The sequence below is a fragment of the Glycine soja genome, chromosome 10, assembly GCF_004193775.1.
Source record: "Glycine soja cultivar W05 chromosome 10, ASM419377v2, whole genome shotgun sequence".
Lineage (NCBI taxonomy): Eukaryota > Viridiplantae > Streptophyta > Magnoliopsida > Fabales > Fabaceae > Glycine > Glycine soja.
The window spans coordinates 40,113,722-40,235,803 of NC_041011.1; the positions used below are offsets into that span (position 1 = coordinate 40,113,722).

The following is a 122,082-nucleotide window of genomic DNA, read 5'->3' on the forward strand; positions in this document are numbered from 1 at the left end:
TTTTAAATGTGAAAAAAAAATATAAAATAAAAATTAAACAAATTAAGATGTCGTTAAATAATAGAAAAATAAATTTTAGAAAGTAGAAAAAAAGAATTATTGTTAATTAAAACTGTTTTTTTTAATTTTAAAAGCAAATATATTTTGAGAAGATAAAATAAAAAAAATCCTTATAACAAATTAAATCACAAAAAGTTGAATTGGGTAAGCATAAATTATGGGTAACTGTATATTATTGGATATATGGGGTAACAACGAAATATATCACTTCCGAATCACAATACTCATTTCCTTAGGAAGAGTTAAAAATAAATTAAAACTGCTAATTACGTATTTAAAAAAACTCAGGAGAAAGAAGAAAAAGGAAAAAAAAATAAAAAAGAGAAACAACAATAATAGAAATTACAAAAGTGTAAAAGCAAAATAAAGATTAAAAATAATTTGAAACAAAATTAATAAGAGTTCATTTTTTATTGCCAAGTAAGCTTTGAACTATCAATGCATACACTGAGAACAAAATGGTCGGTGTGGAAAATTGGAAAAAGAATAAAACATGAAAAAGAAGAAAAGAAAAAAAAAATAGAGAAATAGAAAAATTCTATACAACTAAGAGAAAGAAGAAGAAAAATGGAAGAAAAATTGATATGACACTACTAAATCACGATAATATTTTTTTATGTGCTATTATTTTGCGAGAATTGTGGTAGTAGATGCAAATATTTTTTCTTTGCCTCTTACGTAACCAAAGATTTGGATCAAATGAAGTTCGAGTGTGTGAAGAAGAAATAATGACAGACCCCATATGGCAAACAAAAATAATCTTTGAGTAGATTCGAAGAATATGCAGCAAAACTCTCCTCTAAAAAATAATGTAGCATGGATTTTTGGAGTTTCAGGTTTAAAGGGGAGTCTTGGTTCAAAGAATTTGTAGAAAGAAAATATTAAGAGAGAAGAGATAGATAAAGGAATCGCTACTAATGATGGTTTGGATAGGTAATTAATTGAAAGTTTCCTATATTTGTGGGATTACAAGTTCAAAATAAACATCATGAATAGTTATGCATGATTATATAAGAAAGTGATGTAAGTTTTTTTTTTTTTTTGGATTTCGGCTCACTTATTTTTTTAATTTATATCATTTTATTACAATTTAACATGAAAGATATAATAAGAAATTTTAGAATAATTGAAAAAATAAAAATATTTATGTAAAACTGGAGAAAAAAAAATATTCTCTTTATCTATCCGTAGGTATAGATAAATGACCCTATAAATTTCATATTAAAAAAATCAGAACAGAGAAGAATTCACTCAGTGGTGATAAACTTTTTGCCTCTTAATTAAAAATTAAATGAAGCAAGGAGATTAAAGAACGAGCGTTGACGTTTTTTCGCAACGATTATGACAAGGAAAGGATGATTTGCTACAAATCTTTGCTGAGAAAAATTACGATAGGGACACATCGGAAAATTAAATCGATATTTTCAGAATTACTAAAATAAATATAGGATTTTTTTATGGATAAATATAGGAAATGTTATTTACACAAATACCATCTTATACAAAATAGTGCGCTCGTGTATTCAGTTTTTCTAGGAAAAAAATGAACTCGTGTATTCATTTTAAAAATCACAAATAATTTCCAAAAGTACTTACATATTGTTATTTTATTTTGTATTCATTTTTAATGCAATAATTTTGTGTTTTAATTACTTTAATTTATTTTTAGATTTATATATATATATATATATATTATTTTATACTAAGAAAATCTAACTCAGTTGTTTAAATATGGTTTTGATTTCCAGATAAAAAATATGCAGTGTTTTATATAGGTTAAAATTTTAGACTAATAATCAATTCAAACTTATTTTAGGTAATTATTAATTATTAATGAAAAAAATTATTATGGAAAAAGAGAGTAAAAAAAAAGGGTAGGAGGGTATTGGTGTAATACGGCATTGCATTTGAAGTTGAGGATGAAAACGTCATTATGAAGTGGTTCTCTTTCCGCGTTTCCTCTGTCTGTCTAGAACATTTCTCTACCAATCAAATAACAGAGCAAGATCTCTACTCCCTCTCTCTGAGTCTGTTCTATTAGGGTTTAGGATCTTTTCCTCCAAATGCTGAATCTTCCATCTCCATTTTTCACCTGTGAGTCCACCCTCTTTTCCAATTTCATCTTCTTTTTCACTCTTTGTTTCTTTCAAATGCACCATCCTAGTTAGCTGGCTATGCATTTTCTCAGATACCCAATTGTGAGACAACTGTATAAGATTTATTTTTTCCTTAAAACAATCATGGGTTGGGCCTGTTATTGTAATCGTTAATTTGTTGGGAATTTGATTTCTAATGTACTCATTTCACAGAGTCATTTTGTTGTGATATTGTTAAATGCGAAGAAATTTTGGTCTATTTGGCTTTTCTGAAGTAAGGCTTTGCCATTTTATTGAAAAATGCAAATTATCTATTATCTGTTCTAGACTTCTAGATTTTTTGCTCCATGTACATACTCAATAGGGGATATTCAAATTAAAGGCATCTTACTTTGAAAGTAAACAGTGTCATGTTATGGTATATTGAGTTTGATGTCTCTATGGTCACCTCTTATGTGTTGAATTGTGCTGCTAATAATTTTGACACCCTAAACATGTAGATCTGCTTGAGGCAGTGGAGAGTCTTTTGGATTTCTATTCATTATTGAACATGAATCTTATTAAGGCTTTTATTTTTGTTTTCGAATTTGTTATTAGGATTTCTTTGACAGGGTTCCAGAGATGTTTAATTTTAAACAAAGATGAGCAGAACTGAATTATCTAATATGAAGCAACCTCCTGTTCCCCTGGCAACCCTGATTGGCCAGGAGTTACGGAATGGAAAAATCGAAAAGCCTTTTGTGAAGTATGGGCAGGCTGGCCTGGCAAAGAAAGGAGAAGATTACTTTTTAATCAAAGCAGATTGCCAGAGAGTTCCAGGGGATTCATCAACACTGTTTTCTGTCTTTGCGGTATTATTTATGTTCTTGGTTTACATTTATGATTGTATTAAAATGATTAGCATCCTTTTGCTTTTAGTGAAATGTTTGGGGATAGACATCAGAATAATAAGAGATGAGAAAATAGCCTAAGATAAGACTGAATTGGTAATCAGTTCTGTACACTGGAGAGTGGAGACATGTTTGTTTCTCAGGTTTGGTAAATAAATGAGAATTGAAGTGTATGTTTTCTTTCTTCTCCTATATTTTCTCAGTGAACAAGTGGAGCATCAATTTATTCCCACAATGGTTATGATATCCATAAGGAATTCTTGATTGGCAGATCTTTGATGGGCACAATGGTATATCTGCTGCTATTTTTGCGAAGGAAAGCATACTAAGTAATGTTTTGAGTGCAATACCACAAGATATCAGTAGGGATGAGTGGCTTCAAGCTCTGCCTCGTGCTCTAGTTGTTGGTTTTGTAAAAACTGACATAGAGTTTCAGAAAAAAGGTACATTCAGAGTTTTCTTGGCATCCCTATTGGAGTTCTCCACATGCACTTTTCTTGACCTTATAATTTTGCCTGCAGGGGAAACTTCAGGAACAACAGCTACATTTGTTCTGGTTGATGGATGGACTGTTACTGTTGCATCTGTTGGGGATTCCCGTTGCATATTAGATACTCAAGGAGGTGTTGTTTCTCTCTTGACAGTTGATCACAGATTGGAAGAAAATGCAGAAGAGAGGGAACGCGTTACTGCCAGTGGTGGTGAAGTAGGAAGACTCAATGTATTTGGAGGCAATGAGGTACAATGTAATCTTTCTATTCCTTTCTAATCAGGACTTTTTCACTAGCCTGTTTTGGTTCCTTAATACATCTATAGGTAGGGCCTCTTCGCTGTTGGCCTGGTGGATTGTGCCTTTCTAGATCAATTGGTGACACAGACGTGGGAGAATTTATTGTCCCAATACCACATGTCAAGCAAGTGAAGGTAAGCTAGTTTCATTTTGTAGTCTTAGTTTATTGATCGATGGCCATTATGTGGAAGTGTTTAGTACTAAATTTCAGCACTCCTGACCTTCTCTTATTGGTTCCCCAGCTATCAAATGCTGGTGGAAGACTTATTATAGCTTCTGATGGTATTTGGGATGCTTTATCTTCTGATATGGCTGCCAAGTCATGCCGGGGTGTACCTGCAGAGCTTGCTGCAAAGCTGGTGGTTAAGGTGATTGTTAATTGGGCCAATCTTACTATCTTTTCAGGAATGAATGTTCCATTATCTTCTCTACTCAATGTTTTGTGTTTTTCTCTTCCATTTTTTAACAGGAAGCTCTAAGGTCAAGAGGGCTGAAGGATGATACAACTTGCCTTGTTGTAGATATTATTCCTTCAGATCATCCTATGTTACCAGCAATTCCAAGAAAGAAACGTAGTGTGCTAACTTCCCTTCTCTTTGGAAAGAAATCTCCAAACTCTACAAACAAAGGCAACAATAAGCTTTCTGCTGTTGGTGTTGTGGAGGAATTATTTGAAGAGGGTTCTGCAATGCTTACAGAGAGGTAACTGAGACTATAATTGCTAAATTTATATTTGCAGGATGCCATTTGAAGTTTAATTGTTGCTTTGCTTCATCACCAACATGGTGGAAAGTGAGAATAAATGATCCTTTTTCCCAATAACATTATGTGTGATTCTTAAATTTCCGGACATAAAAAATGCAGGTTAGGCAAGGATTTTCCGTCTAATTCGAATCCTGGGATTTTCCGCTGTGCAGTTTGCCAAGCAGATCAGCCCTCTGTGGATAGTGTATCAATGAACACTGGGTCTTTTTTTCCCCCAGTATCTAAGCCATGGGAAGGTCTGTTCCTCTGCACAAACTGTCAGAAGAAGAAAGATGCCATGGAAGGAAAAAGGTCTACCAGGCCCTCAGAGACAGCATAATAATATAGTAGTAATCTAGCAACATAGTAAAATATTAGTATAGTTTTTCTCTAGCAGTGTGAGCATGCTTGCTTCTACATTTGGGTGGTGATTGTCATTGGTGTGTTAAGAATGAGGTTGAGATAGCCATATTAGGTCTATTGGAGGTTGTTGCATGTTTGTTTTTGGCGTCTGCTCAGCTGTTGGACTAACTGATAGAACAGCAATGTTGTGTTGTGTAGAAGATAACTTCTAGTAGTTTGATTACTAACGGCTTGTAATTAACTGACACTTTCATTGTTACCATTTATAGATTTTTTTAAACAGTAACACATTATGTTGTGATTGTGTTGGACAACAGGATATGCTCCAATCACCCGAATAGTATGAGCTTTTTTTATATATAAAAAATAAATAAATAATTGAGAAAAGTGCCGGTAATTGGCCTTGAGCCAAATTACAAACGGGTAATTTGTAACTTGCTAATTATTAATTAAATAGGATATTTCGGTAAAATTGACTAATGGAATTTTCTGACGGTATATATATTTCAGCTAATAGTTTCTTTGGTAAACCTGAGCAGCAAATGGCCAAAATTAAAATCAGTGTGCAGGATGTAATTTTGTATATAAGCCTTTAGGGAAAGAGCATTAAATGCCTGAAGAAAATTACAAACAGGGCCTCCTACCAAACTTTCTTGTTTTTTTCTCGTTAATATAACATGACATACGCCCAGCTGGATAAAGTTTTTATGCAAGTAAATTTAATTAAATTAATGTTACGTCTTGGATCAGTAAAAATAAAAAAAGGGATGACAAATGTCTCAATTGAGAACCATCACTGTTTCAAAAAGATGGCATTGATCCATCTTTAAGAGATAAAAGACATAATTATTTTTTAAAAAATAAAAAACCAAAATAAACAGTAATGATAGTACTAGATTTATTAAAAATGTCCTTAGTTACAAGTAAAAGATAAAGAATCAAAATAAAAAAAATATTTTTTTAGAGGATAAAGAATTTTTCTCATACTAGATTTTTTTTATAGGTCAAGAAAAATTAATAAATAAATTAAAAAACTAATAATTTTATAAAATTAATTTTTTGATCTGTCGCCCTTCATTAATAAGAGATATATGTAAAAAATAATAATTAATTTTATATTAAATAATTAAAATGATAATTATTTTAAAAGTTATTACAATGTGATAAGGGTTATAATATTTTAAGTCATTTATTGATTATGATTGAAACTTTTATGTAAATCAAGAGAAGCCATCGATAAGATAATGAAAACCGTGAATATCTTTGACATTGGGATAGCCATTCCACCAATTTTGTCAAGATAAGAAAGACGTAGTCTATCATAAATGTTCTTGCCAAGAAAAAAAGGGCTTTGAACGTTTAAGTTTTGGTTTTATAACACCAGCTCCAATGGCTAATTTAATAGCAATTCTTATATGTTACATACTTTGTCAATTAATTGTTTTTCATAATATAAAACTGTTTCTTTATAAAAATATATATATGTTTTTTGCATTTTTCAACTCATTTTTCTATGATTTTTATATCCTCATCCTAGCTACTATTGAAAAACTTATGACTTTTCTTGTAGATTTCCATGTAGATTTTTCTATTAGTTTTATATTTTTATTGCAAATTTTTGTACAAAAGTTTTCTGGATAATTTTGCTATAATTTGGACAAAAAATGGATTATTTCCTTAAATTCATTGAAAAATCATTAAAAACCTTTTTTTAAGATTCTTATACAAATTCTTGATTTGTATAAAAGTAAAAATTATTGTTTATTTTTTTTATTAAAAATTCAGATTATTTTTTTTTATTTTTTCAATTTAGTAGAAGACAAGGATATAAAATTGTTACAAAATGTTTAGGAGTTTTACTAATAAAGGAGACAAAAAAATATTCTAATATCATAAAAAATAATTAAGAAAATAGATCATATTTGAGTGATATTATGAAATGTTTAAAGTTACCCATTCAAAATTATATTTTTAAAAAATTTCACATTTAATTTATATATTATAATTAACGTTAGCTAGTTTGGCCCTTCCAAAAAAAATTACCAAGCTCTGGCACTATCTAAGTTGGTCCTTTTCTTGGCAAGGTATGGCTCCTGCTTGTGTATGAAAAACTGTCAGTGATCTCGGTACCTTAATAGAACAAATTAATAGGATGGATAAAAATAAAAACGATGATTGAAAATAAGTGAGAAATAAAGTAACTAAAAAAATATTTGGTTGATCTCTGACAATTGGTCCTCAATTCTAATTCTTCCGGACCATCAATCACCCATAATACTTTGGAAATGATTATTAAGAGGGAAATGCTTTCATACATAAGCAACACTTTAAGAAGAAAGATATGATAAATTTAGAACTACAGAACAAGTAATCGACAAGACAAATTTGTTCTTCTGCCTCTCTTCCATAAAATTAACCATGGGAAACTGAAATCAGAATGCTAAATAATATGCATGAAACAATAAAATCGAGGACCAAAGTATTCATTACAAATGCTGCAGCAACAAGGCGAAGTTTCTTTCAGAAGTATATGCTTCCGTTAGATGGTCAACTTTCCCTAAAACAACCCTTCTCCTGCCAGCATTATAGTCAGGCATAATACCAATCAATAAACAAACTTTGATCTTAAAAGTAATGCTGAAACCCACATAATTAACTTTTTAACAAACCATAATCAAGTGTGTGAAAACCACTAATAAAACATATCATTATTTGCAACAATAACTAAAAGAACTTACGCAATTCATCCAAGGAAGTTTTATCAATGCTCTCCCCATTCTTGATGAGGCGAATTCTCCCTGAAAAGATGGCATAGAAAGTAACAATATGGAAGCTACAAGTTTGAAGAGTTAAGAATTAAAAAAAAAAAAACTAATATGAGCTAAATTGAATTTTTATCAATTTCAATGAGTTCAGAATCCTTTAACCCCAATGTGGTCCATACTCATGTAAGTTGTAACATGTCATGTTAGCACTGAAAGTAAAAATGAGAAATGCACTGCTTGCTGTCTCCTTTAAAACAAGATGAAATGTGCCTTTCCATGCAAAGAATACATATTTGGGTTCTCAAAACTGAAGTTCTATTGCAAGATCCTTTTAAAAATAAAAATAAGCTTAAGGTTTAAGATAAGGGAGCATAATTAGTATATATACCTCAAGCTTTGCAGCAGACCCTTTTAAAAATAAAAATAAGCTTAAGGTTTAAGATAAGGGAGCAAATATTCTAAATAAGCTTAAGGTTTAAGATAAGGGAGCATAATTAGTATATATACCTCAAGCTTTGCAGCAGACCCTTTTAAAAATAAAAATAAGCTTAAGGTTTAAGATAAGGGAGCAAATGTTCTAAAACAATTAGATTAACATTGATGATGGGGAAGCCAGTCACAATTGGGTTCTAACTTAGTGAGACAATATGGTAGCATAACAGGAACCTATATAATGTCCAATGTCCACAGGGAGAGCTTAATGTTTGCTTGTCTTACAAAAAAGTGTTATATGAGAAAAAATGCATATAAGTTGCCATACCATCACGGCGAACACATATCTCTGGAATGCTTTTAACGTTACCGTTGATGCTATCATTATAAACTCTAGTCTCAATGTCACCCTCAACATAAACTGAAGAGCTGCATTAAAGCTGCAAGCATGAGTCTGGAACATTTACACTAATAATAAAATATGCCCTTGTACAGATACTTACTTTTTAAAGAGTTGCTGTACGGCATAGGTCCCTAGTATATCATTATGCACAGCAATCCTATGCCATTGAGCAGGTTTTGGCAAATCCTTTGGTCCTTGAATTCTCTGGTCAAACATGCCCCCTGTCCCAACTGTAAAGATGGTTATATTTCTACCATTCCTCAGTATCTTTTGAACAGGGGCTTGGCCAACTTTTCCACAAATAATTGCCTGCTTAGAAAGACTGCTGCGGTCAAATTATTTGTCAAGTGACAAGCAAATATTTCATCAATTGAAATTTTAAGCTAAGGAAGATTAGCATACATAAAATCTCTTTCCTTAAGATTTCTTCTGTTTTAAAGTCTCTCAAACTCTGTCTGTGCATGGTGAGAATGTCTTTTTATAGGCTCCAGCCAGTGTTGTCAAATGGCGGCTATCGCGTTGCTATCATGCTATAGCGTAGCGGGTTTTAGGGAAAATGCAATCGCGACGGCGTCGCGTTGCAGACTCCATGAAAATTGCAATCCCTGGCACCTTACGCGTCACGGAACCTCATTGCGTCGCGGCTTTTGCGTCGTCGGTTTCCAACAAGGTTGAATCCGGTGAGAAACTGCATCGATGACACGTTTAGGGTTCATCATTCTGAAAGCAGAAACCAGGTCAGGTGCGGATTGCGAATTTGGGACTGCGGATTCAGAGTTGTTTTGGGCTTGCAGTTCACGAGGTTTTTAGCTTTGTTAAAAGTTAAAACTCACATGAAGTAGTCACGTGGGTTTTTAAAAGTTTACTCTATTGGTTTTTAAAACATCAGAGTCAAATTTTTTCTTTTTACCCTATTCTTTTTACTTTTTATCGGATTTTGCAGTTTTTTCTTCTCTAGTACCTCGCCATGACATAGGCGTGAAAGGAGGAATCCATTTTTTTATAACTTTTATAAGGACTAAAATCATTTATTTTGGCTATTTGGGTCTTTGAAACAGTTTACCGTGCATGGCTAGCTTGTTAATCAATGATCCCAGTTTAGGCTATTAGATTCGTTCTGTAAACTACATTCACTATATGTTTAAGCAATCCCTCTTTCTGACCTAATAGGCCCAACAGTAGCATTTTGACTTCTACTTCACGTAAGTTTTCAATTTTCCAGACCATTCTAGAACCTCTTAACATTTCCTCTGATTCTTAGTCAACATGTAAACAACCCTTTCCTACCAAAACTTTCCAGCCTTTTTCTTCGTCCAGTGCCTATGTTTTTTTACAGGTAACAACCTTTTTTTCTTTCTTTTGTTTAATACTCTCCCTTCTTATTTATCCATGCATCTGTCTTAGACCCGACCTTCTTATTATTCCACTTTTTTTATACATATTTAATTGTTATATATATTCTATTTCAACTGCTAAGCAGCTTCTGCTATTTGGTCGCCACGCTATCTGCTATATTCTATAGTGGATTTTCAGCTTTTGCAATTTTCCAAGATCCGTTATTGACAACATTGGCTCCAGCATGACCATTGTCTAGAATCAATTCTATTTTCAAAATCTTGTATTGCAAAAACTTGTATTTGGTCATAGCATAACAAAAATGCAAAACCTGATACACTGAATTAAGGTACACGAAAATACAATTTATCTCAACATAAATTGAATTCACAGATTAGGTTTCCTATATCAAAAAACCATCATAGAGATAATAGTAATAATCCATCAATTAACAACATCTAATATACCTTGTGCACGCCACGAAATCCCCAACCCTTCTTGGGATCCACACCTTGCAGCTGTAACTCAGGCTTTTCGCCAAGAAAATCATCAAACTCTTCATCCAATGCTTCCTTCTTAGGTGCATCATTATCAGGTAAAGGGTGATCATTTTCACCTCCAGATAGGGAGGTCGAGTACCATGAAGCTCCGCTTCTCGGCACACCACCTGATTAATTCACCAACAAAATCACAGTTAGACAGCATACATCTTGCTATGCATACACATACATGTATCATGAAAATTTGCTAGCAAGCGTTGGACGCTTTGAACAAAAGAAAAACATGACCAGAGAAAGCATGCATATTCAGTGAACAAGGGCTTAGTTTAGTTGATTGAATCAAACGCAACGAGGACATATGTGCATTTGTTATTGCAGAAGCACATATAAATTAATGTTTAAGGTTACGAAGAAAAGTAAAAGAAAGAAACACACCGAGTGAAAATGAGGTCAGTGCAGAGAGTCGGAGATGCTTCGCAAGTCTCACCGCCATAGAATTCATTTCCGGCAACAACTGCAATGCAAGGGTTTAACCAAACACTCCTCACTGGGACGCACGCACGGTGTGGGTTTATGCAATCGGGCTCACTCTGTAGAATCTATATGGGCCCCGTCCATACATTAGGGTTTCACATAATTAAAAATAAATTAATGATCATAACATTAATTTTATAAAACTATTAATCTCTTTTATTCATTTATTAGTTTTTTTATGTGTGTAAAATAATCTAAAACTTACAATTATAATGGGAGGGAGTATATAGCATGCTTTCAAATATTATTGATTAAATAATCACTTTTTTTTTTTTAATTTTTTTTGTAGATGGCATGTTTAAATTGTTTCCCCTGCACGCACGTCCCCACTCCACTAACCCCATACTCTTTGTGCTCAACTCCAATTGTTTCTTCTAGGCTAGTTTAATCTGTAACTGCAACCTTGTACTTCATTCCATGCAGGACCATCCATAAGAAGTTAAGGATTAAGATTCCCAAGGCCACTGGTGGTAACAAAAATGCAGAGAAAGTTTCACTTTCTTGTCAAAAACAAAGCCACTGCTAGTGCTGATGGGGGTACAAGGTTTACGTGTGGAACTCAATTCTCAAGGAAATCAGTAGGGTCGGCCTTCTCTTGTGTCATTGGAAACAAGACAACACCGCGTGGCAAGCATGCTTCCAAACTGAAGAAAAAAAAGGAGCCTATTGGCGACTCAGGGAACGGAAAAGCTGCATTGTCTCAGCTTCTTGCACTGGAGGAGACTGATCATGCAGGAGATGCAAAGCAGAACAGAAAGGATAGGCAACGTGTGAAAATGAATCTTCCTTTGATGAGCTTTCTGAAAAAGAAGAGAGGATGGAACAATTTCATGAGGGCTAGATTTAGTAGTGGTGTGCATGGTGATGGCAGTAATGTTGTTACCAAGTTCGGACAAGTGAAGAGGAAGGCAAGTTTACGCCGCTTGGTTAGGGTTCCCTCTAAAATACTGGTCCTTCGCCTCAAGTTGAAGATGATAAAGTGCCTGATTATAAAGAAAGCGCCAAAGCAGTTTGAACAGAGAGCTGAAGATGAAGACAGAGAACTATGCAAAAAGAGGATTCTCTTGGGAGAGAGATGCAGGCCATTGAGTTCTCCAAGTCCAGGTTACGATACAAGTAATTTTTTCTATCCAAGAAATAGTTACACTTGACAAGGGCACAAGGCCATTCCTGATCCCCCTTTTCGCTTCTTGGCTTCGATTGCTGTTGCCTCTGTTTTCTATTTCTCCTTTTTAAATATCCTTCAGAAATATATCGTAATATTCTTTCTTTGTAAACATCCTTTAGAAATATTTCGTATCTTGGGCTTGGCTTTTGCATGGAAGATCATGTATTTTTTGTACTTGGTAATCGGTTATCAATTAATCATTGTAATCTTTATTTTCCTTTCTCCTGAGTAAAAACCCGTTACACTTTCCGCCATTCGTGAACGAGAAATTGTCACTAAGTTTTGCCTTAACGTCAAAGTGCTAGCAGTAGACTGAAGCCGTCTTAAATAGGGAATTTTAACTTGTAATTTCCCATTCCAATTGAAAGGACTCGTAAAATCCTGTGATGTTTATTAAATCACCCGAAATTAAAATGCTTTCAAGTAAACAATATATTTTATCCAAATTCCACTAACGAATGCTAGCGGTATTCTTCGAATATCCAAACCATAAATTTGATTAAGACAAGGCAGCTGAAACTTTCTGTAGTTAAACTTTCACACCAGAACCTCTCGATATGGTCTCATTAAAATCAAGACAATCAAAACACGGCTATGGACATACGAGTTTGAGCTGGTGCAGCAACACAAGTAAACGTACATGACAAACTTATCCTTCTGACTTGATAACAGCTAATCAGGGATGTACAGAAAAAGCAAGCAGCCACAAGGTAACACGGTATTTAGTGGTTTCAAACCCAGACCAAATTCATGCCACTCTGCCAGATCAGACCCTCAGTGGTTTCAAACCCAGGGCTGCTCGTAGCTTGTTCGCTTCTGCAATCTCTGGATCAGGGTGGTCAGTCCCATCATCCTTCTTTTCTTTCTTTTCTTTCTTCTTCTTCTTCTTTGGCTCACCATCCTCAAGTCCATCTCCATGTCTTCTAGGACTTACACTACTCCGAGCATGTCTCTTTCTGTAGTCCCCGCCATCATGTTCCCTGTGATCCCTACTTCTACTTCGACTCCTTGAGTGACTCCTTCGCCTTCCACGGTCACGATCCTTCTCTCTTCTCTCCCGCTCCCTACCCTCTCTCTCACGACCATAATCTTTTTCTTCCCTTAGACGGTATCGGTCCCTATCCCTATCTCTGTCTCTGTCTCTGTCTCGGCCACGTCCCCGCTCTCGATCGTAATCTCTATCATAGTCTCTGTCATAGTCACGGTCCCTATAAAAAACATCAAAAAGCAAATGAAAACTATGGTCACCTTAATGATATCTGATAACCAACATAACGTCACTTTAATGATCTGTTTAAAATATTAATGCACATGACAGCATCAAGAAAGACTATGAATAAACCAAAATGTCAATTAACCTGTGTTTTAACTACAAGCAACAGTTAAACCACCATTCAGATGAATGTGCACATTCACGCAGCTTTATCCTTGCATACGCAAAGAGACAGCTTCCAGATTCAAGCCCATGACCAATCAATCATGGGTTCTTAAAATGACATTGTAATTATCACCTCATACTGTAATGCTTCTCCAACAAGAAATTTCCAAGCAACTAAGTTTCAAATAGCTCCTCAGTCACATGTTGATGGGATGGGATCCCAAACTATCATGCTGAAGAGTGAAGACAAAGAAAGATTAACCTACAACATTTTCATAATGCTCAAGGATTGATGGAGTGCATTGATAGAGCTTCAGCTTACGTTCTTTCTAATCTTGTAATTTAATGTGCTTTTCTCTATTTCCTTATTTTTTGGTGAACTAAGCTTTTTCTTCCAATTTTCAGGAGGATTTCTTATCTTTCTGCTGTCTCTTCCTAATCTTGCCTAAAGAAATTTCAATTATTATACAATATTTTCACATAAAATAAAGGTATCTCTAATAGTAATTTCATAGGAAAAAGGTAATATGGGGACAGCATATCAAAGTTGGGGGAACCAGTAGCTGTAATAACCGTGTTGACAATCAAGAAAACAAACTTTCCAGTTAAAAAATGAACAAGATGATCCAATAAACATTTAAAAGAGTAAACTGAACTCTTCAAGACACTACTTGTGGAGCACCATCTACCCATGCAACATAACTGTTTGACCCATCATACTTCTCACTGCACACTGTCAGTGCAGAGAAACCTGGCAGGATCATTGAATCTTACTATAGGAAGCAGTTGTATCCACAGGTGGCTCTGAATGCCAGAGTGGAAATAGAAGTGTAATCTTGTGCAAATTCAAAAACACAGCTTCCAGCATAATTTATTCATATCCGTTGTAAATAAAGCTCAAAGTTTTCCTAGAATCTTTTTATTATAAAAAAATTACAATTGATCTGAGGCTTTAGATCCCTTTGTCAGTACAGTCTACTAGGGGTTATAGTCTTCCATCTCCACCATCAGAATACGTCATCATTTAAGATTTTACATCCTCCAAATTGACGTATCATGTTGATAGCGACAATTAGAACTATCATGACAACCTTATGAACTGTTATAGTATTTGCATGGCTTACTGATCTTGCTAGAACCATCTAGTGTTACAAAAAGTTCCTATAATAGTTCACATCCTATTTCACAGCAAGTTTGTTGTGAAGGATGCGAACGATTATTAAAGGAACCTTGTAACACCATATGATTCTAGCAAGAATAATAAGTCATGCAAATACTATAACAGTTCAAAAGGTTGCCAGTATGTAAAATCTTAAATGACGACGTATTTTAATGGTGGAGATTGAAGACTATAACCCCTAGTAGACTGTATTGACAAAGGAGAGACATATGAGACTAAGAAATGGGAAACAGTCAAGATACACTCATACACTACCAAAGTTGATAAAAAAACAAAATGCAAATTTGAGGTACCGGAAAAGTTTTTTTCAATGACAATATTTGCACCTACATCAATCCAAAGTTACAATTACAAATCACTTGCAAAGACAGAACAATACCTGTGTCTATGACTATCACGTCTTTTGTCCCTGTCTCTTTCCCTAGTAGGGCTTCTCCCACGATATTGGTCCTGCAAATCATTCAAGAATAAACCAAAACATCACAACCACTTATATTTAATTTTAACAGTAAAAAAAATAAGGTAAAAGAAGAGATATCTCATAATTAGGAAAGAAAGAAGGGGAAGCACCTTCTCATAGGCCCTATCTTCAATCTCATCAACAGGCTGGTCATTATCCTCTTTCTCTTCTTCCTCCTCAAAATCTTCTTCAAGTGCACTTCTTCTAGGTTCTAATGAACCCAGAGATTCAAGAGTCCACCTATAGCAAAACGTAAGTAGAATCAAACATCTTCATACCACCACAAAATCACCCTCGTAAACTCTATTTTAAAGTATAATTTCACAGTCCTCAAAATTATAACTATAAATAAAGGGAAAATAGCTCAAATTCAAATAAAGAGTACAGACACAACAGGAAGAATCCTTAAAACTACACATTCCAATAAAGAGAGGAAAAAATGAAGAAAATATACCTCTTCTTAACGCGTGGCATAGCAATATCACAGGAATAATCCTTTGTGAGAAGTTCATCAATGACCTCATCCACGTGCGTCAATGCAAACTCTGCAAATCAAGAGCAACAAATTAGCTTAACAAGCGAGAGCTGAGTAATTGATAAAACCAACAAACAATGAATGAACGAAAATGGAAACCAACGTCCATCAGCGAGCTTTCGTCTGAGTTTGCGATAGTCATTGTATAAAGGTTCGAGGTAGCGATAGACGTCAATGTCAGATCCAGTGATACGCAAGTAAAAAGCACCGAGAATCCTAACGTACTTGTAATCCTCGTTCTTGATGAACTCGATGATGATTTCTTTCTCGGGCTGAATCTGGAGCATCTTCATGACGAGGCACATGAACGGCGTGGGTTTGCGGTTGCCGCCGTAGGTGCCGCCGAGGTGGTCGAGCTCCATGGCCTTGTCCACCAACGTCTCCGCCGTTAACCCGAAACATTGCTCCTTCCAGTACGTGTTCTGGTAGATCTTCGATCGGAGAATCTTCTCCACCAGGTTCTGAGGGTTCGTCCCTCTTATGCTCTTCGCTGCTGGATCCGTGCGATTCGCCATCGATTACGCACAAATGCACCGTCGCTGGAGTTCGATTGCATAAACCCTAACCCTATTTAGGATCAGGACCAGGAATGGTTGATGATGATGGCATGCATTTTTTTCTTTTTTTTCAAATATATATTTGTTTTTTTTTAAGATGGTGCATTTGGCTTTTACAATTCATAAAATTATAAAACCAAAGTAGGAAATTTTTTTAAGGTATAAGCATTTGGTCCAGTGGTATGATTCTGGTTTAAAGTAGCAGAGGTCCCGAGTTTAATTCTCGGAATGCCCATATTTCTAGTCTTATTTAAGGGGAAAAAAAAAACTGCACTATTGAGAACAAAAATATGTCCAAAATTTATTTGGCTGAAATAAGTTTTATATATTATATAATTTTCTTTGTAAAAAAGAATTATGCACTTTTTAATTTTATCACCGATAAAAAGTAACAAAACCTTAACAATACGTTTGCATAGAGAATTTTAATTGAGAAAAGTAATTTATCGGAGAATTTGAATTTCTGTAATTTAGAATTTATTGTTTGGATGTTTTTTATGAAGAATTTAAAATTTTGGAATTTTAAAATAAAATTTTAAACAACTAAAAATCTAGAATTTCAATTTCCTACTAAAAGGTGAGAAATTGAAATTCTCTTCTTACAGTCTTTTTCAAGAAACACCGTCTGAACTCCTAAAATATCGATCGGGTGTGAACATAGAGGAACATGTATAACTAGCACACCAATCATATTTTCTCTTTTTTTTCATTCATTTTTTTCATCCTCATAATTTTAATTTTTTTATCCAAACACAAAATTTTGAAAATAAAAGAATTTCAATTGAAGTATTTGAAATTCTTAGAATTTAAAATTTCTCAGAATTTTAAATTTCTCTATCCAAACACACTCTAAATCTAAATATCTAATCCATTTGTTTATTTTTATTTATAATATATATTATAAGTTAATTAGTTTTACTATATTTTATTTTGACTGATCTTGGAGAGTATTATCATCATATGATGTCCAAGTTTAATTAGTTTTGTTAAGCAATTAAAACGTTCGCTTTAATAATCACTATATTGGCGGATTATCTTTGTAATATTGTTTATCTATGAATTGAGTTTGAACAAGTCATTACTATGTTTGTTTGTTTTTAATATTATGTGTTGATATTTTTAATGTTATATTTTTTAAATTTAAGAATGGATTTTGAATTTTTAGTATTTGTTTTGATTTTTTTATTGATTTATTAACTTTATACATAGGTAAACTGTTGGTCACGGGTGTAAGTTGTCGTGTTTTTGAGTCACTATTTTTATATAACTTTTTTTAAAAACTTCTTAAATTATAAAAGGATAATCTAATCCAATAATACAAAAGATAATATTGATTTGTCATCATTAAAAGAAGAAAGATTGCTGGCAAAATTAAGTTGATTTTCTTAAGGCATTTAAGGTTTTTCATCCCTTCCGAAGAATATATTGTGCGGTGATCAAACTTAGATTCTTCTCCACAAACTCAGTATGTGTTACCAACTAAATTACACCCATAGAATATTATCAATTGTTTTCAAATTAAAATAATAATAATGACAAGCCTTTTTGAATGTAAGAACCTTTTTTTATATATAAAATATAAACTTTAATCAAGATAAAAAAATCTAAACTATAAACTTTTTTTATCATGTCAACAACCAAAAAATCCAATACATCAAAGTAATAATAAACAACTCTTGTGATATAAGTTTGATTTAATGATAAAAAGAAGAAAAGCGAAATCCCATGTTCAGATCTCCGGTTAACAAAAACTAACATTTATTGATAACAAAATAACAACTCTAATTTAATCTTAAGGCCCATAATAATAACAATAACTATTAAAGCACTGTTTGATTTAAAGTAGATGGGATAGATTTTGACGGAGGAGGGGAGGAGAAATAAACAAATTTATTTTTATATACTTAATTAAAATAAAATTATTAATTTAAGAATAGTTTAGTTAGTGTAACAATCCTCCCTCCCCCTTCCAAATTCTCCCAGTTTCGAAAGGGATCTAAAATTGAGTAAAGAGGAATTTTAATCCCCCTTAATCCAAAAGGGCTTAGTAAGAAAAGGATAGCTAGAAAACCTAGCAATTGGTACTTCCAATTATATTTTCCTTTTATGAAGTGCAAAAACAAAGTTTGCTGATACCGATAGCACTTTTTTTTAATGCAACAATTTTTTTGGCCTTTCGCGGAGTCAAGTCAGCAACTTCCAAAAATGTCTGCAAAGTTTAGAGGGCAAGGAAAACTGACAGATACACTTGTAAGCAAGAAACAATAACATTACAAACAATAAAATTGAGTTAACAAGAATAAAAGGTATACACGATTGTACGTCTAAGCATTTACCATTTTATGTCCAAGCTGACCTGATATTGATGAGACATATTGGTGAATCGAAATCTAAACATCTAAGCTGATACAATTACAGATGAAAAGAACTACACTAGTATAATACAATTTGTTGATCGTTTATCTTTGAGCCTGATCAGCAGTGTGGTTGCTTGTTGTAGATGATGATCCTGTTCTACCATTCAATATTCCATTGTCCGTTGGTGGGCAGGTTCCCCACTTACCCTCTGACTCGTTCGGTTCTATCACTTTGACAGATCCATCCGTCAACCCAACCGCAAACTGGTTGGGTTCTAGAGGATGAGCAGCAACCACAAGAGGATACACACCTTGACTTCTGCAATACACAAGGATAAGTATCAAGCTCTACCCTTAAGTTTTTGCAAGTGCAAATGAAAAATTGCCACGCAAGCTTGTTTGAGGAAAGATTTCTTTTTACCCCCACAAAAAAAAGACATGGTATTGATATCCATAAATTGAAACAGCAATAACTATGTAATAAATTACTAAGCAATTGCACCATTTTACAAAAGCTAGTAAGCAACCTTGAACAAAATTTTCAATTTTTAATACATGAGAAAGATTAGCAATATAGTAAAATGTTGCATGTGGGACTCGCTAAATAAACTGTGGAGCAGGTTATTTGGTGGAACAGACATTAAATCTACCCGATAATAGAGTGTGTTGAGAAAAGTCCATTGCTCTCTTTAATATAATAAATACTAAGTTGAGTCCAATTTACTGATCTGAAACTCACCCACTTAAAGCTGCCGGTGACAAGCATATTGATGGAGCAATACGACATCTGAGCCTCAAGCTATCAGCATCAAAAACACCAATGTTGGCATCACAAAATGTAGCATATATTAACTGACTGTTGCAGGAATAAGCTGCATATGATATGGGGGCAGACAGAACATCTTGGGGAACCCACTGCAGCAAAGGAATTTATTAGCACATTTCATTTTTAATTTTGTCAGCAACCAGCAGCTTTATCAATATTGGAAGAAATTTCATACCTGCCGAATGCGTTCCATCTTAGAGGCATCATATATTGCCAATTGAGTCTCATGAACTACCAATAAGCGAAGTTGATCGGAATGGAACTGTACGCGTGTATCACCAACAGGTGACTTTCCTGCGGGTAGTTGTATTGGAATTGCTTTTCTTTTCTCCCATGTATCTATACTCCACACACAAAGCTGTACAATAATAGAATTTATTAAAACCCAAAAAAATTTTGAGCATGGAAAAATGTAGTAGAAGAACAAATACGAGTAAAACACAGGTATTTCAACTCGAGCGCCCAAAAAAGGGAAGACCCCCCCCCCCCCCCCCCCCCAGTTATTGAGTGCAGCAAGCCAGCAAAACTTGCACAAGAGTGCATCCACTTTGAAAATTGCATCAAAGGAGAACAGTTAAAAGACTTACATGAGCATCAGCACCAGATGAAACCAGTATGTTAAGATTGGTTGAAAAAGCTAAACCAGTAATACGCTTCTGGTGGCCTTTCAATTTTGATTTCACCTGGAACATACGCCCAAAAGGGGAAAAAATGGTGTGAGACATTAGAAATAATAGTAAAATATCAAAACGAAAAAACAAGTTAGAGATAGCAATCCACCTCATCCACTCTGACATTATAGATGTGAATGGTTGAATCGTCCATCCCAATGGCAATAATGTTGTTATCCTGGGGATGGAAAGCTAGGAAGGTAGAAGCAGGAGGCGGTGGCATGAATGTTGTCATTACCTATAAAAAAAGTAAAGTCATCAATAAACTTAACAAATGAATGGAATATCAGAGTTGTATATCCGGACACACACCTTGAATGTCATCATGTTAAATAGAGAAACCTTTCCACCACAGGCAGACATAACATAAGAGTCATTTTTTGAGAGTGCAATGCAAGGGACTGCTTCTTCAAGGTTGACACCCGAGATATCATTAGTCATAAGAAGACCGTTGTTGGGTTGCCAATGCAGTGGAACAACATTGGCAGTAGCCTGTAATCATAAAAACTTCAGAAATATGTTCTGTATTGAAAGGAACAAAAAAATGAAAAGCATAGAGAAAACAAAGAACGGAAGGGAGAAATATGTAAAGTAATTATTTGCTTAAGATTACCTTCCCAGTAGGATTCAGTTCACTACGAGCCCATTTCCAAAGCTTCTGGATACCATTTGAACCAAGGGCCAAAATACCAACAGCAGAGTTTGTATATAAAAGTCTAATAACCTATGCATGGATCGAAGTATTAAATCAGTGCACAGAACATAGCTTGCAATATAGAGTAAAATAGCAATCTCATATAATACGCAGTCAACATACCTTGCTGGAAGAATCTGTGCTCTCAGGCATGGTAACTGACCGACATTGGACAGGATCCAGAATTTCAGATAGTTGCCATGGTTTAGCTCTATCTGTTACATCTTCCACAGTTCTTGGTTTCTCTACACTTCGGCCCATGGGATCAACTCCATTCTTGATTGAAAAAGCCAAAACCAATGCATGTGCAAATAAATATTAAGATGCAGTAAATAATTCATAAGACATCCGTAACTTAAAAAAGTTATAAATAACAATTGGCCAAAGTTATTCCACAAAGGAATACAGACATCAAATTATGAAGTAAAACAGATTCATGCATGACTTTTGGATCTAAAAGTAGGCCCACAAAATTTAATAGGACATGTTCTCCAAAAAGTGGAGAGCAGAAGTTTATCCAAAAGGTGGTCCTCAATTGTTTACAAGGGTATTGTATTATTGAATTAAGCATACTATAAGAAAGAATAAAAGGATCAAAATATAGTCCACATGCCAGAGTGTATGTAGAGAAGGGAAACACCTATCAACGCCATCGTTCTAACATCATAATAATGAATTAATGATTATTCAATTCACAGGATCAGGTTCATACAAGAATTGGAGAAGGCCTGACAGGGGAACTTCTTTCCACTTTACAGTTGACCGGACTAACATTAACAGTAGAAGAGCCAGATACCTACATAACACAAACAAAGTACAGTAACACATACATATTTTGATCTAAGCATTGGGATACAAGCAAAATTTTAAACTGTATCACTACCTTAATTGGAGTAGATTCAATGGGTGACCTCAATGCTTCAAATGCCGGAGTTTCAATTGTTCTTAAAGATCTAAGACCAGAAGCATTGGCAAGTATCTTGAAACCATTGTCCATGGTAGTAACAGCAAGAATATTTCCTTCCTTGTTGAATCTCAAGCGTGGAAGGCTCTGAACAAATTCATACAAATATATACAGGATATTTTATGAAGTGTAGTTATATTCCACAAGACTTAAAATAGTTAACCATAAATACCAACCTGTAATCCTCCATCGGCCTCAGTGCTTATCAGAAGATTAATGTTGTCCATGTCCCAAAACTTAACTTGGCCATCTTCACCTGCAGCCAAAAAGCGATTTTGGGTTGTGTCAAACTGCACAACTCCAGTAGATTTTTTTCTGAATCCATTGTATGTTCTCTTAATGGCTCCTTCACTTTCATTCCATTCAACAAGAAAAGACTCTCCATCTTTACTTGTCCCACAAGAAAATAACCTGGAGAAAATATTTTGGAAAATGTCATAAGAAACTTTAATATAATACATCTTAAACGTCCACCAAGCACCAAGCATGATACTGTAAAGGAATAATTACCCTCATCCATATCCAACTTACCTAGTTCCATCAGCACTGTAAAGCATTGTAGTGCACCAGTGACCAGGGGCATCATAGTCAACCCTAGAACCCATGTTATCGTATAGCCATGCCTTTATTTTCCCATCAATGGCAGTTGAAAATATGAACTGCAAAGTTACATAAACAACCTTTAGAGCTCATGTGTGTACACATTGCGAGATGCTAAATCAATACATATTCTCATTTGAAATGGCCATTTACGTATGTAATGGGAGGGGGCTGTAATTTTACAAGACTACAATAAATGAAAGCCACATTTTATAAGTTTAAATTTTTAATGCAAAAATAACTACACATAAAATAAAACTTAATAAACTACGAATTTATTAAATAATAGCAAATGGAATATGGCAGAAAACCTTCCAAAGAATAAACATTGAAAATTATAGATGCCTCAATAATGATATCTACTTTGTACCTGAATGTTCTCTTTGTGATGGGGACAAATGGAATACACAGGTGCTTCGTGCCCCTCAAAGGAGAATAGTTTTCGTCCATTTAAATCCCATACCTATCAAGAGTTTCTTCAGAAAAAATGATAATTTTTGCATAATTCAAAAATTGCAGAGTAGATTTTTCTGAACCTTTATCAACTTATCATCTCCACAAGTCACAATACACAGCTGTTTATTTGGATGAGCAAATGCCAAGTCATTCACACCCCCAACATGAGCATCAACCTGCTTAAACAAGGAGATGTAAACCAAACTGCAATCAAAACTTCAGCTATTTTTTATGAAAAGAATGTCACCTCTATACGCTGGGTTAGCTCATTTGATCCAGTGCAAGCATACAAGTGAATCAAATGTTTAGTAAAAGCAATACCTACAGCAAAGCAACCAGTTAGACATTCACCTGACAGCTTCAAAATGTGTTCAGAAACATGAAGTAACATACCCACAAAACTTCCATCAGGGCTCCATGTGACCCGACTGACCGAAATAGGTGCATCCTTGACTGCAGCAGCCTGAAAAATCCTCAACTTTAATTACAATGGTTCTGAATTCTCAAGCAGCAAGACTAATGGCCAAGCATAATAATATACTGGACATGATAGCTTAAGCTGCACTATTTTTCTTGGATCAGACTATATATAGAACAAGAAATATTGCACTGTATGAAACCTGAAATGGTAATGAGCATGCAGACACATCCCATATCTTGAATGGCTTTGAGACCAACTTTTCTCGTAAACTGAGTTCCCAGAGGGTAATTTCACCATTATTAGAACCAACTGCTCATTTGAAATATATATCATTAGAAGAAAAAAATTCAAGTTATGCTTTGTCGGTATTTTGGCAACCAAGATATTAGACATGAAAAAATCATGATAAACAATACCAAGAAGTAAGGTATGATGAGAAGGATGAAAATCCATGCTCGTCACAGAGGATCCTTGATGCAATGTCATAGTCACAGTTCTTGGTAGATCATCAAGAGACCAAGAGGCTTGTCGAGCCAAGGGATAAGAAACCTTAAATTATACAAATAAATAACACTGACATGAGTCACAAGCCATTACAAAGTCAAACAAGAGAAAAAGATTTGGCATCATAAAATATGTGAGACAGCTGAATTGAACAGAAATTCATCAAAGTTACCTCCTCTACAGAATGACCAGGACGAAGCCTTTTCATTAGCTGGTCATGATCAGCATTCTGATAATCAACCATGCCAGGATTTGCAGGAGGTGTTCTAGGACGTTTCAAGATAGGCACTGTTTAAAAAAAATGTAGGTTTTAAGGCAGGACATCCTCTTGTGAAACTATTGATCAAGTAATATTTTATTTAATATCAAGATATTTTCCTGTTCACTTAGGCTAGTAAACACAATTGCAACTGTCAAGACACTAATGACAATAAGCCTTTTTAAAAGAGTGTAAAAATCTAGAGTGCGCCAGGCATGTAAATTTCATTGAAAAAATAGGCAGCTATGTTTATTAAAAATAATAGGGTAACTACAATTTTAACCTTGATTCTGTGGGACAGGTATAGTTGATGCTGTGACTACAGCTGCTTGGACAGATGATGAAGCTGAGGCATTGGCCATCCAACCAGCCAAAGCATTAGCATTGGCAGTTGCAGCAGCAGGTGGGAAGGGCTATACAAAACAAAAAATCAAATTATTAACTAATCAACATAGTTACAATTTATATTATCAATCAATTAAAAATCAAGGTAACCAGTTGTTCGAAATGCAAGGTATCATACACCATGAGCTCCAAGTGGAGTATAAGTAGCAGGCTTTGCAACTGCAGCAATTGGAAGATTGATGGGTGTGGGCGCCAGAGGACCATTAGGAGGTGCACATGTGTGATCTGTGAATAAAGTCTTAATATCTGGATTTGGCCTTGGGTTTTTGCAGAGCTGATGCTGCCAGTTTAGACTGCATTGATAATGGGCATAGATAAATTCACTGATTAAAAAATAGGCAAGGCATAGCAAGCTAAAAATTCGAATTTACAAGAATCATTTAAAAAAGGAATAGAAAACCTTCCAAATTCTTATCATTTATCACTGACAAAATATGGAATATACTACATGTCCAGAAATCAACAGCCACATGATTTACTTTTCATTTGTCCCATAGCGGCATATGGGTCAAAAAGCAGAGCTCAGCCATGTGAATGAAAGAGCATAGCAAAATAGATAGATGGAGTCAGTTGAAATTAATCATGCATACCTTTGATTGATCAAAGTTCGCAGTCTTGATGACTTAAGGGTAGGGAAGATAAGCTTATCACGGAAAAGAGGATTTGCCTCTATGAGTTTTTTCAGTTCTATCAGCATAATGCTTCGAGCAGTTTTGGTGTCACCATACTTGGACAGCTGCTCATTCTCCCTGTTATGTGAAACAAAATAACACTCAATTGTCAAGTTACCACTTTAATTAATCTGAGTAGTGAATCAAAATTCATGAAGAATTGAGATATGAATTAGACATACAATCTCATCCACCTAACAGTCAAGAGAAGACACTGAAAAGCAATGCATTCCGTTAAATTACATATTCAAGATATTACCTGAAATTAGTAAGAGTTAATAACTGGGTTATTTCTTTGTACAGCTCCTCATTGAAGGTGGAAAACATCTTTAAATCACCCACTAATATCTCCACAGCCTTTGCCTTGTCTTGCCTTAAATTTTGAAAAACACCAGAGACAAAACAATGTGAAATTTCATACAAGTGCAAACATGTTTCGAAAAAAAATTAAAAAAGATACAAAGTTCCGCATACTGATCAAGTGCTTCCAGATATTTCTGTTTCCTGATTTCAAAAAATATTTTCATTGAGTATCTATTATCATCAACTTTGGTAAATCCTGATAAGTACTTCTCAACCTCTTCCCACTCGCCAGCCTGCACTTTTTCCTCAAAGTACTTCATGTTGAAAAAGAACCCAGATTCTTTCTCAAGCCTGCACACATTAAGAAGCATTTAAAAGAGTGACATGAACAGTCGAGTGGATGCCATATAATAATGAAAATTCTTTATAAAAAAAACCCTAAATAACCAGAACCTTAACCATAGGGAGAGAAAGAGTCTTAAATTTAATCTTTATCATCTCAATCCCACTCTCCAAGTAAGAGCATTATATAACTAACCCCCTTTGGATGAAAATAACAGGCTTATTACCGTTACAAGGTTTACAAGTTCAGCTTTTGTATATATAAGTAGTTAATTGCTTTCCCCAATTCATAAAGCCAAGTGGAGTAACAACAACAAAAGAAAGTGCGGAATGTAATATTACACTTGCCTAGGAGAAACTATTACATGGTCTAGACCAATCACCGTGTGACACGTACCTTTTAGTTTATGAAAAACAAAAAGTTAATAAATCTCCTTATCACGTGGAGATTTGTTGAGACCATGGACATATAGTGGCCTCAAACCATACAATAATTTCTCCATGCAAATCTTTTCAAAATTTTAAGAATTTAAAATAATAATAATAATCTTTTAAATTTCTTATTCAAAACATCAAAGTTGTTACTCTGGCTCTGGTACTGCCCTTGCCCAATTGACAGAGTAATTGAACCCTGATGCAGACCTCAACAGTCAATTAGATAACATAATACACCGCGAAGCAACACGGCAATTTCGCTACTCACATTCAAATTGTAAATTACAAGAAAAACAACATGGTTAAGACATGAAATTGAAACATTCCTTCCTCCCCTTATTACTCTTTTTTCCACCTCATTTCCATACATTTTTTGAATAATCAGAACACAGTAAAAACAAAAAACGTTACAACGCATGATTACCTCATTTCAAATTCATCCCAAGTCCCAACCACACCAGAATCAGATACATCTACAACTTGCAGAGAAAAGGGGAAAAACTAAAACAAACAAAAAAGAGAGAAAAAAGGGAGAAAGAGCCCTCACTTGTGTACAGATTCTTTGAATTTCTCTTCCTCCAGAAACTGGAGTATGAGAAACACCAATTCTCTGCTCAGAGAAGTCATATCGGACACTCAAATCCAAAACCGCACCGTTAATTTCGATCTCCGAACCCTGATCTTCGAACACAACCAATTACAACCTTAAAAGAAAACAAAAACACTACGGAACTCGAATTCCACCGACCACGGACAAACCCTCCCTCTTCAACCCCACCAACTCCAAATCCGAACTCACGCAACCTCAAAATCCTCAAAAAATTTAGAACCTCATGGGATTGTTAATAAAAGGCTCGGAGTTCGAGGAATTCTAGGGTTTGAAAGGCTGCGGATAAGAGGAGAAGAAGAGAGAGAAGAGGAACTCGGTCTCGCTATCTTCGATGCGCTGTACAAGGTGGCTCTTTTTCTACTGACCCATCAGACATAAGTACACACACTTATTCAATAAGCAAACTCGCTTATCACTTGAACTTATCATTTCGTGCCAATAAGAGCACTGAAAGGAGTGTTGCGGAATCGAAACAAGTAATTCAAATCTAGTGAATATTCGCGACACACGTCCAGTCGACCCCATTTTTTTGTGCTGTCCCTTTCACATTGTAACGATAATTTAGTTTCTTTTCTTTCATTTTCTCGCGGTATGATTCGCGGTTTGGTTTTCCGGGAATGCAAATACACGCGCGGGCAGAATTTAATTCCCGGCCCCACGTTTCACTGTCGGGTTTTTACTTCCATTTTTTTTTGGCGTGACGGTGAGGGTTTAGAGAAAAAAAATTATATTTTATTTTAATTTAAAATTTTCTGTTTTATTTTTTTTTCTTCTCTGAATCAAACATATCCTTCAATAATCTTAACCAATTATAACTAACATTCTATGTATTAAATACAATAAAATTTCATCTACTTTCACCTTATTATTATCTCTAAAATATTGTTTATTTAATTGAGATATTAATTTTAATAATTTTTTTATTTCTTATAATAAGTTTTAATAAAAGATAAGTTAAAAAAATAATTGAAATTAATTCATAATCTTTTTTTTCTTATATTTGAGATGGGAAGAAGAATAATTATAATAAAATAAATATTAATTCATATTCTACGGTCTATTAATTCATATTCTTTTTTTTTCTTAGTTAAGAAAGGATATTAATTAAAAAAATTAAAAGAATAATTTTTTTTGAAATTCACAAAATTGAGATACTCATGATTTTTTCTACGGTCTATTATGAGCTCTATTATGATTTATGTAGTAATTCCATAATAGAAAATGAGATAACCTACCTTGGTTGAAACTCAAAAACAACTTTCGTAGTACCAATATTAATGAGACGGTGATTTTCACATCAATCGCATTAGACATTTCTGGTTGTTTGCAAAATTCATTAACAACGAATGGCTTAATAAATAAAATTAAACATGGGAGATAAAATTCCTTAAGGTTAATAGTTATACTTACTACTTAAAACCTAATAAAAAAAAGTACTTACTACTTAAAATAATTAAACATGAAGGATAAAATATCATTGTAGTATGTTATTATTATTTTTATAAAATATTATTGATATAGTTTAAAGTTATTTGAAGGCATCACTGTAATGATTTTATTATCATTTAATGTTTTAAATTAAAGTAACACACTAAAATAAAAAAAAATTAATATAGTTTTTAGATTTTTTAAAATTCTTAAAACAAGTAACTGAATTAGATTGTTAACATTAATATTTTAAATTTTTACTAATTATTTTTTAAAATTTAATATTACTCAAATCTAAAATACTGTATAAACACTAAAACCTTTATTTTTTACAAACCATCAAGTTCAGAAACATTAAATACATGTCACAACCATCATTTAAATTTTAGTTTCTTAACTCTTGGACGCTGAAAGTATTACCATGGTAATAAAGTTGGAATAAAAATTTCAGTAAACCTGGAATAATTGGGAGAAATGTTAGTACCTAATAAATAATGTGATAATATCTAATTATGTAAAGGTGAAAAAAAATCACATAACTGCATAATATGATAAAATACACTGTAACTAACAACTATTGGCGTGTTATTATATATATAATATTAACTATTGGCATGTCATGTAATATTTCTTTTTCTCTTTTTAATTAAAATAATATTAAAATTAAAAGATTCACTATATAAACCTATCATAAATTTTTAAAATAATAAATATTCAGTGTGATGAAAATCATTTGATATTTAATTTAATATATTGTTTATTTAGGAATTAATTTAATATATTGCTGATAGTAGTAATTTGATATAATTTCAATATTTTGTGGACTTAAAATAAAATTGTATATACAATAAGAATATTATCTTTTTCTATGATTCAGAAAAATATGAATATTATATATTTCTCTCCATGACATAAAAGACCACTTATTAGATACAATTATTTATATTCCTTATTATTTCACAATTACTACGTAAAAAAAAAATTGTGTTTTTTTTTCACACCACACTGCATTTCCAATTTCAAGCTACATTCATCACTCATTCCATTTATTATACATGTTAACTGCAAAGTAAAGTTTTTGACAATAGCTTGTTATTATTTAAGCGGGTTAAAATAAGTGTTTATTTTCTAATCTAGATGTACAATGTTATCTGTTGTCGGTGCAATAACTTTTAAATTAGTTAAGGTATGTTTTATTATTGTCGGATATGCATTTCTATATTATTATATTATAATAGGTATATATTATTTTGGAAAGAAAATTTTGAGAGAGAAAAGGAGTTCTAAGGGATGTGACCCTTTAAAGAAAAAAATTTATAATGGGTAATTAAAACATAAGAAGAGGGATAGGAGTATACTCCCTTTAGTCTTGATTATAAGAAGAAAAAAAAATACATATTTCGTATTTACTAAGAAAATTAATTAATTTCATTAAATTGTGTCATTTTTAATTAAAAAATAAATATTTTTCTAAAATATCCTTAGAACTTAATATTAAGTACAAAATTTTTTTTGGACCTTATTAAATAAAAGGTATTTTAGAGATAGTCTCATTAAATAAGACAAATAATTGAGATTTATTTATATTTAAGATCAACAAAAATATACTTTTTTTTGCTTATGGTTTTCAATTAGCTTCTAGTTTTTTTATTAATTGAAAAACTTATTTGACTCTTCGACAAATAATATTTTTTTTGTAATTTCTAACGTTTTTTGAAATATTACTCGAACTAACATTTTTTAAAATGATATCTTCTAAATTCTAGTTTTTTATATTTTTTTTCTTTTTTATTCTTAATATATTTATCATATTTTTTGAAATATTACTCGAATTAACATTCTTTGAAATATTTTCTTTCTTTTTTCAATTATTTTATACTTTTCAGTTACTTTAAAGACTAATTTTATTGAACACTTATAGTTTAATAAGTTTTTTAGTTAATTTTACTGAAAATAACCTATATTCAAGACCAAAGAGTACTTAAGAAAAATGGAGGTGTAAATAGCAAATGTCGAGGGCTAGCTCATTTTAGTTTGTATACCAAATGGGCTTACATCTTTCAGACCCGTTTGTGGGTCATCCCTCATTGAGTTCCCCTTTGCACTTTGCAAATTTTGAGGCTCTTGCATAAATGGACAAAAAATATAGTAAAAAAACATGTATATCAAATTTAAATGAAAACATGCTGATGATTAAACCAATTTTAAACTAAACAACCAACAAGACAAGTTTAAAGCAAATAACTAATAACAATTACACACTCTGCTGGACTAAAGACGCAACTCAATCCTGTGGCTAGCTGAAGAGAAATGCTGGTGATACGAATGCAAGTGTGGATTAGAGGCCTGCAAGAGTATTGTATTGGCTATGTACTCAACATTTGAATAGGAAGAAAAAGACATACGTTTTTGTACCCAAACCAATGACAACCTATCCTTCAACCAGTGTTGCCAAACTTTTGTAATTGCCAAACATATATTGTAGTGTCTGACTTATTGTAATTTAGGAAAAAGAAAGAAGCAATCTTGCGCATTTAAAACATTAACGGAGGAATTGGTCAAATTTAGGTGCCAACCCCTATGTCCATGTATTGTGGCGGTCTTAAATATAATTTGAAATTGAAAGTTACGCCGCATGTTTTTATTTCACATGCTTAAATTTGTCTGATTACCGAAAAAAAATGACTAATGCCATCATAAACTGGCTGGAGATGTATAAAAAACTGGCTGGAGTCTTGACTCTAACTTTACCCAAATTTGGGCAGGAAAATTTACTTAGTTTACATTTTGATTTATCTGGAAACAAAATTGGGTTTAATCATACAATTTGACTTTGTATTTTTCTGTCTGTCGAATAGTCCCAAAAGAAATATCAGAGAACTGCTATATAGTACAAATAATTTTGTATGAAAAATAAAATGAAAGAATAGATAACAATCAGAGTTTCATACATTAGTGATTTGGCAGAAAACATAAATGAATTAAAAAAAAAGCAAGTTTATATTGCCAAAAAAAATTGTAAAAACTAGCACTCGTGTAAAAAATAAAAATTCTGACAAATATCTTCACAAGTAGATATTACGTACACGAGAGGCCGGATGTGGAAAACCACATTTAGTGGGCAATAATTTTCTAACCATATAATAACTTCATATTTTTTTTATTGATGTAATTTTTTTTTGGATACTACATATTTTATTTAGTTCTCATTTTTATTGGAGATCTCAAATCGATTGGTGGTAAAGTTGTATCAAAATTTTAAGACGATATCAAAATTTTATCTAATGAGATTTGTTGAATTTATTGAATCACTCGCTACTTATCAAATCACTCACAAATATTCAATCTTACAAACTACATGCTCAAAATCTCCAATCCTACACATGTAATGAGATGTCTTGACATCAACTAATGAATGAACCAAAATAATATATCCAGTGAGGATAACCTTTATCTTCGTTTTGTATAGTTGAATTAAATTCAAAGTCATGTTATAAGACATTTAGTGATATATAATTCCATACTTCTGTGCTTGACTTTTAGTTTTACTACTTTCCCTTGTTGACCATCATTTTGTTGATTTCAACGTGGGAATCATCAAAATAGTGGAATTACGCACCTCACGTTAGGATATGGGTGGTAGCAAGTTGCAACTAAAAAAACAAAAAATGAGTAAGGCATCATTGATTAGGTTAACAAATTAAAAAGGAGACTGAGACATGACACCTTCTAATGAATCAACCTTAATATATAGGACCATGTTTACATGGATTGAGCAGCAAGTTGCACTTGACTCGGCAATTTTACATGATAAATGTTTCTATTCTTCTAGGGTGGCAACTTGGTCAAGTGAAGGTGAAGAGTGAAAGAAGAGACAAATAGCTGAAATATCATCCATTGCAATGCCCCTCCTCTTGCGTTTCCATGCACGCATTGCACACTCCACCAAACGTTTGGACGAGTCGGTTCTGTCTGGTGTTGAAGATACAATATCCACCGCTTCTTGATTGGAGATTACATCCCACACCTATAATAATATAATAGCATTAACACATGCAAAAACCATATCAAATAGCTTTAGCTAACTTAACATTCAGCAATAGAATATTAATTTGTCTGATATTGATAATTATTTCAAGACTAAAATATGTTTTAGGTTCCTGAAAAATGATCGATTTTTGTTTTAGGTGTTCCGAAAATTTTTTGGTTGCATTGAATTATGATACATCAAAACTTTTGTTTCAAGTGATGATGTGACACCCTATGAACATATTTTTTAAGGATAAAAGAGTGTTTACTATACCCCATCAGTGGCAAGCACAACAAACTGGTCTTTGCTGGTTATGTTCCTTTGTGTTACCTCAGGCACTGAAATAAGACCATACTTTTTGACGCAGTAGTCACCAAAAGCCCTTGACATGGCAAGTCCTGGAAACTCCTCATCCGGCAACCACACCCTGTGCACCCCGGGCTCGTCGTCTAAGCAGAAAACTCGTCCATTGGACTCAAGTATTCTCTCTGCTTCCTCTGCAAACCATATGTAACCACATTTTTTAATTTACGAAAAAACTGTTAATATCGTGACACATGAAGACTAGTCAGGAATAGTGTACTACATGGTCCTGAACCATGTAATAGTTTCTCCTTAAACTGACAGAATGATACACGTAAACACTTACGAGGTAAATTGGGCTTGAAATCTACTGTCAGCTGAACTGGTACCAAACTTCCATCATCTGATGTTGTAGCTAACACAGCACGAGAGTCACCAACGTTTGCAATGATAATGAGTTCACCCTGCCCATTACAGAATCAAGATAAGGTTTGGTAACCACCAGATTCATTTTGCAAATTAGGTTACTAGGCTATTTTCTGATGACACATCTTTTTAAAGTACTTTTGGTCCTTTTCTTTTATCCAAATTGGAGTTTCGTTTCAATAATTTCTACAATAAATATTTGCACTAAAGGTCAGAGAAGAGAATGACACCAAAAACACTTAAAATTTTACATTTAAGTTTCTATCATTTTGGCAAGCCTTTTCTTTTTACCTGTCTAACAATTGACAAGGCAGTTGTTCCACTGTAAAATGAATCTATCTTGCGATTCTGCTCTAGTTCGCGATCAATGGCAGCACAAGTCTTCAAGTATGAATGCTTCCACATGTTAAACCGGTGTTGTTTTTTCTCTGTCTCTACATCAAAATCAACATCTGAATCAAGTGGAGATTGGGAAAGTGTCTCCTGCCAGTTGCATAGCAAAGATGTTGGCATTGATTTTCGTACTCTTTTGGCCACAAAGTGACCCCATGGCCCATGCCCATCAAAAATCCCGCAGAAGATCATGTCCTCTTGGCATCCAAATTCCTATAACAAACATCAACACACACAAACGTTGGTCTAAGAAACATCAATGGTTATTGAAGCAATTAGTTAACAACAAAAATCTTGTCTAGTAAATCCACTCATTAACACACACAAATGTTGGTCTAAGTAACATCAATGATTATCGAAGCAATTAATTAACAACAGGAAATAAATATTGGTACATACTTCCCACACTATGCAGCAATCCTGATTGACTCCTTTCTGGCCTTTTTTGGAGAAAACTGAGGCAAAGTTGTTAGAACCATCAACATTAACTGTGCCGGAGCTATGCAACATGAAGTGATTTCTTTTGGCTTCCTTTGCCATTGCTACCGCCGCTTCTCTTCCATTACATTCATCAGAACTCCTCCCTTTCTTCGTTGCAAAAGACTTTGCCAACCTATTGAACGCAGATGAAAAATGCCCCATCAACGCTGCAATATGATGATTCCACAACTGAAAGCTACTTAATTAGGCCTCTTTTCTTCCTTTGATTTTATATAGTACAGAATCTGGACAGTGAAAATTCATAACAGTTAAACGTTAGTCATAGGAAGAACAATTTCATTTTCTTTTTTTATTTGTGTTTTAGTCTTTTCTTAGTGATAAAAACAAGAGGGAAACAATTGAATGTACTGTGTGTGGTGAGGAATCCTGGGAGATAATGTGATGGAACAAAAGACACTTTCTGACTCAGAAGGAAAAGGATTCAGGATTCATTCAGAAAAAAGGCTAAATCCTGAAAGAGCTTAATGACAAAAAATAGTTTCCTATTCTGAATTCTGAAATCCAACATTGCTTCTGGAATTCTCTATGAAGAGGATATGTGGAGAAAGCAAGGACAATGAAAACTTATTGAAGCTAAAAGAAACGAAATTAGATACGCCTTTGTTACTATCCTGTCATTTTCCTCCCTTGGCTCAGAAAATCAAAAGGGTGGGCCATAGTTTCTTCTTCCAGTAAGCATACCAAAAGTAGGAGAAAAAATTTGAGCATAGAAAAGTCTGGATAAAAGGATTCAGCAACTCAAGGTCATTTTCTTATTGCTAACTGAATTGGGACCCAAAAAAAATCATTTTTTTACCTTGCTTTTTCCTCAGATTGGATTGGATGTTTCATCTCATGTAAAAGAAACCTATTTTATTGGTATTTGCAGAATAAATTACGAGATTGTGCATATAGGACCTGAGGAAAACTAAAACTTTTCAAGAGGAATATATCTAAACAAAGCCTATAGGCTATAGTAGTAGCAACTATTTTAACTACCATCTTAGTCCCTTTTCAAAATTTTATAGAATTGGATGAAAACAAAAGGGAAGAAAGAAAAAGTTCAGGACCTTGTGACCCCCCATTCCACCCCAATCTTCAAAGCCAGAACAGAAACATCAAAGAAAATAAAAGGAAAAAACAGTTGGTTAAGTTCCTGATCCAATTATGAAGCCCCATTTTCTTATATGGGATCTGAAATGGTGTTAAGATAACATAAGATAACAAAAGCCTTTGAAGAAGAATTAAAACAAAACAGAGAAATGGAGTGGATGGATGCAAGACCTTTGAAGAAGAAGAAGGAACTAGCTAGAGAGAGGCAGTAGAAGGAGTTGTTGTGGCCTGAAGAAAAGGATGCAATTGGGACAAGACCAGCTGAGACTTCGAGAAAGCAAAGGTGTGGAGGGCTTTGTGTCCATCTTTGAGTGACTTTGTTTGTTTGGTTGTGGTTTCTTCTTCAGTTCCTTTTTATCTACGGAGACCAAAACAAAGATAGTTTTTCTATGCACTCAGTGCATGAAAATTTTGTATTTGGACAGGTGTCACTTTGTGTGACTAATAAAAACTAATTAAATGCTATAATGAAAAAACGATCTCTACTCTGATTTTCTGTTTACTACTTGCTTGGTTCCTTTCAAATTAAGAGTTGTGTGGCCTTTGTTTTACCAAAATTGGAGCTCTATTAAGTCAAGTTATTAAGGGAGAAAAAAAAAAGCATTACCAATTTTGGCCAGAACTTGCACATGGCGAATTGAATTACTATATCTTATTTAGGTTTCATGAGTTTATTTAGCAAATATTTCTTGCTTCATGTGTTTCAGGAGCATATCTAGAAATTATTAAGAGGCTTATTATTTTATCAGAAAAGAAAAATCTCAAGACCTCATATTATTGCTTTATAGTTTATACATGAATATGGAAACGAGGAGGATATAGTGTAGAAAAAAAAGTCTTCATGCGAATGAAATTAATTATCTGTTATTTTATGAGTATAGATGAAATAATGTATTTCGGTTTTTATTGAATAGGCATGTGCTTTTCCCCACATATAGGAACTCAGGAAGTTATAATTTATTCTTAAAAAAAGGTATAAATTATATAATTAATCGGAAGATTCCTACTGTTTGGCTATATATGTGTATTATATATATATTATATTCTGGTGTTATTGTATCCGAAAGCATGGGATAATAATTAAGTAGATACTAGATAAGATCGAGCCGTTGTCAGAAGGTATTTGTGAGAATATGGACCTTAATTAATATCTTTAATGTTTCATATTTAAAGCATGTAGGAGAAGGGAGTGGAGAACTTCACCAAGAAAAAAAAAAGGTATTCGAGTATAATGATATGATAACTTGAAAATTTTCAATAGGAAAATAAAGGGTGAATTTCTTGCCATTAAATAAATACTACAATAGTAGCCGATGGCATATTTATATTTGAAGATAACATTATACTAATATAGAGTAAAAATTCAATGCTAACAATATATACAATTTCAAACTATCATTTATCACAAATTATCATCTATAATAAATTTATTAGTTTTTAAAATAATAATCTTAAAAATTATATCAATAATAACTTTTAATTGATCGATGCTATAAAACTCCTTATGTTAAAGATACATAGTCATTAAACTTTATAATATATATTACTTTTTATAATAAAAAATGCTAGTTTGTTATGGTTGGTACTTAGTAATGCCAAAATGATGCAGTAAAAAAAGTAATGCAAAAAAGATTATATAAAGAAAAAATGTTACCACAAAACTTTTTGTTAATACACTCTTTATTATTTAAAATTTATTGAAAATTATAATAACCAATGATTCAATAAGTTTCACTTATAATTTTATATTTTTTAATAAATTTTATTTAATAATAAATAATACATTAGAAAAAATAAGATAAAAATTATTATTAAAACTTCTCTTGTATAAATTTTAAAATGCTAGTAGCATCACATTTAGTAACATGCTCTCTTCTCTTAATAAAAAAATATTACATATCATAAATTTTTATGGATCCTTCAGATCTTTCTTTAATATTTTTTTTTATAATTTATAACTTTTAATTAATAATAAGAACATATTACAATAGGTCTGCTGTCATCACTCGTCCAAATTATTTAGACTATAGTACTATGCAGGGCACCCACAGCTAGTAGCGCTGCTAAAAATTAAATATAAAACAATTATTTTGGACCAGTTTCTTAATTAATGAATATTTATGACAGAAGAAAAACAAAACGAATCATTTTTTTAATTCTAAATTAAAATCTGCTTACAATTTTTTTTACAATTATCTCTTTTAACTTTTTCATGAGTAGTTATAAATAAAAAATGATATTTACATTTAAAAGGCTCCCCTGAATTATAAACTCTTCATACTAGGTCAAAAAATGTATTAATAACAGTATTATATCCACGATAACTTAATATATCACTGATTAATAATTATTTCCATGCTCTGATTAATAATATGCCTAAATTCAACATATAACTATGCAAAGCAATCGGTGATCGAAATTAGATAAAAATTATTTAGTGATGCATTCACGCTATGGCGTATGGTATGACAACAAAGAATTTCAACAAGAGATACTTGCACAGTTTATGACGTATACGCATACTTTTTTCTTTTACAAATTTTATTATATATACTTACTGCATAGTACAAAACATTTATTAATAGAGATTTTTTGTTAACTGAAAAAATATTGAAACTGATAAGAAAGAGACTTTTTGTTAAGAAGAATATTTCATATATTGCCTTAATAACAGAAAATTCATTTATTACGTCGAAAGCTTCTTTTTTTTTTTTATCTCATTAACCAACGCACCTCATGTACAGAAGAAGAAAAATCGAATTACAAAAAGTTATAATTCTTTTATTAATGTATTTTATTCATATTTTATTAAAATTGAGATGATCAAACATTATGTTATAATTCTTTTGGACTTCTTTTTTGGTGAATAATTCTTTTGAACTCATTGAGTAAAAAAAAAATCTTTTGAACTCATAACTATAACTATCATAATAATGCCATTCACATGCATATCGTTATTTTGACTTTATTTGATTGACAATTTTATTATAGTTCTTTTTTGAACTCAATTAATGTTCTTTAATTTATACAAATGATTTTTTTTGAACTCATAGATAACAGTCTTTTATATTTAAAGTACTTATCTGACTTTATATATATATATATATATATATATATATATATATATATATATATATATATATATATATGAGCGAAGTAAGAAAATTATTATCCAGATAAGTAATGGTAAGTTTTGTCTATAATTGATGTGTTGAACAGAGATGAAAGAAATATGATTGATAAAAAAAAGAAGAAGTAAGAAATAAAATAAAAATGAAGGTGCTTTTGTTTAATGGAAGAAAAATAAAAAATCAGTTAAAGAGAGATAAAAAAACATAATTGAAAAATAGAATAAAAATATACATAGATAAAATCCTATTAATTTTTTAATTCTTTTTTTTTTAATTTCTATGATACTAAACATATTTAATTATTTTCATATCTTTTTTTCTCCTCCCTCCCCTTCCACCAAACAAGCCGAAAGTGATCAATGGCTGAGTTTTTAAAACCACTAGCCAGAGTAAGACATGAAAAGCTTACATCTTTTTTCCTAAAAGATATTGAAGCTACACTTTATGGCGTACCAAATCCAATTCCAAGAAAATCAGGCAGGAAAGCCGCACCTAAAATAAGTTTGTCTTTTATCAAAGAATTAGGTAGTATTATTACATTAATTTTGTTTATGAGTACATTATTTTCTTATTAGTATTTTAGTTTAAGTAATGTACAAAATACATATTTATTTTTATGAACCATAATTTTTTTATAGGAAAATTAAAGACTAAATTAAAATTTAATAATTTTTCAATAGAATTGATTGCTGTATTTCATAAACCTCGTAGCTTTCTGTCACCCTCTTCACTTTTCATTGGAGTAGTGGTGTTTTTAGGTGAAGAAAAAACAAATCAGAAGTTCCTCACAAAATCTGAATAAATTAAAATTATAACAAAAAGAATGCGTAAGTGCAGGGCTGGGAATGAAACCTTAATCTAAGGTCTATGAAATAGTTTTGCCGCAGGACATGTTGGGGAATATATTATGTATGAGACATAATTATTTTTTATTTATAAAATTTATAACTCACACACCCAGCTATACAAAAAGATATGCATATTGAATATATCAATAAATAAATAAAAAACAACCATGAATCAAAACAAGATCTAGCGTGTCATGTCACTAGCTAGTTGTAATTTTGATATTACCCGTCGAAAAGGGTAATTAGATTGGGACCCAATAATGTGAAAGGTGAGTGAGTGGTCAAGATTGAAAGGCCCACGCTTACGTACATTGTAATGTCCATTTCAACAAAAACTTGGTCGATCCACTGAATGTTGTTCTTGTTCCCTTGCTTGTGTATTATGTCAGTAACTATGATCACTGCATCAAATAGAAAGCCAAGCCTCTTGACCCATATTTTAGTGGACCCCACTCTCTAGGTATGGTCATATGGTTCATGGCCTCCCTGTCGGTAGCATGCATTTATCATTCAACTCCCTTCGCACGTTATGGCTATGTGTCGAATATTGGCATATCAATTTTGGTGCGAGATGAGAGGGGTCACCACTTGTGATGACTTTATTTATTGTTTAGGATGATAGTAATAAAATCTCACATTATCTAGCAATTGACATCATAGAACAATGATTGTTTTATAAACATCCTTTATCTCAACCTCTCAATTTACATATACGTCTTTTATTATAAATAAAACTATGGTTCACCGAACACTTAAATTGATAATATCTCAAATACAAATTGAGAACCCTAGTCTGAATTGTAACTCGTGGGATGAACAACCCAGTTCCATTTCGGTGTGAGCTAGAACCATGTAAGAGTTTTTCTTTTTCTTTATCAATCATGTTAGGTCGTGCAATGCACGTGATGGAGTGATAAGCACAGAAAAGTATGTGGAATCAATGGTGGTTGTGGTTATACATTTCTGCATCTATATAACAGTTCATGCATACAACTAGAATGTATGTGAACTGTGAAGAGCAATATTATCATATCCAAAGATGGATACATGCATACGACTTTGACCTTTGACGGTCTCTTCTTCATTTCATTTACAATAGTAGTGTCTTAAGTTGTCAGAATCTACGTATTGGGCCATGAAGAGTGGGGTACCATAACTCGCCCCTGTAATGTAGGAGATGGAAACCCTTAATTGATCGATCTTATCTTCCATGCATAAAGTTCTATATAATACAATTCCGCTCATTAATTTATTCCAACTTTCATGGATATGCTCCGCATAATCTTCACCAACAAATTCACGTGAATTTTAAGTTTAAATTGAAATGCTTTCTTTTTATGGACACAAGATTATACATTATCTTACGTGTTGTTTTTAGTATTCTCTAATCAAAATTTAAGTTTTATTTTAGTAATTCACATACTATTTTAATGCAAACCTTTATTACATAAATTATCGACATCAAACTCCAATTTTTATTAAAAAAATTATACAAATTATACTAAAAGTATTTTGTTTAAATTTTTTTTATACATACAAAATCAAATATCAATTCCTAAATTTTAATAAAACAAAATTATGCTATATATTTTAAATTAAGTTAAAAAAATATATCATTATTTACGTTATCTTTTATGGTGGAACTGGAACTTGGAAGTAATTAATTTTAGATCTTTTTTTCAATGAGGAAACTGACATCAATTACTATTTTAATGAAAATTTCTAGTTACGTCAATTTTATATTTTTTCAGTTTTTTTTTTTTATAAAAAATCATGTATTGAAAGCATTACACAGACACATATATAAAATGAAAAGTGATATATATAATGAAAATGACATATATACAAATAACATCGTTAGACTCAAATTTATTTTATGATAATTTATTTACTTTTTAAAACTCCAATCTCTTTCCTAGAGTGTCTACACTCTACACCTTACAAAAAAAATGTACTATTAGAATTTAGAATTTAAGGTGAGTTGGATGGTTAATGAAAAAGAGAAAAAAAGAAATAATTATGGATTTAATCTACTTTATCAACAAAAATTAATATTTTAATAATTAACATTTATCAATTAAAAAAATAAAAATGTACAAGCATCATTTCCCTTTTCGATAAATTGTGCAATACTACTATCTAGTTTTCAGACAAAATTAGGTTCAGTATTTAAATATTTATGATGTTATTTTATAATTAAAACTAGAGTTTCACTTTAATAACTCTCATATTAAAGATAGGCACGAATTAATGAATAGAAACATGGACGGATACACAGGGTAGTTAGCTGGGGCTTTAGTCCTCCTTCCTCAAACTTCTTTGAATTATTTATATAATATTTTTTGTAAAAATAATATTATTAATAATATATATAATAAAAATAAATAATATACTAATTAATAATAATATACTAATTATAAAAATAAAAATAAATAATATATACTATTATTGGAAAGCAACAACACATAAATTGCATGAAGCGAATAGCATTGTTCGTAGTTTTTTTGGAAAACAACATGTACAAATTCCGAACCACTGAAAATCATAAATTGACCCCTCTCAACGAATAGATATTGTCTCTCCCAAAGTTAAATCACTATGATGAATTCCATGTCCAACTTTCAAAGTTAATGCTGGATTTGTTTTAGGTCCTCGGCTTCATATCGTAAGAACAGCTAACAAAAATTGATAATAATAATAATAATTGAGATCAATCACAAAGTTTCTACAATATATTGTACCTACTATTAAACTGCAAAAATCTCACAGAGAAGAACTATATATGCTCAATCATCTTTTCTTACGAGTCATGTGCACTCACATGTTGGTGGGTGATTGCGTGCGTTTAAATAGTACATATGTGTCAAGTGTGGCTGATGTTAGAAATAATTCAAAGTTTAAAATAGGTCGTAAACGATTAGTTAGTTAAAAAATTGGTTGATTTTATTTTTCATAACCAACAATAATTACTTTTCACCTGCTATATAAGCAAGGTCTTTTCTATAACTCAAGATAATCTTTTGATCAAAATACAATTCTATTCATTTCTTCAAACTGTGAGTAATTGTTAACATGGTATCAGAGCTTATACGAACCTGACCTGTGAAGATTAGAAAAAAAAAAAACAGAGCAAGTTTTTGTTGACACAAAAAACCAAGAGAAATCCTTTTCTTCTTGAGAGTCTTTCTGTGAGAACTGTGACCTGTGAGTGATTCTTCATTGTTTTTCACCATCATATTTGTGACTGTGGTGGCTAAGTGGAGTTCTTGGTGTTCAAGAACGTGTATAGAGGAACCTCTGAGATAACAACAATGTATAGGAAGGTGAAGAAGGATCAGGGTGCAACATGGCTGGCTCAAGCAGTATCATTCAAGGATCCTTACCTGTTTTCGATGGAAAATTGTTTGATGATTGGAAAGTCAAGATGCCAGCAGTTTTTGGCTTCCAAGATGTACTCGAAGTGGTGACAATTGGGTTTGAAGATCCTGAAAAGAATGCCACTGAAGAACAAAAATTGGCCCTCAAACAGTAACAAAAACTTGATTGCAAAACTCAATTTCTCATCTACCAATGTGTGAACTCAAAGATTTTCAACAAGATCTCGAAGGCCTCTACCTTTAAGGAAGCATGGGAGATTTTGATTAAAACTTATGGTGATGGAGAAAAGAACAAGAAAGTGAAACTACAAACTCTAAGAAGGCAATATGAACTGCTTTGCATGGAAGAGAAAGAATTGATTGCAAATTACTTTGATAGGATTCAAGAATTGGTCAATGCCATGAGGTCATGTAAAGACAAGATCTCTAATGAACAAGTGGTAGACAAGATCTTGAGGACTTTGCCACCATGATTTGATCATGTGGTTGTTGCAATTGAAGAGTCAAGGAACTTAGACATCATGGAGATTGAAGAATTGCAACACTCTCTTGAGGCATATGAAATGAGGATCAATGAGAGAAGATCCAATCAAGAACAAACACTTTAGGCACGATCCACTTACAAAGGAAAAGGAAAAGGACCATGGAAAGGAAATAAGTCATGCACCAATTAGAAACACCAGGATCAAGGATCTAATGCAGGTAGTGAATCCTCTAAAGGAAAGAAAAGTGATCAATCACAGAAGCGAAATGATAGCTCCAATGGTAGCAAGGAATGGAAGTTTGACAAGAGGAAAGTGAGATGTCACAACTGTCAAAAGCTTGGTCATTATGCACAGGATTGCTGGCAAGGAGAGGGTGCTAAGAATAAGTCCAATAATCATGCAAACTTGGCACAAGATGAAGGATAAGATTCTGAGGTTGTAATGCTCATGGAAACCACAAGCAATGAATCCTCCAATGACACTTCATGGTATTTGAATTCTGGCTGTTCCACTCATATGACATGGAGAAAGGAATGGTTCATCAGTTTGGATGACTCATCAAAAAGCAAAGTTCGTTTTGTAGATGATAGCAGCCTCACTACATAAGGCATTGGCAAAGTGGCTTTCAGAGACATAAATGAAAAAAAAAAAACACTTATTGAAGAGGTTCTATATGTGCCTGGCCCGAAGACAAACCTATTGAGTCTTGGGTAACTACTGCAAAAGGGATTTGTCATGACAATGGAAGACAATTGCCTTAAGGTATTTGACAGAAATCAGAAACTTGTCATTCAAGAAAATCTGTCTTAGAATAGGACGTTTCGAATTGGGATGAACATTCTGAAGCATCAGTGCTTTACAACCTTGGAGAATAAGGAGGAATGGCTGTGGCACCTCAGGTTTGGTCACCTCAACTTCAAGGACCTGCACCTACTTACAATCCACAAAATGGTTGAAGGATTACCCCAGATTGTAGTCCCTAATGAGGTGTGCAAAGAGTGTATTGAATGCAAGCATACCAGAGGAAACTTCAGCAAATTTGTTCCTACCAAAGCAACTGAGAAGCTAGGGGTCATCCATTCTGATGTTTGTGGCCCTATACAGACAAAAACTCCTGGAGGCAGCATGTATTTCATCTCATTCATTGATGATTTGACTAGGAAGATATGGATTTATCTGATTAAAAGGAAACATGAAGTCCTAGATGTCTTTAAGAAATTCAAGTGCTTAGTTGAAAAACAAAGTGGAAAAGTGATTAAGATGCTAAGAACTGATGGTGGGGGTGAGTATGTGTCAAATGAGTTCAAGGAATTCTGTGAAAGTGAGGGGTTAATTCATGAAGTTACACCACTTTACACACCTCAACACAATGGTACAGCTGAGAGAAGGAACAAAACTTTGCTGAACATGGTGAGATGCATGCTTAAAAGCAAAAACCTGCCAAGTTTCTTGTGGGGAGAAGCTGTATCAACCGCTGCATACATATTAAACAGATCTCCCCCTAAGAGATTGATAGATATTTCACCAGAAGAAGCATGGACTAGAGCCAAACCAAGTGTTACTCATCTAAGGATATTTGGGTCAATTTGTTACAAACATGTTCCTGATCAGTTAAGGAGGAAGCTTGATGAGAAAGGCATGCCACATATTCTAATTGGTTATCACTCAACTGGAGGCTACAAGCTGTATAATCCAAGAAGTGGTCAAGTGTTCATTAGCTGGGATGTTATCTGTGATGAAAATGGAAGCTAGAATTGGAATTCAACCTCTAGTGAAAGTTAGACCAGGATACTGTTAGAAGAAGAAACACCTTCAACTGCACCAACTGTTAACAAAGTTCCTGGCATAAGAAGATCATCAAGGACAAGTCAACTGCCATTACCTTTGAGGAACTATGAGCTGTTTCAAGATTCAAAAGTCAACTCAGAGAGAGAATTGGTTCATTTTTCACTCATAGCAGAAGCTGAACCTATTGAATTTGACAAAGCAATGACTAGTGAGATGTGGTTGAAAGCTATGAAAGAGGAGCTTAACTCTATAGAAAAGAATCAGACTTGGGAATTGGTGGATCCTCCATCAAATAAGAAGCCTATAGCACTAAAATGGGTCTATAAAGTGAAAGTTAACCCAAAAGGAGAAGTGGTAAAACACAAGGCCAAACTTGTAGCAAAAGGTTTCTTGCAAAAAGCGTAAATCGATTATGGTGAAGTCCATGCACCAGTAGTTAGAATTGAAACTATCAGATTTGTTGTAGCCATTGCAACTAATGCTAACTGGTCCATGCATCAACTAGACGTGAAGTCTGCCTTCCTCAATGGTCCATTGGAAGAAGAGGTTTATGTGTTTCAGCCACATGGATTTGTAGTTAAGGGTGAAGAAAACAAAGTGTACAAGCTGAAGAAGGCTTTGTATGGCCTTAAACAAGCTCTAAGAGCTTGGAATAGGAGAATTAATAGCTTCCTGTCACAAATTGGCTTCAAGAAATGCACCTCAGAACATGGAGTTTATGTGAGATGTCTACAAGACAGTAAATCAGAAACATTGATTGTATGCCTATATGTTGATGACCTTTTGATTACTGGCAACAATGAGGAAGCAATTGTTGTATTCAAAGGTCAAATGATGAATGAATTTGAGATGAGTGATCTGGGACTCTTCTCCTATTTCCTTGGAATGGAGTTTAGAATGACTTAGTATGGTACAGTAATGCATCAGTCCAAGTATGCACAAGATCTATTGAAGAAGTTCAATATGCAGCAAAGCAATCCAGTAGGAACACCAACAGAGGTTGGACTTGTGTTAGAGAAGGAAACAGATGAAGAACTAGTTGATCTTACTCACTATAGAAAGATAGTTGGTTGTTTGAGGTACTTATGTAACACAAGGCCTGATTTAAACTTCAGTGTTGGGCTAATCAGTAGATTCATGCAAGAACCAAGGCAGTCTCACTTGCTAGCTGCTAAGAGAATTATGAGTTATGTTCAAGGGACAACCAATTTTAGAATTCTATTTCCAAAGGGTGAAGTTGACACAGGACCAGAATTGATTGGATATTCTGACTCTGACTGGTGTAGAGATAAAAATGACAGAAAAAGCATTGTAGGATACATCTTCTTTTATGGAGGAGCTCCAGTTTCTTGGTCCTCCACCAAGGAACCAGTGGTAGCGTTGTCATCCTGTGAAGCTGAGTATATTGCAGCCTCATAAGCTGCATGCCAAGCAGTGTGGCTGGATGCCCTGATGAAGGAATTGCAACTGGAAAAGTCATGTAAAGTGAAGCTGTTGGTAGACAATAAATCTGCCATTGATTTAGCAAAGCATCCAGCTTCTCATGGAAGAAGTAAACACATAGAAATAAAGTTCCACTTCCTAAGAGAGCAAGTCAGCAATGAGAAACTGAAGATTGAACATTACAGAACTGAAATTCAATTTGTAGACATACTCACTAAGGCTTTAAAGCTAGAAAGGTTTAGATGTTTAAGAGATTTCATTGGAATTGTTTGTGTAAATACAACTTTGAATTAAGGAGAAGTGTTAGGAATAATTCAAAGTTTAAAATAGGTTTTAAACTATTAGTTAGTTAAAAAATTAGTTAAGTTTATTTCTCATAATCAACCGTAGTTACTTTTCACCTACTATATAAGAAAGGTCTTTTTTGTAACTCAAAATAATTTTTTGATCAAAATACAATTTTATTCATTCCTTATTCCTTGAAACTGTGAGTAATTATTAATAACTGAAAGAAAGAGCAATAGATATTGATAGGACATACCTCATTCTCAAGTAGGACCAGTTAAGCAATAAATTTGTGGACAAATTAGTCAAGTCGAAAGGTATAAGTCCATTTTTTTTTGGTGGAGAAAAGGTATAAAGTCCATAAGATGCACAGTATTAACTTTTAGAATGGCATTGTGTATAATTGCACTTAATGATTGGTTCCTAAGTGTACTCGTGTAAAATGTGAGAGAAGAGATGTAAATTGTTGAACGATATATTCTTCAACACCATCATCATTAGCATCTTTGGCATTAAAAGATATATAATATATACATCAATCCAGTTAGACAAATCTTATCTTACTGCTGCTGGTCAAAAAGAATTTGATACAGATAGTCAAAGGCATAACATGTCATTTCTGCATGAGCTGTTTGAATTATTATTTGTTTCCTTTCTTAATTAGTTTTAGCCGGAGCTTTCTTCTTCTTCTTTTTTTTTTTTTAAAGAATACTAGCTAATATCCAAACACCATAGTAAACATTCACGTGATTAATTAGAATTGAATCAAATAAAATTATTGAGACATACAGTTAATTCCCAAAAGCTCAAACTTAAGACTTCTGTAAGTCGTACGAAAAAAGATACATATTAACTTATAGATTAATTAATAGCTCTTGACAATTAATTTCACTGGTTGAATATGGTTATTATAGCAGTTTTGCAGTAAAAAAAAAGCCTCCTAGTTTTAATTACAAAAACAATTTTCACAACGGATCACAAATGATTTCTTCTTCTTTTTTATTTTTTTAATCAAAAATGATTTTTTCTTCTATTCATCAAACAAAAATATCAAAGTTTTAATAACTCATACATATTATTCAATCAACCAACTCGATTAAATTCCTGAATCACAAATAATTTCATGGCAGTTCTTAAACTTTCTCCCATCTCTTTTTTATTCCATTAATATCTTTTAAATAGTGTGTATGCAACTGTTCATTTTTTTAATTTTATTTTTAAAGTGTGATTGTTCTAATTAATTAATTTCATTTAACAAGCGCAGCATATTTATTTTGATAATGAAGTACACTTTTGTTTATACTATTTTTTTAATCACGCCAATTTTTATTAATTTATTTATAGCTTTATAAACTGTTCAAGGTTTTTATATACTAGAAAGTAAACGAGCGTGCTTAATTTGTATGGTACGAATTTCCTAATTTATTTTTATAATGTCAACAAAAGTGTCGTTTTTTAATGTAAATAAAATTATTGCTTTATTAATTTCATAACCACTACAAATCGTGCTTCTGAGAGAGATTAGATGAAGACATAATTTTATTTAAAAATGATTTCGGTACAATCAAAATCGGAAAAGTATAATTGAACACGCGCAATAAAGTAAAACGAGCGCGCCTAATAATTTGTATAAAAAAATTTGTTATCTTATTTGAAATTATGCGCATAATAATTTGGATATGTAGGGTGACACACTACCTGGAGGGGATTTTTTTTATAAAAAAAATTAAAAAACTTGTTATCTTATTTGAAATAGTTAATATTTATTGAAGGTTTTTGTGGACGCGCAAAACATGTCAAACCATGACAAATTTGGGGTTTTGGTATTTTCTCTGTAGTATGCATTGTGCTTCTTCAATCTTCCATTCCTGTTGTGAGTGGGTTTTCCCCAAATAAAATAATTATTTAAAAAAAAAATCTGAAATAAACATGCACTTGATCAAATCAATAACCTCAACTTGCAGTAATTATTAATAATCTTATACTGCTTTTCCGTAATTAAATATAAAACTCTTGTAAGTAATTCACATCTTTTAAGAAAATTGATTAATATATTTTTTTAATAATATTAAATTTATTAACAATTGTATTTGTTTGTCAAAATTATCCTTAAATTTATTGGGACTCATAATCTTTCTCTTTTCACTTAATTATTTTCTCACCTACTAAATTAATGTGTGTTAGTCTCTTTATTAATTCCATTCTTATAAGAGAGATAATATAATTATCTTTTAAATATATATCATTTATTAAAAAATAATAAAAGATATTTTCATAAAAAATAATTAATGTAGAAGACAATCCAAAAAGAGTTTATTATAAAATAATAAAGGATATTTTTATAAAAAATAATTAATGTAAAAGACAATAAAAAAATCTTATAAAAACAGACAAATAAAACTAAAAAAAAATTACATTCAGTAACAGAGGGAGTATAAGAATCATACATTAACAATTCCCAGGTCAATCGAAGAATATATATACAATTTCCTTTACAATGAAAGAATTAGGGTAGTATCCAGTCAAAAAGAAAAAGAAAAAAGAAAAATAGTGCTGTACAATATATGAAGGTTGCATGGCATATTACCATCAATTCTTCTGGTGAGATAAAGTACTGCCATTTAATTCTGAACTGAGTTATTAACCATACTTATTTTTTTTTAAGCATAAGGACTCTGCATAACCACTTCCCTCTCTAAAGTGTAGCTAAACCATATTGTGTATCCTTTCTCCTTCAGCTCTCTTTTCCATTGTGTTCAATCTTAACACCTTTCACTCCAAGTCTAGCTTCTACATTTCCTTCTAAAGAATACAAATTCAATACGTAATTTTAATGTTCAAAGAATCTTCTTTCTACCCGCAAAGCAACATACTTAATGATATACTTGAGGAGCAACAAAAAACTCGCTCTCAATAACAGCCGGTCTAAGATCTTCCTCACGCATGAACTCCAAAGGAAAGGAAACAAGATGCTTCACAGACTTCAACCTATGTATTGGGTCTATTGTTTTGATTTCTCCATTTTCATGACAGACCAACTCATCTGGGGCTATTCCCATGTCTATGGTGGTATGACCAAGTTTTTCTTTCCAGTGAACCATGCTTGGCCGAAGTGCAGCTCTTCATGTTATTGTAAAGTATAATACAATTATAAGAAAGGATAAACTAGAAGCTAAAAGAGATAATAAGAAAACATAGAAGAAGAAAATGGGGAAAAGTCCACTTGAGTGTATCTGATCGTTGGGAATGCAAGCAAAGACCTCATGGTATATCCTAGTATTCTCCTGTTAAAACGTATAGAAGTTTACATTACTACATTGATACCATAGGAACTCAGTCAACTAACGTGTGTTAACCAAAAAATAAAGTCAACATCTGACTATATCATGTTTGTTTAAGAAAAATATATTTTTTATTCTGCCTATGTATATTACAAACATCTTATCAGTCACCGTGTTGTCAAGTAAAAAATTGAGCTCAATTATTAAAATATAGGGGCTTAAAGGAAGATGTGTTTTCTTAACATATTGATCGGCTACGATGTTGATAAATAATTTTTCTCTTAAATCACCCAATATCGAAGAGGACACACAAACCAGGAAGTCAAAGTCTAACCTTTGCAGTTGCTTACCACAAGTCCTTGTAGGTTGTATTTGTATCTGCCACCGGATCACTGATTTTACCGATCTGTTATGAAGAAGAGAATATTGTTAGGTGGATCTTATCAAGAAAGTAAAGTAAACAGATGAACATGTTACAAGTCTTTTGTGATAACAGACAACTAAGAAAATGATGGTTATGTAGTTAGTACGGTTGCTCATGGAAATTATGGTTGAGCAAACTCCAAAGGTAATTAGAGAAACAAATCCTAGCAAAAGTGCTGACCAAAAAAAAATCTTAACAAAAGTAAATAAGTTGAGCTATTTGCCCATTCCTGGTTTTGATGGAGTCAACTGCAAGTGTGTAACTGTAACACATGGTAGTGTGAGCCACTTCCTAGAGGGTAGTGACCAGGGAAAAAGGGAGAGATGCTTTTCCACTCTATGACTAAGAATAGAGATATCCAAGCACATGAATGTGATGAAACTGCTATGCAACTTCATTATCTCATAGTTTTACACTTCCATGAACAAGTTTACAAGATGTCAGGTTTTAATCATTGCACATAGCCTAATTTTTTCAAACTTGTTTATTGTTCCCATTAATCAATAACAGATAGACTGCCTGATAGAGCCTGCATTGCCGCAACATGTGGCATAAAAAGCCCAAATTTTGATCATTGCCATAATGAGCAGCGGAGTCTATAGGAAAATTTCCCAGCCTTCCATGGTTTCCCATTCATCAATGATTCAACATATTCTTTGTCTTCTATAATCACTCCCATCTGGTTGATGAAAATTGTTAACTCATTAATAAATGTATCAATTTGTCTCAAGTAGTAAAGTACGAAATTCAAGTATCAGGAACTTTGTTCGTACTTGTATTGGTGTATATCCCAATTTTTGAGCAAGAGAAGGGTAGAAAAAAAATGAAGAATTATAAATGTCAAATTTGAAGAAAGTCAAAAATTTAAAAAATATAAGATAAAGAGAGGTAGGAGATAAGATAAAAATTTAAAGAGATAAGAGATTTAAAAATAAAAAAGTAGAAGATAGAATAGATAGATTTTAAGGTAAAAGATAAGAAAAGTAAAAGATAAAGATGATGATAATAAGTTTGAATGCTTAGAGATAAATTCAGAATGTAAATGTGTTGGAGTCTAACATGCGAAAACTACTTGTGATGCAATGTTAATAAATTTTCTCTATTTTATGTCATCTCAGTTTCTACCCACATCTATTATCTACTGCTATGATACTCTATATTTGGTTTCCTGCATGAATAACCTAATTTATTTATTTTTCTCTCCTAATTTTCTTTGAAAAGATAAAAACAGTAAATTGCATTAAGATTGAATATGTATAAAATAGGCTAAACAAATCTCAATCTATTTCTAGCAATGACTTCTTTTAGATGTCTTTCCCAGTTCTTAGAAAATAATCATTTTTCAATGCATTACTTCCTAAACAACAATACATAAGCATGAGCAATCAGACCATAATCAATAAACAACAAAACACAGAAAAGAGCACTAAAAACTAGATTGCATTAAATAGTAATAAGAAATAATTACATTAAAAGAGTTGGTCTGCCAGACTCCCAACATCAAGGATTTAACCTTTCATTGTCATGAGAGACTTTATACTTTAAGGGTTGATTGTGGATAGAAGAAGGAAATGAATGGATAAAGGAAGAAAAGGCGATAATGGACATAGAAAGAGAGTTTCCCCTATTTGAGATACTCAGACTTAGGATGTATTCCATAGGGAGTTTTGAGTCTTGGTGTGTCTTTATCCTTTGCTTCCTACTCCTTTTATAGGCCTAAGGTAGCTTAAGATTCACGCAATCTCGCGCTAAGCAGGCCTTATAGGCTTAACGAGTATGACGGTGATCACGTGCTTAAAGCATGATTCGCGCTAAGTGCACCTTTGGGCTTCTTCGTGAGCATTCTTCGCGCTAAGCTTGTGCTGGTCCAATCTTTAACTTTTTCTTCAAGGCTTTGCATCAATTTTTCCTCAAAATCACTTGTAATTTCCTTCTTTTAAATCTTGCTGACCAAAAATTAAAATGATATTAAAATCATCATTATTTCATTAAAAACAACAGTAAAATAAAGAAATTTTAATCATTCTTAGTCAAAATTGACTATCAATTAAACTCAAATTTTGCAGTTGTCCAAAATCATTACAATTACACATGCTTTTAGAAATAGCTGATTATAGAAACAAAAGGCAGATATCAAATGTACCTTAGAGTCTCTTAATCCAAGAAAATTGTGACCATTTATATTAGATGATCCAATAAAAGCTATACGATCATCAATTTACTATGCACATATACTTGTATCAATATGGGAATTATACACCAAACAAGAAAAATATTTGAGTGGTTAAATCATTATAAAAGCTAAACATTGTGTACTAGATCTAGGAGATCCAAACTACACTTTTTGAAGATCTCTTTTGGCCTAGAGCAAAATGTTTGATGTTTTAGAAACAAAATCAACACCACGGTCGCCGTCAATACCAACACCAACTCGCACTACCACTGTCGGCGTCTGGATCGACACGGAGAAGACCAATGACAACCTGCACTCTCCCTCTATCTTCTTTCTCGTTCTCCGACGTTTTCGATGTCGTTGGTTGTTGTAAGAGAAGTCGGTGACACGGAGGTGGTTGAACTTCTAATGCGGCGATGCCTGACACCACGGTCACGATCAATACCAACACCAACCCGCACTGCCACTGTCGGCGTCTGGATCGACACGGAGAAGACCAATGACAACTTGCACTCTCCCTCTGTCTTCTTTCTCGTTCTCCGACGTCTTCGATGTCGTTGGTTGTTGTAAGAGATCGCATTCAAGGAGGTTGGTGGAGAGGTTGAGGGATTGGAGGTTGGAGTGGGAGGGGAGAAATGACATGTTGTTGAGGGAGCCAAATAGGGCATTTTGGGAGAGATCTAGAGAGGTTAATGTGAAGGCAAACTTGGAGTGGGAGAAAGGAGGCATGGCGGTGGGATTGGAGAGGTTTGTGGATTTTAGGGTGAATGAATACTACTGCTATAGAAAGAGAGAGAAACAAGAGTAAAAAACATGTGTGTTAGGTTTTTGTGCCCTTCAACGGTGGTTTTAAATAACCGATGTAGACGGTCTAATTTCAAAGATGGTCTCTTAAAAATAGATGTAAAAAATTTTCCATTATTTACAAAAATGTTACTGCAATTTATTTAACATCATTTTCTCCTAAACCGATGTGGATATAGCGATGTAAAAAGAACTTTTTTTAGTAGTGTGCGATTAAAAACATAAAAACAGAATTGGATTTCATAAAACAACTCAAAATAACCCAAAAATTGATCCTTTAGGGATTCCTACACATATTCATTCTAATCTCCAAGTGTAAATAACTCATCTCTTACCTCGATGCAATCACTTAAGCGTTCCGTTAGCAATAATGACATTTCTGATACTCTCTAGAGCTCCTCCTCTAATTGCTCAATTAGGGTTCTTGAGAATTAGAGAAAAAGGAACAAAAAGTGTTGTGTAAAACTGTTCTGAGGTTAAAAATTTCTTTATATAGTGAGAGTTCTAATGACTTAATTCTTATTTTTATTTATTTATTTATTTCTTAAAATAAAAACTAAAAGGAACAGGATATGAAAAATTGGTTCGGAATGGAAACAAAATGAGAAAGACAAAATAAGAAGGGGGAAATGTGTTTTATTAGTCTAAGTACGAAATTATTCTGTACATTGCCACTATGACATATGCACAATGTAAGCAACCAGTCAAAGCTTAATTCAAGACTTATCACAGATTTTGTCTTGAGATCACTATGAAAATATATGTTTCATTTTGATGCAACGCTGAACAGGATATAGTTATCAACATTGAAGCAAGATCAAGATTAGTACAGTTCCTCAAAATTAATTTACCTCAATGTAGATAAAATGCTTTGCTTCTTCAATAAGAGAACAATATGCAGTGTGAATGCTTTCTTCAGGCTGACTTGTTCCAGCAGACCACTGGCTGACACTTCTGATTACCTGCGGATTTCACATTCATCCAAGATAGTGGCAAATAAAAAATTATGTAAACTTATATTGACATAAATTAGGGTAACTCCCAAACTAAGAACCAATATGTTGTGCTAGATTCTGTGCATAAACATGGATGAACAAACGTTAATATGACCAATTGTTTTGGCACAAATATAATTTATATTGCCCACCCAAATGGAAACACCAAAACAATCCTTCCCTGAATTATTCTAGGAGCAAAATTTTGCAAATTTGTCTGTTTTATAGTTTGCACACCCTTTCTGTATAAGCATATGGTTTCTGACATGGCATATCATCCACAAAATAATTATTCTTCACACCATTGTAAACTTTTTCCCCTTTTATAAAGAATTTACAGCGACTGAAGAATAATATGATATTTATGATCTAATATTGGTACAATTTTCTACCAATAACTACTAAAGTCATATTTTACCAGTCTTTGTAGACTGTTCTAAGAAAGACAAATTAATTATTCAGGGACTAGTGCAAATTTGAAAAACTTCATCTTTTACAGAGAAGCTCCAGAAGGCATCATACTAACCTGACAGTGGCAGGTAGTACGTGGACCAACTTGTCCATATTACAAAGTAGTGTCATCATTGGTTTCTTCAGGTGCTTCCCACCAATTATCTAGAGCAACGACAACAGGTTGTGCCCCCAAGTAAGGAACAACTTCAACTTGAAACCCTTTCATCTGGGTGTCTGAAACTAAAGTTTCATGCTCCAGCTTTTGGGACAATAATGGAGAATTTCCACTTAAATTTTTATGATCTCCATTTGAAGTATCTAGTCCATCAGCTTCTTGAGGTAAAAGTAGTGGTATATCCTGCATTGGAGACTCTGAGGAAAATGAATCCTGCATGTCAGTATCTTTCCACTTGTCTTCGTCTTTCTTTTCATCAATTAATGTCTATCTCTTTGCTTCTTGCCATGTAACGAGGAAGGACCATGTGATGGTGAGGCATAAGTAATGGAATTCCATGTTCATTTGGAGCTTTAGTTCTCTATGATATGCTTCACCATGTAAGATAGGACGATGACAATAATAATAAAAAGAAACATTTCAGATGAAATAACATCATTTTGTATACCTTAGCATGGTTCCAACGTTGAACAAAGTGCCGAGCAATGTCACAACAGGGAGGTACCCAAAGAGCACAATGGACATCATGCCATGGCATACGGGGATACTTCTTGCGATCCAATTCATCATGCCATGAATTTGGCTCAGATTCTCTATCAGCAAACAAAAAATAAAAATTATATAATCTTACTAAGAACATAAAAAAGCACCAACTCATCAGCAATAGTGAAGGCTCCAACATGGCTAATTGTAATACATATGACATGGCTAAAGGCATTATAATGGATCCTACAGCATTAAGGAAATGTAAAATGCATTTTTACGAGTTCAATTCTTAGTTACTGTGTATGAAAAAGATTTTATTAGAAAATATAAAATTTACGTGGATAAAAAAAAAGAATACTCTGGCAATGTTTTGGTATCCTTTGTGCCAATTAAAACGTTGATATTTATAACACGAAAAAAAAAACAAAAAACTTCCATTTTGAGTTTAACGGAGCCAGAAAGAATTATGTAAACAAACAATACTGTGAAAACAACAATTCTAGTGTTGTTGTTTTTATTTTTTTATTTTTTTGAGAAACTTCTTTTACTGTCGTTGCTGTTATAGAAAATTAGAAATTTTTTCATACTATAATATTAAATAAGGCAAAAACGCTAGGATGTTAAAATTATATTCGAATTTCTTTGGCTGTGGAATGAAGTAAGAAGGCAACTGAAGTTTAATAATGAAAGGCCAAAAGTTTGTATTCCAATGATTTGATCCTTAAAATGATTGAAGCCTCCTGAAAGCGTTATTGTCATTTGGTGAAACGGTGGAGGAGAGCAACTTTGGTTAAAAATCAAGAACTGACGAAATAAATGCACACAGGCTGAAAATGTAAGCGGTATATATCCTTCAGTTTGAAAGAGAATATCCAACTTTTGATGCTTGCCACTGAAAATATGCCAAAATGGCATATGATTGGTATTCCTTAATAATAACAAATTCAAACTAATAAGGATCGGCATGTTACCTCAATGGATGATTATTGATTCTATTATTCCACCATTAAGGAGAAAATTCATAATAAAAAAAATAGAATTGCCACTTATTTTTAACATAAATTGCAGCGCCAGGTTATTTATATGGCCAAAATAGATTGGAAATCATCTGCTATTTTTTTTAGTTGTGGTTTGTATATATTTGTGATTTGTGATAACTCAAGTAGCTTTGCAACAGTCTAGCCCCAAAAAAAGAAAAAGCAAAAAAAAAAAAAAAGACGACACAGAGTTTAGTAGTGCGTAAGAACAAAGTAGGGCCTGCTAAGTGACTAAGTCATTCACCAAGTTGAAGACAAAAACGATAGAAAAGTAGCCATTGGCAGGCTAAGACAATTGGACAAATATTGAAAACATGATTAGCTGGATCAGTCATGTAACGTGTCAAAATCCTAATTACATCATATCACTTTGTGTCTTTCATCTCGTCAATCGTCCAGTATATGGACATATGGTTTAATTTAACCAATAAGAAAAATGAAAAAGACTAAATATATCACTTTGCAATAGGTTTTGCTTTAAAAATATGTAAAAAAACGGTATTGCTTGAAAAACAAACTCACGCCCTTACGTTACAGATCTCAACGAGTCTCGTAACATAAAGTTATGTTCAACCAGAAGTTATTAGATATGAACTTAGCGTATATACTCAATAATGTGACCCTACGTCAATGTCATTACTCTCCTTTGAAGTTTCAAATTTCCTCCATTATTAAGATTCTCAACATAAAATATTGATATCTATGTGGTATTGCACATCATCGTCCATACCTAAATATAACTCACTAAAATAAATCCATACCTAAATACTTGCAAGTCACCTAACCTAAACAGGAAACAATCATTATAATCCTTACAAGACAAGAGTTGTAGGTATTGATCGTGAGTAATGGATTCAGGGTTTGTTTGAATAAGTTTTTCTAAAATCACTTCTAATAAAAGAAAATAAGAAAAAAAATGAAATGAACATTTTCATAAGGCCAATAGAGTTTCTCCATTAACTAACCATTAACTAATTTTGTAGATGTTCTTTCATCTTTTAGAGTAGTTATATGAGAGTTTCTATAAATTAATTAATGGAAAACTCATTTTTCTTATGGAGAAGTTGTTCATTTCATCTTTTTCTTCCTATTTTTTTTCTCTTAGAAGTGTTTTTAGAAACCAAATAGTAGTTTACTCACCTAAAAGATAATTTCACTGTTAAAAGAAATCTCATGTTTAAAAACTTTCTACCAGTCTACTAATATTCATATAGACCACAAAATCAAAGTGAAAAGGTTAAGGAAAAAAGGAATATGATAAATTCTTTTAACCGTTCCAGTAGCACAGTAACTCACAAGAAGCTGTGAGTAGTGTATAGAGAAACTTATGAATGAGCTTCGTCGTGCACAATGGACACACTGAAAAAAGTTTTAGTTGAAGACCCAATTTCGACAGCGACAGTGAACCTTGGCAAGAGAGGCCATATAATCATCAGACCTGCATTGAAGAATGAAAGTGCACCTTTCATGTTCCCAATTTGCATTAATCATCTAGCTAAGAAATGTGTACATATTCAAAACCAAACCTTTGCCCATAAGGAGACTGGCATGCAGCAACTATATGAACTTTAGCAGCATCTGTTCCGTTCTACCCATGGAAAAATCATTAACATGCATTCCAAATTCACAAGTCATTTTCAAACCAAATAAAATGATAAAAAGTACAAATCTTCTGACATAGTAATATATGGCATGTTAATACAGGAAATTAATAAATACTTCTCTTGTCTATTATGAGTGTTTATATTTGTGCATGCACATGTTTGGTTGGAAATCAAACCATGCAAGGTGTCCAGAAAAAGAAGTAAAGCAACTGCAGGGATTCAGGCCAAGGTTTTTCTACCTTATTTTAAGCAATCCAATATTCCCCAACAAAACCAACTCCTTATTAACATATTCATTCATGCAGAGAAGGTTGTGCTGAATTCTTGCAAAGTTGGTCACAACCTTATAAATTGGAAATACCAAGACTATATATGCACAATAATTATTTCAACAACACATATCTACTTTTCCTTATGTCAAAACAAAAAGAAAGGAAAAACATTTTTCTCTGTCAAATTACCATCCCCACAAATATTCCACCCAACAGTCTGTGTAAACAACAGCCAGAGTTTCATTGGTGATAATGATATCAATCATCATACCAGATACGAATAACTAGTATGGGTAAAAAGGAAAAACCTTGGAAGTTGCAAGAATACCTGAGATTCGTAATAAAGCCCAGCATATAATGAAGCATAAAAATATTCACCTTCTCTGCTACCAGAGAATGCAGCTACAAGCTAGAAAGGTAAATCAATTGCTCGTGTCAGATTGCATTCACAAATGCATGAGGAATCTTGGAGTGACAATAACAAAGTCAAATAAAAACATTATAGCCTATGCAGGGAACTGAAGGAAGATAAGTATTGTAAACCTGTTTATAAGTTTGCAATTATGATAAAATAAGCATGAAGGAAAAATTGTAAATATGATATCTTAATCTAAAAAAATGTAAAACAAGAGCCTATGGAATCCAAAGCCCATATTAAAAATGTAAAATAAATTTAGCGTATTTGTACTATTGGTCCTTCACTTATTCAAAAAAAAAAAAGTTTAACATTTTGACTTTTTATTTTCAACTTGAATAATGTTATCTTCCTAGTTTTTCAATTGATATAATTTAGTCTCAGTCAATGTGCTGCTAATGTAGTTAAAATGTCCTTGACAATAAATATCAGCCTCAAAAGGTCCTCACTGTTAATTTTTCACTTCTTATTCTCTCACCAAAAAGAAGTGGATTTTTCATTGTGTTTTCTACTTTTTCTAAAAAAAAAAAACTTCGTACCCCATTGTCCAGATGCTCTTCGCTATGCGAAGGTATGGGGGAGGGATGTTGTACGCAGCCTTACCCTTGCATATGCAAAGAGGCTGTTTCCGGATGTTTTCTACTTTTTCTATGAAAACAAATTTATTTGAAGATACTTCCTAAGTTATTAAAGTTAATAATAGACTGAGGAACAAGCAGTAACCCCTTCACATATGACATAACAGCATATTAATTAATTTTCAAGAAGATAAGCTCAAGTTTAGCATTTGTGCAAACATAAGGAATAGAGTAAACTTCACTAACATCCCTTGAGATTTAACACAATTACACCTGGTACCCCTATTCTTTTTCCAACATTACACTGATCTCCCTCACTTCATCTAATATAAGAAATCAAGGGAGATTTATGTTAATGGAAGGGTGTTATATAAAGAGACTTGTGTAGGGTCAAAAAAGAGATTGTTGGGTGTAATTGGATTAAATCTTAGGGGATGTAAGTACAATATGTTCTAAGAAATATATCAGAGTTCGTGACAATTATATCAGATTAATACAATGGCTCACAGAATCTTAGTTTAAGTATCTCGGAAAGGACTACCTGGGAAGGATTACCAGATTATATGAGGTAAATGTGTAGGAAGATAAAGAAATGGCTTGCTTTAAAGGACCAACTCTCCAAAAACTAGCTCAAGCTATTAAGGGAAGACTTAAGCATAGTTTTATATCTAACAGAAACAAATCAAATAACAAATGGATAGTTGCATACTACTAGTAGAAAAAGGGCATTAAAGCACACCTTTTCTGGATCCCCACCATCTTTAAACATGTTATATGCTTCCCGCATGACTGGCCTTGGGTCTCTGCCAACCTAAATTCATATAGAAAGTGGATAACCATTTGAATATTTACACAGTCCATTGTGATGTTAACTTCCTAGTAATAGAATCAAGGACTTGCCTCAAGATATCGCTTCCTTGCTTCATCCACTCCAAACAGTTGAGCTTCACACAGAAAGCACCATATGGACTCTTCAGTGTCATTTGGATTTTGGGCAACATCTAACCGAAACTGCTCAGCTGCCTCTTCAAATCTACGGCAAAAGGGATCCAATTCAGTCTCCTTTCCATACATTCAGATGCAGCACATTGTAGTTGTGCTTGCCCACACCTAATTTGACTTTGTCACTAAAAATTTCAACAATGATTATTTCCTAAAGTTAGTTAGGGAAAGTATTTTTAGGAGTAGAGAAAGTACCGATTAAGGTAGTAAAGTGATAAGCCCCTTTGCCAAAGATCTGGTAACATTACAATCAAAATGTCTCATGACCAAAATATCAAAGTGAATTGATAGAGAAGCGTTTTCCAAAAGTGTATAAACCTACACGCCTTTTGACGAGGGTCCAACTGAATTGCCTTGTCAAACTCCGCAAGAGACCCCGAAACATCACCCTTAACAACAAATTAACGAGAAAATTTATTTGTACAACAACTTAATTATGTAACAAATTATCATATAGCAAGTTTGACGATGGTAAATATGTTAGTTTATTTTGTTAGTGGAAAACTCAAACCCACGACTTATCTCTCTTAATTTTATATCCAAGTTAACCTTATATCTCTGATTATGATATCTAATTAATTAACCGTGTAAAATTATTCTGGACTATAATTGCATAATTATCATACTCAAAAAAGGTGATATTACATTATATAAAACAACTCCAAATAGTAAATTACTAACACATCATAGCATAAGCATGACATGTGACACATAATGTAGAAACACAACGTGAGGAAGATGGAAGTAGGTTTGGTTTAATTTGGAGAACAAACCTGGCGGAAAAGAAGCATTCCGCGTCGAATTGCGAGAACGGCTTCGCGGGCATTGTTGTTGTTGCCGCCGGTGAGAGCGTCCCAGATGCCGGAAACCGAAGGAAGGAAGAGTCTTCGGGTGAGGACTAAAGGATGGGAAGCAGAGAAGGGTGCTTTCAAAGAAAGTTGCAAAGGGAATGAGGAACGGTGGTGCAGAGAAGGGGACACCATGATGCCGCCGGGTTTAAGGTTGTGGGAAATGAACGCTGACATGGTTGTGGTCGGAAAGTGAGGTAAGGCGAGGCACCAAATTTTATGGCTAGAAAAATAGTACTTTTATGGTTTAAATATTTCTTTTTGTTTTTTAAGAGAAATATTTCTTTAGTTAATACCTGTAATGTGTATTTTGTTTTCTTATTCTTTTAAAATTACTTCAGTCATTTTAATTTTCGAAATATGTTTTTTTAATTCTCGTCGTCGTAGAAACTATGTTAAAAAACGATGGCATAAATAGATTATCCAGTATTATCTCACTGTGTCAATTGTCTATCGTTCACCTTTTAGTTTTTGTTTTAGCTGATGTTCTGTTCATTAGGTGACGTTTTTGTTTTTATTTTTAAAGAAAATAAAAAATAAGAATGAAAATGTTTAAAATTGAAAAAAATAAAAAATAATTTCTTTTGAAAATATTTTTAAAAACAGATCAAAAATTAAAAAAACAACAAATTCAGTATTTCGAAGAAGTAAAAATATAATAATACTTTAAAATATTTTCTTCTTAGATACATATTTTTTTAATCTTTAAAATATGAAAATCAAAAAAATAATTAAAATAAAAAATAAATACTCACATCAAACACCACCTTAGTTTTTCTTCTAATTCTAATAGTTTATCTCTCTTCCGGGTGTAGCTCCTTTTGTTCATAAAAAAATTATCGTGCACCTTGGCATATGGTTAGAGACTAAAATACTAAAGTAATTTTATAGGAATTAAAAATAAAATACTGAAATTATAATATTTTTTGTAAATTCAAAATAGATTAAAATAATTTTGTACGAACTAAAAAATATAAATTATATAAACTAAAGTCAAATTAAAATAAAATAAAAATTCTCATTCAGGACCATTGTTACAAAACTCTATTTTTAATTTCTATTATTTGTCTTCTCCTTTCACTATACCAAATACCAATCATAGAAGCCACCACACCAAACAAGGCAGCCTATAAATCAAACTTAAACCAAATTATAACCCAACACCATGAGCACTTTAGGTCAGATTTTTCACTAAAACAAAAAGTATTTGATGAAAAATGTATCTTTGATTAGAGATGTTATTTTTTTAATCAACACACTTGTGTCTCTATTATGACCCTAGGGGCTTTAGCCCACCTAATGAGAGGCCTTACAAGGTCCCACCCCATACAAATCTCATTTAATATGGACTCACGGTCACAATTAGTCCACATGTTATTTTAAATATAGTTTTTTAATTGTCCAAAACATATAATTTTAATTCGGTTGATCTTGTCTAAGGTTGCTTTGGGACAATTTCGATAGCAATTATTTTCTTTTTACCTTTGTCAATGTTTTTTCATTGATCTCATCTAAACTTATTTTTCTTCAACTTTGCTTATGAGTGATTTTTAGGTGATCTTTAGTATGACTGATTTTGGCCAATCTTGTTTAAGATTATTTTTGGCTGATCTTGGTCAAAAATATTTTAGGTAAGCCTTGATTAGACATTTTTTATAAAAAAAAAAGTGATTTTGACTATTTTATTTATATATTTATTTTAATTATTGTATTATTCATAATATTTATGTTGTTATTTGTTAACTGATTGATAAGTGTATCAATTTTATTACAATGTGTAAAGATTAAACGAAAGATCGAGTGTCGAGTTTATAAAAACTTTGTTTGTACTTGCGTAATTACCCAATTTGTAAGCAGGGAAAAGGGAGTAGAATAAGAAGAAAGAAAAAAATTGAATTTAAGAAGGCAAGAATAATAAAATTAACAAGATGAGTATAAAAGATGATTTCAAAATGCAATTATGAAGATGTATGCATATGCACAACAAAGTCACTTTATCCCTAATAATGCATTGTTGAGATGTTCTTCCCCAATTCTTTACACATTACCATTTTTCAATGTATAACCCCTAAAAACAAATGTATGGATGGCCAAACCATACAATAGAGATGAAAAACATAAAAGAGATAATAAAAATTAAAATTACATTAATACATAAGAAGAGTGGTTACATTATAAGGACATTGGTTGCTAGGCTCCCAACAGAGGGAACTTAGCCTCTCATAGCCCAGACTTTACACTTTAGAGACTAATAGAAGAAGGAGTTAGATGATTAATAGCAAGAAACTGGGAAATGACTAAGAAAAGAGGGTTTCCTTTGAGGGAAAGACCCAGACTTTGGATTTTTTCATTGGAGAGCGCTTTGAGACTCGATGTGTCTTTCCTTTCTACTTCCTCCTCCTCATATAGGTTCTAGATAGCTTACTTTTCATGATGACTTCGCGCGGGCTTTTGCGCTAAATGCGCCTTTGAGTTTCGCTGTGGCCTTTCTGCGCGCTAAGCCTAGAGTGCGAGTTAAGCCTGGAGTGCGCGTTAAACGAGCGATCCAATTCTTCCAACTTTTCTTCAAGATTTTTTCTTTCAGTTTTTGCATCAATTTTCCTCTAAAACACTTGAAATTTTCTTCTTTTAACGTTTGCTTATAAAAAATTATAAATATATTAATTTCTTCATTATTTCATTACAAACAATAGTAAAATGAAGAAATTGTAATCATTATTAGCTAAAATTAACTTAAATTTTGCATTTATCATTATTTTAACATTATATTTCAAAATATTGATAGTAATAAATGATAGATAATAGAATTAAATATATTTATATTAAAAAAAGGAAAGGGATGTACTTAGTAAACCTAACAATATAATCCTAATGAGTTTGTATTAATAATATAAAAAAATAATATAATAAATCGTGTTAATGGAAAATATTTGTAACGCTCAATTCTTATTCTCAGGTGATAAATCATACTACTGAGTATACGTACTAATATTGTATTTAAATATTTAAGACGATAATTTATTTCTGATGCGACGAATTATTGGTTTATTACTGTTTTTTTCCCCCTCGTATCTGCGCATCACTCGAGCAAATATAATATCCGAATGAAGTAAAAAATATAGTATCCGAAGAATTTCATCATTGAATTTTCGTTAAGTTAAATAATATTCCAACCAAAAATAGATGTTTTGGTTAATAGTTGATAATTCCAAAAAAAAAAAAGTGTTAGATTAGTTTTGGAGTCATCGTCACCTAATCGTCACGCATGTACCACGAGAATACAATTTGAATTTGCGCATCCGCAAAATACAAAAATAATTAACGTGGAAAGGATCAAAGCACAATTATATAGAGGTTTTAAAGTTTGTTAATATAAAATATTATCTTGGTGGCTTTTGGATTTGGTCTACTTATTAATATTTAATTACTCAATTATTTACCTACATTAGCGACAAAGAGGTAAGGTAAATGATAAGGTGCCTAATTTGTTTCCCTGAGTTAACAGCTACATTTGCAAAACGATGTTCCTGTCAAATTTGCCTATATATTCAGAAATCACGAGCCTGGCTGCTCTAGAACACAAAGATTTGGTTTTTATTCTACCTAACACCACATGGATACGTTGCCGGAGGATTGTGTTTCCAAAATTCTGTCTTACACATCTCCACCAGACGCATGTAGATTCTCTATGGTCTCTTCAACCCTACGCTCTTCCGCTGACTCTGACCTTCTCTGGCGAACTTTCTTTCCTTCTGATTACTCTGACATTGTCTCAAGGGCTCTCAACCCCCTCTCCCTTAATTCCTCTTCTTCATACAAACACCTTTTCTATGCTCTTTGTCATCCACTCCTCCTAGATGGAGGCAACATGGTACATATTTGATGTCCTTTCATGCTAGCTTCATTTGTTTTGCATCATATAATTTTATATATTAATCAATCAATTAATTAATTATGTGTACATATTGTAGAGCTTCAAATTAGACAAGTCTTCGGGTAAGAAATCTTATATCCTATCTGCAAGGCAGCTTTCTATAACGTGGAGCAATGACCCTTTGTATTGGAGCTGGAGACCAGTTCCTGAATCAAGGTAATTAATTTATTCATAAACATTTAAACTAATGATCCAGTTTCAACTTTCTTTCAGCACGCGTTAATTTGCTTAATTAAGCAGACAAACTTTGAAAATATTAAATACAACATTTTAAAAATTAACTGATGTTTATATTTCTTGGTCCGCTTAATTATGATGAATGATTGAGCAGGTTCAAAGAGGTGGCCGAGCTGAGAACGGTGAGCTGGTTAGAAATCCAAGGCAAAATTGGGACGAGGATTCTAACGCCAAACACGTCATATGTGGTTTATCTGATAATGAAGACATCCCACCGAGAATACGGGCTTGATTCGGTGGCGTGTGAGGTATCAATTGCGGTGGACAACAAAGTGAAGCAGAGTGGGAGGGTATATTTGTGTCAGAATGAGAAAGATGAGAACAATTTGAAGAAGGAGAGTATTGGAATTCCAATGAGAAGAGAAGATGGGTGGATGGAAATTGAGATGGGTGAGTTCTTCTGTGGTGAAGCTGATGAAGAGGTTCTGATGAGTTTGATGGAGGTGGGTTATCAGTTGAAGGGAGGGCTTATCGTTGAAGGCGTTGAAATCAGACCAAAAATTATTGTTTGACTAAAAACAGGGACAACTAAACTGTCATAATTGACAAATATACCTCGTCTACACGCCAATGCCACGGGTTGCATGCACAACTTCAGTCCATTTTGTTCTGTTTCTTTTTTAAATTTCTCTATGTATTTTTTTTTTTTTTACAAATCCTCAATGAATATTTTCTGACCAACTTTTATTGCTCCAAGAGTATAAAAAAATACAAATAAGCTGTTGGTCCAAATAATACTAAATTTATCTCTTTCTTAGATTTTGAATTCGATTCTAATGAATCTAAACAAATGTGATCGGAGAGAAAAATATCATTAAAGCTCATCGGTTGGAGTTTTCAACCTAGATTAGTTATTGAGAAAATTGTATATAATTCATATAATAACATGATAAAAAAGAAAAAACATAAAAAAAATATCTACCTATAGATTAATTGGTATTTTGAATTAATTGAACTTAATTAATAATCTCGATTTAAAGTCGAAAATTCAGTAAAAAAATAAAATTCAAAGTCATAAATATATATTTCTCGTTAGATATTCAGAAAAACTACATGACACTGTCTTATAAAATAATTTTAACTCCGAAAACCTCAAACTGTGTTATCCAATAATCCAAATGCAGTGTCCAAATTAATCATCATACCTGCGCTTACTTATATTGAGTGATCAATTATTATATTTTTACCAATCTGGGATCTGCAAGATTAAAATATATGTGGAATCATGCATGCATGTTGCCGATAATCCCGCTAAAGTTTCATATGCTTATAGAGTTAAAGTTATCTATCCCAGTCCTTCTCACGCATAATGTGTTTCAGGACTCATTTGTGATGTCAAATTAGGTACGATATAACAATTAATATGACATACAATTTTGTTGAACTTTGTGTATGAGTGCCGTATCTATGTTAAGTTGGAATTTGATTTAGATGTGCTCACATCACGTGGTAAAAGGTTTCTATATTGTTGTTTAATAATAAATTACTTTTTGATTCGTTATGTTGCCTAACATGTACGTAAGGTCAGTTAAATAATTTTTTTTAATATTTACTTAAAAATATAGGTAATATAATTTTGATTGGTTAACATCTAAAAATCTTAAAAAATTTAAAGAAAAAAAAATTAACATGATAATCTATGAAAATTAAATTCAAAAACATATTCTACAATTTACCTTATAAAAAAAAGTCAAACAAATTCATTTTGCATACATTAATGGTCCACTCGGACTTTAAGGGGTCTCAAAACGTGTGAAAAACACTCGTTTTTTTGAATAAAAAAAATGTTTTAACTTCGTAGTAGATTTTTAAAATGTTAAATATTTAATAATTACATAATAAATAATTTTAATTTATTAAGAGTGATTAAATATTTGTTTCCTAAAAAGTTTCATCATATGAAATTTTCTCTCTTTCTATAAATATTGATATTGATTACCCATTAGATAGTAAGAATTTAAAGAAAAATATCTTAACCTTAAAATTTTCTTGAAACAAAAATAATTGCTCAATATTGATGAATTAACTTTAGTTTTAGAAATAAAACTTTTAGAAGAAAAAAAATATACAAACAGAAAATGATACACCACAATATACTTAATTACATAAAAAATAGTTTTTTTTAAATATCTTTTATATTTAGAATTTTACTCGATCCATCTAAACAAGTCATTAGATTACTGATCATCATATTTCGTCTCAAGTTAAATAATAATAATATCAGTTTACAATTCTTGTCAACACGACGACTTCACGCACCCATTAGCATTTTCATTTTAGATTAATTTGAGTAAATTATGTCTTTCTCTGTTTTCAAGCATATTCAATTTAAGTTTTTGTTTTTAAAAAGTATGTGTTCTTTAGAAGAAAAATATATATTATATTTAATTTTATTTTAATATTTTCTCGTTTATTGTATACATCATTAAGAACTAATTTTAAATATTTATTATAATTTTTGTGACTTTAAAAATTTAAAATTAAAATTAAAAATTGTTGATAAAAGTATTTAAAAATTTATAATATCTTTTAAAATATTAAAACCAATAATATGATATTTAATATTAATTGCTAACGACACTAAAAAACTACAAAATACATTTACAAACATATTCATAATTATTTATTAATGTTAAGATGTTTTTATATTGATAATATAATGAAATATAATTCATATTCATCTACCTTAAGAAGGAAATATATTTGAAAAAAAAACGAAAAAGATGAATGTAATTCGACACAATTAATTATATACCGAATAGTTTGGTACTTTGTTCATGGAAAACACCATTATTGAACAATCAATTAACTAACACTTATTTTTGGTGGAACTAATAATTATTAAAAGAAAATTGTTTGTACTCTAGTGATTACTTGGATGATTGCAACTAAATTTCTACCCTCGATCCTTTCGACTTGCGGTTACCGCCAAAGCAAACAACGATTTCCATGCAAATAAGAGATCCCCATTGTAAATGGTTTAAAAACATACTCACATAAAAAGTTTCTAAATGAAACCTGTTACGTAAATTTGTCCACACGTTGGTGTACTTTAGTTCCATCTTTTTGTGCAGCCTAATAGTATGGTCATATCTGGTCCTTTTTAATCGTTTATGTTTGAATTTATAGAAATCAAATAAATAGGAAAGAATTTTTTTTCTCGTTTGAAGGAAAACTAAAAAAAGAAAATTAAACCTCTCATTTCACAATACTAACCTGAATTTAGTTAGAGGACCTCAAATAATAATAAACTAACCAAAATTTGAATATAACTATAAATTTTCTTATTAGAGGATTTAATTTTACAAAATAAACTAACAAAAATAACAATTAACAAATGTGTACCTTAAAAAACATTAAAAACTTAAATAAATAAATTGGTGCCAACCATATTTACTCACAAAAAATTATACATGAACATAATAAGTAAATAAAAAAATAATACATTTGAAAAAAAGAAGAGTCAAACATATATCTATCTATATATATATATACAAGATGGTTAAATATAATCTAACTCGTCATTTTTTGTTTACTAGGTGAGTTGATGCGTAGACTCAACATGTTTTATCACTCCAAAACATAAAGAATGATATGTTTTTTTTTTTATTTCAAAATATGCAATTTAGTTATATTTTTTCAACTTAGTGGAATCAAACTTAATTTTGATATACAGTATTTATCTAACTTTTTTTATCACTAGGCTGATCTTAGTATATATTGAATATATAATAAATGTAGCTACTTGCAAGGTTGCAACACATTGCACATGTAACTGAGATGTGGAACATATAATATCTCAGTCCATCATTAATGTTTATGGACGATGCCATTTCTTGTATATGTGCTTATTCGTCGGATGCTAATTACTCATAAGTCATATCTAACCAAGTTATTATTCAATTTAACCAGAAATTCGAATTGATCATAATCAGGCATAATGCGATTCCTTTTACGAACTTATTTTTAAAAGGGTCTTTTTTAAAACATATTCCTCAAGGGGCCTGATTTGTAAAAAAAAAAAATCACGTGATATCGTCATTCCCATTAGCGTAACCTTACTGTTTATGTCAGCAAAAAAAAATATGTGTGCCAAGTGTGTTTCGCCATTAGCACTGGCAAAACACATTGCTTGTGTGACATACATATCATCAACTCCAACTGCATAACACCAGAAAAAGGATTCACTTGCCATGTAGATTTCGCCAATGATAGTGACAAAACACATTGTGCATGTCACAAGGTTAAATTCTTCAAAATTATCTTTATTAAAAAATCTACTAGTTCTATTAATTGTTTTTTACCTTAATTATGAGTGTGTTTAAATAAATAATCAAATTTTTAATTATAAGTTCTTAAATAATATAATAATATATTCTTGCTTATATTTTGTGACGGTATATTATTCAGCCTTCACACAATTATTTTATGAAATGAACAATTAAAATTTTGTCTTACACAAAATAAAAGGCACTTCAACCCACTAGAACCTACAACCTCTCAAAAGCACAGTGAGGAACCCATAGGTTTTTGCCAATACTGTTGGCGGAACCTTGTGACATGCGCAATGTGTTTCGCCATTATCATTGGCGAAACCCACATGGCACGTGAATGCTTTTTCTGCATGAACAATGTTATTGCCGCGGTGTTACGCAGTTGAAGTTGGTGATATGCATGTCACGCAAACCGTGTGTTTCGCAGTGGTGATGACGAAACACACTTGACACACGTATTTTTTGTTCTAACATGAATGATAGGATTATGCGGATGAAAATGACAATATCACCTGATTTTTTTACAAAATAGAACCCTTGAAAAATATATTTAAAAAAAAAACCTTTTTAAAATTAAGTTTGTAAAAGGAACCCATAACGTCATTTTGGCTCATAATCATACACTCGAATTGCGGTAGGTTTACGTATTAGTGCTTACCCGCAACTAAACCTAATTTATTTATGTAACTGACGTAAGAGCTAAGCAGTTAGCAAAAATGAGAGCATAATGGCAAGAAAACAAAGACATGGTATGTATGTGGGCCAAATGCACCGAATAGAGTGGTGCCTTGATCCACGTGCTGACATGTGGATTGCATTATAATTTTGTGATGCCAGGGGTTGGGACCACGACAGAATTTTCAATTTTATCTTCCCGGTTAGGTAGTTTTACTTACAAATACTAAGATACAGGAGTGGTATTCAAAATAAGAAAAACTGATGTTAAATCATTTGCTTTGATTTTTGTATTTTATAAATCGGGGTCTGATTTCACTTGTGATTTTTGAAATGTAAAAATTAAATTAAATATTTTTAGAAATTTTTGTTATAATTAGTATCTTGTCGATGAATATCTATTTTTTTATGGTTAAACACAAATATTATAAATGTTATTTTATTTTTTAATTTTGGAACCTGAAAATAAATATAATGTTTTATTTTTAATTTGAATGTTTGTTATTCAAGTTGAAAATAATTACTATTTTATTTTAAGTTTAATTGTTGTTTATTTATACTGTTTTATGGTTAAACTAGTTATTATTTAAATTTTATTTAATTATTAACACAATTTTATTATTTAATAATAAAATTTTCAAACCACAAAAATTAAATCAAACTAAATTAAAAAAAGTAATTTAATTTAGTTCATATTTTATAAATAATTTAAATTGAATCAAATTGCATCACATTTGATTTTTTTACTTGATTGAGACTAAACTTTAAGTTAAAATTACACCGCAAACAACTCTGCTCACATATGATTAATAATTTCTTTAGTTTTATGTTTTTTAAGGTAATTATTATTTTTATATCAAGAACTAAAATAGTAAAAAATAACTTTAACTGAATACATCTAAAACTTTTTTTTTCTTTATAAAATTGATAAATTAACTTACCAAAGAAATACTCTATTAGTATTATTTTCTTTTAATGTGTGTGCATTGGAGCTTTTTTAGAATTAATTGAAAACTAGAGCAGTACTAATTGAATGGAATTGCACACTCCTGAATCCTGAATGGAATTGACACGGGATCGTCACACGTGGTCAAACAGGGTCACCTTAACTCCATCTCTGTTTTCCGTTTATTCTCTTTGCTCCCAGCTCCGACAAACAGCACAACACAACGTCTTCATCCATTTCAACACCTCTCATTGACCACACAACCATTTTTCTCTCTCTGCACTCTCCAATCATGCGCCTAACTTACTAACAACTCTTCAACTTTATAGCCACCGAAACGATGTCGGAGAATCTCGACGCTTCCGAAATCTCGCCGAGCACTTCGTCCGCAAGTCTCGGCGAGACGCCGGAAATTGCCGCCATACCACTCGGAATCGATCTCGTGTCGGCGGCCAGGCGAAATATCTGCTTCTTGAGGACCGTGGCGGATTCTTTGTGGCTTCACCACACGCCCATTATGGTCGAAGCCGTAAGAAGGTCAACTCTTTAGACTAAATAGCACTCCCCTCGTGTGTTTTCTTGTTACAGTAATCTAATCTGACGGTGGAGCGTTTTTGCAGGTACCATGATTTCTGGATGCCGTTGATTGCTGATCTCACGCTGCAAAACTCTTCCCCTCCCATGATTCTTCCTCCCCTTGACATCCACTGGGTTTGGTTCTGTCACACTTTAAACCCCGTAAGTTCGTTATCCTTGAAAAATATATATATTTTTTTTAAAAAAAGCAAAATTTATTCAGTATTTAATGATGTTTTATTTTAGGTGAGTTACAGGGAATACTGTGAAACGAGATTCTCGAAGCTGATTGGCAAAGCGGGAATCTTTGACGAAGAGAACAGAGAGTACGCGTTGATGCGGTGCATGGAGATTTGGAGCAGTAGATACCCGTTGGAGTCGTTTGAGAACGAGGCGAGTTGGGATTCGCAGGATTCGGATACTGTGGCTGTTGTTGGGGGGAGTTTGAAGGAGAGAGTGTTTAAGGAAGTTGAAAAGCAGAGGGTGTTGTTGTGTTCCATGTTTGTAGAACCGTACAGGTCCGAGATGGTGTACTTGATTGCAGCGAGACAGCGATACAAGGCTTTCTTGTTTATGCTGCAGAGGTTCACACGTGAGTTCTCTTCGCGCTTGGTTCCTACTTCGGACATTCTCTTAATGTGGCTGACCCATCAGGTGCGTTTCACCTTGACTTCAATTTCGTTTATTGAATTATTTGTTCTTTTGGTGACTTTCTTTTCTTCCTATGTTAATTTTCTCAATTCCTCTTTTCTGATTCTCGTTTATATTACTTTAATTGTTTTGTTTTGATGGAGTAGAGCTACCCAACAGTGTATTGTGAAGATTTGAAAGCATTAGCTATAGAAGGTGATCTGCAGAAGGTGGCAACTCTGTCTGAAACGGTGAAGGAAAAGGAGTCTGAAGAAACCAAGAAGTTGTGGGATAGGGCGTTTAATCAACCTTATGAGAAAGCTGGTGGAGAGGTGCCTTTTATGTTGGACGTTGTTACCTCAATCAAATCCCCTGTCTATTGGGAGGAATCAGGCACAGATGTCAATACAAAATACAGGTCCATGCTTCCAAGATTTTTATTGGAGGTCAATTTCATATTCTCTTTCTCTATATGCTTCTTTTGCTGTCTTTTCTTTTATACTTGCTAGAATGTTGTGGACTGGATTGCAATTTTCTGTTCAGTCTTTGTTGTAAGTGACATAAAGTAGTTTTGTTTGGTTAATGTTAAGGGACACCATCATCAACTTGGTTGTAGAAACAGTAGAATCTGATAGCCATATTCTTTGGCTTTAGTTTGCCTAAACACGAGGATGTTATTTAATACACCATTCAATTCTTTCTGTTGGTAATTTTTTCATACATCTATGAGGAACCTACTCCAAGCTTCTATGCAATAGTGTATAAGTGGTGGTGTTGCAACAATATGTAGCATCTTTCAGACAATACCTGCTCTAGAATATCATGGACATATATGACAGTATTGCAAAAGAATAAAGTGTGTCTAATTTTTACAATGCAGGCCTGTGTGTTTGTGAGGCTTAAGCAAAGAATAACAACATTGCAGAAGGATATAAACCATGATTTCCTACACCTCCGAATAGTAAGGTGTCATAGTGAACTAAAGCTAGATAAAGCCTTGTCCAAGTTCACCAATGATTCATGGAAAAAAGCTTGGCACTTTTACTGTGAGTTTGGGACTAAGGGAGTTATGTTTGAGTATCGTCGTCATGGTGGTAACTGCCTAAGAGGAAGTAGCCTGCTAGATACTGTTTCGTTCCGCTGGAATGATTTATTGAGAGCAGATTCTTTAACTTTGGAAAAGGAAGTTAGTCAACAGGTGAATGTTGTTACGTCAATAACCCCACCAGTTCAGGCACCATACTTGTTGAAATGTGTACCTGATCGAGTCACTGATGATTCTGGGGCTATGATATCTGATGTGATTCTGAAGATGAATAGTTATCGTCCACAAGAAGGGCGATGGTTGTCTCGCACAGTTCTTGATCATGCAGGGAGAGTGTGTTTTGTTATTAGAATTAGGTGAATTTCATGAACTCTACCTTGATAATAAGAGATACTGGGTACAGTTAATACTGCAATACCATTTTGTACTTATTAACAGGCAAATATTTCAACTACAGGGTAGGAGGAGGATTTTGGAGAAGAGGGGGTGAAGCTCCTTCAGCTGTAAAATGGGAAGATAGGATTATAGAGATACGGGAAGGATCTTGGTCTTATGTTGCTGGTTACATTGGTAGAGCACCTGGTATGTTTTATGTTCAGGTTACATAAATTTAATCGTGGTAGATCTGTCTTAACTTCCTTGCATAGTTCAAAAACTATACTTCTGCTCAGAAAATATCTTGCTTTCATATCTTATTTCTTTGATTCTTTCATATTAGTTCAGATTCAGAAGTTGTCTGAAGGTAGTTTATATTTCACGTTGAGAAAAAAATCTCAGCCTTCAATACTTGTCAAAGATAGGCCCCCCCACCGCACTCCTAAATTGGCTATATTCTGTGACATTATGTTTGGCTTCTACTAAGCCTTGGTCCTATCTCTTTATAATTTAGCTATATTAGGTGTTGTGAAGTAATACTTGAACTTCATGTTTTTATGTCTCCCTCTTGATATGATGCTTGTTTGACGACATAGTTATAATACAAAATTATATTTCTGCTCCTATCCTTGTGGAGCAAATCTCAAATATTTCTTTTTTGTTTCTGTCTAGTACAGAGAAGGTGGTGGCCACTGCAACACCAAAGGAACCTACTGAACAATGTAAAGCTGCATGGTGCTTTTCAACAGGAGATGAACTTACAATACAATGGGAGTCATCACAATCAGTGTCAGGTCTCACCTTTAGTTTGCTAAATCAAACATCTCTAGAGTCATCGGTAGAGTGTCAACTTCCCTAAACATTATCCTAAAATCCTTCAAATTTTGCTTCTTAATCTGGCTAACTCCCAAGTTGCAATCATCAATTGCAGGTACAGTTATTGAGAGGGAGGCAGATGCAATATCAAGTAAAGAAAACAAAGTCAAAGAGAAAAGGCGAAGACATGAAAATCGAGTTAGAGGAGAAAGAGATCGAGGGAGAAGAAGACGAGGAGAGTTTTATAACAGTAGTCCGTTTCACAGAAGATAACCCAGATGGAAAAGCAACTGCTCTTCTAAATTGGAGGCTATTGGTTGTTGAAGTATTGCCAGAAGAAGATGCAGTACTGATGCTTCTCCTTTGCCTTTCAATACTCAAAAGTGTATCAGAAATGAAGAAACAAGACGTGGGAGGCTTGTTGGTGAGGAGAAGATTAAAAGAAGCAAGGCTTGGAAGTAGGGATTGGGGTTCTGTGATACTTCATCCATCTTCATGGTCATCATCCATTGATTCAACTTATCTTCAACCCTGGCATTGGAATGCTGTGGTTGTCATGAAATCTGATGCTGTAGATCAGCTGAAAAGGTATCCAACATTAAGTCCATCACCAGTGGAAGGTAGTGACAAGTTATACAAACAAGGAATTTTAAGTTAAGCCTGTCTTCAATTTTAGCAAGTACTATTACTATCATTAATTGCAAAAATAAAATAAAAAATTGCTTGCTTCAAGTTCACATTTTTTCTGTTCAAAATTCTGAGCCAGAAAAGTTTGTTTGGAGCATAAAATCCCCTCCTCCATAATTTTAGCTGTGTGCGTGTACAAATTTTATTCAAATTCAATTGAGTTTAACTGAATTTAGTTTATATTTTTTAAAATAAAAAATTAATTATATAACTTATATATAGTTGAATCAAAATTTTAACGTTTGAGAAATATTGAATTCAATTGAATGCAAAATGCCATTGATTTGGTATTTTCTTAACTAATATTTTCATTTTGTACTAATTTCTACTTATATTAATTATACAGACTATATATAATAAGATAATAAATTATATATGAAAGTTGACGATTTAAATCAAGAATGAATAGTGCATGCACTACAATGTAATGTAAAGGCTTTTCCTTTTAATTATAAATTCTTATGTCCAGTAAATTAATTTATTTTTCAATAACTTATTCTATATTTAATTGCGTTTTTCAATAACTTCCTTAAAAGTTATATTTAACTATGATATATGGTTGATTAACACTTTTACACATACGGTTTACTCTATAACCAAATTCCAATGTAGCGATCCCTTCTATTTTGGTCAAAAGTAAGGTAAACTGCGATTCTTTGCGGCACATGTTTCTTATTGTGACAGTGTAGCCAATTGAAGGTTGCATGCTTGCAGCACATGCTATTTAATGTGATAGTGTAGTCATTTCATTTTTACATATATAATGTTATTTTCCGTCGCATGTTTTTTTAATGAGTATTTCTTTTTATATATCTGTACTTTCCTCAAATATTATTAATCAAATATAATTAATCTCAAATTAAATTTTAAAACTTGATTCACCCATGTTAAATGAAGATAAAAGGATTAATTTAAGATGATTGAGAGATAAATTTTTGGTTAGTTGTAAGGGTAATGCGTGAAATGCATATCTAAAGGAGAGAAGAGAAAAATATATTGAGATTAATTGTCTAATTAGGATAGTGAGAATAGCGAAATTAAGTCCTAGGTTTCAAGTTCTATATTTTAATTTATCTTATAGAAAGTAAATTTATTTTAATTAAACAAAACTATTGAAGTTCAATTTGGAGATTGATGGTTAAGAAGTAGAAGGTTATTTGAGATGATTGAAAAATAAATTTCTGGCTAGTTACAAAGGTAGTATATTTAATACGCTTCTAAAAGACAGAAGAATGAGAATATATTATCGATATAGTGTCTAGTTAAGAGATAAGGAAAGTGACACTGACAATAATAAATTATGTAAATTATAATTTATAATATAGAATTAGATTTGATTTCTTTTTACAACTGGCGTGCGTGACTAGTCTATTATAGTCCGATATTTCTTTCCTTCTTTGATATACGCTTATACGCGTAGAATATATTTGTGAAGGCCATGAAATGGAGACGTATCACGTATGTAAAACTTTTACCTCTACGCACGTTGGAATTTAAATTTTAAACATGCGTGCCTTCCACTAACTCAAGCTTTTGTTCGTTGATTGAAATCAAGTTATAATGAGAACCATAACTATGTGAATAATGTGACCATGTCCTTTCTTACAATTCGACACCGTTTTCGCACCCTGAAGTGTAGTCAAGTTAATGCAGCTAAATATAAATATGCAATAGCTTAAGTTAAGTCTTCACAAGCATAAACCCAATATTGCTATGGCCACAAACATGAAAATATGCACTACCTTGTACACCCTTGTTTTCCTCTTCACCCTCTGTCTTTTTTCATCACATGCAGCTTTCTCCTCCACTCCAAATGGCTCATGCGACACCACACCCTACCCAGCATTCTGCAAAACTACTCTGCCAGCTTCTCAATATTTATCCATACAAGACCAATGCCGTTTCTTCCCTCAGCAATCCTTATCAATCACAAAAACCATTTTCAATTTGGTCTCTTCTTATCTCAGAGACCCCTACACCATTCCTCATTCAACAGTGCACGCCCTTGAAGATTGTCTTAATCTTTCAGAACTTAACTCTGATTTCTTGTCCAATGTCCTCCAAGCCATTGAAAACACCCTGGCTAGCTATGAGGTCTATGACTTACAAACCTTGCTTAGTGCAATTTTAACTAACCAACAAACGTGCTTGGATGGTTTTAAAGAGGTAACACCCTATCCTATAGTTACCAATGCCTTATCAAGTCCTCTTTCTGATGCAATCAAACTATATAGCACATCTTTAGCCCTTTTCACCCGTGGTTGGGTTAGTGCAGCCACCACCACCACAGGAAGTTCAACCACGGTTGAGACTATTATTAATAGAAAGTTGCTGCAAACAAGCGTTGACGACAATGTGGTGGTGAACCCAGATGGGTCTGGGGATTTCGCCACCATAAATGATGCAATACATGCTGCACCTAACAATACCGGTACCAACAACGGGTACCATGTAATTTATGTTGTCGCTGGGATTTACAATGAGTACGTGTCTGTTCCTAAGAGCAAGCAGAACCTAATGCTCGTTGGAGATGGCATCAACCGCACTGTGCTCACTGGCAATCGCAGCGTGGTCGATGGCTGGACCACTTTCCAATCTGCCACTTTCGGTGAGCTATGTTGAAAGCTCACGTTAGATATAGCTATCATGTTCTAAAATGTCACGTATTATCTGTTTATGCATGCTCATTAATTCCAGTACTTGGGTCGGATAAGGAGTTGAAATCTAAGTTATTTAGATATTATTCTTAACACAAAGTTCTCAAATCCATCAGTGATATATATGAGTGGACATTTTTATGAGAGTAAAAAAAGTAAATCTAAACCATATATATAATCAACATGAATGATCAATACGGTCCCTAACCCAATTAATTGAATATAATATATAAATTGTTATAAATTATACTATTAATTAAGAATTTATTTTTAATTAATTTCTATGATATCTGTTTTCAATTTCTACCAATAAATAGAAAACATAAATCATCATATTTAATATTAGATAACTACTTTAAAAAAAAGTGATACGACTTTTTAAAATTCTCATGATTTATGTGTTTTAATTTTGACCAAAGGATAAATTATCAATATTTATTTCTTTGACTCTCACTAGATACTTTCTGTACATATTCTTATCAAAGATTATTTTCCTATGAGACATTCAATTTGACCTTTTGTACTTAACTTTTTCTTATGCCAATTCAGAAAATTGTCACATATTAGACTTATCTGCTTGTGTGTTGTTCAGCTGTAGTTGGAAAAGGGTTTGTTGCAGTGAACATAACATTTCGCAACACTGCGGGATCCAGCAAGCATCAAGCAGTGGCTGTGAGAAACGGGGCAGACATGTCCACGTTCTACAATTGTAGTTTTGAAGGTTACCAAGATACACTGTATGTACATTCCCTAAGGCAATTCTACAAAAGCTGTGACATTTATGGAACAGTGGACTTCATATTTGGCAACGCAGCAGCACTACTCCAGGATTGTAACATGTATCCAAGACTTCCTATGCAAAACCAGTTCAATGCAATCACAGCACAAGGCAGAACAGATCCAAACCAAAACACTGGCATCTCCATACAAAACTGTTGCATAATAGCAGCCAGTGACTTGGGTGATGCTACCAACAATTATAATGGGATAAAGACATATTTGGGTCGGCCTTGGAAGGAGTATTCGAGGACTGTTTACATGCAATCTTTCATTGATGGCCTAATTGATCCAAAGGGGTGGAACGAATGGTCAGGGGATTTTGCTTTGAGCACGCTGTATTATGCAGAGTTTGCTAACTGGGGACCTGGTTCTAACACTAGCAATAGGGTCACATGGGAAGGTTACCATCTCATTGATGAAAAGGATGCAGATGATTTCACGGTGCACAAGTTTATTCAAGGTGAGAAATGGCTGCCTCAGACAGGAGTGCCTTTCAAAGCTGGGTTACAGTGAATAATTTTGGTGCTGCTTACACACTTCAACTTGTGTTCTGATTGAATTTATTGTATCAAAGAGATACCTTATGCATCTATAAATACCTTTATATGTATGAATGCATTTTTTATGTATGTCAATAAAATTTTAAAAATAAATAAGTCAACTAACAAGTTTTTAAGAAAAGTCAGAAAGATCATTTTTCTTCATTGTATTGAAAAAACTTCAAGTGTTGATTAAAAATAATATAAGAAAAAATATAAGAATGTGGGACAATTTATCATATAGGATGACTTTATTGGTTGAGTTAAGTCTAATTCAAATTTTAAAATGATATAAAAGTTTATCTTATATCCATTAACCAGAGCCACCTTTCTAATGTTGGAATTTTATAGAATCCTTACAAAATATTACTAATCACCCGTAATACATTAGGTTGATTTCATAATAATTGATTAAACAAACGTAACGAGATTTGAATTCGTAAGTGATTTCTGATCTATGCGTTCTTCTTAGGATCTACTACAAAATGTTGCAGAGACAACGGGTAACCGGTTAACAACGTAACAAGTGGTTTCATGATTTTTTTTCAACCAGAACTTCTTTATTTCTCAACAGGACATTCGTAACTATTCATATGAAGAGAAAAGAAACTATGTGTGATGGTTCAGTGTATTAAATATCATAGTTTTCTTATAATATGTTAACAAAAGAAACTATGTGTGATGGTTCAGTGTATTAAATACCATAACTTTCTTATAACATGTTAACTTACTAGGATTCTTATTATTCCTTACTAAGTCAACACTAACTGTTTCATATTATCTCATTGTCTAAGAGACTCACTTAATTTGATCACATACAATAAAATTCACTAATAATAAATAATTAATATAATTTTCTTATAATATTAGTTCATCTTAAATGTTGAAATAGAAAATTTCAACAACTGCATATCACCTTATTATATTCTTTCTTTCCTATCTAGGCACATTTTTGTCCTTTTTTATTTGCGTATAGGTTGCCCGGCCCAAACTAACGCATAATATATACAAGATGCTAAATCCGTGCTCGCCCGAAGTTAAGCATGAACGAGAGAGAAAGGAAAGGGCGTGGACTAATGTTGGTGATTGAGATGAAGAATTCAAATAGGATTCTAATGCTAAAACTAGCACCATCCAAGATAAAAACACAAACCTCATCACTTTCTATATATTGTGCGGCTTCTGCGCTTCATCTCTTGTAGAAGAAAAAAGATATATTGCTGATCTAACATGTGACTCCAAATGTCACATTGAGCATAACCAACTTTTAAACCATTCATTCATCTATATATAAGGAAATTTCTATTTTGCCCGCCAATCAGAGATTCCCGCTCCAAAAGGGTTTGACTGAGGATTGCCATAGCCTCACAGGCCCTTTCCCAGTTTCCCTTCACTTCTTTGCGACAACACGTGCAGGAATCAAAATACAAGTTAAAATATAGAAAGAAAAAAGAATCACAAAGTTCAATTATATTTGATTTGCATGTAATTTTTCTTGTCATTTAATTACTCCAATTTGTTATTCACAATGCGTTACTCTTATTGTATTTGCATACATTTAATTTGAAGGGGTTGATAGGGGGCGCTTAATTCAAAATTATGGGGGAAGATGGACAAAGTAAGAGGAGAATCGCCATCATTGGGGTCTCTACCATCTTTCTAGTGGCTATGGTCGTGGCGGTCGCAGTTGGTGTCAATTACTTCAATTTGAACGGTGGTTCCAACGATGATGCACACGATGACAAGTCCCAAATTGCTTCCTCTGTGAAAGCGGTGAAAACCCTTTGCAAACCCACGGATTACCAGAAAGAATGCGAGAAAAGCTTGCGTGCAGAAGCTGGAAACACCACGGACCCAAGAGAACTCATCAAAATTGCCTTCAAAATAACCATTAAGAAAATGGGAAACGGGCTCAAGAAAACGGATTTCATGCACGAGGTTGAGAATGACCCTAGATCCAAGATGGCACTCGAAACATGCAAGCAACTCATGAATCTTTCCATTGATGAATTCAAGAGGTCGCTTGAGAGAATGGGAAAGTTTGATCTCAACAACCTCGACAACATCCTCAATAGTTTAAGGGTGTGGCTTAGCGGTGCAATCACGTACCAAGAGACATGCTTGGATGGCTTCAAGAACACCACCAACAAAGCAGGGAATAAGATGAAGAACTTGTTAAAGAGTACCATGCACATGAGTAGCAATGCCCTTGCAATCATATCAGAACTTGCAGACACTGTTGTGAAAGTGAATGTGACGACCAAAGATATTGGGCATCGCCAGCTTGTTGAGGATTCTGGGGACGAACATGTTTTTGGTCAACACAAGGTTATACCCTCGTGGGTTGAGGATGAGGAGGATGGTGTTGGTGTTGGTGTTCGTAGGTTACTTCATGAAAGTGCTTACAAAATCAAGCCTAATGTGGTTGTGGCCAAAGATGGTAGTGGAAAGTACAAGAGCATCAACCAGGCATTGAAGAAGGTGCCTGAGAAGAACCAAAAGCCATTCGTGATTTACATTAAAGAGGGTGTTTACCATGAGTATGTTGAAGTTGCTAAGAAAATGACCCATGTGGTGTTTGTGGGTGATGGTAGCAAAAAGACACGAATCACCGGCAACAAAAACTTCGTAGATGGACTTAATACTTACAGAACTGCCTCTGTTGGTATGTACATACATTGGATTTTCTTTTTTATTGATAAGTGATAAATGTTAGTTTGTTATTTATCATTAAAAATGTTAGTTGGAAAAATTTCAATAGGTGATTTTTCTTTTCTTTTCTTTTTTTTCCTTTCACCTTTTACTCTTTTTTAATTATTAAATAAATCAATCTTATATTTTTCATACCTTTTGTTCTTGTATATAGAGCTAACAGCATAGCTACTACTATTTACCAAAAATGAAAAATGATACTAGCTACTTTATATTTCTCCCCTTTGCTTCCATCATTTTTTTTGCCAACTCAAAATATGTTTTTTCGTTATCTCCAAATGTTAATTTTTTTGCTAGAATTTTAGTTTTTATTAGTAAGGAAATCCAACATGCAACTTTTTTCCTTCTCTCAGGTCTTCTCACTTTAATCATTATTTAACCTAGCTTATATCTCTCCAACTCAAAATATGTAAACAAAAGAAAGAAAAAATTTAGATTCAGTTTCATAGTTCTAGTGATATTATTTAGTGTGTTGTTCTTCAATTAGAAATGAAGTTTTATTTCTATAATTTATAATTTATGTTAACCTTTAATGAAAACTTTTATTGCAAAAATTAATTAATGAGAGAAAATTCGAGAAACTACAAATCATTTATTAATTAGGAGATTTTTGTAAATATATTTATTAATTACATTGGGAGTGATCATTGATTGTAAATGTTGATTTATTTATGCAGCTGTTGAAGGAGATTATTTTGTAGCCGTGAATATAGGGTTTGAGAACTCTGCTGGCCCCGAAAAGCATCAAGCAGTAGCCATAAGGGTCCAAGCAGACAAATCCATTTTCTATAAATGCTCAATGGATGGGTACCAAGACACACTGTATGCTCATGCCATGCGTCAATTCTATCGTGATTGCACAATTTCAGGCACCGTAGACTTCGTCTTTGGTGATGCAGTGGCTGTTTTCCAGAACTGCACTTTCGTGGTCAGAAAAGCATTAGAAAACCAGCAATGCATTGTGACAGCACAAGGCAGAAAAGAGAGACACCAACCATCAGGAACAGTGATCCAAGGGAGCTCCATTGTGTCAAATCACACAGAGAATCTTGATAACAAGGCTTACCTAGCGCGTCCATGGAAGAATCACTCAAGGACCATCTTCATGAACACTTACATTGAGGCTTTGATTCAACCAGAAGGGTATATGCCATGGCAAGGACAAAATGGTCTTTCGGGTATGGATAATTGTTTCTATGCCGAGTACAATAACACTGGTCCTGGCTCAAATAAATCCAAGCGTGTAAAATGGCGAGGGATCATTACCCTCACTTCAGAATCCGTAAGCCGTTACTCTCCATACAAATTTTTTCATGGAGATGATTGGATCAAAGTTACTAGGATTCCTTACTATTCTGCTGTCACGGCCCCAAAACACTAAATAGTATTTTTTTTAGCGAGGAGCATGCGTGCTAGTATATGCCTCCCGAGACTAGTAGCTTTTAATGCTTGTGTCTTTCGATCACATTTATTTTAGTTTGAAGAAGTCTTGTATATACTGTAATTTTGCCGCAAACTGCAGATAGATTATGTTCCTGCAGGATAAATAGATTAAGATGTAATTAAATCCTTCTTAGCTTTCTGAGATTTTGTTGTTAACAAATTAAATACCAGGTCTCTTTTCTATATTAAAAACCTTTTTTTGTCGTTGCAGATTAGTTGTTTTATTTTCTATATAATTTCAGTTCGTGCTTATTTATTTATATCAAAATGCAAAGGATGCATATATATACATACATATATATATATATATATATATATATATATATATATATATATATATATATATATATATATATATATATATATATATATATATATATATATATATATATATATATATATATATATATATAGATATGGCTTTACTAAGGATGCATAATCGTATCTCACAAACCCACACAACTTAACGTAAATCATAAAAATTGAATTGGAAATAGGGTTGAATTAAGTTTTCAAATTTAAAAAAACGACCAATCTAATTTCACCTCAGCTAAACTTTTATAATTTAATTTGAACTAAAGTAGAAAGTTGAACCATGTATGGTGTGGATAACGTACAGCTCAGGTGTGCTAAGTTTTGTCCATAACAGCAGGTGGCCACGTGAAATTAAGGTGCTGGAAAATTGAATATAAAGGAAGGAGGCGTGTTAGATTGGTGCATATTGTCGAGTTTAGGTGCAGAAGGTAAACACTAAACAGAGGGATAAGATAAAGGATCGACGGAGAGCATAGTGCACAGAATGGTGGAAGTGAAAAAAGAATGTTTCTGTATCATTAATCTAATTGTATGATCATGTCATGGCATAGGAACCAACTGCAGCTGCATGGAGTGGACGATGTACCGGTTAAGTTCATCACAGGTGATGTTGGGTTGTTATACACTAACCCGGGAATGAATTAGGAGTATATCAACGACGGTGGTTTCAAGAAAGATGTGCCATCTTTGGAGGAAGTGGTCGTGCTGAAAGGGATTTGCACACTTCAACAATCACATTTATGTGCCGGTTTCCCAGGGATTTCAATGTTGGAACGCGAATAAAATCACAAATTTGTGACTTGTGACTGTTAGAGTTTGAGTCTTGTAAATCCTGGTCATAATGAAATTTGGCTCAACTTATGATTGTAATATTTGGTCAAGTAGTTTTATTAAATAATGTTGTTTGGATGAAATAAAATAAAAATCACTTTTGAATATCGTGCAGTTATTTTTTGTTTTTTGTGCTAACAAAATTTTAAGGAAGGAAATAATGTCTCAGTCCAAGTTTGCCTGCAATTCTTTTTCTTTTGTAGTAATTTAAATCAGGGAAAAACCTTATATTTAAAAAACACTTGTTGGAAATTTACATTTATTTAATCTTTAGAAACGAAGAAAAGTATGAACTTGCAACTTATGAAATTAGCATCGTATCTTTTGCTGCATGTCATTGCCTTGTCTGCTTGCAGTTTCTAACAAGAGGTCGGCGTCCCATTTATAATAATATAATACTTGATACATTGAATTTGTTACACTCGACTTTATCACAAACTATATTATATTAGTAAAATGATAAGAGGCTGCTTGAACAACACAATTTTTTTTATTAAAAGGTAAAACATTTTAATTAAATATAGGATTGTCAAAATTTTAAAATTATATTTATATTTTAGAAGTTGTTCAATTTTATTATTTAGATAAAATAGTTTTTAAATTTCTTTTTTCATACAAATTATTTTTTCAAAAAAAAGTGATTCTTTCGCTAGCAACTTTTTAAAATAAACATCATTAAATGATGCATGTTTATGATTTTTCATGGAAAAAGGTCCAAACTATGGTGTGAACGAAAGCTTATCCATTTTGTAGGCTTAATTATGATCCATAACCTGATCTCAAATCCATGAATTTAATTGATCACAAACGAAATAGCCTACAACATGCGATTTTACACTGTCTTCGAAAACTTATTCACATAGTATGAAAATCCTCCGAGATTTAACAAGCTCCTGCCAACTTTTGTTGAGACATCGAAACTAGCACAATTCTTTTTTGTTTATTCTTTTGGTGCCTAGCTAGTTTTTTGGATTTTTGTTTTTAATCTCAAACAAAACTTTTAAAATTTTTAGTCTATATACTTTTACTCTTGACAATTTAGATCCTTGTGTTAACTAACAACATGTAACATTGACATTAAAATTAAGTCCAATTCACGTCATTAAAAAAGTCTAATGAATGTGTATTTTTTTTAATCTTATTTTTAATTCGATCATCATCAAATGAGATATTAAAAACACAACTTATAAAAAAATAATTACATTTGTCCATTGATCAAACTCATTAATGATATGATAGGTCATATGGGAGCTCCCCGTTAATTTACTAAAATACTATAGAGCATGCTTGATGCGAAATAAGCTAATACAATGATTTGTATAAAACCTAAAATGTAAGTTTTTTAGGCTTTGCCATAATATTGATTCTCATTAAATAAATTGATTTATAACTTAAAAATTGATCTAATGGTATGCTTGCATTAAAATAAATAGAAAAACCATTTACATAGATCTCTAATTTGGTTATAATTTTCAGCATATATACTCCAATAGATTACATTAAAATAATTATAGTTTAAAAGAATCCTTTGTATAAGAAAAAGTGAGCTAATTTTTTTCTCCTAATTATGAGAAGAAGCATAGATTTATTTAGTTTCAAGATGTATTAATTGTTAAATTTTTTTTATACTTCTAACATTGTGAAATCTATTAATAAGGTGTCCACTCATTTTTTTTTATGTAAATGAATGCATTTATTGACATATTGGCAATATAAATCATATTTGTTGGTAGATAAAAAAAAACTATCCTTAATTATGTGGTGTCAATGGATATTACCACTAATTAAATAATTTAATTCTATGAATATTTTTGAATAAAATTTAAATTTTTTACATTATTAATTTAAATTATTAACTAATTTATTTTTATTAATCTTAAAATTTATTTATTTATTTCATATAAAAAAGACGAGAGGAACTGAGAGTACTATATATAAGTATAAATAATTTTTTTTCCAAAGACATGAGGACCTTTGAATTTTGAAAATTAAAAAAAAAAATCAAAAAATGAACACGAGGACACAGTGATACATGTTTTTAAAATTTTGAAAAGTTAAAAATAAAAATTAATTTCAAAAAATGAAACATAAAATAAACACAGTGCCACTTATCAATGTGTCTGAGACTGCGTTAGAATCACGTTGAAAGGAAAAAATGCACGCACTTTTCGATGCAAAAACGGGGGAGTTGCTTTTACATTGCGTTAAAAGGATAAAAAGAACGCAGATTCAAACACACCGTATTTTTCCATTTCCATATTAGTGAGAATGATATAGTTTGAAGCAGCAGAAGACGTGAGCAATCACATTTATGACTTTATTAGCAAGTTCTGAAACTGAATCATTCAAAAGGAATCAAACACTCTCTTAATAGTGGATCTGCACCCTCTAAAATTTAGTTGAATCAATTACCGCCTACACCATTTTGTTGTAAGTTTTGCAAACTGGATTCTTTAAAGCTCATTTTGTATTCTTGTTTGTGCCATAATAAAGCATTCTCATTTGAATGTTGAATGTTGATGGTAAAAATTAAGTCCGTAAAACAATGATCCTAAGTCCCAGTTCCATTGGAGAAGCAAATGACTTTATCATTATCATTTAGTGATTTTGAAATGCTATCAACATTCTCCTTCCTCTAAATTATGAATCTCACTTATTTAACGAATTCTTCCGCAAGTTTATAGTTGTTAATTAATTTTAACCAAATAAAGTGTTAGAAATAATATGGTTGAGAATGTATTACTGGCTGCAGCCAGAAAATGAGTATGATAGTTGACTTACTAAAAAAATGTCTGGAAACTACAGATAAATCCCACTTATCTTACCAAGCATTAGGATGAAAATTAGTAACTAAAGGGTGTTTGGTTTGCCTATTTTCTGTTTTTATTTTTACTGAAAATAAAAAATGGTGATAAAAAAATATTTGATTGAATTTTTTAAAACATTTTCAGTGAAACTGAAAATGAAAACAAAAAACAACCAGAAAATGAAAACAATAAAATTTCGTTTTTTCAGTTGAAAATATGAACCTCATTTTGGATAAAATGAAAATGAAATGACAATGAATGTAATTTTAAACAAATTTAAAAATACAAAAAAGACAAGAAATCAATATATCATAAATTTTCAGTGTTTTTATTTCCTAAAAACAGAAAATAAGAAATCAAACCAAACATATTTTTAGAATTCTAATATTTTAAAAATAAAAATAAATTTCAGAAAATGAAAACACAAACCAATCACACCCTAAGTCGTCCAAAATTTCGTAATTTGCTATAGTGAGTTAAGCAAGAGTCGAAAAATTAAAGGTACACTTTAGCCAGGCAAGTTAATAGGTATTAAGTAGAAGACAAGGTTCATGTCTAATTCATAAAGAACAAGCATGCATCACGTAATTAACGATTATCAATTCTCTAGCATCAAAACTGAGTTAAAGCACAAACAGACACTTACTTCACTGGGAGAATAAAGGAGCCAAGAATGACAACTTCAAACTGAAAATCATATTATCAGAACACAAATAACAAGAAAACTGCTTCAACCGTCTAAGATATAAGGAAATTTTGAATTTCAGAGAATAGAACACTATTTATCACATCAAACCCTAAATCCTCTGCTGTTCCTCCTTCCTCTAGCCCTCTCAAACTTCCTTCCCTTTGCTCGAACATAAGGCTTGGTGTGGCTGTGAGGCACACCAGGAGCAGGACCAAAGTGCTTCACAGCTTCACGAGCATTCTTTGGGCCTCTAAGAAGGACCTGCATCCAATATTTTTAAATAAAATCAAGACTCATATCAAAGTTTGTTCTATCAAAATACACACAAAATTTTCACAAACAGCCATGGCAATAGGGGAAATGCAGAGCATATATAAAATCTTCCAACGACCAGGAAAAAAAAAAACTTTAAGGCACCTCTACATACCGTGTTCTGTCCCAGAGGAGCCCTGAGAGCCAACTGATCAAACGTCAAGCATTCACCACCTGCCTTCTCAATTCTTGCCCGAGCAGTCTCTGTAAACCTGAGTGCTGTGACCTTTAAGGCTGGAACTTCATAAACACGAATATCATCGGTTATATTGCCCACCACCACAGCAATCTTATCTTCCTACAAAGATTAATTTTAAAAAAAAAAAATTTGAAACTGTGACGAACAAAACTACAAAGATTACTATGAAAAATTACCAAAATAAAAGACGAACCTTCCCCTTGGTATACTTAATCAACCTTGACAAAGACAATGGGGGCTTGTTAACCTTGCTCATGAACAATCTCTTGAGTATAACGGCATTGAATTTGCTGCCAGTTCTCCGAACAAGGAAGCGATAAAGCTGATCATGTAAAAACTAATTAGAATCATTCCAAGCATATCTAAAGGGATAAATTATGTAGACATACATTTAAATAATTATTCAAGTAGGAAAAAAAGGGGGGAAAAGAATTCTTTGAAAACAAATAGACTTCTGAAACTAAAAGAAGATATCTCCAAAATAATGTGTAAACTTTCACATCTAACAATGAAATAGACTAGTTCCCTCAGTAGAATAAACTATAGGTATTAATCATATGTAATCAGAATTAGCATGGTAAAAGAGCAAAAACATCATTGGGAACCTCTATCCTTTATAGGCAAAAAAATTTCATTAATAGATTTAACGCAAATAGCATTAAGCAAATTTTAGGGTGAAATTTAACAAAGTTAAAATTCAGTAAACGGGCCATAATTCCACATTATATAATATGGAATCTATAAATTTTCGGGATTGCAGCGGATCTGCACAAACGTGATAAAAACAAGGCATAAAACAACAAACGAATTGCAGCTTCACAAAATCAAGGTTAAAGCAAGCGGTCCTAAGTGGTTTTTAAAACATCACATGTCAAGTACTTAAAGAAAATAGTATATGGCGTCTGAGAGAAGGTGGCTCAGACAAATGTGGAAAGGTATATTCCCAGACCTTGCAATGGTGAAGGTCTCATAATGAGCTGGGATCACATTTATCATCATTGACCACACAAAAAAGTAAAAATAAAATAAAAAAACAGAAAGACATAAGAGAAGTAATTTGAAACAAACCTTGACCAAGAGCTTAAGATAGATATCATTGGACTTGGGTGCTGTTCTTTTGGTTTTTTTGCTTTTACCTCCGGCCTTGAGATCGATCCCCTGCGTGTACAATTCAAATGAAAATTGTTAGAATCAGAAGAAGAAGAAGAAGAAGAAGAAGATCCCTCAGGAAACAGAACAATAAGAGAGAGGAACAAGAACTACCATTGCTGCTTCCGGTCTCGGATGAGCCTACCGCACTCTCTGCTGCTGCACCTGCAATTTATGAGATAGCAAGGAAACTAGGGTTTTTTTACTCCTTTTGCTTTCATAATTCGTGGGCTTTGGAGATGGGCTGGGTTTTACTTCCGAAATATAAGCCCAGCAACTTCACTTAGTAGATTCGGCCCGTTTTTCACGTATGGACTTTGAATAAAACCTCACATAAGAAAAAAAATAAAAAAAGGCAATTGTTATTTTTACCTTCTTATTTTAATTTTTCCCTACATTAACTTTCTCTTGTAATTCTCGCTATTCGTTTTTTCTTTATACAAAAAAAATATACTTCCTCTTTTTGGTGGAGATAGAATCATATAACCCATGGAAAAAGGAAAACAAAAGGGCAAAAATATTAAAATAGAATCCAAAACTAGTTTTAAAAAGAAGAACACCCATACCATCACAGTCGAGAAGGGAACATGCATAGAAAACTGAAACACCATCCTTGATTGTCCTAAACATTTTTTTAGATAGCTTTATTTGAAAATGTATTCAAAGTTGTGAAATACTCCCTCTGATCTTTAATATAATACACTTGTAATATAATTATGCAAACCAATAAAAATAGGTTAATTAATTAATTTTATTGGGTTTTTTTTAAAAAAATACGATTAATATATCAATTTTACCTTTATTAATAATTATTAGTTTATTATGAGTGATGTAAAAATATAAAAGTTTAAAAGCATCATGCTCCACTATCAATAAATAGCATAAATATCTAGAGTATTTAATAAGAAAAAATAGTGGGGGGAAATTAAATGTCTCATAGGAATTTGTAGAATGTGTTATAAAAAGTATTATTATTTCTTTCTAAATGGTGTCTTTATAGGAGAGTTAGAGTTGTTGGTCATGATGATCTCGAGAAGTGAGGCTCGAACTCAACTATGACTAGGAAAATTGGTTTTTTTGTTGTTCTTTTTCTAGTTGTCCTTATATTATTTATGTAATTGTGTTAATATTTAATTTTATGATTCAATTTTAAAACTATATGATTTTTAAAGGTCAACACAAAAACAATTAAAAAAGGAACAACAGAAAAGTCAAGTCCATGATTAGGAGTGGGGGACAAAGTACTTAGAGTATTGGTCAATGTATGTCCAAGTCCAAGGCAGGTGGGAAACTTAGAGAATCATATAGTGTTGCACCTCCTCCCTCCACTTAGACTCAAACCCAAATGCCTCCTAGCGCTAATTTTGTAAAACGGAGTGAAGGTTCTACTAAGCATCGAACCAGTGTACAAGATTACGATACATACGCTTAAAGTCATTGGACCCATGAAGTGGTGAGGGATCGGAGAAGAAACAAAGTAGCACAAATCTCTGGACAAAATATAAGGCTAAAGTATAGAAAATATACCTTCCACTACATCACTAAATACAAAATCTACAATCTTTCTCTTTTACGACGTGACCCACTTCACTATTGCTTTGATATTTAATATTGAGAACATAAATGAGCTTAATGAGGATTATTATATTTAATAAGATGTCTTAAGCTCTTACAAATGAAAATGCATTAAAAACTTAGAAAAATTATTCCTCGTATGTTATGATATGTTTGAAAAAATTAGTTAAAAAATTAATTTATTAAATTGTAAGTATTAAATAAAACTAACTATTAAAGTAGTTGAAAAGTATAAAATAATATAAAAATAATAAAATTATAATTTATTTAAAATAGATAATTAGAAATTTTGATAAATATATTAAGGAAAAAAATAAAAAAAAATTAAAAGTTAAAAACTAATGTTTTAAAAGAAATGACGTGAAATGATGTTTTAAAAAAAACTAAAAACTACTAAAAAAAATTGTTTATTAAACAATGTAACAAATTTTTCTGCTAGAAAAAAAAATTATAAACTAGATGAAATGGGTTGTGGAAGATATTCATAATCTATTATATACCATCTAATTTTACATAATACTCTCAAATTAGACATATAATCGATTTGCTTTGAAGGTGGTATATAATTGATTATTCCAAAAACATAATTAATTATATGCCACCACTTTTAACATATTTACTCTAAGGTTGGGCATGTAACCAATTATAACTTAAGTATAATCAATTATATGTTCACATTGAAAAAAAATGGTTTGGAAGTGGCATATAATAGATTATGTGCCACCAATTTTAACAAATTTACTCTCGGGGTCTCGGGCTGGCATATTATTGATTATGCTTTAGGATAATATATTATATACCTATGTTATAAACAAAACGTTTTGTCGTGAAAAATAAAGGAATAAAAACATGTATTCACCAAGGAACATAATAGAAATTCTGTTAATAAAGCTATTTTTTTTTTTCTTTTGTTTATCTTCCAACCAACTTTAATTTAAATATTTTATCTATTTTTTACTCTCTTTCTACTCTACTTCACTTCTTTTCCTTCCTCAACCAAAAACAATGGTAATCATGTCCTTAGTAGCGAAAATTGTACAGTTTAACGAGAACACAGGTTCTATGCTGTATTTTTCTACAGAGAAAAGCCACGAGACCATGCGGAAACTCCTTTATAACCAACTTATACTTTTGTCTTAAAAAAACCATTTTTTAAGGGGGGAAAAACAGATCATTAAAAAACCTTATGACAAAAAGAAGATCGTGAAAGCAAGAGTACAAGTCGAGATTCACCTAAAAATTAGCAAAACTAATTATGTTCTGAAAATCACATACAAGGTAACACTTATCTAGAAACTCTTCTCCTATTTTCTTGAGCATTAGAAGGCCATTGTTCCATCATCCTGCCTTCAAGCTTCCTTGCGGTTCGCTTTATAGCTGCTAGTTTCTGGCGTTGGTTATGGCTTTTCCTTTTGCTACATGAGTAGCATATATAAATAGAAGATAAGCATCATTCCAACAATAATTATAGGCCTGTTAGAATAAAAAATTTTATAGGCACTTATAGATGAAAAAAAAATCAAATAAGTTTCTTCATAAGTTACAATTAACTTATGTATAAGTTAGAAATAAGCTTTTAAAGAAACTAATAGAAGAGAACTTCTACAAATTACTCAATGAACGTACACTAAACACTACAAAAAGAAAGTCAATAACAAATTCCAAGATTCTGTTTAAGACGCAACTGTATTTGAATTCGGCACTGTGTCAAAGGGGAAAATATTATTTCCATCACAACTATATACAGTTAGACAGCATGTACCAAGTAAAGAAAAATGGGACTAAAACAATACTTGGAAAAGAAAAGCATGAAGAACAAAAATGCACGGCTAGGAAAGAAAAAGGACTGCGTTCTGACCTTATAAACACCAAGCCTGCTGTTAGAACCATCCCTCCTATAGCCCAAGAAACTTTTTCACCAAATGGCATTTCCCTCACCCATTGCTGGAAATCATCCAACATCCTCAAGCTCTCACCTTTCCGAGTCAACTCAAATTGTGAAGCCTTCCATGAATCGGCAACAGAACCTAGACTTGCTTTATCACCATAGCAAGAAGTTTCTTCTGAGGCAATATGTACAATATCGGATTCGGATGGTTTCACTCGAAAACCTGCAGCAAGACAAAGATCTGTACCATTGGAGACCCATTCAGCAGCCCTACCACATACAAAGTCATTTACTCCACAAGGTGCTAGAATCTGGTGTTTCAAGTCAATAAAAAAAAATGGGCATAAGGTAACAAGTTAAAATTTCATGTTCTGGTATTAAAAAGGCAAAAATAAACATACTGAACTCTCTACCCCACAAAAAAATACTGAGAAGATCTAAAACTTAAAAACATTATGTTATGAATTATTAACAACCAATCCTGTGAGCTATCCTGCACTGTACAACAGCTTCTCAAATGAATGTTTGGGAAGAGAGAAAAGTAAACGAAATGGCAACAAAAACTAAATGGAAAAAATATACAAACTTTTGTTTTTTAACAACTGATGCAGGACACTGAACTTATTTTCATAATCTTGTATAAACAATTTTGAAAAGAGAGAGAGACAGTCATCCAGGTACCTGTGTTTTCACATCCATAGAGAAGTATGCATTTGAGCATGCCTCATAAATTCTCTCGCATAAAGATGCACAAATAAGAGGAGGTCCAGGCTGAGTACCAACACGTGGATCGCATATGGAACATTCCAACAGTTCCCATAAGTGCAAGCACTCTTGGCTAGCTTCCCCAGTAGAAGCAAGCTTCCTTACAGACAGAAGTGCAGGATGTGTATGGGTTACATCGCAGCAAGTCTTTTTGCGAAAGATCCGGCAAAGAGTCAAATCTTTAGGACCCTTTTTGGGAGTGCTACCCTCTGATTTGAAGGGAGGAAAACGACCTCCTTGAGAAACACACACTCCACTGGGTTTACCTGCATTCAGAAAAGGATAAAGAAAACTGAAAACTAAATACATAGATGAATCCTATTCTGCTATAATTTTATTTAACAAAACAGCAGTAGCAAGTTAGATAAAATGAGATTAAAACATTGACCTAGCAAAACAATTTGTTAGACATATCATTTGAATAGATACTTTGTTCAATTTAATAACCAGCTGGTTGTTTCTCATTTGATCACAAGATGCATTGAAACCCCCTTTTTTTTTAAAGAGGCACTCTCTACTTGGTTCTATGTACATTAAACACATTATTACTAGCAGACAAAGAATGTAGAAGATGTAATAAAAAAAAAAAAAATTACAAAGAAGATTGTGATTATGACATAAAAGTAACACCTATACATGTTCTGCCAATTATGACCCACAATATCATTACACTAAACAAAGTAGTTAACTTCTCATTGTGAATATATGATCGGGATTTATTACCATGATAAATTTCCAACAAAGTCATGCTTACAGCATGACATGCATATAGTAATGACAAGCTTGCCCAATTGCCCATTTTAGCTTTAGTTGATGAAACGAGAAGTTTGCAGAAACTAGAACAAAAAAATGATCCCAACAAGCTAAGCCAAATGGCAAAGACAAGAAACTGATAGATTGCATTGGTCCATGTGTGTTTCCAAGAGAAAGAAGCAAGAAAACAGAGACACAATGCAAGTACATACATGTGTTTGTAAATTCTATAAAACCAGTTTGTGACAAGTTCCCAATAAAATTCAGGTTTTTGGTTAGCTGGAGAAAGCTTGCATGATGTAAAATTTGGAACCTCCACAGGACCCATTTTTCATTTTTTTTCTTTATATCAACACCTGAGCCTATAAATTAGTCCCATTTAGTTGATTTGGGTATGATAGAATGTCCTATCTAAGAAAGATGGAACCATGCAATTGAGATCAAAGATCAATGACCCTGCTTGTGTCAGTTACTACTTATTAGTAATCAGAAATGACCCCCCCCCCCCCCCCCCCCAGAAGTATCACCATTCACCAACTCAAAAACATAAGTCTCCCAAAACAATTTAAGAAGCACGCCAGCGTATTAGAAAGGTACAAAATTTAAGAATTGCCCGGATCCTAAACTATCACACTACTAACTAACTAACTCACAATGTTTCGAAATTTCCCTTTCAAATTTGTGTGTATCACTGCTTAAGCTTGACATCAAATCTTATCAAGATTGAATAATGAATAAAAGGACAATCGATTATAACAAGTAAAAATTGCAAATCAATAGAAGATTTATGTTTTGAATGAAAAGAGAGAAGGTAAACCAGAGGAGTGAGGAAGGAAGATATGGAAGAAGAGGAGCAAAAGCAGGAAGCCATAATCCATGTTCTTGTTCTTGGGTACGAGCCGGTACTGCTTCCAATCCATACCCGCTAAACCACCATACTACGACCTCGATTTCATAAAGTCTTCACCCGAACACGGTGTTAATTGAATCCAATGAAAAGCTTCCAACTCTTTATTTTTTTCTTTTTTTTTGTTAAATACATCAAGGCCGAAAAACTATAAGCCCAAATCTGAGTAGCACCCCAAAAGAGGACCCAGATATTTAGGCCACTGTACTATGTCATACATGAGAGCCCAATCCGAGCCTGGACAAAACACATTTTTTTCTTCTTATATAAAATATTTTCTAACTGATTACAATAATTAATCATCCTTGAAGTTGGTAGAATCTGTCTTTATTCGACAGAGATTTTTTAATAGACACAATTTGGCATGTTTAAAATATCAGCCTTATTGATTATTTTCATGCATGGGGATTATATATATATATATATATATATATATATATATATATATATATATATATATATATATATATATATATATATATTATAAAACACTACTCAAACATCTAGTAAGAATTTTGTTAGGACTTAAAGTATATGATGAGAGTTTAATCCAAAAAAAAATAGTCTATTAAGTGAGATAGTCTAATGGCTTTAAGTTTCATATCAAATAGTTTATTATATTGAATGTAAAACTTCTAACATTATCAACCTTAATACACATGCTCCTTCGAAACTACATGATTTTTATTTTCTTTAGATAAACATAATCAATGTCATTAATTACATGAAATTTTTATGGTAAAAATATATCAACAAGAAATATTATACACATGTAATAATTTATATAACATTTTTTTATATTTATCTCCCTCCACCCATCATTTATTATATTTAAAAAAAATCTTTTTACTCTTCGTGTGCATTTTGTTGTATAAGTATCATTTATCTATTAATAAACCTAACATCATTGTAAATAGTATTGGACTTGTTTACATTTTTTTAATGGTCTTATTGTGTACAATGACAACAATGAGTATCTATATATTCTAACTCCTTGGTTACTAAGATAATCCCCGTAATTTATTTTTTTATGAAAGGGGCATGTGCAACAAGTTAAACTATTTTTTTTAACTGTTTGATCGACTATTATATATAAGGGGAATGATTAACTAAATAGGCTATTACAAGACAACGTTTCAATCATGATATCATATATAATAAAAGATTAGATTAACAAATAACAATGCATGGATTGCAAGCTAGTTGAGAACATTCTTTTTGGAGATAAACTAGTTGAGAACATATTACATATAAGTATTCTTAATCTAATCATTAGATCTTAACTATCTATTACATTGATTATTTGTATAGAATAGCGCTCATATTGACGTATATTGTCACTCCGTCCACTCGTATATTTGATTTATTTTCAGTCTTCAAAAATATTTTAAAAAAAAATCTGCTTACTAGTTACTACTTACTAATACTACAACAAATGATTAAAACCAAAAACAAAAAACCTTACATTTGTATGCAGCATTTTATACAATATATTTTGATGTCTATTAATTCTTTTTAACCCATCACTTATTGCATCTCATTGTGCTCTCACTTTCTCTTTATTAATGAATTGTATGTATACAGATAAGAGACCAAAAGAAAAGTGACATTTTCATTTTTCAGTTACAAAACTTGTTTAAACGTGTTGTTAAAAAAATGAGGTTCCGACATAAAGACGTGTATGTATATTCTATAATATACGTGGGCCAAGCCCCATTAAGAAGTGTCTCTCAAGCCATCCTTTAAGACAAAGGCCCCATCAAATAGATCTCAGAAGCCATCCTTATTCCTTAAACACACATAGGACCATTGTGAACTTTTCGTGTTCAGCTCCTCTATCTTTTGCCCCTCTATCCTCGTTCAAACCAACATTAACAGAACATGAAACTCCAAAAGAAAATGGTAAAGTACACCAGTAAACCTTATTTTAACTGTTATTGAATTGGTTATATATTTTTTATCTATTATCTATATTAAAGTTGAACAGTGCGTGAGAGCTCAGTGTGCAATATTCATTCTAATGATTCTATCCTATCAATACATAGTTCTCTCGATTTTCCCAATAGTATCCGTAGAAATTAAGAAAAGAAATAGAAAAAAAAACTTACTAAAAAGATAAACAAAATATTTTAATAGAAATTAAAAAAATTACCCACAAATAGGATGCTGAGAGCTTGAAAGCAAATTAACACTAAGAACAAACCTTGGAAAGGCTTTTATATACAAAGTACACATAACCAAAACACACCTACGTACACTACGTTATTACTTATTTACAGCTTGAGAACCATAACCAAGTTCAACAGTAAAACAAGACTGAGCTGTTAAACCACACACACAGCTACCTCGATCGTCTCAGGACTTAAACCGCTCAACTGATGAACTCGTAAACATATTCATATATATACTATATACTATATACTATATGCACAAAAGATAAACAAAAATGGACACAGCATCATCAGCAAAGGCCAGAGGAAAACAAACTATATATTTGTATTTTCAGTCATCCATATATGGAGGAGATAGTGGTCGGGCTCATTTGTCACACATCGAAAGGAGAAGAAGAGCTTGGTCTGTTCTGGCCTGTCTTCTCGTACGCATCTGATGTCGACCTTCTCCGAAAACGGAAGGACTCTCTAGCTCCTATCAATTCCGTACACACATAACACATCAGTATATATCATGATATATATTCTTTATTGCATTACAAAAAATTCATTATCAATATATTATTCTTAATGGAGTTTTCATCATCTAAATTAGAAAAAAGTTTCACTTCAGTGGATCAACACAAGCTAATAAATAAAACTGCTTCAGTTTGCTACGTTGAGACTTAAACCATAAAGATCCATTCACTCTCATATGATTCAATTGAAACCCCGTATTCGAATCACTCCATCACTTGCACATATATTACTACGTACATATATTACTTCATCAACAGCATCTTCTATAGAAACTTCCACTTCAATATCTAGCTGCTTTTGTTTTAAATAAGATGTCATGAAACTTTCTAATAAAACCCTTAAGGTTATGTCTATTGTTATATATAAAGCCTTCCATCAAATTAATTATATGCAACACAAACTCAATCCACAAGTTACCGCTAGCTGACACCTTCAAAACCTAAAAAATAATAATATTGAAGAACGCCAAAACAATTATATATTAATGTTTACAATTGCTAACCTTAATTTTTTTAACAACTCATATTATACAATCAACTTATGTATCCCTATTTTTTATTTTTTTTATCATAACACTCGTGATATTTATTATGTTTTATTATTTTCTTCGTATTATGAAACGATTGCTATTGTTGCATTACGTGTACCTGGATGTGCATAAGCACACTGTGTGCACGTCCTTTTCATTATCCAGTATGGGTGGAAAGGAAACAAAAACAGCCATCATGACTAACCCTATACCAAACACTCTAATCTTCGTGATTGCTAAAAAATTAATTAACTTTATTAAACAAGTTAGGTTTCATTAATTAAATATAGGATTGGGAAATTAAGATAAAGTTTCTGGAACATATCCGTTTCAGTCAAAGTCTCACTGTCTCACAGTATGTGTCACTCCACTTCCCCGGGAGTATTAGAGTTCCAAAAACTAATCCAAGGTCTAATTCGACATTTCACTGATAAAAATGAAAAAGTAAAGTACGACCTTACCCGAAAAAGGAGACACCGGAGGAGTAGAACCGGCGGGGGAAGCCGGAGCGGATCCGCTCGGACTCTGGTTACCACCAGGTGGTTTCACGATCATGATACTTCGCGTCACTCTCACCGCATCCTCCGGCAAATCTTCACCGTACGATTTCACGCTTCCGCTGTCTGATTCTGAATCCACCAAAACCACACAACGAAAACGCCTTCACCTTAGAATTAATATATAATAATCATACTTATCACTTCAGTTAAATTAAAAACCTCACAAATCTTGCTTCGTTTTATGATCGCGTGAGATCATAAGAACTAATTCTTGCTGCGGTTCTTGTTATTATTATTATCATTATTTTTAGAATAACTAAAATGAATTTGGGAAATTAAGTTCAGCAAGGGCATGCGCATGCGTACCCTTGCCGGAGGCAGATCGGAAAGCGAAGGTGTGGTGCTTTCGGAGCTTGCCAAGGCCGTTCTCCGGGCGAGGACCGGCGACGGTGTCATCCCACAAGTGATCGAGGAGGCCCATGGTAAGAAGAGTGTGGCGTGTTTCAGCAGATCAGATCCAAGTGAGCGGGTTCCAGGAAGATGCTGCATGAGATGCATATTTAACGACGGCGAGGCGTTAAAGGTCCAACAAATCATGGTCTCTGGAACAGATCTGAACCGTCGATAAGATCGGGAACCACGTGGGCGCACATGACGTGGCTTTTTGGATCTGGATTCTCCTAGAGATAAGGTTCTCCTGTACGCGTGGGCCCCGCAAATTCTAAGTATACGGCTTGGAGGGGCGACACGTGACATTGCTTGTGTATATCAAGGAGGAAACGTCGCCTGATATGTCATTTTCCAGAAAGAGTATGTTCCAAAATACCCATGACTGTTATCCAAATCCCTAAGATAAGGCTTTCCTTTTCTCATATTTACGGAAAATGACACTGTTTTCGACCCACTCTCTCATTAAGCTACTGCATTAACTCATGCACTAATGATAGTAATTAACAACCCATTTGTGTTCGAAAATGTGCTGTCATTAATGGTTGTTGGTAAAAAATCTAGTTTGTAAAGGTGATAATTCCTTTTGGTAAAAAAAAAAAATCTAGTTTAGTTATTAATAGTTGTTAATAAAAAAATAGTTTAAAAGGGTGATTATAAAAGTACACTCAAATTATAAACAGTTATCGATATCATTTATATGATAGTTTGACTTACTTTTACACGGAAGTTGAAATAGCTCGTAAAAATAATGTAGTAGCTACTAAAATAAAATAAGATCACATATTAAACGATTAGGTTAATTAATATATCATTAATTTAGTCAAAGTAGTTTACAACTTACTAAGATGACTTGCTAAAACACACTTACATTAAATTTTAATACTTCCTCCCATCTTTACTACAAATAAAAAAAATACATTTTATATTTATTAAAAAAATTAGTTAATTTTATTAAATTGTTTCATTTTTAATTAAAATAAAGACTTTTTTAAAATCATCTTTTATTACTACTTAATATCAAACATAAGATAAAAGTCTTTGGTATAAATGAAATATATATTAGAGAATTTGATTAAGATATAGATAATTAAAATTTATTTATATTTGACACAAAAACTAAAAGATTATAATCAAGATTGGACGGAATACTTTTTTAGGATTTTTTATAAGAAACAAATTAAATAAGAAATAAATTAATGGCTTTTGTATATTTATCTTGGTATATAGATTAAAAATGTAAAAAAAAAAAAAAAGTTGACAACAGTTTTAAAAATTGTAAATGTTATTTTTTAACTTTCTAAAACTTTTACAACATCAAATAAAAAAAATTACATATTTCTCATTATATTTTGTCTCTCGTGCGTCTAATATATAACAAGATTAGTGTCAACAGAGGCAACTAATTCGATCGCTTTCTTTTTGGCTTCTTGCTCTGTCTTTTTCGTCAGATTGTTTTCTTCCTCCTGTTAAATGGTAATCCCTTCTCCTTGTGTGTCATATTTCTCCATTATTGCCCTTCGAGAAATGACATTTGGACATGCTGGCTAGACGAGAGAGAGACATTTCACCACTAGCGAAAGAAGGTCTAGGCAATTAATTGGCAACACTAACAAGTTTTTCAACTTATATATAATCCACTCAAGATAATTGGAATGCCCAAAAGAGCTCTTATATTTTATTCATTTGATGAACAAACAAAAGATATAATCTCCACATCAATCATGATCCACGGATAAGCAAGTGGGTTTTAAATTCGGTATCGACAAGATAAAAAGAACGAAAAAAGGAAAAAGATAAAAGCACACGCAACACGACACTCCTATGATTTAAACCAGCTTCATCAAAAGAGTCGACAACCTTTCTAGTCATCCCATCCACGTACGCATGATACACTCAATGTATATTAGAACAACAGGTTCGCTTGTTAAGTTAACCCCAATTTTCAGCCAACATTTCAATGTCATGACATGACCATGTTGGACAAATGGTAAACCTCGATTCAATATATTGTATATGCATAAATCCAAATTAACCTTGTGTATGAAGTGACAATAGTATTTTAGTTATATATAATTCTCATTCTAAAGACCCCAAGTAATAAACTGAGATCATAGCAAAATGTAGAGTATAGACCTCTTAAAAACTGCACTTTTAATTTGTAACCAGAAACATTTTGCTTCTTTGACTTGATTACAATTTACAACATATCCTTCAGCAGCTACCGCATCTCTTGAGAGGAATCCAAACCTGGTCTAAAGGGCTTTCCTGATAATGTATCAATCGCCTCTTCATGATGTCCACCACAATAAGTTGCTAAAGATAAACAGTAAATATTATTTTTCACAACCATATTCACATATGTTTTAATAGTGTAAATATGTAATAAGAATACCAATAACAATTAACATAAACGATAACAACTTATATCTTTTAATAAAATGGTATAAGATTTTAAATCTTAATTAACTTTTTAATATAAAATAAATTATATTAAAAAGAAAATATTTACCTTATATACATTTATAATTTTTGACAAAAAATAATCATTACTTTCAATAAAATAACTTCATGTGAAAATCATAATAAAAAAATATGCAATAATACTTTGGTAAGTAGTCAGATGGGGTAATAAATAACTAACTTGTTTGGTCTTCTAATTAAATTCTGCTCAACCTGCTATTCAAAAATTTGAAAGCGAATATCCGGTTACTGATGAGAATCATGAAACAGGCCAAATACAGTCTAAAGGCCCAAGTGGAGAAGGACGAAGGCCCAAGTGGAGAAGGACAAAGCCCCCGAGTAGAGAAGGATGAAGGCCCAAGTGGAGAAGGATGAAGGCCCAGAGGCAGAGACACTATCAAGACTATTAATTGATGCTGAAGGCCAAGATTAATTTGAAGGCCCATAATAAATATGTTCTATTTAGTTATAATTTTTATTTATTGTAATTTTGGCCCAAACTGTTTAGAAGGCCCATGTCTATTTTTATCTTTTTGTTTAGCTACACTATAAGTATGGGTTTTTGTTTTGAATAAAAAAAAACTTTTGGCATTTTGATAAAATTTGGTGAGAGTTTCTCTCCGGGTTCCTTGTTGAACCAATTATCAGACTTATCAAGGTAACCCTTGTGGCGTCTACCCAGACTTATCTTCCTTTACCGGAAGTGGCGTCTACCCAGACTTATCTTCCTTCATTGGAAGTGGCGTCTACCCAGACTTATCTTCCTTAACCGGAAGTGGCGTCTACCCAGACTTATCTTCCTTAACCGGAAGTGGAGTCTACCCAGACTTATCTTCCTTCATTGGAAGTGGCGTCTACCCTGACTTATCTTCCTTCACGGGAAGTGGCGTCATCCAAATCTCTGTAACCTGTATCAAACGATCCGCTCCTACTCAGGTTCACATCATCTGGTATCAGAGCTTTGGCTCTTGATCAATTATCAGACTTATCAAGGTAACCCTTGTGGCGTCTACCCAGACTTATCTTCCTTTACCGGAAGTGGCGTCTACCCAGACTTATCTTCCTTCATTGGAAGTGGCGTCTACCCAGACTTATCTTCCTTAACCGGAAGTGGCGTCTACCCAGACTTATCTTCCTTCATTGGAAGTGGCGTCTACCCAGACTTATCTTCCTTCACTGGAAGTGGCGTCTACCATGACTTATCTTCCTTCACTGGAAGTGGCGTCATCCAAACCTTCGTAGCCTGTATCAAACGATCCGCCCCGTAAGATTCACATCATCTGCCCATGTCTATTTTTATCTTTTAGTTCAGATACACTATAAGTATTGGTTTTTGTTTTGAATAAAAAAAACTTTTGGCATTTTCATAAAATTGGGTGAGAGTTTCTCTCTAGGTTCCTGGTTGAACCAATTATCAGACTTATCAAGGTAATCCTTGTGGCGTCTATCCTGACTTATCTTCCTTCACTGGAAGTGGCGTCATCCAAATATCCGTAGCCTGTATCAAGCGATCCGCCCCGTAAGGTTCACATCATCTGGTATCAGAGCTTTGGCTCTTGATACAGGTTCTATCTTATCCTATTATTTTTCTTTGTAATTTGTCCTGGTTCGTGTTTTTTCCTTGTTCTGTTATTTGTTTTTCTTGTTTGCGTTTTGTTGCGTTCTTGTTTGTGTCTTTGTTTTGTTCTTGTTCTTGTCACGTTTGTGTTCTTGTCGTTGTTCTTGTTTCTTGTGTCTTTCACACTGTGTCAAAAAAAAAATTGCATAAAAAATTTGAAAAAAAAAAGTGGGTGTTTGATCTTTGAACACGAAATTGAGGCATTTAGAGGTGTTTTTTTTGAAAGAAAATCGTGGAACAAATCCCCTTATCTAGATTCTCCTCTGAATTCTGAGCGTTTTGATATATAGTGGGCCTCAAACAGACAACCGTAGCAAAAGTTATGAGCATTTGAAGTTTACTTGTCATATCTGTTATCTTATTTGTTATCCTATCTGTTATCTTATTTGTTATCATATCTGTTATCCAAATTAAATCTAATTTTTTATCCAAATCAAATCAAATCAAAAAATTTTATCCAAATCAGATTTGTTATCCAAATCTAATCTGTTATCCAAATCAAATCCAATCTGCTATCCAAATCAAGTCCAAGTTGTTATCCCAAATCAAATCTGTTACTCTGATAATTCTATTGTCTTTCCTTTTATTTTATATTACCTTGTGTGTCTAATTCGGTCTATCCAGGAACTTAAGAGGGAGTGAGTGGTAAAAGGCAAGAGTGAAAACATCACACAAAAGCCTATATTGAGAGCATCAAACACGAGTGAACTACCATTAAAGAGAGAAACACGTGAGTAGAGTGTGGTGAGGTCCTGAATTTTTTTTTTAATTTACTGCAAAATTCTTTGTTCCTTAATCATGGCAAGAGCTGGTGACAATGGTGGTGTATATCATCAATTGGATGAATCTCAACGCTTATTTCTGGACGCGTGGACTACACAAATGCAACGTTTGTTGACCAAATCTTCCTTGTTTACTCTTAAACCTCTATCCCCTAGAAAAGTGTGTGATGACCAAATCAGAATGAGAGAAAAGAGAGAACAAGAGAAAGAAAATAGTGAGGCTCCACAAAGGAATATGAAAAAGAAGAGTGATACACCCGAGGAAAAGAGTGATACACAAAAGAGAGAGAGTGATAATTATAATCAGTTAACTATTTATGTTTCTCCTAGTGTTCAACCCTTATTGTAGGAATTTAAAGATGTCTTTTCCAAGGAGATTCCTCATGGACTGCCACCTTCAAGAAGCATAGAACATCAAGTTGATCTCCTTCTAGAAGCTTCATTGCCTAACAAGCCAACTTACAACAGCAAGCCCCAAGAGACTCAGCATAAGGATGCACAGACCAAAGTTGTGTATGTAAAAAAATTGTATGACCAAGTGAAGGTGCAAATTGCAAAGAAGAATGAAAGCTATGCCAAGCAAGCCCAAAAGAAAAGGAAGGAAGTGGTACTTGAACCCGGTGATGATCTTGGACATTTGAGGACAAATGTTTTCCAAGAAGGAGGGAATGATGAGAATCATGAAACAGGTCAAATACAGTCTAAAGGCCCAAGTGGAGAAGGACGAAGGCCCAAGTGGAGAAGGACAAAGCCCCCGAGTAGAGAAGGATGAAGGCCCAAGTGGAGAAGGATGAAGGCCCAGAGGCAGAGACACTATCAAGACTATTAATTGATGCTGAAGGCCAAGATTAATTTGAAGGCCCATAATAAATATGTTCTATTTAGTTATAATTTTTATTTATTGTAATTTTGGCCCAAACTGTTTAGAAGGCCCATGTCTATTTTTATCTTTTTGTTTAGCTACACTATAAGTATGGGTTTTTGTTTTGAGGAAAAAAAAACTTTTGGCATTTTGATAAAATTTGGTGAGAGTTTCTCTCCGGGTTCCTTGTTGAACCAATTATCAGACTTATCAAGGTAACCCTTGTGGCGTCTACCCAGACTTATCTTCCTTTACCGGAAGTGGCGTCTACCCAGACTTATCTTCCTTCATTGGAAGTGGCGTCTACCCAGACTTATCTTCCTTAACCGGAAGTGGCGTCTACCCAGACTTATCTTCCTTAACCGGAAGTGGCGTCTACCCAGACTTATCTTCCTTCATTGGAAGTGGCGTCTACCCTGACTTATCTTCCTTCACGGGAAGTGGCGTCATCCAAATCTCTGTAACCTGTATCAAACGATCCGCTCCTACTCAGGTTCAGATCAGTTACTTCATTTTTTATGACAAGTTGAACTTGAACATGTGAATGGACATGCATAATTAAGTTTGTATATATCGTATCGATCACTAGATTTAAAATGCCATGTTCGATTTGGTTGAGATCTTGAGTACAACAACGAGGTACACTTGCTGAAAGACCTTGGGCAACCCAATTCAGGTTTATTACTGTCAGAGGCGGCTCTTGTGCAGAAAATTACCATAAGAATTTTGGAATTCACGGTAGTCTCATTAGGCATGGCCTAAAGAGGGTATCGTATCAGCATTGGGACTCTCTCTCATGTTCTGCTAAAAGAAACCTATACAAACTTCTCCAGGTGTTTCCTGCCACCACCTAAATTTTTTTCTTTCCTCGCATAAACCAATATCTACTCTCCAACACACGCAACCTCAAAGGACAAATCTTACAGTTTCTGCGCCACTCTTTACTGCTATCCGTCTGAAATGTTCAGCTAATATTAAAATAGCATGAAAAACTATCAACATGGATCAATTTTGTTAAAGCTAAACTATTGATTTCAATTTAATTTGAAGGTTTTTTTAGTGGGACATAGACTATGAATATTTTTTAACTTACTCGATTAAACATTAATCTTACTTATACAGATAAAATTAAATATAGATTGATGTAAATACAATCAGATTTTACATTATTACGTTAATCTTTTAGATTAATTTAATATGAATGTTGAATATGTAACATTGTAACTAAATTATAAATTTAGATAGAAATTTTTGGGATGTTTAATTTATATTCAACATTAGGATTATTTTCTTGAAAGACACTTCTAATGTTAGGCAAAAATGTATCATATTTCAAATAAAAGTTTAATTTTTACGTCAAAATGATATGACTGCATCTATAATCTGTAATAATTTATAATAGTAATAATAATAAAATGATCCCCAACTACCGTGTTCAGATTGCACCTTTAGCACCACTCCTGTTCCTGCCAATTGCATTCCCCGCAGATCGTCAATCCTTTGTTTTGCTTTCTGACATGCCATGTAAAATTAGAGTACAGCTTCCGTGTATCCTTACCTTTCATTTCTACAAAAGGGAAGAAAACTAGAGAGTAAAAAAAATTAAATCAAAGAAAATTTGGGAATAAAAACTTATATTTTAATTTTTAAATAATTTTTTTTATTTTTTCAACCAAATAAAAAATAAAGTATATATTTGTTTCTAAATTTTTTTCTTTCACGAATGTGTCACTTGATTTTTGCTGATAAAAATAATACAAAGAGTGGGACTTCATTCCGTTTCTCATCCATCTGGAAAGTAACTTAGTTACACTATCAAGTTTATAAATTAGAAATCAATGAAAAAGAATTAAAAAATGAAAAAGAGTGAAAATTGAGATTATTTTGTTGAGAATAAAGACATTTGAAAAAAGATAAATATTTAAATTGAAGTAGTAATATATTATTCATTCTAATAATATCCAATTTGATCATTTTAAATAAAGTTTGGGAGTTCAAATTTTTGAATGGAGAAAATATAATTAAAAGGAGAGAATTTCATTAAATGGAGTCAATCAAGTTTTTTGATATAAATTAATCATCGATAAAGTTAATAGATACTTCGTACCAATAATATAATAACAAAAAATATTTAAATTATAATATTAGGTAAGTAATAAAATAAAATAAAACTAAATTTGTTTATTTTGAAATGTCAATTTTACCCACCATATATAGAAAAAAAAAATGGTCAATTATATTAGGGGAGAGAGCATGCAGGTGAGGGGAGGAAGCAGAGACTCACGGGTAAGGTTGCAGCGAAATAAAATAACCAAGGACACTAATGACAAACCATAAAGGAATGGATACCATATACCATGATATAATAAGGAGAGAAAAACATAAAGGGAGGATATAAGAAAGTATCATTAGCGCATAAATAAGTTGGAGTGAGGTTAGTGGGACCTAAGTTGAGTTGAAGGTGCGCAAATTCCCCTCAGAAAATTATAAGCATGCATTTAATTTTTTTGTATTTTGCTACTTTATTTTTATATATTTGAACATATTAATTCTTAATTTCTCAGTACATTGTCAAATTGTTTTTTATTGGTTAGTTTCTACTATTTTACATCCTGTTTCATTTTCAATTCTTTGAATACTTTATACTTGATTCAGACATTTCATTCCATGATAATGATATATATTTTTAATATAGAAAGAATTCCTTCACTAAGCAGGGTCCTGATTCTGAATCCACTAACTAGTTGCTTTAAATTCAAACTATAGCTAAGTATATAGTTATATTAATCCGTAACGAAAGATGATGAGTATTTGTAATGTCAGGGTGAAGAACCTAGCACCATGCGCACAAGCTATGTCAGGTGGGGGCCTAATTGTCTGTTTTGGCGGCGTAAGGTGTCCAACAAAACTGAGATATAGATAAGTAATTTATATAAGCATCACAACACAGGGTTGATCAACCGGTAAGAATAAGATTCAGTGGGCCATGCATGTCAAATTCAGGGTCAAATCTAGAATACCAGCATGATTTTTTTTCTAATTTGTTTTAACTCAGAACAGAACGTGCACCACTGTCCAAAAACAGGTTATTAATGATATTGGCGTAAGAATATATGTTATACGCACTCACGAAATCTTGGTAGAAGAGCCGTAATCTCAGACACTGATGATGAGTTGTGTTGACTGCTTGTTTAGGTGATCATATATCATATTTTGGTCATAGGTCATTACTCATTAAAGAATATGTCCACTTGAAGACTCAATGTCTTAAACTCACCCAGCAACTCTCTCTTGAGGAGCAGAGTGTATAAATGCACCAGCATATCCCTCGGCCACTCTCAACTGTCAGCACAGCAATGCATGTATGGTTCACTATATTTTTTATTGGTGGTTAACTCCTGTTGGAGAAGCAGGGCACGTGCAACTCACTTCTAGTTAATCTGATTTTGCACGTGCTCCCCTTCTCCAACACGATTTTCCTACCTCATTCCACTTTTGTTTGGATTTTCCTGGAATGCTGCCCTTCCTAGCTAGGTTGTTCGCTGTTGTCGAACCAAGGTTAGCTTATTTATCTGTCTTGCTCCACTGGTGACCAGTGCGTGTCTTCATGTAGAAAGTTGAGAGTTGCATTGCATGCATTCGATTTACACTTTATATAGGTTGAAATTGAATATGTTTCACTTTTTTTTTGTTCTTCTTCTTTTGTTGGCCATGGCATTCTCTCCAGACCAACACACTAAATTCCTCGAGATGCAGAATTTTGTTTAAAAGAGTGGCCTCTTCTTCACAATGACATGAAAATGGAATTCCTGAGCACAACAATATTACACTATGTTGGTAAACATATATATATATGCTTCACTTTCAGAAACTGAGATTTGCATGTGAATGTGATTCTACTGTGCAGGGTCACGTGGAATGTACTGGCCAACTCCAGATTAGAAACAGAAGGAAGGAAGAGGATTCAAATGCAAGCTTCTCAAGTTAACTGCAGCTAAGGATGATATGCGCAGAGCATATTTCCGTTTCTTGGGCTTCGCCCTCGTCTCCGTTACAACGAGGACAAAGTCAATAAGCTATAAGTATATGTAACTTTTTTCATAGTTCAGTAACAAGTATCATACATATTTGTAGTAGTGTTTGGGCTAGGAAATCATCAAATTGTAATGGTGGATAACATATTAACATCGACAATTTATTTATCTTTGAACATAATAAGACTTTTTTTTTTCTGATCATTATCCAGTGTGTAAAATTCTTATATTGCTTCAGCCTACAATAACAAGCGCACCAGTGTCACTGCAAATTAGAAGTCCTCACGAGTAAAAATATCCATGTTTAAATTAATGTTGCCGGATTCTCCTTTTACAGAAACTAGTATAATCATTTGGACTTTCTATTATCAGCACTAAGTGTTTGTTTGGAAACAATTATTTAACGTCGACCTCAGACTTTCTCTCCATGTGAGACCTCAAACACGAAGTTATAATTAAGGGACGTGAGCAGCAGCAGAGTTAAAACTCAAAACAAAACTAAAGTTAGCGCCATTAACAAATGTTTTCGTGCAAATCCCTATATAAATAGCTATTTAGCACTACCCTCTACCATATTTTGCTTTCAAACTTCCACCTTTTCAGTGAGAGAACATATTATTTTCCATAACTTTCCTTCTGTTAAGAGTGCTAATACCAAAAGACAAAAATATGATAATTGTCATTTTAGTTTTTCATTTTTTGGAGGTGGAAGTGAATGGTATGTCCGAAATGGATCAATGAAGAATTCAAGGTAGACTGATAACGTATCCTGGCTTAACAATGTGCTTCTTAGAAGTGTTGGATGGTTTGGTACTGTAGATTGGCTAAGATGCCATGAAAAATACTAGTAGATTATATTACTTGTATAAGATATTTTGACGCTCAAATTACTTAAAAATCTTACTAGAGTGACGATAATGTTGATGGTATATATAGACATAAGAACTTGACTAGACTCCCTATATCTGATACAGACCCAGAGCCTCTCATAATCAATTATATCATATTTTTGTATAGTTACAAATAACTTTTACTCTTGACCAAAGAGAGGTTCATATATGCTAATTTTTTCTGTTACGAATGTTAATTTCAATAATGTTGGGCAAACTTCTTATTTAGGTCCGGAAGAGTATTATACGGATTGGGTTTAATTAACTTCAGTCCAGCACATTAAAGTGTTTGACCGATAAAGAATGTGACGAACAATAGGATGTAATCTAGTGGTAGTTGGAATTGGAAATTTGGAATTGTGTTAATGGTAAGAGATGAGGTGAGGATAAAGGAGGATGACAGTCCAAAAGAAAAGGTCCAGGAAAAAGCACTGGATCTGGGAGTTCGCTTTAGGAAGGGGGGGACTCTGCTTTGTTATCGTTGGCTCAATTTAGTTTCACATAAAAGGGAAAGAAAGTTCCATTCATTATACAAAAATTAAACCTATTCCACAAAACCACTGTGATGTCATAAAAAATTAGTTGATTATTTCTTGTCTTAGAAACTGATACAAACACATAATACTTTGTTTATATTGAATAAATAGTCATGCGACTATCCATTAGATTGTAATTAATTATTATAATTTTAAAAAAATTATAATAATTACCACAAAATTTTAGAAGAGTTATACCAAACACGTTTTATGTAATTTTTAAGCTATCAACAAAAAAAAATTATTGTAAAATGATAAAAAAAATCGTTGTTTCTATTTAATCAAATACTATTTATTTAATTATTTTTTATAAATTTTTCATAATAAAATATGAATATCTATTAATATATGCGATAACATTAAATTTCAAATTATAATAAAAGTTTGTTGATTTTTAAATTAATTTTTTTAAAATCATATATAATTATTTTTTATTGACTAGTCATTTTAAAAATCATAATCTTAAAAAAAACATTCCAAAGGAGGTGAGTATTTTTTATAAATTAAAAATGTCATTACAATTATAATTTTTTCTAAAAATTATTCATAGATCTAATTTAACTATGATGTCTTACAATAAACATTTTTTACTTCAACCTTTCATCAAGCATGGGAGTAAAAAAAATTATTTGCAAGTTTATAAAACAAGTTTATTTTTAGACTCGATTTAATGTACCAGTTTTTATCATTAATTTAAAGTTAATAAAGAAAATACAAAAATAATTATTTATTATATTTTTTTCTTATTTTAATTTTTTTAATTCACCTTAATGGAATTCCATGATCTGAATTTTAGTTAACAATCAAATTAAAATTTTAAATTTACTTATTTGAGATGAGTTAAGTTAAAAAATATTAAATTACTAATTTGATCCTTTTGTCATAATCATTATAAATTTTTTAAAATTATAATAATTAGTTAGAATCTATTATTAACATCTGAATATATTTGTCGTGAACTATATTTTGTATTTTCATTTTTCAATGACACATGTGTGAGGAAAATGAAAAGTAAAAAAAATATTATATAATAAATATGTATGACAATTAGAGATGGGTTGAATATATTTGACACTTTTAGAGACTAAATTTTATATTTTTATTTATTAATAAATTACACATTTAGAAACAAAAGTGACTATTTACCCGAAATTGAAATGTAAAAAAACAAGAAAAAGAACGCAAGTCATCGCTACCAATGCAGAAGAACCTTAAAACATAAGCAAATGGAATAATGAATATAGGGTCAATTTAACACGCAATGCACAAATGTCCAAGTTATTGCAAGTAACTGTGGAGTGGACTATGATTATGTCATATAGTTGGAGCCGGCCGCCCGGAGAATACGAATGGCAAAATACTGGAGAAAAATTGCAGGAAAATGACGTAACTAACAAAATGAACAGTGAATTGCTGATTACTGATGCGAAAAGAAATAGTGAAGCACAAAATTGACGTTAACTGTTTAAAAAAATAATGAGTCTCTGTTTTTTTTTTAATGCATGTTTGAAATAAAACTTACAAACTTAAGTTTGAAAGAATTTTATTTTGTAAATTAAGGAAAACTGAATTTTAAAATAACATTGAGACAAAACATAATTTATCTTCAGATCCAACAGAAAATTAAACAAGAACCATTTTCATTTTACTTTTTGAATGTGCTTTGAAAGCTAAACATAAGCTAAATAGGTGAAAAGAAGAGAAAAATATATGAAATTAACTAGTACTATTATTTTGTACAAATTCCTATTTGACCAAGCAGGAGAGCACAACCATACACAGTCTTACCGAAAGTAAAAATGAAATCTAATCAAATTTCTGCATCTAGCATCCGTATAATGTTAACTATTGTTTTTAGGATGTATCTTTGCTCGAAATAAAAGGAATAGAGTAATAGAGAGAAAATTGAAAAAAAGAAAAATAATGGATGATGTAAAAGAAAAGTAAGGTGTAAAACCACAGAATAAATTAAAAAAAAAAGTAGATGTAAAAGAATATAAAAAAGCTTACTATCAATAAAACATTCGAGCCATGCTATTTTGTACACAAAAAACTATTTTAACCAATCTAAGACGCATTACCATACATAGTAAGAGCAAGAGGTTGAAAATTTATTTCTAATAAAACTTTTCCAACTACAATTCGTGCAATTCGCTATGTACAATTTACCTTTTCCTTTTCTATGTGCTGGCTGGTTTAGAGTTATACCTCATTATGCTAATTATGAGGTTGGTTCAGCTAGAGTTGGTGTTTTGGTATTATGCAAATGCGTTCCGTGCAGCTTATGTGGAGAACTAGTCTGGCAAATATTAAATTTATAAGCTTATGAGCAATCATGAAGTTTTGGGTTGACATTAATGTCAGACTATTGGACTCTGGTAGAAGATGTTACGTTTATTAGAAGCCAATTTATTAGAGAATTTGGTGTGCTTCCCGAAAAGTTGGTATGTTTCATTTGAAGCTAATTTATTAGAGAAATTATACAAGTTCAGGTAAATTCATTTTAATATTACTGAGCATTTCTGATACTTCTATAGAACTGCTCAAGTAATCTATATTTTATGTTAAGAACATAATACTTAAAAATGAAATCAATTATTTACTCTTTCTTTCTTCTTCTTTTTTTTACATTTTAATCCTTAGATAAATAGTTAATCCTACACAAGAACCTAGCTAGCTCACCAACATACTTCTTCACCAATTCGCACATATCCAATGACCAGGTTGAAGATGAACACTCATTATAGTTTGAGTGAGCAACAATGCTGTTATAATGTCCCTCAGCTAGAAAAGTGTTGATCTTAATTCTTATTTGGATCAATTCAGCGACCTCAACATCTTCCAAATTAATTTAAAGGTTCATCAAAATCTCACGATCACGGGTTATTCAAACCTTAAAATCACGTAATACGGTAATACCAGCAAAATAGGAAATTAAAAGGTAGATCTTCACTACCCACTATTTCCGGTTCATATTTCAACACCGAACAATTCTTTCCATCATTTGCTTAGGCTCTCTATCTCCAAGCAATTGTTGTGTGTGCCTTGTGGAATAAATTAAGAAACTAAAATATAAATATATGTTCAGAGAATTAACATACAAAAAGAGCATCAATAATGCACCGTAACATTAAAGGTGCACTTTGCACCGAAGAGTTATTTAGTGAATTATGTGAAACTAAAATGATTCTTTCTTTTCTGAACATGGAATATTACTCTGTACTATCGATGCACAATGCAAACAAATCTGTACAATATAAATAACTTAAATATAGCATATGAAGCTTACTATCTATTATAAATTGTATTTCATAATACTCTAATGCCCTGTTTGATGGGAAAAATAAATAAAGCGTAGATGAAAATAATAATCATGAGTGAAAATTGGTGGTGAGAAATAGAATAGAAATGAAAGATGTTTGGATGAAAAGAAATAGAGAGATGAGTGAAAATAAATAAGAAACAAAAGCAAGTCTCAATTTTTAAAATTATATCTTCTCTAAATCTACCTTACCAAACCAAGTTACTTGTTTCCATCTCACTCATTCCTCCAATTTCTTTTTAACCAAAACAGATCGTAGCATAACCTAATAATTCTTTATCAGCCCATCATAAATCCAATCAAATAACATAATTTATTCAAATAGTATTGCTTCTACATCCGGACTGAAACAGATGTCCGGCAGAACATGTCTATTCCTAAACAAAATCATGGATCATAATAGTTTTAATATAGCCTTAAAGGATTAAGGAGTACTCTCTAATCCTTTGAGACACAACATGTCTATTCCTAAACAAAATCATAGGATCATGATAGTTTTAATATAGCCTGAAAGGATTAGAGAGTAAACTCTCCAAGTAAGCGATGTCAAATTATCCATTCAAGTAGTACAGTTCTTACACAACTGCATCCCAGACTACAAATTTACGGTCTCCTGCTGTTAAAAGGATTGAAGTTTCGTTTCCACGCATCAGAATAAGATTTTTAATACAACCCTTCCCATACATCCTGGTATGATTGACTACACAGTTGAACTGTTGAAAATTTGTTTCGCAAGAATAGCAGGAATGCAACAAGTGACATTAGCCATTACATCTAGAAACTATACACAAGTTTTATACATCAGAAACTCTCGTCCCCCCTCCCCTTCCCCTCTCTACTTCTAGCACAATGCACAGAATTCCAAAATGCCTCCTTGTAGCAATTAAACTGATCATTTAATCAACATACTTCAAGAGCCAGACAACATAGAAACAAATACCGCAGGTAGGGATTTGAGATATGATCTAAGAATTCGTTTAGTAAAGCAATCGAACTGTATCAAACGCAAAAGTTAACCATGTAATAAATGAACTCTATTCTGAATTCAATGGAAAATGGCACCACAACTCATAAATAAGCAAAACTGTTAAATTGCAACTAAAGTAAACAAAGCAACATAGCTCAATCCAAAAGAGAAGCTAACACTGGGAAAATGGGTAAACAAGGTTCTCTCAAAATGGGTAAATTAATCTTCTTCCTCTCCTTCATTCTCAGCAATGTTGAAGTACCTCAATTCATAAATGCTTCTATCTTTGTTAGAAGCAATCACTCTGAGCCAGTCCCGCACATTGTGCTTCTTCAGGTACTTCTTAGTCAAGTACTTGAGGTACCTGGAATCAGATGAGACGTTCAAAATACATCAAATCAAAATAAATTTTCTCCAAAACACTGCATCCTGAATTTGACAATAGGTTAGGGAAAATTACAATTAGTGCATTCAAAATTACAATTCAGACCGCAATAAGCCAATAATTCTGTTAATAAAAAAACTCATCCAGAAAAATGACCTTAATTAATTAAAAAAAGAGAGAATTTAATTACCGTTTGGAGAAGTTGCTGTCGGAAGTAACAATGATTTTGGTCTTCTCACGTACGACGGTGATGGAGTCGCCGAGAGCACCGGCCTTGCCACCAACCTTAATCCTCTCTTGAAGGAACTTCTCGAGAGACGCAATGTCCATGATCTTGTCCTCCACCGGCTTCGCGCAGTCAATGGTGAATGTCGCACCCTTCTTCTTGCCCTTCGCAGCAGTTGCACTTCCTCGACTCATTTTTTTTCTCACTTTCTATTGCGAATCTCTGATCCAAAAACGCAAACACACAAATTAAGATCCGTTTTCAGTTTCTACGGTTCCTAGAAAACTTACAAAGCTAACTGAAATTCAACGGTGATTCTAATTCTTTGCGTGTGTATTAAGCAAAGGTCAAAGCGGAGAACAGGGAAAGAGAGGAATACCTTGACCTGCGCCGAAAGAGCACGGCAGAGTGTGAAGAAACGAGGGGCGGTGAAGTGCGGTGTGGTAGGAAATTAGGGTTTGGATTTGGCTCTCGTTTTATACGCTAACATAATGGCAAGTTTGTAGAGAAAAATAGGTTATTGTTGTAAAATAATACATGGGAAGGAAAAATTAGTTTTATAAAATATTAAACGTTTAAATGTAATTTTTGTTTTTTTATTTATAAAATCATGTTATTTTAAATTTATTTTTTAACTAAGACATTTTATCTTTTATTTTTTAAAAAAATTGTAATTATAATTTCTTTTATTTTTTATTTGAGACATTTTATTTTTTACTTTTAAAAAAAGTTTTGATTTTAATCTTTTTAGTCAATTTCAAATTTGTTGTTTGTGTACTTTTTAATTCTTTTTTAATAAATTAAGTTTGCTAATAATTAAATAATTTAAAAAAACATTTATAATGTCTATAAATAAACAGTTATTGATCAATGATTATAGAGTACATAGGTCAACATTTGAAATTGACTACTCCGACTAAAATTATATATTTTTAAAATGAAATGTTTCAATTAAAAAATGAAGATTCGTAAAAATTTTAAAAATGAAAATAAAATATCCCTAATTAAAAAAATAGAGGACTAAAAGCACATATTTAAGAAAATAGAAAAATAAAAATTATATTTTAGTCAATATCAAATCATTGTAAAATTCCAAATCAATCATCCATCAATCAAGGTTAAATATGTTATTTATCCTCTAAATTATTATTTAATTTCAATTTGATCCTCTATTTTTTTGGTTTAATTTAGTCCACTAATTTATATAACCAATTCAATTTGGTGTTTTAGTTATTTTATTTAATTTGGTCCTCTAATTTTTAAAATTAATTTATTTTTTTGGAAAAATATTTATTTTGTGACCGTTTAAAATCACTTTGTGGTTATTTTGAACCATCACAAAGTATGATTTTTTACCATTTAGACTGAAGGACCAAATTGAATCGATTTAAAAAAAAACAACCAAATTGGATCTAAAAAGCACTCGATAACTAAATTGAATCTAAAAAATAAATTAAAGGACTAAAAAACTAATTTAACCATAAATCAATATCAATCTATCTATATTTATATATTATATCTATATATTATATAAAACAAAGGTTGCATGTTTGAACATATGACAAACAATGATGAAATTAGATATGGCATAATTAATTTATCTTTTTCGTTAAAACAAATAAAATAAAATTCAATCAAAATATGAGAAAAAAGGAAAGAATTAATTTATTTAAAACATTGTATTTATTTTAAGGTATCATATTATATTTTCAAGAATCACATTCCAAGGAATACTATGAATAACACATAACAATTTCAAATTTAATATTTTTTTTAAAAAAAATAGTTTTAAAGACAAACTTATTTACTTAAAGAAAATGTTGGTATCATTTATTTGCTTAAACCATTTAAGCAATTGATATATAAAAAAGTAATTAAAGGAATTAATATATTCAAGTTGTTAATTAAAATAATTAATATCATGATTTAAAGATTCAATTGTTCCTTTTTTAAAATATTAAATATACATTATAAATAGTTTAAACTTAGGTGTACGTATAATTTGAAATTACTTAAATAACTTTAATTATATATAAATTAAGTTCTACTAATATAATTACAGTATAAATATAAAAATTTAAAATTATTTATTTCAAATATAAATATATGTTTTAAAGGTATTTATTTTATTATAATAATATGTTTCAAATTTGTTTGCTATTAATTTAATTTATTTTTTATTTTAATTTTTAATGAATACCTATAAATATGTTTACAAGCATATACACCAGTGTTTATGCATGCATGTATACAAATGCCAATCAACTAATAAGACTAAAAATATTGCTATAATTATTTCATTAATAAATGTGCAAAAAGAATTTGATTTTTGTTAATTGTTATTTTTAAATTTATTTTCTTTATTTTAATGTGAAATATTATTTAATTATGCAGTGCCTAATTACATTGGGGCTTGACACATGTGCCGACATGCATAGTTAGTAACTCAGTTTTATTTTATATAATATACTAGTGTAGTATTTCATATCTTATAAGGATCTTAGATTTATTTAAAAAAATTTATACTATTATAATTTTTAATATATTTACTATATATATATATATAGTAAGATTTTTTTTAAACCTAAGATCCATATAGGATATGGGATACTACACTAATATATTATATAAAATAAAACACAGTTGCTGACTATGCATGTCGGCACATGTGTCAAACCTCACTGTAATTAGGCCCTGCATAATTAAATAATATTTCACATTAAAATAAAGAAAATAATTTTTAAAATAACAATTAACAAAAATCAAATTCTTTTTGCACGTTTATTAATGAAATAATTATAGCAATATTTTTAGTCTTATTAGTTGATTGATACCATTACATATACATGCATTAAAAATACAAAAAAAAGGTGTATCTACCGTTATATAAAATGAATATTTTTTAAAAGATGTTATATGAAAATATAATTTTTTTTAACTAAAAATGGGGAAAATATTATAAATACAAGGTTTCATATTTTTTAATTAGTATTTGATGCTCACATATTTTCAATTTAGCAACTCAATAAGACAAATCCATAGCTTTTTTTTTATATATGCAGCCAATGGTAAATGTCCAAAGACAAGGTAGATGAAAAGAAAAATCATTACATTTTACATACTATTTTTTAGCTTCTCCTTATGTGCTTATTTTTGGGATATTAATATTATCATTAAAGTTTTTATTTTCTAAGAAAACATTATTTAATTATAAATTTTACACATATTTTTAACCTATTTTAAAACTGAATTTTTAACTTTATTTTTATGTAAACTATTAATTTGTTTACAATTTTAACAATTTAATAAAAATATAAATAAATATTATTTATATATATTCTCAACAAGAAGGCATAAACGTCACCGCATGTGCATTGCATGAGATAATATACTAGTTTAAATTGTATTATGCAATAAATGTAGCATCTATGTAATTAAAACATATTAGTGAAATTAGCCTATCGAATAAAAAAAGAAAAAAAAGTTATGCACTAGCATAAAAAGTTTTACATTCTCATCTATTTACAAATAATTTAATGGTCAATAATTGATAATTTAAATATACAGTTTTCTATTTAATTATTTTGAGTATTGAAATGAATAAAAAATGTTTAATAATTTTTTTATACTTGAATAAAAAATACATACAAATATTTTTAATAAGTATTTAAAATTTTTGTTTTATTTTTGATAAAAATACAATTTCAAAAATATAAAATAATATATTAAATATGCATTCATTCAAAAAAGTCATAATTTACAATTTTTTAAAAAAATATTGTAGAAATAAATAATTGCGGATTGAATATAGTGTATACTTGTATTTAATGTTAATGACAATCTTGAGTATTAATTAAAATTTAATATCTTTAACTTGAAAAAACAGCTGAATATAAAAATTTGCAACAAAGTCGTGTGCACCAAATTTTAAAAATTTATTTGAATAATTAATAATAAAAAATCATTAAAATAATAAAAAGGTATTCGGATAAAAGTTTAAAAACTTACTATACAGTATACACAAATGAGAGGAAAGTTTCAAGTGTCACAACTTCCTCAAAAGTCAATAATGTTGTACAAAATCTTCTAACAAATACACTTGACATGGTGATTCTCAAATATGTCACTCAAAAAACATTCAGGGTAAAATATAATTTTTATTTTTTAAAATATGTGATTTTAATTCATTTATTTTTTATATGAAATTTAGTCTCCTTTTTTAAATTTTTTTATAAATTTAGCCTCTTATTTTTTAATCAAGATATTTTGTTTCTCATTTTTCAAAAATTTATGATTTTAATGCCTATAACCAATTCCAAATGTTAATATATGTATTTTGTTAATGTTGACAGAAACATGTATCTTATTAGTCATGTGATAATTTTTTTAATTATTTAATTAATAATAAATTTAATTTATAAAACATAATTAAAAATTTATCCAATGGACATCTTAAATTGGTTAAAAGGATTTAAATTATATATTTTTTAAAATTGGGAAACAAAATTTCTCAACCGAAAGACTAAAATTGTGAAGTTTTTAAAAGTTAATAACAAAATATATCAATTTAAAAATAAGGGAACTAAAATCATATATTTAAGAATAAAAATTACATTTTAACCAAACATTTATTAATATATATATAGATATATTTAATTACCTATTAAATTTTGTTAAGAAATTAAATTGATTAATAAATTAATAATAAAATTATCTATTTTAATATATATTTGGTTATATTTTAAAATTTTAATTACCCTTTATTAACTAATAAGTAAATTGATATTAATCTATATCAATATATAAAAGAAATACAAATTTATGTAACTGTTCTTGAACTTCACATCTTTTAAACCATTTTATTCTTAATAATATTAAAGTATTCACTAATCACTCTCCACTATTTTATTTACATATCCTCTTTCATTCTGATTTATCTAATTATTATAATTATCTATTTATTCTCGATATGATAAATTAAGAATAAAAATTAAAAAAGAAGGATTTTGCATGGGGAACGGTTGATTTTTTGTTATTGCTGATGGTATAAGAAGTACGGTACAAAGTCACATTGAATTAACCTTTATTCCTATAACTTTTTTTATTCTAACTCATTCTTATATATTTTTTTATATTTAGTTTCCTTTGTTTGTTACTAATTATTATTTTAATTAATTTAACAGGCTTTCATGGGATATACGATTCAAAACTCATTGTCAATGAAGAGATAATTTATGGAAAAAAGATGGAGGGAAATTTTTTTAAAAGCCACGATTATTGTGATTTTTCTATAATAATTAATTATTTTTATTTTTAGTTATGCTATGTAGTTTTATTTTTATTTTTTCCACATGAAATGTGTTATTTATTGAACAGAGTTCAAAAATTGTAATTATAAATTATTATAATATAATAATTTTTGACCCAATAGCACAATAAAATGCAAAAACACATGCGCAACAGCCCCATGTTTGATGTTTCCGCTGGTACTCATAAAAATAGTTAAATGGTTGATATTTTTTTAACTTCAAACGTAATTGATATAAATTAAAGTTAATGGTTTTTTAGGTAGATTAATAAAATTCATTCAAAAAAAGTAGATTGATAAAACACACTTACAATGAAAAAATTATTTTCAACGTCAAGCTACGGATTAAGAAACCAAAAGAATCCTTTGTTGGTCCTTCTATACTCTATCCTTTAAAATTAATACATGTGTTTGTCATTTAATATATTATTATTTAAAAACTAAATAAACATTGATTTGAATCAATTTACAAATTAATAGTTATATTATTAATAGTTGAATCAAATAAAAAAAATAAATTACATCGTGTGAATATAACTCAATCTTTTATAACTATATTTTCCTATACATTAAATATTTTTTTATGATTTAGATTATATTTGAAAATATGCTTGTAAATTTAATTTATTCTAATATATTCAAAATAAATATTTTAGTATATTTTTTAGATATTAATTTTGTTATGATTAAATTTATAATAAGAAAAAAAATTCAATATAGTTTCATATATAAATTTTTTATAATTACTTTTCTGGTAAAAAGTTTTGAATATACTTATTAATATGAAAATTTATTTATTTGAGAAATATGTTATAATTAATTAATAGAAAATTAATTAATATTACAAAATTTGGCTTTTATTAGTTAATAATAAGTAATCCAATAATTAAATATTCAATTCTAATAATTATTCCAAATCAATTATATGTAATTACCATTGTCCATCTTTCCGGTTTGATTATTTATTAATTATTTGAATTTAATTTAATTTTCAATTTAAATTTTAAACATATCATTTATTCATCGTTTTGTTTTCTTTCATATCTAGATTGTTTAACTTTGTTATTCTTTATTTTGTTTCGTGTCTTTCACTGCACTTTTTTTACACTATTTTTTATTTTTTTTTCTGGTTTCACCGTGTTAAATGGTGTTCTTCTCATGTAACTATTTATCTCTCTTTTTACATTTGTCACATGTTATTTCAAGAAAAATATTTTATGCA

At 32.0% G+C, this 122,082-nt stretch overlaps 15 protein-coding genes, 1 non-coding gene and 2 pseudogenes across 25 annotated transcripts; 6 read left to right on the forward strand and 12 right to left on the reverse strand.

The window, feature by feature from the left end:
* Window positions 1-1,999: 1,999 nt before the first annotated feature.
* LOC114372369 (probable protein phosphatase 2C 5) lies at window positions 2,000-5,251 on the forward strand. Of its 2 annotated transcripts, none has more exons than XM_028329880.1 (8): window positions 2,000-2,154; window positions 2,754-3,007; window positions 3,318-3,489; window positions 3,568-3,785; window positions 3,863-3,970; window positions 4,079-4,204; window positions 4,306-4,538; window positions 4,701-5,251. In XM_028329880.1, exons 2-8 carry the CDS (start codon window positions 2,798-2,800, stop codon window positions 4,918-4,920), a joined length of 1,287 nt encoding a protein of 428 aa, XP_028185681.1. In that variant the 5' UTR covers window positions 2,000-2,154; window positions 2,754-2,797; the 3' UTR covers window positions 4,921-5,251. The 2 variants fall into 2 exon arrangements, with proteins under 2 accessions (XP_028185681.1, XP_028185682.1); XM_028329881.1 differs by having other exon boundaries at window positions 4,754-4,926.
* Window positions 5,252-7,235: 1,984 nt separating this feature from the next.
* Window positions 7,236-11,513, reverse strand: LOC114369794 (single-stranded DNA-binding protein, mitochondrial). Of its 2 annotated transcripts, none has more exons than XM_028327049.1 (6): window positions 10,814-11,513; window positions 10,346-10,545; window positions 8,644-8,852; window positions 8,469-8,569; window positions 7,682-7,741; window positions 7,236-7,517 (listed from the first exon to the last, which is right to left on the reverse strand). In XM_028327049.1, the coding sequence occupies exons 1-6, from the start codon at window positions 10,878-10,880 to the stop codon at window positions 7,501-7,503; spliced, it is 654 nt and encodes a 217-aa protein (XP_028182850.1). In that variant the 5' UTR covers window positions 10,881-11,513; the 3' UTR covers window positions 7,236-7,500. The 2 variants fall into 2 exon arrangements, with proteins under 2 accessions (XP_028182850.1, XP_028182851.1); XM_028327050.1 differs by lacking the exon at window positions 10,814-11,513 and adding an exon at window positions 10,623-10,744 and having other exon boundaries at window positions 10,346-10,547.
* Window positions 11,392-12,303, forward strand: LOC114371749. The gene has a single exon (XM_028329095.1). It carries the CDS (start codon window positions 11,392-11,394, stop codon window positions 12,061-12,063), a length of 672 nt encoding a protein of 223 aa, XP_028184896.1. The 3' UTR covers window positions 12,064-12,303.
* A 148-nt stretch (window positions 12,304-12,451) lies between these two features.
* LOC114369793 (pre-mRNA-splicing factor 38-like) lies at window positions 12,452-16,397 on the reverse strand. Its single transcript, XM_028327048.1, has 5 exons — window positions 15,737-16,397; window positions 15,553-15,643; window positions 15,209-15,338; window positions 15,018-15,088; window positions 12,452-13,288 (listed from the first exon to the last, which is right to left on the reverse strand). The coding sequence occupies exons 1-5, from the start codon at window positions 16,146-16,148 to the stop codon at window positions 12,847-12,849; spliced, it is 1,146 nt and encodes a 381-aa protein (XP_028182849.1). The 5' UTR covers window positions 16,149-16,397; the 3' UTR covers window positions 12,452-12,846.
* Window positions 16,398-18,433: 2,036 nt separating this feature from the next.
* Window positions 18,434-27,050, reverse strand: LOC114369705 (topless-related protein 3-like). 2 transcript variants are annotated; one of them, XM_028326949.1, is made up of 25 exons: window positions 26,647-27,050; window positions 25,494-25,673; window positions 25,279-25,392; window positions 24,939-25,097; window positions 24,467-24,641; window positions 24,227-24,356; window positions 23,857-23,972; window positions 23,597-23,729; window positions 23,380-23,489; window positions 23,153-23,222; window positions 23,007-23,080; window positions 22,840-22,935; window positions 22,674-22,766; window positions 22,235-22,362; window positions 21,880-22,114; window positions 21,622-21,789; window positions 21,451-21,534; window positions 20,862-21,014; window positions 20,658-20,768; window positions 20,357-20,536; window positions 20,154-20,282; window positions 19,961-20,056; window positions 19,549-19,731; window positions 19,287-19,462; window positions 18,434-18,866 (listed from the first exon to the last, which is right to left on the reverse strand). In XM_028326949.1, exons 1-25 carry the CDS (start codon window positions 26,724-26,726, stop codon window positions 18,650-18,652), a joined length of 3,390 nt encoding a protein of 1,129 aa, XP_028182750.1. In that variant the 5' UTR covers window positions 26,727-27,050; the 3' UTR covers window positions 18,434-18,649. The 2 variants fall into 2 exon arrangements, with proteins under 2 accessions (XP_028182750.1, XP_028182749.1); XM_028326948.1 differs by having other exon boundaries at window positions 23,007-23,222.
* Window positions 27,051-31,791: 4,741 nt separating this feature from the next.
* Window positions 31,792-35,223, reverse strand: LOC114372594 (probable protein phosphatase 2C 34). 3 transcript variants are annotated; one of them, XM_028330242.1, is made up of 6 exons: window positions 35,054-35,223; window positions 33,689-34,014; window positions 33,188-33,502; window positions 32,817-32,934; window positions 32,441-32,664; window positions 31,792-32,164 (listed from the first exon to the last, which is right to left on the reverse strand). In XM_028330242.1, exons 2-6 carry the CDS (start codon window positions 33,929-33,931, stop codon window positions 31,958-31,960), a joined length of 1,107 nt encoding a protein of 368 aa, XP_028186043.1. In that variant the 5' UTR covers window positions 33,932-34,014; window positions 35,054-35,223; the 3' UTR covers window positions 31,792-31,957. The 3 variants fall into 3 exon arrangements, with proteins under 3 accessions (XP_028186043.1, XP_028186045.1, XP_028186044.1); XM_028330244.1 differs by lacking the exon at window positions 35,054-35,223 and adding an exon at window positions 34,587-34,998; XM_028330243.1 differs by lacking the exon at window positions 35,054-35,223 and adding an exon at window positions 34,139-34,496.
* Window positions 35,224-48,701: 13,478 nt separating this feature from the next.
* Window positions 48,702-55,285, reverse strand: LOC114371751 (annotated as a pseudogene).
* Window positions 55,286-56,753: 1,468 nt separating this feature from the next.
* LOC114370030 lies at window positions 56,754-61,015 on the reverse strand. 2 transcript variants are annotated; one of them, XM_028327321.1, is made up of 8 exons: window positions 60,712-61,015; window positions 60,261-60,327; window positions 60,134-60,173; window positions 59,837-59,969; window positions 59,676-59,747; window positions 58,272-58,352; window positions 57,594-57,645; window positions 56,754-57,505 (listed from the first exon to the last, which is right to left on the reverse strand). In XM_028327321.1, the coding sequence occupies exons 1-7, from the start codon at window positions 60,961-60,963 to the stop codon at window positions 57,625-57,627; spliced, it is 666 nt and encodes a 221-aa protein (XP_028183122.1). In that variant the 5' UTR covers window positions 60,964-61,015; the 3' UTR covers window positions 56,754-57,505; window positions 57,594-57,624. The 2 variants fall into 2 exon arrangements, with proteins under 2 accessions (XP_028183122.1, XP_028183121.1); XM_028327320.1 differs by having other exon boundaries at window positions 57,594-57,655; window positions 60,712-61,014.
* A 3,248-nt stretch (window positions 61,016-64,263) lies between these two features.
* Window positions 64,264-65,714, forward strand: LOC114370322 (F-box protein PP2-B15-like). The gene is made up of 3 exons (XM_028327632.1): window positions 64,264-64,657; window positions 64,758-64,876; window positions 65,052-65,714. The coding sequence occupies exons 1-3, from the start codon at window positions 64,400-64,402 to the stop codon at window positions 65,467-65,469; spliced, it is 795 nt and encodes a 264-aa protein (XP_028183433.1). The 5' UTR covers window positions 64,264-64,399; the 3' UTR covers window positions 65,470-65,714.
* Window positions 65,715-70,939: 5,225 nt separating this feature from the next.
* LOC114371271 (glycine-rich domain-containing protein 2-like) lies at window positions 70,940-75,033 on the forward strand. Of its 3 annotated transcripts, none has more exons than XM_028328743.1 (8): window positions 70,940-71,389; window positions 71,473-71,590; window positions 71,675-72,082; window positions 72,226-72,504; window positions 72,939-73,459; window positions 73,561-73,685; window positions 74,151-74,272; window positions 74,410-75,033. In XM_028328743.1, exons 1-8 carry the CDS (start codon window positions 71,193-71,195, stop codon window positions 74,950-74,952), a joined length of 2,313 nt encoding a protein of 770 aa, XP_028184544.1. In that variant the 5' UTR covers window positions 70,940-71,192; the 3' UTR covers window positions 74,953-75,033. The 3 variants fall into 3 exon arrangements, with proteins under 3 accessions (XP_028184544.1, XP_028184545.1, XP_028184543.1); XM_028328744.1 differs by having other exon boundaries at window positions 74,156-74,272; window positions 74,410-74,707; XM_028328742.1 differs by having other exon boundaries at window positions 70,941-71,389; window positions 74,156-74,316.
* A 1,394-nt stretch (window positions 75,034-76,427) lies between these two features.
* On the forward strand, window positions 76,428-79,028 carry LOC114371029 (pectinesterase-like). Its single transcript, XM_028328428.1, has 2 exons — window positions 76,428-77,589; window positions 78,231-79,028. Exons 1-2 carry the CDS (start codon window positions 76,695-76,697, stop codon window positions 78,929-78,931), a joined length of 1,596 nt encoding a protein of 531 aa, XP_028184229.1. The 5' UTR covers window positions 76,428-76,694; the 3' UTR covers window positions 78,932-79,028.
* A 1,284-nt stretch (window positions 79,029-80,312) lies between these two features.
* Window positions 80,313-83,199, forward strand: LOC114369595 (probable pectinesterase/pectinesterase inhibitor 21). Its single transcript, XM_028326827.1, has 2 exons — window positions 80,313-81,622; window positions 82,347-83,199. The coding sequence occupies exons 1-2, from the start codon at window positions 80,557-80,559 to the stop codon at window positions 83,048-83,050; spliced, it is 1,770 nt and encodes a 589-aa protein (XP_028182628.1). The 5' UTR covers window positions 80,313-80,556; the 3' UTR covers window positions 83,051-83,199.
* A 4,420-nt stretch (window positions 83,200-87,619) lies between these two features.
* LOC114372641 (60S ribosomal protein L18-2) lies at window positions 87,620-89,648 on the reverse strand. Its single transcript, XM_028330320.1, has 5 exons — window positions 89,528-89,648; window positions 89,333-89,422; window positions 88,458-88,586; window positions 88,181-88,363; window positions 87,620-88,014 (listed from the first exon to the last, which is right to left on the reverse strand). The coding sequence occupies exons 1-5, from the start codon at window positions 89,528-89,530 to the stop codon at window positions 87,856-87,858; spliced, it is 564 nt and encodes a 187-aa protein (XP_028186121.1). The 5' UTR covers window positions 89,531-89,648; the 3' UTR covers window positions 87,620-87,855.
* LOC114372764 lies at window positions 88,785-88,869 on the reverse strand. The gene has a single exon (XR_003658328.1). It is a non-coding gene; the product is annotated as a small nucleolar RNA snoR53Y (small nucleolar RNA).
* On the reverse strand, window positions 89,174-89,270 carry LOC114372760 (annotated as a pseudogene).
* A 2,439-nt stretch (window positions 89,649-92,087) lies between the features above and the next one.
* On the reverse strand, window positions 92,088-95,386 carry LOC114369269. Of its 2 annotated transcripts, none has more exons than XM_028326463.1 (4): window positions 95,212-95,386; window positions 93,558-93,907; window positions 92,847-93,187; window positions 92,088-92,461 (listed from the first exon to the last, which is right to left on the reverse strand). In XM_028326463.1, exons 1-4 carry the CDS (start codon window positions 95,312-95,314, stop codon window positions 92,404-92,406), a joined length of 852 nt encoding a protein of 283 aa, XP_028182264.1. In that variant the 5' UTR covers window positions 95,315-95,386; the 3' UTR covers window positions 92,088-92,403. The 2 variants fall into 2 exon arrangements, with proteins under 2 accessions (XP_028182264.1, XP_028182263.1); XM_028326462.1 differs by having other exon boundaries at window positions 92,088-92,403; window positions 95,212-95,384.
* Window positions 95,387-97,462: 2,076 nt separating this feature from the next.
* LOC114372364 (dormancy-associated protein homolog 3-like) lies at window positions 97,463-99,612 on the reverse strand. Its single transcript, XM_028329875.1, has 3 exons — window positions 99,387-99,612; window positions 98,982-99,149; window positions 97,463-97,947 (listed from the first exon to the last, which is right to left on the reverse strand). Exons 1-3 carry the CDS (start codon window positions 99,499-99,501, stop codon window positions 97,847-97,849), a joined length of 384 nt encoding a protein of 127 aa, XP_028185676.1. The 5' UTR covers window positions 99,502-99,612; the 3' UTR covers window positions 97,463-97,846.
* Window positions 99,613-114,965: 15,353 nt separating this feature from the next.
* Window positions 114,966-116,060, reverse strand: LOC114369736 (60S ribosomal protein L22-2-like). Its single transcript, XM_028326982.1, has 3 exons — window positions 115,932-116,060; window positions 115,517-115,774; window positions 114,966-115,305 (listed from the first exon to the last, which is right to left on the reverse strand). The coding sequence occupies exons 2-3, from the start codon at window positions 115,744-115,746 to the stop codon at window positions 115,161-115,163; spliced, it is 375 nt and encodes a 124-aa protein (XP_028182783.1). The 5' UTR covers window positions 115,747-115,774; window positions 115,932-116,060; the 3' UTR covers window positions 114,966-115,160.
* Window positions 116,061-122,082: the final 6,022 nt, after the last annotated feature.

Coding starts and splice junctions, on each gene's coding strand:
- LOC114372369 (XM_028329880.1), top strand. CDS start 2,798: ATGAGCAGAACTGAATTATCTAATATGAAGCAACCTCCTGTTCCCCTG. Junction 3,786..3,862: donor ATGTATTTGGAGGCAATGAG/GTACAATGTAAT, acceptor ATACATCTATAG/GTAGGGCCTCTTCGCTGTTG. Junction 3,971..4,078: donor CACATGTCAAGCAAGTGAAG/GTAAGCTAGTTT, acceptor TTGGTTCCCCAG/CTATCAAATGCTGGTGGAAG.
- LOC114369794 (XM_028327049.1), bottom strand. CDS start 10,880: ATGAATTCTATGGCGGTGAGACTTGCGAAGCATCTCCGACTCTCTGCA. Junction 8,570..8,643: donor GTACAGCAACTCTTTAAAAA/GTAAGTATCTGT, acceptor GCTTTAATGCAG/CTCTTCAGTTTATGTTGAGG. Junction 7,742..8,468: donor GATATGTGTTCGCCGTGATG/GTATGGCAACTT, acceptor CCATCTTTTCAG/GGAGAATTCGCCTCATCAAG.
- LOC114371749 (XM_028329095.1), top strand. CDS start 11,392: ATGCAGAGAAAGTTTCACTTTCTTGTCAAAAACAAAGCCACTGCTAGT.
- LOC114369793 (XM_028327048.1), bottom strand. CDS start 16,148: ATGGCGAATCGCACGGATCCAGCAGCGAAGAGCATAAGAGGGACGAAC. Junction 15,644..15,736: donor ACGAAAGCTCGCTGATGGAC/GTTGGTTTCCAT, acceptor CTTGATTTGCAG/AGTTTGCATTGACGCACGTG. Junction 15,089..15,208: donor AAGATAGGGCCTATGAGAAG/GTGCTTCCCCTT, acceptor AATGATTTGCAG/GACCAATATCGTGGGAGAAG.
- LOC114369705 (XM_028326948.1), bottom strand. CDS start 26,726: ATGACTTCTCTGAGCAGAGAATTGGTGTTTCTCATACTCCAGTTTCTG. Junction 23,973..24,226: donor ACCTGTCCCACAGAATCAAG/GTTAAAATTGTA, acceptor TTTTTTAAACAG/TGCCTATCTTGAAACGTCCT. Junction 22,363..22,673: donor ATCACAAAGAGAACATTCAG/GTACAAAGTAGA, acceptor GTAACTTTGCAG/TTCATATTTTCAACTGCCAT.
- LOC114372594 (XM_028330242.1), bottom strand. CDS start 33,931: ATGGGGCATTTTTCATCTGCGTTCAATAGGTTGGCAAAGTCTTTTGCA. Junction 33,503..33,688: donor ATTGCTGCATAGTGTGGGAA/GTATGTACCAAT, acceptor TGTTTGTTATAG/GAATTTGGATGCCAAGAGGA. Junction 32,935..33,187: donor CCTTGTCAATTGTTAGACAG/GTAAAAAGAAAA, acceptor TGTAATGGGCAG/GGTGAACTCATTATCATTGC.
- LOC114370030 (XM_028327320.1), bottom strand. CDS start 60,963: ATGTCAGCGTTCATTTCCCACAACCTTAAACCCGGCGGCATCATGGTG. Junction 60,328..60,711: donor GAATGCTTCTTTTCCGCCAG/GTTTGTTCTCCA, acceptor TTTGTTGTTAAG/GGTGATGTTTCGGGGTCTCT. Junction 59,970..60,133: donor TCACTTTACTACCTTAATCG/GTACTTTCTCTA, acceptor CTTTTGCCGTAG/ATTTGAAGAGGCAGCTGAGC.
- LOC114370322 (XM_028327632.1), top strand. CDS start 64,400: ATGGATACGTTGCCGGAGGATTGTGTTTCCAAAATTCTGTCTTACACA. Junction 64,658..64,757: donor TCCTAGATGGAGGCAACATG/GTACATATTTGA, acceptor TACATATTGTAG/AGCTTCAAATTAGACAAGTC. Junction 64,877..65,051: donor AGACCAGTTCCTGAATCAAG/GTAATTAATTTA, acceptor ATGATTGAGCAG/GTTCAAAGAGGTGGCCGAGC.
- LOC114371271 (XM_028328742.1), top strand. CDS start 71,193: ATGTCGGAGAATCTCGACGCTTCCGAAATCTCGCCGAGCACTTCGTCC. Junction 73,460..73,560: donor TGTTTTGTTATTAGAATTAG/GTGAATTTCATG, acceptor TTTCAACTACAG/GGTAGGAGGAGGATTTTGGA. Junction 73,686..74,155: donor TTACATTGGTAGAGCACCTG/GTATGTTTTATG, acceptor TGTCTAGTACAG/AGAAGGTGGTGGCCACTGCA.
- LOC114371029 (XM_028328428.1), top strand. CDS start 76,695: ATGGCCACAAACATGAAAATATGCACTACCTTGTACACCCTTGTTTTC. Junction 77,590..78,230: donor TTTCCAATCTGCCACTTTCG/GTGAGCTATGTT, acceptor TGTGTTGTTCAG/CTGTAGTTGGAAAAGGGTTT.
- LOC114369595 (XM_028326827.1), top strand. CDS start 80,557: ATGGGGGAAGATGGACAAAGTAAGAGGAGAATCGCCATCATTGGGGTC. Junction 81,623..82,346: donor TTACAGAACTGCCTCTGTTG/GTATGTACATAC, acceptor TTATTTATGCAG/CTGTTGAAGGAGATTATTTT.
- LOC114372641 (XM_028330320.1), bottom strand. Junction 88,587..89,332: donor ATCTTAAGCTCTTGGTCAAG/GTTTGTTTCAAA, acceptor TTACATGATCAG/CTTTATCGCTTCCTTGTTCG. Junction 88,015..88,180: donor CTCCTCTGGGACAGAACACG/GTATGTAGAGGT, acceptor TATTGGATGCAG/GTCCTTCTTAGAGGCCCAAA.
- LOC114369269 (XM_028326462.1), bottom strand. CDS start 95,314: ATGGATTGGAAGCAGTACCGGCTCGTACCCAAGAACAAGAACATGGAT. Junction 93,188..93,557: donor CTATGGATGTGAAAACACAG/GTACCTGGATGA, acceptor TTGAAACACCAG/ATTCTAGCACCTTGTGGAGT. Junction 92,404..92,846: donor GCAGGCTTGGTGTTTATAAG/GTCAGAACGCAG, acceptor CTACTCATGTAG/CAAAAGGAAAAGCCATAACC.
- LOC114372364 (XM_028329875.1), bottom strand. CDS start 99,501: ATGGGCCTCCTCGATCACTTGTGGGATGACACCGTCGCCGGTCCTCGC. Junction 99,150..99,386: donor CCGATCTGCCTCCGGCAAGG/GTACGCATGCGC, acceptor TGGTGGATTCAG/AATCAGACAGCGGAAGCGTG. Junction 97,948..98,981: donor TCCGGTGTCTCCTTTTTCGG/GTAAGGTCGTAC, acceptor CGGAATTGATAG/GAGCTAGAGAGTCCTTCCGT.
- LOC114369736 (XM_028326982.1), bottom strand. CDS start 115,746: ATGAGTCGAGGAAGTGCAACTGCTGCGAAGGGCAAGAAGAAGGGTGCG. Junction 115,306..115,516: donor GACAGCAACTTCTCCAAACG/GTAATTAAATTC, acceptor ATCTGATTCCAG/GTACCTCAAGTACTTGACTA.